We start from the raw sequence: 115,303 nt of genomic DNA, 5'->3' as shown, positions 1-115,303 counted from the left end.
TTTCACTGTCTGTTAATTATTTTTGTTCTCTTATTTTGCCTCCTTCTGATATATGTTTCCTGCTATTGTCTTTTTCTACCAGGCTGGCTGCCTCGGGACTCGAGCCAGCCGGTCCCTCCTACCTTAAAATACATACACACACACACACACACACACACACAACATAATGCACACATCCATGACCATGAAAACACACATATTCTCTTCTCTCCCTTCCTGCTCTTGGCACTTGAGAGAAAACACAAGAAGTCAGTGATACGGCAAACCAACTGTGTGTATAGGAGGGAGGAAGGGAGAGAGTCCACCAGTCAGCCCAGAGGGGTTAATCTCTCGCTCTCTCTCTCTCTCTCTCAACCTTGATCTCTTCCTCCCTCCCTCCCTCTGTTGCCTTTTGTTGCAGCCCCTCACTTTCTCAACTCTTGGACAGAGGGAACTGATATTGTGACTGTGTGTGTGTATGTGTGTGTCCTCCTCTTCGCTCTCATTCTCTCTGGACTGAGCTGTACGTGAACATGACTGAAGGGACTTTCTAACTCACTGCTCACGCTGAATGTTCACACCACAGACTGGTAAGGTAGGACCCCGGCTGGGAACGTTGTCTGATTTGATTTAAAGTGCATTGCAAAGTGTGTGCATGTGTGAAAATGCCACTTTGTGTGTATATTTGGAAAATGCCGTCTGAAGTGCGACAGGTTGTGTGTTTGTTTTTTTATTCCCTGCTTGTGGGAGCTCAGCTCAAATGTGTTTTAACGTATATGTAATGTTTTAATGTATATCTGTGTTTTCAAAATGTGGGCGTGGAATACTTAGAAAGCTGCTCTGCCGCTTGCTGCCCTTTTCCTTTCCTTCATTCCTAATTCCACTTCTTGTCCTTATCCCCCTCTCTCCTGCCTGGCCTGAGTTACTCAAGTTACCGGCTTCCTCCTGTTGTTATGAGCCCCGTGGTTTCTGTGCAGCGCTCTGAGGGCGCTCCCACGCTCTCCCAAAGAGAAAGAAAGGAAGGAAAACAGCGATAACCATTTCAGAGCGACAAAAGAGATGGGAGAAGCACGCTTGGTTTTGCCCCTATGTCTCCTCTCAGGATCTAAATGCACGCTTTTGTCCCTTTAACACTGAGCATTGTGGAAAAATGCATCTCCCCTTTGCATGTCTGTTTTTGTTTTGTTGTTTTGTTTTGTTTTGTTTTTTTGTTTTTTTGGACAAAAGTTTCATCTTTTCTTTCAAGGTGGTGGGGTGGCCGAGTTGGTGAGAAAATTGGAAACAGAGCCACCCACAGTGGAAGTGAGTCAGCCCAGCATTTAGTGGTGTGTTGACTTTGGAAATGGCAGGGACTGGCGGGGGGGTGGGGATGGGTGTTGGTGGGGACAGCTGAAATTGTCAGGAGAAAAGAGTAAAAACAGAAAGTGTCCATTTCTGCATATTTCCTGCTGAGCGCCTGCGTATCAGTGTTAAGCTGGGGCTGAGTTGTGTGCGACAAACGTAAAGTAAAGAAGAAGAGAATGACGGAGAAGAGAGGTGGAAGTCAGAGGCTGTTTATAAAGAGAGGGAGCGGCTTGTGTCCATCTGGGACAAACCCAACTGCTGAAAGCTTCTCCACCCTGCTCCCAAACATCTTTTTCCCCCCTCCTCCGTTTGTCTCGCTTGCTCTGTCACATTGAAGTGCGGTTAGGTACAATTTAAATGCAACCTGCAAAACGCGTCTAATGTGTTGCCCGTTGTTTCTTTGTCACCGCTTGTGTCTCAAATACCTAGATGCTACTTGCAGTTGCTCGTAGCAACATGGAGGTTTTCCATCCAGGTTCTGCATGGTGTGCAAAATAATGTCAATAAAAAGGGTTTTTTTTTGTGTGTGTGATTCTAACTCCATGCAGTGAAGTGCTGATGATGTCACATACGGGAAGAGTGAAGCACTGAGAGATTTGACTCATGGCTTTAATTAGTCAGGAGACAAAGAATTCTTTACTAGTATCTGTAGGCTAATCAAATTCTTCATTTTCATTGGTGTAACTATGAGTTGCTATCAGAGGATAGATGGATGCAGGTGCATGAACTAGCAGGACACAGTAAACTACATCATATGCACTAAAGCCTTCTACACATATTCTCCTTCTCATCTTCTTTCACCTTTACTGATTTCTTAGCTATTCTCTGCCAGAGATTGATAAAAAGAATTTGGTGGACACATCGCCCCTTTAGCTCTCTCCTTTTGTTTTGCCTGCTTTGCCAACATCATGCTCCTCTTCCTCTTCCCTGTCTCCTTGCCTTCCTCCATCTGTGCTGCCTGTGTGTCCAGCGATAAGGGGACAGCGACGGTAGCCCTTCCTCTTGCCACAGGAAGCAGGAACTGTTGATTTCCACTGCAGCCTATCTGGGCAAACTCTGTGCTTGGCCCGCTGGGATCCCCATCACTTTAGACACATGGACACACATTTAACAGCATGCAGTGCAGAGACCCATGCACGCACGGAACAAAGTTAGCATGGATGTGTGTGTGTGTGTGTGTGTGTGTGTGTGTGTGTGTGTGTGTCGGTCACCTGTTCGTATACAATGCCTCCACTATTTATTTGCTGCCTGATGGTTTTCATGGGAAACCACCTGGGAAAAAGCCCACCCTGTGGCTCTTTGACCTCAGGGTTAGCTTGCAGGTCAGAGGATGATTGGCTAATTATTCCCCTAATCACAGCAAATGTTTTGTTATCACCAACTTCAGCCACGCTGGCCACAGGTGGCGCTGTTGGGCTTAAAAAAAACACAAACAACCATTCAGCAGTAAATGAATTCCAGTTATACTACAGGGTGGGAGTGTGAGCGAGAGAAAGAGAGAAGCTGACATAAAGAGAAAGTGGAGGAAGATAAAAATTGTGTTTCTGAGTGCACAAAATGATACCTGAGGGATTTTTCCTATGACACAGTCTTACTTGTTTTTGTAGTGAAATAAAGATTTTTGATGAAGGTGGTTTCCTGGTGTGTGGTTTTCGTATTGGTACAGCCAAAAGAGCGACAGCGTTATAACTCTTTTTGAAAAACCTGCTGAAATGATATCTTCAGTATCCTGAAAACAAGACAGAACATAGTAAGTGTTGAAAAGCTACATAATGGACTAATTTGTTTGCACTTTTTCCAAGATTCAGTAGTACGAGGAGGATATTCTATTTCAGTGCATGATGCACATGGTCAGAAAAACTGGAAATAGTGAACAGATCATTTTTAAACAGAGATTGTGTTGAAGTGTGAAGAGTCCGAGAGCGAGAGGAAAAAACAGCACTTGTGTGTTTTTTTAATCACTCTTTTTTATCTTTGTTCCATGTGTCTGTAATACATTTCTCAGCCATCAATGAAATGTATTTGAATGATAGAAAAATCGAAAGTGACAAGAAAACAGATTAAAACCAGCTGAGCGCTCAGCCACTGAGCAACATTACACATTTAAGGCGTTTATGGCGAATACATAATACAAAGAAGAGGAATATGAGAAGAATATGAGTATGCATGAGGACAGAGGAGAATGTATGTGAACTGAAAACAGGTGACACCTGTGAGTTAGGAAGGAGAGAAAGCAAAGAGGCTGCAGCAAAGCTGGAAGAATACAAAAGGATTTGAACGATTAGGAAATGTTGGAGATGTGAGCCTAAGCTAAGATCGGGTCAGGGGTCAAGAGGGTTGAAGAGGTCAGAGTGGGCCCAGCAGCTCTACTTAGAACAGGATATCCTGCGAGGAAAACCCATCTGTCTCTCCTTCCTTTCTCTCGTTCCATCTCTTAAATTCCCACAGAGGGCATAGCGGAGAGGAGAGGTGTAACCTTTCACTGAAAACTCCAGAGAAAACACAAGTTCTCCACTGAAAAGCTTCACTTTCATCAATCATCAGTGCTCAAGACAGATAACAGATATGCACAAGTGGTATGTCTTTACCCTCGGAGCTGAGAGTATATAAAGTGATTTAAAGTGTGTGATGAGAGCCGTATAGTGTTTCTTTTTTGTCCTGTGCTGCTGTTTGTTGCTGTTTTCATTCACTCGCTGCAGAGGTTTCAACAGCCAAGATAAATTTCCCTGCGGGGACAATAGGGTTTGTCTTACTTTATCTTATCTTGGCCAGACAGACAGTGTATGAAAATTATGAAACATCCTCCTTCCATTTTAATTACTTAATAATGATATCAGCAAAAACACAGTCATTCACTTGTTGGTTCAAAGAACTCTTTAAAAAGTTATACGGTATGTGAGATATCATATTCTATAACTAGAGGTATTGATTCATGCTGTTAAGGTTTGGTTTACAAGGTTGCTGAAAGTTTTTAGAGTTCTTAATATTAGCCCATTTTCTTTGTAAAAGCCCAGATAAAGTGTATTTGAGCAAGACACCCGGTCAGCTCCAGGGTGGTCTATATGTTCTAAGCCTAGAACATCATACAGAGGATAACAGCACAGGAACAAAGTGCCACATTATGCATTTAATGTGTTCCTGGGTGGGGGAAAAGCGTGCTTTTTGGCAGGATATATAACATCTTTAAGAAGTTACTTCAGTTTTCCTTTTCATTTGGCCCCGTGAGAACAATGACATACAAACTCGAATGCCACCAAAACAAGAAAGAAAACAAAAAAAAAAAAAAAAAGGAAGAAATCACGAGACTCTTTAAAGAAAATTGGTCTGTGGTTTGTCAAGACACGGAACAAGCTAATAACAGAAAACAATTCGAAACACAAGATTTTGGTTTTGTTTCTTATATGACAGTCAGCTTTGGTATGTGAACGAGAGCCATTCAAGCCATTTTGGGCCCCAAAGCAGAAACATACTGTGTTCCAGCTCGGACACTGCTCGTTTCTCTCAGTTTGTGAGCAGTCACATGACCAGACAAGCTCTAAAATTAACGTCCAGAGCAGCCAAGTTACTACGTCAGTCACAGTTTTAGACTGATACTGTGGTTCAGATTTGACTAACCATACTTGCCGTATAGAGCAGAACCACAACCTACCTGGTCACCAACAATGTTGCTGTAACCAAAAGTTAAGATGCCCACGCTATAATAAATCAGAATTATTCTTTAAATGACCTCTCAGTTAGTTGCACACCAACATCTTTTGCTTGTTTAATGAAGACTGCAATTGCATTTGTTTTTTTTGAAAAACCAACAGGTTACCAAAGCTGCCCAGTAAACATGGTACTTGTGAGTTCATGTGAATTTTGTTTATAAGCTTTGCTTCACTTGTAATTGGGTATTGTGAAGCTAAATACAGTTTGGACCGAACCAAAAAAAAACTGTGGGTGTGACAGCATCCTAAAAAAGAAAAAAAAAAAAGAACCACGAGTGTAGAATCTGATAAAGCTCTATACGTGGCTAAAGTATGTCATTTTATTTTGCAGTTTGTTAAATAAAAAACAAGAAATCAGTCGTTATCTCATGATGTTTTAAAATGTTCTCAAAGCACATTGAGCTGATAAATTCCCACATTGACTCAATGTGTCAGACTAAATTTCAACCTACTAATATTTCCCTATTGTGAAAAGCTTAATGTTTCCCCTTGTGCAAGAGATATAGTCATTATTCTCTCCATACACTGAATCATATGTACTAAGTCTGATAGTCTCACATTCGTACGCTCTTAAGTGGGTGAGATTTTCCGTATGGGAACATTAACTTGTGTTTTTCCTACCGATGGTTTGTAGTGACACAAGCGAGAGACATAGAAAGAGAGAAAGAAAAAGAGAGAGAGAGAGAGCGCGAGCGAAGGATTGAAAGCGAGAGATGGGGAACGAGAGTGTAGAGCTATTTTTGGCCTGTCTGGGTGTTTCCTACGCACACACTCACGCTTCTCAGGCTTGTTGTTGTTCAGATTGGTGGGTGTTACAGGGATGAGTTTTGATTTGATTTGACTTTGTGCTTTGAGATATTGTGTGTGTGTGCGTGTGTGTGTGTGTGTGTGTGTGTGTGTGTGTGTGCACGTGCTGTTGACATCCCTGGGATTTTCCTGTGGTTGCTATGGTTTCTTGCTGTGTTTTGAACAACTTGCCATAACTCCAAACATCCTCGGGGTGTAAAGGCTCCTCAGCCCTCTATTAAACACGCTGCTTGTGCTGCCGCTGGGATCGACCTCAGTTCACTTTCTATTTAACCAGATCAAACATCCGACCGAGGCTGTAATTCAATCAAGTATGACCGTCTTTATGGTAAAGAATTTGTCTTTAACATCTGTGGGCTGGTGTTTCTGCACTGCATACCCCAGAGGTCTCCTGTCAGTCAAACTCTCATAGTCTATAATAAAACTGTCTCTAATATTACTGCAGATATTGAAGTGGAGAAATAGTTATTCTATGTGTCCTTAATAGATGATTATTATTATTATTTTGTTTGTCATTGGAAAAAAAGTCACACTGCTTGTCCATTTAACCTCAGCAGTGGTTAGTGATGTCTGCACGTCTTGTGTTGTGGAACGTGTCTGTCAGCGATCCATTGTGTTTCTGTGGACTCTATATGTCACTGAGGCTTTCGCTGTGGCTAGTCTTTTCACACACTCGCCGTGTCTCCCTTCTCTTCTCGCTCATACATTCACATTCATGCACACACCGTGGAAACATTTTGATCGTACTTGTGTGATCTCGGAGGAGAGCGCAGTCTGTGATGGAATGTGTGACTGTGTCTTGTTTGTGTTTCCATTTCAGTTTCAGGCTGTACAAACAGTAACAAGTCATATAGGGGATATACTGCATCTCATCCTCTGAATCTAATTAGCAGTTTTATGATAGATTTGTCACAACGGACATGTTCAAACAATTGGTACAATTTTTCAAGGTTGGCCAGCAAATTCTAAAGTGCATGTTTTTTCCTTTTTAGGCTGATTTTTTTTTTTTACCCTCACTACAGTTTGTAGCTCTTTAGTTGAAAATAACAATTAATTCTATTTAACTTCCAGTTATTAATTTAATTAAATATTTATTCAATAAAGTGGAAAAGGTAAAACATGTTAGTGACAGACAGCAGATTTGCAGAGCCCAAGGTTAAAGTCTAGAAGTTAATTTTGTCCAGCCAGCAAACTATTTAATTTACTATCACACCTGACAACAAAAAGCAGCACATTCTCACATTTATTAAGCTTTTTTGTGGATTTATCGATTATCTAAATATTGGCCCGAACTGTTTCTTTTTTAATGGATTGTCTAATTGCTTCAGTTGTAAAACTCATAATTTAAATTTGATTATGTTTCATAAAATAAATGTGTAGTTTTGCTCAAAGCGGCTGCGTTGAGCATTTTAATGTTTTATAATTTGATTCATCACTAATTCCTGAATGGCTGTGTAGAGCGAGGCAGAGCTCATCAAACGACAGAAGAGCATAGCAGAGCATAGAGCTGGAGTCGTGGGTGGAGGAGAGTGAAATGACTTTAAGTCTCATGTTACCATTATCTCTAGTTGCAGATTGTGGCTTTAACTAGATTTGCAATCGCTTTCGTCTTGCTTGAGTTTTTGTGTCCTCGCTGAATTTCTATGACAGATATTATAAACCAACGACTTCCAAGACACGGTGTAGTCACTGCAAATGCTGCTCTTTACACAGAAACTGTGATTTAGTTGATATGCAAGGTCTGTGGTCTGAATCTCCTGATCAACAACTGACCGCCATGAAACTGTTACTGAAGACATCGGCAAACACACAAGAATATTTTCTGTAGAATATTGAAGGTGTGAAATTTCCGGCACTCAGTGTCAAAAAGAAACTTTACTTAGCTGCATTAGAAAGCTCAGTACTAACCACACCCTTGTAGTCTGTGATAATCTGTACACACACACACACACACACACATACACAGTATGCACATACCCACAAACACATGGTTGCATGCATACTTGGATATTTGCATGCACAAAAACAAACGGACCTCAAGTTTTTCCTCCCAGATATTTTCCAGCTTTATTATTTTTATCCTCTTTGTTCTTGTGTTTACTCAGCTCAGTAAAGATAATAAGTCTTTTCCTCAGCGTCCACCCCTCCTCATATTACTCCCTGCCTTCATCTTCCCGTCTCCCTCTTTCTATCTCCATCTCGCTCTGGATTCTCCCCCCCTCTCCCTCTCACCGCTCCACCTCCTTCTTGGCTTTTTTTTCTTTCCAATCATCCTCCTCTGTTTCTCCCCCTCTCCTCAGCTCCTTCCTTTTTCTTCTCATGCAGCATTCCTGGCATTCCTGCCGGCTTCTTAAGGGGAAGGACCCCGCTGGCAGACCAAGGCCAAACATTATTACAGTGCTCTCAGCCTCTCTCTCTTTTTCTCCCTCCCCATATCGCTCCATTCACCTCCTCTTGTCCTCCTCAGTCACTCCGTCCTCCTAATCCCTTTCATTTTTTTCCACTCTTGCATTTCTTTTGTCCTAAATCTCCATACTAGCTAATTTAATTTCACAGAGACCGGTTGCTTGTGCTTTAACTGTGTTAAAACTACTTACTGAGACCGCTGTGTTTCATAATTAGTGGAAATAAGGGTCATACCCTGCTCTGTTACGTAAAACAGGCTTGTTCATGTTTATACAAGCGCGTGTGCTGTGTTTTTTAACAACGACACACTGTCCTCGCATGGGAGATAAAATATCAGACACACACATGCTCAGAGACGAGTCCCAGCATAAACACACACACACACACACACAGCTAAGGGTGTGATGTTTTAAATGTGCATCATAAGTGAATCTAAATGTGTAGACTTTGATTTGTTCTTCTATATTTATGACTTTATGTTACATGAACGAAGGAGTAAGCAAACAGCCACAGATTGTAAATTGAAGTCATGAGCCGTTACTTTAGTTTGGAAGGAGGAGTGAAGGTTGGAATTCTTTTCTTCTCATTCGATGATACTGAGTTGATATCAGGAGTGTGTGTGTGTGTGTGTGTGTGTGTGTGTGTGTGTGTGTGTGTGTGTGTCATTGCTATCGTTGGAAAACCTTAAGTATAAATACAGAACCTGGGTTTTTGTCGTGACATTGACACTGAATGAAACTTAAATGAAAGTCGTACTCGTATCTAAACTCATATCTAAAAAACGTATTTAGCAAATCCAACTCATTGGACACACACACTGTTGTACACAGTTTTGTGTTGTTGGGTGATTTGACTTCTGGTGTCAAACGTTGTGTTGTATCGGGAGCACGTCTCTGCAGGTGGGAGGCAGCTTTGTAGCACACAGTTGACCACATCCTGACAAAAAAAGCTACATACGTCACACTGAGTGTTTTTAACTGTGTCATTTCAGGATGATTTACATCTAAAATTTGACTGATCATGTTTCTGAAAACCTTTTTTTTTTCTGCTATGTATGCTACGGCCTCATCTGTTCAACATTGACCACGGCCTTTTTGTGACAACTAACATTTACTTTGCAGTCGAACTAGGCAGTGCGGTTGGTGAATTTGTCATGTATTGGCCAATCAACATACGTGTCGAGCCTTTCGTGACATTTTGAAGTCAGAATCTCAGCCATCAGAGGATGAAACAATCAAATTGATGCAAGTTCAATAAAAGAAAAAGTTCCTTTTAGATAAACTGAATGTTGTTTGTGGAAAATACTAAATGACCAGTGCTGGACTGAGTGTGTGTGTGTGTGTGTGTGTATATATATTCCTCTCTCCCTGTAGGCGGTTGCCTGCTGAGCTGCTTTTCTGTCACCCTGTGGTTTTGTTATTTTCAGCTCGAAACCGGATGTGATTCAGACTGCTTGGTAGATTGTGTAATTGAATGAACCAACCACACGCACACACACACACACACACATGTGTGCATGCATGACACTCTCACGCGCGCACACACACACACACACACACACAGATATGCTTGCACACACATTTTGTCAATTCACATAGACACATGCAATCGGGAACACAGAAAGCTCTCACACACAGGCTATATGGCTCTCTACGCCCACACACCGAGGGTTTCTGGGAACGGTGCTGGGTTCCCCCTGTTCAAAGAGGCACCCGAGGGTGAGTGAGCGGACGATGGAGCACCACCAGCAGTAGACAGAAGCACGCTTTTTGGTTTCAATATTGGTCTGAAACATCAGTTGTTGACCTGGCTGACGATGAGATCGGAAAAAAGGATAAAACGCACACATACGCTTGTGCTGTGTGGAAACAACAGGACGGTTGAAAGTGGGGGGAAACACTGAGAAGTGCTAGTGAAACTGGTAATAAATGTCAGTTTCTGCCCCAAAAGTGTGTCCTATGCAGATCGTTGTAGTTTTTTTTTAATCCAGGAAAAGATAGAGGTGGACTTCTGTCATAAAAGGACTTTATTATACTACAGTAATTATTGTAGCTGTTTGCTTTAAGCATTTTTGGGATAAAAGTCATTATTCATGAACGTTTCTGTAGCTGCAAAACATAGTTGACAGGGAATATGTTTCTTTGTGATGCACTGCAGAGATTATGAGTTTCCAATTAAACAGAATAAACAGAAAGAAATTCTCCAATGCTGACCACACTTGTCACAGTGTGTGTGTGACGTGACAATACTGGGACGTACATGACTCAGTGTCAGTGGCTGCCACACAGCATCTTGATTCTAGGAAGACTTTAGACGAGAAAAACTGACAAAACGATGGCCCTGCGTCACAGAGAGCTACCACAGCAACGCATGTACTGTAAGAGCGTGCATCTGTGTGCATGTGTTCTGTGTGCGCGTGCATCTGTTTGAACGCTGAGGCTTACACTGACAGGATGCTTTACTTCCTCCTACACGAGCTTGGAGTGGCCTGGGCTGGGTGGTCTAACAGCAAAAACAGATTTATACCTGCAACATCAGAAAAGATAATTAACTGCCATTAATAATAAGGCTTAAAGGCAATTTACAGACTGTCCAGTGGTTTTTAATACTAACAATAATTAGAAACCTTCAGTTGTAGTTTATGTTACTAAATAAATCAACTCACTATGTCAACAAGAAGAGGTGAAAGCTCCTCTAGCTGCCACCACATCCCTGGTTTTGTAATAACGTCTTACCTTAGATCTTCCTCCGGCAGGTGATGGATAAATTACTGTCTGTAGCAAGTGTAATCCCAGTTACACCAAACTGTATTTGAAAATACAGTAGAAGCACGTTTCCTATTTTACATTCTACACTTTGTCTATTACAGTAGACTGTTATATACGGTGAATGACTGTTTCCTCTTTAACCACTCCTCACTTGCATTATTTGCAATATTTGAAACTGATACACTGACAAAATGACACAAATTCAGTTTCTAACAATATGAATGGACTTAGCTGTGTACTGAAGTGGTTTAGTCATTTCATCTTTAGTGAATGAAATGGATCAGTAAAGCTATTTATACAGTCGGCTCCATCAGCTCATAAGACTTTGTTATCAGGGCTGCAGAAACTATTCCAAATATGTCTCCTTATGAGCGCCCTTTCAACAGGCTTTGTTCTACTGTTGTTGAGGACGTGTAAATGTTCAGGGCTCGTATCAGCATCATCTCTGAGATTACGTTTTCGGTGTCCCCTGCAGCATTAGGACTTCCAGAATAAGATTTCATCACGGGGGAATCAGATTTTTAAGCTCCGGTGAAATCACAGTTAGTGTAAAACGGATATTGCGTGTGTTGTAGCACTCATTTTTAATTTCAAAGTGTTAAAGTGGAAATGTTTTTTAGTTTTCTTTCTTGTGAGAACTTCAGTTCATGTTCACCGGCAGGAAATCAGAATTCAAAAGGAAACCAAATCACTTCTTTTGTACTTTGGTTGACTTTTATTTCCTGTGAAAATGTTTGTATGTAGAGAGAGTGGTTTTATGCAGAACTCAGTTTCTGGGTACTTTTGTTACTAGTTGCAGAGTTTGGTCCTCACTGGAAATACAAACAGACAACATATCATTTGAAGATGAATTGGGATTCTGTCGTGTTACTGAGCCGATCTAAAACATCACTCACCAATAAAAACTAATTATTAACTGGGGTGAATGAGTGATGTCTTTACTTTTAACCAGCAGACTCACAAACGCTGCTGCTGATCGACACGCTGGTTCATCCTGACTAAAAGAAACCTGACTTTATTAAAAATATTCAAATGTAAAACATCAGGACAAGAATCTGAGAAGCTGAATTTGCTCAGTTCACTTCATTTTTGTCTGGGAACTGCCAAAACACCTGGCTGCACCACTCACACAGTGTGAGCGCAGGTCCTGAGGTTTTTGACAGCAGATGGAGCCACAGCGTTGGGGCCATTGTTTCATTTGACGACACAACTGTGGAAGCAAAGTTAAGCTTGTTGTACAAGTTCTGTGGAGCCGAGCGCGGATTGGCTGCAGTGCGCACCCAATGGGAGCCAGTCAGAACAGGAAAACAATAGTCCTGAAGGTCCGTGTGAAGTCAGGACTATTTTTGGTGGGACCCGCCTTGCTTGCTATTTCTGTCAGCAGGAGAGCAGAGAGGAGGGGGCAGGACTCGAGGGGCCGGACTTTCTTTTTGTGCAACTTGCCTCCGATAAGTCTCTTTTCTTTTCCTCCTCGTCTGAAGTGACTACTGACAACAGCAGCGGATCTCAGCATCACCTCCCGTCACGTCTGCGCTTCCTCGGACGCGCACGGACTCGTTCAGCGCCCTCACACCTTCTCCACATCAGCTGGATTTATCCTCTTTGGACTCGGACTGCTTCAAGAGGCTTTTAGGTGTTCACGGGTTGTGTATCACAAGGTAGGCAGCGCTGGTGGTGACACGGTCTGATGCGCGCACAGCTGGAAGTTCGTTAAATGTCCTGTGAGCGGTGTTTGTCTTTGCGTTGCCAAAGATAATGTTGGTGAGCTACCTGCGCAGGTGCTCGCTCTGGTTTAATTGCTCAGGAGTGCACGAAAGTGCGCGTCCAGAAAATGGGAATCTCACAGTGGACGAATAGTGCATGTAAACATATGGACTAGAAGACTCTTCTAGTGATGCATTCACTTCTACTACTGCTCAGTATTAACTCTACTTTACGCAGACTTGATGTTCAAAAAGGGATTTAATAGAAATAAACACATGCAGTCAGAAAGTGGGGGTGTACTCTCTGTTCTTCAGGGGGCAGAGTGTAATTTGAGGTCTTTGAGGAACAAACCGGACTTTTCTTATCAGAGGGTTTTTATATTTTCTTCATACTTTGGCTCTTCTCTGTCACCTCAATGCGGATTTGTGCTTCTAAACAGCAACAGGTCTACCACACACACACACACACACACACACACACACACACACACACACGCACTTGTTTTTAGATTTCTTTTTATATCCACTACTTGCCTACTCGTTTTTAGTCTCTCTCTCTGTGTGTGTGTGTGTGTGTGTTTTATTTCTGCAGACCCAATCAGCATTACACATTTTGTGATTGTCATATCTGGGTCAAATATTACACCTGACATGTGCGTCTTGCGTCACAGCAGCAGCTCAGCTTCTGCCCAGCCGCACCCATCAGGAGCCCAAATCTGCTATTTTGCAAACCTTTACAAAGAGTTATGTCACTTTTTACTTTTATGTGCCTTTTTTTGGCTGCATGTGGGTATTGCAACATTTAAAACATTTTGATAATCAACACAACATTTTGACCCAGTTTGGAGCTCAGATCTGCCAAAAGCTAAAAATATTTGAATGATTCTGTTTATTATTGTTCTTCTTTTTGCATGATCTGCATATCACTGATTTATTTTTCTCTATCTCTACAGATGGAATCGACACTTCTGGGAACATTATAAAGACAGACAGACAGGACAAGATATTTCATAAAGTGGCAGGTAGGATGTCTTAAAGAAGTCACTGAACACCAACTGTAACTTAACAAATGGTTGTGTTGTGGTGTTGTTAAAGTTCGGCACACATTCATGTGGAAAAATGCTCCCCCCCCCAAAGACTGCGTCTGGTCCTCTTTACAACCTCCTTTTACAGTGTGCACTCATTACGCAGTTTGGGTGACAGGATTTTTTCCAGTGCAGTCTACAGAATGATCTAAGCTGTTTGTATCTTGGAGAACTGCAGTAAAGCACCGAACAGGTGTTGGCCTAGTTGAGGAGTCGCACTCAACCCACTGTGTTTTTGTGTTGTTTTGAAATCTGGTTTTGCTACGGGTATATTATGTGCCAAAGGGTGGGGGGAAAAGAAAAGACGATGTTTTGTGAGTTATGAAGTTATTTAATTAGTCGTGCTGGACATGTCACAATCTTCCAGTGGGGCCAATATAAAGGCTGGGGGGGGGGGTAGAGGTAGCTGTAGTGGTAGTGGAAGGGTTCACTTCACTTTTTCAATTTCACTTCCATGATTGTGTCATCAACATCTGGAATTATCCAAACGTGTCTTCTACCATTCTTGTCCAACTGCAGCTATCGTTTCTTTGTGAATGCGCTCATGGTTAGATAATGACTACTAGTGCTGGAAGTATGGCACAGGATGTGGACTAATCTCCAGCAAGTGATAATTTTACTGCAAAATAAGAGACTTGGAGGGCATCTTAAATCAGTTTTCTTCATAATAACCACCAATTTTCCATCAAGACAGTTTCGAGTATCTCTTCATCTGCAGTAAGTAGTTTTAGAAACATCACCACGACTCTGGTTGTCGCCTGGTTAATGCTGACTCACATGGGAAAAACTCAGACATTTCCTTCTTCAACCTGAGATCAAAACGAATCGGATCTACTGCTCCTTTTTGTCCTGCCTTTTACTTCAGATTAGCGTTCTCCACCATGAAGCATGCCTGTGTGATCACACTGTGTAGGATTACAATGCATGACTCTCTGAATTGGAGCCGGCTCTCACTGTGCCAGGCTCCAGTGACTGTATGCTAACCCAGGTCCCACTATGTGCCCTGTGTGTGTGTGTGTGTGTGTGTGTGTGTGTGTGTGATGGTGGAAAAACCCAGTGAGGTCATGGCCATGACTGCAGAGTCTTGTTACATGTGTGTTGTCCACACAGGGCTTTGTCTTTCTCTAATCTCTCTCTCTCTCTCCACACACACACTCACACACACACACACGTACGTTCACATTAAGGCCGTTCATTGTTGAACATAGTCCCCTGATGCCAGACATCTCTGAACACTAAGGTGGCAGCAGTGTGGGCCAGATGTGTATAACATGTGAAACCTCCATTTTAAAAGCCTCTAGAGCTAAAGCAGCTCTAATAGACCTGCAGACATCTCACTAATGTTACCGTACTGCATGTTTTCTTTGTTTTGGTTTTTTTTCTGGAATAACCCTCAAAAAATTTGCTGTCAAGTATTTAATTCTGAGATCAAATTTCTCCCAGAATTCAACTGGCTTTTTGTTTGTTACTCTACCTTTATACCAGGATTAGTAACAATAGATCCACTGACAGAGAGAGGTTAAGGTAATCAGTGAACATTTGTTTTCAGTTTTGCTTTTTTTGGATCAGCAGGAAAAAAGCGAAGCCACATCTATATGTGATATTAAAAAAGAAATAAAATTCTTAGAATAAATTGCCTAATTACAGGCAGTTTCTCTTTAAATATCTTTGACTTTCATTCCGTCTTCTGGTTTACTAAATAGAGTAGGGAAAAACCTTAACCGGTGATAACAACAGCACGACTGTGATAGGGGCAGTGGAGATCACATATCCTCTTCCTGGTCCTGGTTTCCAAGCACCTGGGTCAGTTGATCTGGGTGCTTTGCTGGTTCCCACTGAATGGGAGAGCTGATTTAGAAAGATTTAGTTACTGTAATTTTGTACACGCAGTGTTTTAGTGGTTTAGTGGAAAGTTTAAAGTTAAACCATAACTCTGACTTCAAGTTCTTTTTTTTAATTCTTCCTCATTTATTTCTACCTCTGATTAACCTGACCTTACTTTAACATTTAATCAGCAGGTTTATCCTCATGCAGTAACGAGGCAATGTATCACTGAACAACATACTGCTGCAGCTACTGAACTGTTTATTCAACACTAAATTATGCTCCACCTTGAATTTCCAGTGTGTGTAGCACTTTTGTTCCCAAAGAGAATTAAGTCATTAAATCCCAGCAGCTGCTCCCCAAAATGGATAGACTTAAGTTATTTGTACTGATCCCCACAGCCATATTAACCACTGCAGATGTATTATGGTCACTGTGACCTATTGGACCCCCTAAAGCCATAATGTGCAGATACAAGCTGCACAGTTGTGGTAATAATAGTAGACAGGGCAATGAAGAAAGCAGCTATTTTTGACCTGCTGAACAAATGGCTCAATTGTCTAGCCTCAAGGTGCGTGAAATCACTTGATATGTCAGGGGTAATGTTATATAATACGCTCCGAGAGGCCCCATAGTAGTGCGAGTTTCTTCTTTTCATGTGTGCTAAGTGTGAGAGTGTGTGTGTGTGTGTGTGTGTGTTTCTGTGGCAGAGCATCACATATTTAAAGTACTTTGACACAAATTGGACAAAGAGCCTGTATGAAAGTGCGTGTGGCGTGGCCTGAGGTAACACTGCCCTTAACATTTTATTAGTGTGTCAAATCAATTCATGTTGAATTAACCTTTGAGCTAAAGGCTCCTTGCTGTGGTCAGCTGGGGAACTGGTCTGTGATTGGCCTTCAGCCGCAGTCTGCGTGCCCCTCGGGACTTGTCTCTGACTCTCTTTCTCTCTCACACACACACAATCGCATACACGTAGACACACTTAATCCCGCTGAAATTCACTGAAGTCGATGGAATTATTTTTCTGTGGCATTTGGGAGGAAAAAAACCTTCAATTTTCACCTCAGTCCCACCCACTGCTCCAAACCAGAAGCCTTGGCTCTTAAACAGCAGCAGTTTTTTTGTCTCTGGTGATTTATGTTTTACTATTTGTTTCTATTAACTGTAGTTTAGCGTCACAGCAAAGATCGTTTTAAAGTACAGAAGCCTCAAAGGGTTAATAACCACTTGTTTAATGATGGGGTTATACATTTGTAATAAATCTATTAAATCCTAATTACTAAGTGAGACTTTGAGGTTCTGTTTTACAGATGTAGTTGTATCAGAAATACCTGTTATCTTGCACATAACATAGATGATATGTTAGTGTGACATGTGATAACCACTAAAGGCCAGTGTTCCTCGCTGTATTTTGATATTGTCTGACCCAAAGTGCAGCAGACTGTAATGGCCTACTCACATTTACTCCAGCTCACTGAGGTGGCCGACACTACCCTCAGATCAGATGGCCTGTTTCGAGCGCAGATGTAACATGATCTCCTCTCATCTGGACCGACTCCTTACTTTACATCTGATTGTGGGCGTTTAGGTGATAAACGGTATCCAGCGATGTTTACAGCTTCAGGCTAATTTCAGCAAGGGAGAAGGAGAGAGACACGAGAAGGAGAGAGATGCGATCCATGTTTATTTAATGAGCTTCAGTGTTTGTGTCTGTCTGTGGGTGTGTGCACATGTCACCATGTTTTTTTTTTGTGTGTGTGTGTGTGTGTGTGATGCATTTCTTGGAGACAACTTTTAGAGATGTGCACACAGAAAATGCAGAAAACAGACGTAGGTACTGTAGAGAGCAAAGGTGAGAAGAGTTGAGCAGTAGTTGGAGATGTTGTGCAGTATTTGTGCAAATCACAAATGTACTGGGTAGAATATGTTGAGTGTTATAAGGGGGAAGTTGATGCGTGCAGTGATTTGTAAGCATGCAGACTATCTGACTGCTGCTTCTCCTTGTCACATGTCAAGAGTTGAGTGTCTTTTCAACTTCCACTGTGACTGGTAAATAATTTAGCAAATTAAATCCTATATTACCAGTGAGTAAACAGATTCCTGGGAGTTTGTAGAAGGAATTTCAAATACCTACAGCTGTTGAATCATGGTCTTCTCTCAGCACTGGTGGTTGTGTAGCTTGGATGCCATTTGTCATATTCCTTGTGTCGTTGTTGTTGTTGTTGTTAAAGTCATGATGGTCATTATCGACTAATCTGTTATTCATTTTGCTTGGTTGTTTTTTTTAGCTCTAAATGGAAAAAGTAATGTGACATATTACTAAGGTTATTTCTGAATGTTTTCTTTTTGTGCGTGTGTGTGTTCATCCCTGACCAGAGTGCAGAGCATGTGTGTTAATGTCTTCTTTCTTTGTTGTCGGTGCAGACAGAACGAGTGTGACTGTGCATATTTATGAAGCTGCCTCCTGGAACATGTTAACTTCTACCAAGAAAGCATTGTAGATTTAAAAAAAAAGAAAAAAGCAAGGAAAGATGTGTTAAAATAAGAACAGGAAAACACAGAGGCAGATGTCAGTGTCAGTTCATTAATGTTTTGCAATTGCCACTGGAATGATGTTAGTTAGCGCTGACAGGCGGGGAGCTGAGATCACCTTCATGCTCTTGATAAAACGTGTTCATGTGAACAGCTCATGTGGTCCAGCGCAGAAAGAAAACATAGCTGCTGAACTGTCTTTTTCATTTGTTAAATTTTCCTCCTATTTTCAAAAACAAAAGATTCAAATTCATGCACTAATACTGATAAGGGAAATTAAAATGATTTTGCTTCTTGAATGCTTTGATTTTGAAATAAGTTATTGAACACAAAGTGATGCATCCTTTTAATCAGCATAAATACAGGAGAAGCAGATATGTGCATTTGTTGTTATCAGCAGAAGAACCTTAGCTGCAGCTTTTTTGTAGCTACCAATCTCCAACACTACCACAGGCTATCAGCATATCAGTCAGCCAGTCACCACTGTTTTCATGACTCACTGTTCTCACCACTGATAGCCAGTCCAATCAGAACACTGCCTGTTTTGCCAGTGTAAAGCATGTGTGAGTAGAGATCAATACAGTGGACAGTTAAGCAAAATTAGATGGATTACATACAGGATTTGTGTTTCTGATCAGCTTTGTAACAGTGAAAAAGTGTGAGTGATGTTAAAAGGTAGACGGATATCATAGTGACCGCATGTGATGTGTGTCTGTTATAGTAGATAAGGGGGAGATCCCTTTGAGTGAGCTGCTGTGTTGAGTGGCTTTATCTGTGTTGGGAAATGTGGAGAATGTGTTTGATGTTACGGAGAGTGTGTGTGACCGGGAGACAAAGTGATGATGGAAAGGAAGCTTTGATAGATGTGAAGAAGGTGTGAAGTTATTTTTTTAGATCTCTTAAGCACTCTTAACATCTGAGTATATGACTTTAAAGAAATAACCTGCATGCTGCCTTGCAGGACCGGTGCCGCTGTATTGCCCCAGCTGCAGGAAACAGTGCTTTGCTAAAAGGCATTTCCACAGTTCTTGCTCTCGTCAGTCTCCACATTCCTGAAACGTGCAGCAGTATGATTAGATACAAAAAGAAAATCATTCCTGCTGTGTTCATCATCACCTTCCATGCAATTTGAAAGTTATATTTAGAAAGGAGTAGTGTGATGTGGTGAGCAGTGAATGCCTTCTACAGTACTCTTCAAGATGTCTGGTGTTAACACATCATGACCTCTGACCTCTCTGTGGTACATGGCACCGAAAGAAAAAGACAAGAAACTGGCTACAAGGAGCAATCGGATGTTCGTATTGGAGCACATCTGCCCCCAAAAGACACAATTAGTGTAAAGTTACAGAAAGATTCAAACATGAAGCTTATACCCACCAAGACAAGGTGCCTCCTCTCATTCTGTGCCCAGTCATAGTGAGTGTCACTTCTCACGCTACCCACTTCTTCTGTTTTATTAAACAAACCAGAAACAGATCTATCTCTTATCTCCACACCAGTGGAGACCACTGTTCCCAGCACAAACTTGTTCTATGGCGTTCAGAACAGTAAAACTAACCTTGTTGAGCTGAGAACAAAAATACATGGATGTGAAATCTTTCAGTTTGATGTAACTGGCAGCAGAAAGTTTCTTTTCTGACAGGAAACAGAGATGGGAATGTCAGTAACACCTTAAGTGGAACTCTTAGTGCCTGTATTGTCTTTTCTGCAGAAAGAGGACTCACTGTCATTTGTCAAACAGCACAGCACACCTGGTTTCCTGCTTCAGGCGAATTGCAAAGTTGAGTAAAGCTGAAGATGACAGGCACACATGGAATGTTTGGGTGTGTGTGTGTGTGTGTGTGTGTGTGTATGCCTACGTGTGTGAGAGTCACCTGTGTGTGAGTTGTGTAACTAGGTGTATTATTAGCATGCAGTCCCTGTGGAAGTCTAAATTACCTGTTTAGTTGTTGCAAAGCAGAACATAATTGATTACTCGGATGGCTTTTTAACGAGGTTGCTCATGAAAAAGCAATTGAAGCAAAAGCCTTAATTGAATTTAGCTCGACTACATTCTGTATTCTTCGTTGATGTGGAGTTACTGGTCCTTTTTTAATGTGGATTTATTTGTGGATTTGTTTTATTCGCCTTATTCGTCATTTTCATGTTCAAACACGAAAAACTCAAACGAGCTGAAATGTGTTGTCTATGATGAAAATATACCAACTTCTGTAGCCACAGAGGCCTCAGTAAACCAGAATGCGTGGCAGTCAGGACATATTGTATGAATAATGAAGCTTCTTTTAGTTACATTCCTAGTCGCATCTAGGAATGTAAAAGTGGGTTGTTCAGAAATATCTCAACAACTAACAATGGACCACAAGATGAATTGTAAAAGGCTTTGGTGAGCCCTTAGCAAATTCCTGTAGTTTTTATTGAAAATCAGCAATTGAAGAATAAAGAAAACAGGGACAAGTTGTTTTTTTCTGTACACAACATAAAATCATTCTTCCATCAGAGACGGCTCACGTGAAAACCTTGGAGCCAGAAGAGACACGTAGATGATTTAGGTGCTGCTGCTGTCCCTAGTTGACCCTTGGTAGATGTGAGCACCATGTTCTCACTTAAGATCGTCTCCCTCATCTTTCTATCCTTGTAACACACACACACACACACACACACACACACACACACACACACACACACACACACACACACACACAGAGCAGAGTTTAGTTCTTAAACTTGTCAGCAGCCACACACACTACAATTTAGACTTGAACGGTCAAGTGTGCACCAACAGAGCAACAACATAAATACAGAAATAGTTTGGTGACAGTTGTAGGCTGGCAGGTCTACAAACACACACACACACACACACACACACACACACACACACACACACACACACACACACAGAGAAACCACAGTCTGGCCAGCTGCTTTGGGAAGACGAGAGGTTTTGAATGGGAGTGACAGCTGTGGATTCCTCAGGATGAAGGAGGGAAAGCAAGAGATATAATGTTGGAGATAGAAAGTGTGAGGAAGACGGGGAGATAAGTTGGAGAAGGACTAAGTGTGTGTGAGTGAGAGGAAGAGGAGCAGAGCCAGATGAAAGGAGGAGCGAAAAGAAGTGTTTTTCTTTTTATTTCAACCAGATTTAGATACTTTAAGCTTGTTTTTTTACTTCTAGTAATGAAGCTGATTGCAATAACTGAGAGCAAAGGAGTGACTAAACAATAAAAGTAAAAGTATAAAAGTAAAAGTATAAAAGTTTAAATCTAAGACCTGAGCTTAAGGAGCGAGACCACAGTGATACTAGGCATACTAAACTTAGACTGTGCATAACAATGACAAAACTATTATTTCAATCAGCATTGACTTAAGAGTCTGATCAAGCATTTCATGATGCTTAACTTTTTGGGATACACACAAGTTGGTGCTGAGGTGCAAAGAGAGAGAGAGAGAGAGAGAGAGAGAGAGAGAGAGAGAGCGACTGTAAAGAGCATGTGATCCTAACTGTCAGACTATTCATAGAAATCTTGTGTGTTGCACAAGATTGATTTTGCAACTCTGTAGATTTTATTTGTGAATACACCATGTCCTGCACCTTTTACTAAATGAGTAACGATGACCTTTTTACTGGTAAGTGTTGCCTTGTACTAAAAAGTGTGTGAATCAACATGTACTGTATGAATAATAGCGTTCAAAGTGTCTTTCCTGGGAAAGTGCTTTTGTTTACAGGAACCGGTTCATTTTATTCTATACTTCCTAACAAATAAAGGAAGAAGCAGATATTGTTATGAGCTGACACTCTCACCAGCGTTGCATGAAGAAAGCAAACAGCCATTTACAGAAAATCAAATGGCATCAAACACGAAATCCTGGGATCAGGATGTTACATTACTGTAACCAGTCAGACTGACAGTCAGTCAGTGGAGAAACACTTTCTCAAAACTAAATCCTCATTGTCATCATATTTCAAGTCTACATCTCTGGGAGAAAACTCTTCTTTTGTGTATTTGGGCCTGTAGTTCAGATGATCACTGCTTAGTTAAAGGTTTTCGGTATCTTTGCTGGTTGTCTGCCAACCTCGAGCTGACTGGACATGAGGACTTGAGGAAATCACTTTGTTCTCGATAGAAATACTCTAGTACTTGTTGTTACATTCACTTCTTTTATTCCAGGTTTAATTCAGGCTAACTGTTTCCACTTGGTTCCAGTCTTTATGCTAAGATAAGTTAGCATCATACTTTTTAATTATACTTTTACAGTTTGTTAGTTAACGCTCAGTTTTCCAAAATACTTTACATTTATTTGAAAAACATGAAACACAATTTAACTGGATTGTCAATATTTGACTCAGTTGTTTTCTATGTTCTTCTAATGTGTGTGCTTGTGAAGTGTGTATTCAATAAATTAGTGTGTTGCCTTCAGGGTCACTGTTAGTCATTAATCGGAGTTGTTAATGGATGTCAAAGCCCTCAGCTTTTCACTACAACCATACATTGAGGGGATCAGGAACAGTGATTTCAGAGTGTTTGTGTTTGTGTGTGTGTGTGTGACAAACGGTGGGTGGGTAGACTCTTACTTGTATCCAGATGGGAACCCGCCGTAGGGCTCAAGGGCACTGCGGCATCAGTGGCACAACAGCACCGAGAGGAGAAGGGAGGAAATGGGAGTCTAAACTCGGCTCTCAAACAGGAAGCCACCCTGGTTCTCTCATTGTTGTGTTTTTATAGACTCGACTTCCTGCCGGCTCGACCGCCCCTATTACCATGGTTACAATCCCCGTTGTTTATGGGATGGATTATACAGATCCAATGGTGGCAAGAAGCTGTTGATGACACTTAAAAGATTGTGCATCAGAAGCAGAAATGTTCTTGTTGAGCAACAGTTCCCTTCAAATGTGGAAAAACTAAATGCACAGCGGTGCTGCTCGAGGTTTAGTGTTTCATCACCTTATTTGTTTCAAGTGCACGTTGCCTGCACGGTTATATGTTCAGATTTTTACTGCATTGTTTCTAATTTAGTTTATCTTTCTCAAGTCAGCTGGTATCCTGCAAAATTCCCAATTTCCTCCAGACAAGGTGCTACTAGTGTGAATGAAGTAATGAAATCAACAGTTTGGTGTTGGGCTGTGTCTACACAGAGAGAGGGAAGGAGGAGAAGAAAGAGAAGGAGTTAAAGAAAAGAGGATGTGGCCAACAGTAAAAGATGACTGGAGGGGAGTGGAGCTCTCCGTCTAATTATAGATCTTGCTGTGAGCTGGTTGATGCAGAAGTGCTACTGGGGTTTTCACATTGCAGGATATTTACAAGACACTCGTGGGTATGTGCCTTTGACTCTGTTTGCTGTTGACTCCATGTGCCTGTGTGTATGTGGGCAGTTTGTTGTCTTTACAGACATTTAGATCTAACCTGTTGTATGAAACTCCACAGACCATCTTGTGCACTGCTGTGGTCTGTGTTTGTGAGCGTGATAAACTGTAATGACTGAGTCTCATCAAGCCAGTGTGGAGTTAAACAACAGAGAGAGAACAGACAAGACGGTAAGAAAGAGGGATTTTCTCACTTGTTCTCTGTTCCTTGACTCTGATATGCTACTTATAGCAACACAATGCAAGACTTGCATTCTGTGTGTGTCTGTGTGTGTCTGTGCGTGCGAGTTTGAGAGCTCGCTGACCTGACAGACAATGGTCCTGGATGTTTATGGAAACTCAGCGAGGACTTAGGAAACTGGACCCACGCTGCATTATACATCAGCCTTCCTCTGTTACTGCCATCCACACTCACGCACACAAGCGCATGCACGCACCGTCTCTCAGGCGCTTATATGCACACATAGGTACAGATGCCCAACATCTCTGCTTCTGTTATCCTTTCTTTTTTCTTTCACCACATCATTCATCGTGATTTCCATACCAACAGTCGCTGGAAATTGTTCTGCAGGAGCGGCTGCAGCTGATCTGTGCTATTGTAGTGTTTGTTTTAGGATTATTACTAGTTGTGTTTGTTTTATTATATAGGTACAGCTGTATTAACCCTGTTCCAGGTGACCTCTCTGTGAATGTGTTATTTTTGCATGTCTTCTTATTTTGGTATCTGGATATATCCTGCCACGATAAATTAGGATCAGGATATGTACAGTTTAGCCACTTACATAGAGGAGTTTTTAAAAAGCAAAATTTAGTTTATGGTTTGCTAAATAAGGAAGTGAGGAAATAGTAAGATTTCAACAGTGTCCAACTGTTTAACTTTCTAGTAGTCGCCTGTTGAATCATCTGCTCTGTCTCAAATGAAAAAAAGATAATCAACATTAATTATCATTACTTTTTTTGTCATTTATCATGCAAAATGTGAAACATTTGCTAGTTCCCACTATTCAAATGGAAACATTATCTGTTTTTCGCTTTTGTTTTGCATCATTATGACCTTAAACATTTTTTACATTTTTTGGTTGGAGACTTTTAGACTCACGAGGACATAATATTTCAGTCATGGCAAGAAGTGACCCGAGACCAGACCAATTTAAATGCAGTTTTTATTTATTTATTGGGAAAGTTGTGCAGGCAACTCCACTTGCCTACTTGCTTAAGAACAGTCAGACTTGAACCTGCAGCACTGACCCTGTGTTTGTTTGCTTTAGATGAAATAGGAACTGTTTTCTTTGGCAAAAAGCTGGGAAGACATGCTGCAAACTTGGATCAGAAAAACTTTAGGGGTAAAAAAAAACAAACGCATACACATGCAAATATCCACCCACACAGACAAATATGTTGATTTGCGGATTGTTTTAAGTAAATACTTTTTGAATTGACACACACAAACATGGAGATTATAATAGCACAGATACATTCCTCTGAAGGCCTGAGGAGAATGTGAAGGGAGTGATGGAGTCAAGAGGAGAATGCTTGACTTTTTCAACAGTGTCATGGTGTTCTGTCAGACCTTCTATTCATACTTTTTTTCATCTGCTCTTCCTCTTCCTCAAACATTTAATAACTCTGCTTATGTCTTTCCCCTCATCTGAAGGGGCTTTTATTTGCATGGAGGTTTTTTAACACTCTCACAGACACCCTGAGGTAATTATATCTTTATCTTCTGAAAGTAGCTGTTGCTAATAAAAGGTGATTTAGACACACTTATGTGCACAGTACAGTCAAAACAGAAGGCGGCGTTTCTATATTTGGATGTGTGACAAGACACAAGGTGGTGGCGTCTGCACTGAGTAGCTGGTTGTTGACTTTGCACGCCGTGTCACTAGTGGCACAGTGCTGGCTGTCAGCTCCTCTTCAGTGTGCAGTGAGTGACTTGAGTGAGACTTATCTGCATGTTGTTAAGGCTTGCTCTTCAGCTCACTTGTTTCCTTTTCGTGCTTCTCTTTATTTGTTTGTGTTGCCTCGGTTCTCTCACACTTTGTGATATGTTATATCCTAGATATTGTGAAATAGAAAGAGAGAGAGACTTGTATACGTTCTTGTCTTACCTGTAGAACCAGTCTTGATCAAGCAGAGCACATGTTCACAATGACAGAAAAGTAAAGCGATAATAATTAGGATGAAATTACCCAAATGTCAAGCTGTGGAATGAAGACATAGCCTCTGTCTTTCTCTCTCTCTCTCTCTCCCTGTCCCTTTCGAATGTTTATCTCTATGGAAAGCCTGTACCTAATCTATGTAACCTTTGAAATAAATCATCGCTCTCCTAACTGTCTCTGAAGCCAGACAGGCTGTGTCATACTTTGTCGTTGGTGATTTCCATAATGATACGCTGAGACACACACACACACACACTCACACACACACACACACACACACACACACACACACACACACACACACACACACACACACACACACAGATGTTTTCCTGTGCCTTCTTACTGGAGATAATTCACTGCACTGTGCTGCTGTTAATTACTTAGTTTTAGTAAAGATGACTATGGACGATCCCCAGTTTTGTCCAACAACTGAACATCCTATACACATATCCTGTCATTTAATTACACTGACATTTCTAATGAGGGGAGCTCAAACAAAGACTCCTTTAGGAAAAAACGAAATTTACCTTTATTAAAATTTCAGTTATTTTAGTACGTGATTCCCCGGCTCTGCTCGTGCAGGCCGAAACCAAATTATTTAAATTAAACCAATAAAGATTAAACCAAGATTTTCTCAGTGTGAAAAGTAGATGTAACGAACTTTAACGTAATATCACTAAATATCATCATCATGTTTTCATGTTGTATAACATGGTGATTAGAGGTGAGATAAACAGGAGAATGTCTCAAATAAAGTTTCTTTAATTTACATGTGTTGTTACCGTGTGTGTGTGTGTGAGTGTGTCAATAAAGAGTACATTAACATGGCCTATGCGACAGTAGGGAGCTAGGGAATGCATTATGTCAATGAGTGTCCTCACACTGACTGCCATACAGTGTGTGTGTGTGTGTGTGTGTGTTTGTGGTTTTCCCTGTAGACACAAAAGACTCTGTGTAGGTAAATGTTCAACCAGTGTGTGTTTTGCTATTTATAACCCAAGGAAGGCAGAGGGGAAAAAAGAAACTGGTGTTCCCGACTGTGTGTGTGTGTGTGTGTGTATGTGCTGTAGGAGCCTTTGTTTCCTTGTATAAGCATGTTCTGCTCTCCTTTTCCTCAGAATAATAGCCTTGTTATTCCGAGCTGTCATTACAGAGTGTGTGTGTGTGTGTGTGTGTGTGTGTGTGTGTGAGTGAGTGTGTGTTTGTGTGTTTGTGTTTGCCAAGGGATTTCTGTTATTCCAGCCATGGTCGGCATTCAGACAGTCTCTCTGCATTCATGCCTCCTAATATGGAGGAGGAGAACTCACACAAACACTCAAATGTTTGTATTTCTATAATAGTGAGGACATTTATTGGCATAATGCAGGTCCTGACCCCTTAATCCGAACCTTAACCGTCATGACTTATCCTATTCCAGTTCTAACCCCAGTGTATCCAAGTGTTGGGCTTCAAAAAACCCTTTTAAAAGAGTAAAAGTAACAACCAGTTAAAACCCATATTCTGTTCGATTCGATTCCCTTTCACCAAATTTCCAGTGCTGCCGCTGGCATCAGGCCAAATCTCTGTATGAATGACATTTACACCACACACTGCAGCCTGACATCTGAACACCAGGCTCAACAGTGCCGAGATGATGTCACAAGTCATTTCAAGGCTTGCTATGTGTGCGTATATTTGTTTTTAGGGGTTGTGTATGCGGGCTTTTCTTTGTATATTAATAAATGTGGGTCCTTATACAGTATCTGCAGGAGAATGTGTTATTTGATTGTGCTCGTGTCTATATTAGTGTGTGGTAGAACACATGAATGTCTGTATGTGTTTACAGCTGTGCTATTGTGTGAGTCAGTGTGCATATTTTTGTGAATATGCAAGTGCATCTGTGTGTGTGTGTGTGTGTGTGTGTGTGTGTGTGTGTGTATGTGTGTGCGCACAAATATGTGTGAATGTGTCTCATAGACAGAATCCACCCCCAGCCTTTTCCCAAGCTGTTCCTTTCCTGGATCCTGTTTTTAGCGCTGGATGAAGCAATCTTTCCCATTGACTCAGCCATGCAATGCAAATAGCTCCAGCAGCATGCAAAGAGCATGGAAATGCACGTGCGTGTGTGTGTGTGTGTGTGTGCACATGTACAGTAAGAGACACAGACACGCAAACAGAGTTTAGTTTAGAGTCAGAACACAAAAAGACTTGTCATTGTGTGTGTGCATAGTACAAGATTAGATGTTAGCTAAGGGAGACCCACATACAGCTGATATGAGCTGTATGATATCCACCCACTCTGCGTACATAAAGCTTCCCATTTATATAGTTTGATCTCTCGTTCTAAAAAAATAATTGTGGTTGGGTAAAAACTAAACTTCGTGTTTTCACCTGCACACTAGACCACTTAATAAACTTGAATAAGCAGCTGTAAGTTTGTGGTGCAGTACTTTAAGGTGTGGTGTAGTGTGGGCTTGGCACTGACATGCACTGTAATGCACATAACCTTTATTCATGTTCTATTATACAGTACAAAAACTAAAAAATAACAAAATATTGCGGGTGGGCCGCCACATTGTACATGTTGTAATAACGATATTTGGTTTTCTGTTCATATTAGTGTCTGACTTCTGCACTGGCTAGTCAGCTCTCATTTAATTTTACATACTGAATAGCCTTTTCCACCTACCACTGGTCTCTGCTCTATAAAACCACAATAGTTCTCAAAACACTGATTAATTCTGCCACTGTTTGCACATGATGAGTGTTTTTCAGGTACAGTTTCCCACGGGGTATTCTGTAAATCAGCTGTTCTTAGCGGGGATTAAGCAAATTGACGCTTCTGTCCTCTCCCTCCCCCCCTCCCCTCACCCCTGTCTTTTTCCCAGATTCCTCAGTGGCGGTGCCGGTGTCGTGTGCAGCCTTGTTTCCCATGGACCTCAGGGTGGGAGAGCGGGGCATGCGCCCTGGTTCGGACACGGCGCTCCTCACCCCGCTGCACCCGCCTTTACTCCTGTCCCCATTCTCCTCTCAGCCCTGCACCTCCTTCTCCCAGCAGCAACTGCACCAACAAATCAGGGTAAAGGACTAAAAACACAGACGGTCTTGTGCAAGATTAATGCAATATTAACAGTTTAAATGAAGACCTGTACATTGTCTAGTGTGTTTTCTTATATATTGATCTTACATAAGAATTAGTTTTATATGTTGTGAAATAAATGGATGTGTGTATGTGGGGTGGGTAGTTTAATATGGAGCAGAGGAGAAGAGAGCAGGAGCATCACGAGAAACAGCAGGAGCTGCAGCAGCTGAAACACAAGGACAAGAGTCAACAGAGTGAGTTCATTCACACGCACACATTAAAAGTCAACTTCACCAACATGTTACTACAAGTTTCACTTCAGACTTTTTTTCACTGAACTCTATATAAAGTTATTTCAGTGTCTTAAAATAATTAGAGTGCTGATCCTGGCCAGAGAGAAAAGTTGCGGTGCAGGACGAACAACGTTACAGCACAAAGCAAACTGCAACGTGTTTACTTTGAAAAGAGAGCTAAATATAGCCCAACAAGTGGAGCTACAAAAGTGTTAAGTATAGCTTTAGGCCGGGCAGATAAAGTCATTAGATCAATATTGACTTGATCCTTCTGTCATCTCTGTGTGCACACATTTGCACACACACGAGCACACAGATAGCAGCGGATATATGCATGCATGACATATTTGCAGGCTGGGCCTTTCCCTGCTCCTCCTTTTTTATGAAGAAGCAGTTGGTGAGTGCTTGTGCGTTTTTTTAATTGGTTGCTTGGGCGTTCATTTGCAGGTGCTGTGGCAAGTTCCCTGGTGAAACAGAAACTGCAGGAGGTGATTCTTAAGAAGCGTAAACACTTGGCTCTTGAAAGAACCAATTCCAACAGTCTGAGTGCGGCTCCTGTAGCATACAGGTGACATAAACTAACACACACACACACACTCATGCACAGAAGAAGTGGGAAATTATAAAACTGTAATTATGCCTCAAGAACAAGTTAATTATACTGCATCTCAAAATATGCTACACATGAATAATTCAAACAATAAACAACCCTTTGAGTCCTTGTCAAATCTGTGAAATGCACTTCTATCACATGTGGTATACCTATTTGGTTAAATTGTTGTATTTCTATTGTGTTTGTGTGCATGTTTTCCCAGAAATCTGGGCCCAGACCCAAGTGTATCCACCCAGCCTCTGGTCTCATCTCCGTCACAGCCTTCCTCTGAGGGTTCAGAAGGGACACCATTACGCAGAGCAGGTAAAACATCTGACATTCACCATCACCCTTTGTCCAGAGGCACAGACTGAAGTAGCACAATGTAAAAGTCCAAAGAAAATATGACAGCACCAGCACAATGAAGCCAGAGCGAATGTTTATGGATTTAGCTGTAAAAAATGGATCACACAGAAAGAAACTGACACATTTTTATGTTCTTACTTGAATCCAGTCACTGATTTTTGTTGTAATCTAAGTTTAATGTCACTAATAAAACACACGCTTTCTCCTTCCTACTGTGTTGCTTTAATTCGTTAGCATCGGAACCCAATCTGAAAGTGAAACACAAGCTGAAGAAACACCTGAACACCCGCAAGAGCCCACTCACTCGCAAAGAGAGTGCTCCTCCCACTGTCAAGCACAGAGTACCTGACACACTGGGTAACTAGACACACACAGAAAGATTTCCAAGTCTGTTATTATAATATAAATTGAACTATGACTAAGAAGCAGAATACTGCTCCAAACTCATCCGCTGCCCATTTTTTTTCCAGACTCATCCCCCAGCAGCAGTAGCACTCCAGTCTCTGGCTGTAGTTCTCCTAATGACAGTCTGCCCAATGAGAACGGACTACTGCCATCTGCAGGCGGTCTCTCACACGAGGTTAGCAAAGAGATGCATACACTGTGCTGTGCTTTCCTAATATTAATACAGTAAAACCAAATATCTGTTTTATACCACCACCTTTATGGTTAAAGGTTTTACACACACAGAATAGATAAAAGATAGAAATGCTGCCTGCTCGTTCTTACTGTTTAGAGATCATCTTCAGTCTTAGAGATGGAGGCATGAGAATTTCCAACAAGTAGGAACATGGTCTGCTGGAAAACAAATAAGACACTTGTTGTTTCATGTGCATGAGCTGTGCTGAGACACCCAATAATGACATGTTTAAAGCAATGACACCAGCCTGTCAGCTGTTAATGGATAATTAATTTAATCACGGGAAGCTTGAACCGAGCAGCCTCTCTCACACCTGTTGTAGATGTTTGACTCATGATTCCCTGTGTGTCGGGACAGCTCAGGACAAAACACTGGTTTAATTAGAGTACACTGGTTTAGATTACTGTAGATTTACATTTTGTAATCACTGACATTTGGTCACTGCAGTAGAAAGTATTAAGAGCTTTTAGCAAATGCAAACTGTGCATATATAGCAGGGGGGATCATGGAGGGTCGTGCAATTAATTCATTTGATTGTTTTCAGGCCCAGAAGCTGCTGCTCAGAGATGGCACTCTGTCTAACTTCACCATTCAGAGTCCCTCCACTCTGCCCACCATTACGCTGGGACTTCCAGCCAACGCCAGGGTAAAAACCAAACGGCTGCATTTTCTTTTTTTTTTTTATTTATGTGTTTTATTTGTATTATATGTAAAATTTGCAGTGGCTGTTTTTTCTCTAACACAACTTGCAAAGGTTGCACATTTAAAGCGGTCGTCTTTGTATTATAAGGGAAGTAAATGCTATTAACCGATTCCTATGTAAAATAGTAATAAACAGGTTTTCAAGGCTCAGTGGTAGACAAAATAACTTTTAATATACAGTACGGAACAGTTATAAATCTCAACTCAATGAGATAAATGAATAAACATCTACCCCCCTAATATCCTGTATTAAACAAGAAGTACATTATATCAAATAAAGGAAGTATGATGTTCTTAAAATGCTGTTTCATTGACATAGAATTTTTAATTTAAGAAGTTGGAGTTTTTTTCTTGTCATAACTGCTACATGAAAGATTTGTGTCCTCAATATCAAAAATAAAACTGATGTTTTATTTTACGTCAGCCTTCTGTGAGGGAACTTAACGCGTTGCTGTTTGACTGTGTGTGCAGGCTGAAGGAGAGCTGTCCTCTCTGAAGGTTGGTCGGGTGCCTGTAGTTACAGCCGGCGGCTCACCAGTCTTCCTCCCCTTGAGCAGAGAGGACCAGACTGGGCAGCTGAACCCTCACCTGCCTGTTATCATCTTAGAGCCGACCAGACTGGTTCAAGCCCCGCTTCTCACTGGTGAGACATCAACACACAATTCTATAGACAACTACATACATACAAACGTTGCATATGTGCATGCATGTGTGGTTGTGAAAACCTCCACACCAAAGGATGTTGAAACACTGATAAGCTAATTTTAGTTTTACACGCTGTAACTGATTCATATCTCAGACCAGGACTGCATCACACACAAAATCCTGCAAAGACTGCAAAATGCATATATTCAAGATATAGAAGAGCATTAAATTAACACATTTATATATATATATATATGAAGCAACATAGAGAGTTTAAGGAAGCAGGGCTTTTTTATTCTGTCTACAGTGTTAGAGCACCATCCGGTGGTGACTTTACTAATAGTAACTTCAGCTTTGTAACACAGTGACTTCAGAAAATCTATTTATATGCTATAAAATTGGAGCCAAACAACATCCTGAATTTGACACTGAAGTCGCAGTTTTTATGTCTTTATTTGTTTTTGCTCACATAAACTAATTACTCACCTGCTCCTCTTTCTTCCTATCACTCTGCAGTTCCAAGCCTAGACTCTGTCTCGCTACAATTTGCATCCCAGTTAGACCACCTATCTCCTGGAGGCGCTCAGCCCCACAAGCCTCTGAGCAGAACACGCTCTGAACCGCTTCCCCAGAGCCCCAGGACCCTTCACACACATTTCCTTCAACAACAGCACAACACACAATTACTGGAGAGGCTTAAACAGCAGACTCACCTGGGCAAGGTATGAATACACTCGTGTCTCGTACATTAATTTACATTAACACTGCCTCATTCCTCGAAATCTCTTCCCTAACTATTAACACTATATTTCCTGTATATCAATAGATGCATAAACCGGAATTATAAACATGTATTTCTGCTAACGTAAATGTGTTTTTATGTGCATATGCAGCTAATGTCTAAGTCCAGTGAGAAGCCCAGACTGCATCAGATCCCCTCTGAGGATATGGACTCAGAAGATGGTGGCGGGACATCGCCCACAGAGCCGACCTATCAGAGCAGAGCGAGGGCAGATTCACTGAGGGAAGCAGAGCCCACGGCATCTAAGAACCACGAAGAGCAAATAAACCTGCAGCACGCACTCATACTCAACCAGGTTAATATACTGTAACACAAGTTGCACTGACCCATGTCTGCCCACATAAGTAAAACTGCAAAAGTCCTGTAGATGGCAGCCTAACACTTCTAAACACAATTCAAGTAGCAGTCGCAACAACTACTCAGCCTATTTCAGCATGATGTGATGACAGGGCGCGTGCACTTTATGTCCAGTGGTTACTATTTTAAGATTTAGTCAGTTATTGATATACGAAATGACCTGGTCAGTTGTCAGACTTTGGTATCAGAAGGAAAAAGAGAGTTTTATATTGAAGGAAGATGCTCAGGTGCAGAAAATAAGACTGAAACATTACTGTAAGGAAGAAGTCAGAGTTAAACATGACTTCCAGACTCAGCTGTATAGTTAGTTAGACAGACCCAGATTCCCCTTGTTAGTATGCGCCAGATTGGAGGAAATAAAAAATAAATAAAGCAGAATTATTTTACATTAAGCGGAAGGAAGAATCAACCAAGAATACAAATCATTCAGTGAGTTTTGAAGGGATGTACAGCTGTGTGCCACGTGCGTAGAAATGGAAATGAATCATATGAGGACGGATATTAGCTTAAATTCTCCAGTTCAGAGAAAGATCTCCTGCTTTCCCTAGTTCCTATTTTACACTTTCCTCAGCAACACTTTTTCTTTTCTTTTTTAAGGTTTATGATATTTATATTGAAATATCTGTGACTTCATCACCCCTTCCCTTCCTCCTTTTTTTTAGTCATTGCTATGGGAACAGCAGAAGCAGCTGCAGCAGCTGCATCGACAGATGGAGACCCTGGCAGTACCCATGTTACGCAGCAGTGGTGGAGTTAGTAGCGTGTTGGGTGTCCATCGACCACTGTCGCGTACTCAGTCATCCCCAGCATCTACTTCGCTGACGCTGCCAGAGAAACCTCTGAGCTTGGCTGCACAGGATACAAGCAGCAAACCACGCTTCACCACTGGTGAGTTAGAAATGTATGCAGTGTTGTAGCGAGGTATTTATTTGGTTTATGCAGTAAATGTTTCAGGTGGCCTAATGGTCACAGTCGTGTTTGTGTTTATATGCAGGTCTGGTGTATGACTCTCAAATGCTGAAGCATCAATGTACATGTGGAGACAACAGCAGTCACCCAGAGCATGCTGGGAGAATACAGAGCATCTGGTCCCGACTGCAGGAGAGAGGCCTTAGGGGGCAGTGTGAGGTACATCATGACACACATTCATGCTAATTTGCTTAGATACTGATGTTGTCTCTGAATTAGCACTCTAAGTCGAATTGTAATAGACGCTATTTAAGTAAGGATTTAATTTTTTATGTTTGTAGAGTGCTCGACTTTTAATATACACAAGATCCTGTTTTCAAAAACAGGATCCAGCTTTTTGTCAAACACTTTTGTTTCTTATGTTATATTTTATCCTAATGCATGGGAATGGGAAGTAAAATAAAAATGTTGCCTATACAGAGTATTCGGGGTCGTAAAGCCACTCTAGAGGAGCTGCAGTCAGTCCACACTGAGCGTCATGTGTTGCTGTATGGCACCAACCCGCTCAACAGACTCAAACTGGACAACCGCAAACTGGCCGGTATGCTACACATCAGACTGATATTTGTCCTTTAACTATGTTAATTATGTTGAAACTGATGTGAAGATATGTTTTTATGCTATGAATAATCTAACAGTTACACCGGAGGAAAACTTTTTTATTTTTCTGTGTTTCTGTTTTCTCAGGAATCCTCTCTCAAAGAATGTTTGTGATGTTGGCATGCGGGGGAGTCGGGGTAAGAGAAAAGATCCGCACACTCGCACACATATTTTGATCATAATTCTCCACAGCTCTTAATGGAAGCTACACAATACACCACGCTCACTGCATTGATGAAAGATGATATTGTTTCAAAGGAGAGCATCAAAGACAAGTGACAGAAAATTACAAGACACCGAGAAAGAAAGACAGGATATTAAAGAGTAAGAGAGAGTTGGCCTGGTCCTATGGTAACGTTTGCCTGACAGTCTGTGTCGGACCATGACATGTCAGAGTAATGAGAACAACATGTCCATGACCGTGGATAAAAGAAATGCCTCAGATTTCATTGTCCGAGCCAGATGGACACTAATGGAAGTTTGCGAACAAACAGAAGAGAGAAAGAACAGAATGGAAACGAAAGCGATCAGCAAATATGGATGTGGACTTGAAAGGGGAGAGTGGAACCGACATTTTTACTCTTGAGTGGCAGCTGTGCATTCATCTCCAGATCAAGTCATCACTTTAGTTTTTGTCCCAGTGTTTCCATTTTAGAGCAGATTAACAAAGCAGTGAATGAGTCTTCAGTCTTTTACTCTGTTTTTACATCTTTTGTCTGTTGATTGTAGGTTGATAATGACACCATCTGGAACGAGTCACACACCTCCACGGCGTCACGCATGGCTGCAGGCAGCGTTGTCGAGCTGGCCTTCAGAGTGGCCAAGAGAGAACTAAAGGTGAGAAGCTAAACCCTGCAGCTGTTCTACAGCAGGGATGGGAGAGTGTCAGCGAGACAAGGAGCCAGCTGCGGCCATAAGAGACCACTAAATGGAATTATAGTTGTGGATGCGTTGTGTTGCTTTAACCCAGGTTTTCATCCCATTTCAGTAGCAATTTATTGTTTGAGTTATTCCCCTTACTTAATATCACCACTATCATCATGAGGCACTGAGTAATGTACAAAAAGTCTTATTCCAAAAACATGGAAGTCAAGACTCACCGCAGACTTGTACATGATTGTATCAACAGTTTACGCCACAGGAGAATATGAAACCAATCGTTTGCCAAGAAGTGTTAAAGTGCAGACAATGAATGGAAAGAAACATTTAAATTATAATAATATAAAGTATTACTGTCATGATGTCTCCAAACAAACACGTATAGACTTAATAGATTCTGACATAATTTATTGCAAAGTGGATGCTGGAGTACAGCTTTTCAGTCACTGTGTCATGGATCAAAAACAACTTTGGGAACGTTGAGTTACTGTGAAGTAGTTCTGGAGTTTGTATCCGCAGCTACCAGCGCTTTGTGTCTGTATGACAACCACGAAGACTTCAAAGATGAATGGCTTTTAACTTTTCTTCTTACAATGATTCAAAGTCTGGGACAAACATGAAGTTGTTCTTTTTTTATTCAAATTGGTCAAATGTAAATATACCTCTGGAAAAACATTTTACCCTAAAAAACAATACAAAACAAAAGGGGAAAAAAAGCAGACAGGCGGAGAATGAAAAACAGTTCGCACCACCCTAAGGCTCAGTGTGTACTAAGTAGTGCTGGTACACAACCAAAACGACAAGACAGCTTGAGAATATCTCCAATGTTCCTGAATATTACTTTAAAAGACTATTTTATAGCCATTTTTTAAATTATAAGGATTATATGTAAAAAAAAAAACAAACTGTGAAAACACAAGTTACTACCTAGTGTTTCTTTTTGCTAAGCAATTTCGGAATTGTCTGTTTTCTTCATTGATTTGAGACTAACAGCTGTGTATTTTTCTATATACATCGTAAATGCTTATACAATTGAAAGTAAATGTTATTTATGTCCGCTGACATAGCGATTAATAGAGTTTTCTTCTCCTGCACAGAACGGCTTTGCTGTTGTCAGACCTCCAGGCCATCATGCAGACCCCTCCAATCCAATGTAAGTGTGTGTGTGTGTGTGTGTGTGTGTGTGTGTGTGTGTGTGTGAGTCACAACAGCCTTACCACAGTAGGTTTTCCTTTTCTTGCTGCGCTGTCAGCAGCTTCTCTGTGGAGATTATTTATGAAGTGGTAAGGAGAATACAACATAAGGAAGAAGGAAGATGAATACTTTTAGTCTGTTTTTCTGTTTTACTTTTTTATGGCGTGGCGTACTTATCGTCTTGTCATTTATCTTGAGCACAATCCTAAGCAGCTACTATGCATTTTACACTTTCGACACGTAGCTGCGGCAGCTCATCAACAATGAGTGCAACATGAAAATGAGCTCAAGTTTCAAGACTCTGATTTACAATAAAGACAACTACAGAGCCAGAGAGCCTTTCCAAACATCTCGTGACTAATACATCACTCATGAATACGTGAAGGGGACTAACAAGCTGTAGTGCTTAAGTTTATTTCTTCCTCTCAAATTAAATGATTTTTCTCTGTCTCTTTTTTTTTTACGTCCACCATGTCTGTCTTTACAGGGGTTTTTGTTACTTCAATTCAGTGGCTATAGCCGCTAAGCAGCTCCAACACAAGCTCAGTGTCAGCAAGATCCTCATTGTTGACTGGGTAAGAATGCCTGTTCACTCTGGCCTCATACTCATATTTTTTATTTTGATAGAAACCCACTGTATTCCTGTAATTCTCTTGCACAACCCAGAGCATGCCTCTAATACTCAATGGTTAGTTTGCATCCTGTGGTAGTGCTGTGCATTAATATGTCCTCCCTCATCCTCATCCTGTTGCTAGGATGTTCACCATGGTAACGGCACCCAGGAAGTGTTCTACAATGACCCCAGTGTTCTTTATATCTCGCTCCATCGCTATGACAATGGGAACTTCTTCCCTGGCAGCGGGTCGCCAACTGAGGTGGGTCATCTGCAGGACACCCAGCAGACATGTTCTGTGTAATAGTAGCACAAAAATGAAGTCAGTTGTAAATCTAATGCTATTTTTTGCTTTTAGGTTGGATCGGGAGCAGGTGAGGGCTTCAACGTGAATGTAGCGTGGACGGGAGGACTGGACCCACCCATGGGGGATGCTGAATACCTCGCTGCATTCAGGTAGAACTACTTGTCCATTTGTAAACAGAAAAACACAAGCATATGATAATTAGAAATGTTGAGACGGTGCGTTAAAACCGACGTTTGTCTGTTGTCACTCACAAAGTGAGGCCAAAACATAAGGAAAGCAGACGGTTCAGCTTTCAAACAAAAGTAGCCTACACTCGGTTCGCTCGACAGTACAAATTGTTTTGTCATGTCCTGTGTTTCGCTTTGTTATTGATCAGGATGAGGATATTCAGTGGAGCTGTAATCAGACAGTTTCTCTCATTTCTTTTGAACTTAGCCACAACAAACATTTAAGCTGTTGAGAGGCTCTGCTTCACATCGCCTCTGACGTACTTCTTGCGTAATTAATAATCCTTGTCATTTGGAGAGCATGTGTCTGGCGCTCCCGATTTCCAATAACATCAGATGTTTTACAGTAAATGGTCTCCAGGTCTTGTGTTTGACAGGGTGCAGACTGTTACTTCCTGCTGGTGGGTTGGATAATTGTTGTTGGTGGGTGTTTTGTACTAATAAAGTTTCAGTTGTGTGGGATTTTTGGTTGTCTGGTGCAGCCAACCCCAAGGAAACTGTGGCAACAGTATGGTTACTGGAACAGGGACACCGTGTCAAGTGGGGGAGGGGATCCACACATCAGCACACATGTTTATATACAGCACGCAAGCGCAAATACGTGAACTCGCTCACTTACACATCAGGTGGGTGGACCGTGATCGGAAGACAGAATCGTCAAAATGGAAAAATGGGCAGATACAGCCTCAGTGCGTTTAGTTCCTGTTGTTAGTGTGCACGTTGGGGTTATTCAAATGTATTACTGCTCATATAAAGATTTTTAGAGCTCAAAAGGCTGAGACCCTAAGGGAGGTTCCCTTCTGAAGTGTTCTTGAGTAGATCACTGACTCCCTGTCATCTCCAGGTCTGCCTCCTCGTAGAGAGACCCCGACCTTTGACTTTTCTGAGCAGACCTACACTATACAGATTTTTCTCTGAGAATAATTCAAAGCAGAGGGGGGTTATGGACACAGTAACAGTGACATGACAGTGATTGTGCCAACAGGATGATGAGTTTTACAGTGAGGCTGCGCTCTCCAGAGTATGAAAAACATTTGATGTGTACGGATCCATCTGCTCATAATTTTGATTCAGATCTGCCCCCTCTCAGTTTTGGTTGTTATAGAGTGTCGATGTTCTCCAAGTTCAGTACCCAGACAGGGAGGTTTGTTCACTTCAGATATTGATATTATGATAATATATAGAAAAGAGATTTATTTTCACATTCAAAGCAAAACCTGCTTTCAGAAGTATTTAATGACAAAATGGAGTAGAGCTACTTCCCAAAGTCATCAGCTCTAAAAGAATACTGGTGTGGAAGCTGGGATAGGTTACTTATGGCCTTTATGAACTTGAACACCAAACAATTTGTAAAATTAGTAAATGAAAAAAATCCCTTTTTAATGCAGAACAGTTGATGAATTATCATGTTAAGAGCAAAGGTGCAGAGTGAGTCAATAACAACTGCATTTACTGAGGAGGAATAGCAGGTGTTGAGCTGGTTGCAAAGCAAGTTTCTTTAGGGAATGACTTATAATTATTATGATTATCCTGTCGGGGCACATCATCTCTTTTAGACCCCCGCGTCCTGCATCTCTCTGTAGTTAATAGAGTTTTAAATGTTGAAGTGTCTGAGGAAAAACAGAGTATAGGCCATTTAATGCAATATATTTTATGGGTTAAAGTTTGAGTGCTCTGACTTCAGAAGGAGAGCTTTTGATAGATTTTCACCTTACCCCCCCCTCCCTGCTTCCTCTCCTTCCTTGATTGATCTTTAATAAGCTTCCCCTCCTCTCCTCCGCAGTCCCTCCATCCCTCCATCTTTCCATTAGTTTGTCTGTAGTTACTCTCTCGGGGGGAACCATAGCAGCTTTAATGGGTCTACAGGGGTGGTGGAGTTGGGTTTTGCGGTTAGGTGTGCATGTGAGTGAGGGGTGTGTGCATGCGCTGCTTCATATCCAAGTGACTATGATAAAGCTTATGTCTGTGTTGTGAATTGGAATCTGTTATATGTAGTATACAAGCCCAACATCCAACACTCAGCGGTGCAAAAACATAACGCAGTACTTTTCTTTTTGTGTGTTTGCGTCTGTATATGCATGAAAAATGTGTTTCCATGTGTTTTGTGTACATCTTTGTGCTGCCTGTTTTGTGTACCGAACGCTCATGCTGGAATGTGTTTGTGTATTTTTTCCCCTGTGTGTCCTCATTTTTGTCAATGAGCTCATGTCCATCTGCATGCAGTCATGACAGTAGTATGTGTTTGGATATGTGCGTGTGTATATGAAGGGGAGGGAGGAAGGTCTCCAAAGTCCCCAGGCGGAATAATGAAGGTAAATGGATCCCAGATGGACTGTTTTTCCTCTTTTCTCTCTGTTGTCAATGACGTGAGGGGAGTGACAAGCCTCTAATGGGAAACAGACTCGCACACTCCGGCTTTAAACTCTGCCGACAGCATCGAGCCACAGAGTCGAGTCTTTCTGCCCCTCAGGACAGCATCACTCTCTTGCAAACAACAATAGCGTTAAATTAAATCTTCATCTGTTTGAAGTCCCCGAAAAACACTGAGCGACTGTAATAGCTGACAAAACAATATGACTTTGTCAAGCGGTCTGGTCTAACTGCAGTTTCTGCAACTTCACCACAGAAACAATGGTCCTTTGTCAGCCCTGTTTGAGCTGCCGACTTTGGTATCAGCCAAACCTTGGTTTCACTTGTCATGTCAATTACGATTGTAGATTTGTTCGTAAATATTTGTCGTCACTGGGAGACTGCCCAGTTTGGAAAAGCTCAGTTAAATTTGAAAATAACTCAGTTTCGAGAGTTTTCATAAGCATACTGGTGAAAAGAATCCAGTGTCAGTGATGTTTCAGTGGTAATAGATGGTTTTCAATGTGGCAGCTTTTGATAGTTGCTCCGAGGGTTTGACGGCAGAGTTTGGGAACTTTTATAACTTTTCAGCTATTGACCAAAACTACAGATAGGTCTTAAGATAATTGTTGATTTTTAAAATATCCTGAGATTCTGAATTTCATGCTGTCATTGAGACTTGAGTAGGAACTGTTCTGTGACCGCTGTTATTCAACTATTGCTTTTTATGTGACTCTAAAGCCCAGTTTCCTCTCCTTCTATTCTTTGAGTTGTACTATATAATTAAGGCTCAAAGTGCACATTAGGAAAGGAAAACTACAATACACATATAATTTAAGTTGTTGGATTTAGTTTGTCTAAGCAACAGTGCATTACTGACCTCTCTAATGAGTCATTATAAAACAATGGGTGCATGTTACAAGAAGGAGCTCTCATAAACCTGTTGTATGACTGAAAATCAAAATGCTGCAGATGTTTCATTGGCATTAACGTAAAGAAGGAAAATAAATTACACACTGGCATTGTTGCTGGTATTGCTTAGGACAGAACTTGTATCAACCTACTGTGTGGGCAACGAGTTGGACATGCAACTACAAACCTCTTCTCGCTACAGATCCGTAGTGATGCCCATCGCCCAGGAGTTCTCCCCGGATGTCGTTCTGGTGTCGGCTGGGTTTGATGCAGCTGAGGGCAACCCTGCTCCTCTGGGAGGCTACAAGGTCTCAGCCAAATGTAAGCATAGTTCTCTACCACAGACTGCACAGCCTGTCATCCAGCCTTCACCTCAAGGTCTTGTTTTTAGTAAGGGGATGCCCGTAAGAACTTTATATTATGGTATTATGGATATTCAGAGTTATTAATAGATTATTACAGCTCATGTCAAACTCGGATCATAGAGCAGGAGTTGTGCTTTTTAACATACCTCGCTTCATCACTGATGTAACCATAATTATAGTAATTAGTAGTTGGTATGTTCCTGTGGGTAGGATCCACAAGGTAAAAATATACATTTGTTTTTATAGAATATTGGAAATTTTAGCAAACCCCTTTTTTCTTTTTTTTAATCTTGCAGTGAGTGAACTCATGATTGCAGCATACCTGACAAGCTTTATTCTGATTGTTCGCACTTCATCTTAACATCTCTGTTTGTTTTGTTTGTCTGTCCGCCGCAGGTTTCGGCTTCCTGACCCGCCAGCTGATGTCTCTAGCAGGGGGTCGTCTGGTTTTGGCCCTTGAGGGAGGTCACGACCTCACCGCTATCTGTGATGCATCTGAAGCTTGTGTCAGCGCGCTCCTGGGAATCCAGGTAAAGCATGTGGAATAATGCCTGTTGTGTTTATGTTTTATGTTCAGTACTGAAATACTTTTCACGGTTTGTGGAAAGATATGACAGAATTAAGGTGTCTTCATGGCTGCTTCTCTCTGCTATAGGAGGCACTGCCAGAAGAAGTCCTACTTCAGAAGCCAAATGCTAATGCAGTCCACTCCCTGCAGACTGTCATCCAGATACAAAGTGAGCACCACAAAGTCTTTACTGAACTACTCATTTTTTGATGGTTATCTTAATATTTTATTTAATCCTATGGAAGTTGACTGAGTTTCATCTCCATTCTCTTCCTTCCTCGCCTTCTCCTTGCTCTTTCACCTTGCAGGCCAGTACTGGCAAAGTATGAAGTCTCACAGTGGGTCAGTGGGACTGTCTTACCTGGCTGCTCAGAGAAGAGACTGTGAGGAAACTGATGCCGTTAATGCTTTGGCGTCGCTCTCTGTGGGAGTCCTTTCTAACAAGAGGTACTGCACACACATTCTCAACTATCACACTTACCAAACTTCCACAGTTCTCCACTCACACACCTTTTATTTTTTACCTTGCTCTTTAGTCTCTCTGACGAGCCAATGGAGCATGACACTGACTCCATGTAGAAGAATCTGACCCGTCACCTCGCAGGGCTCACTGCCCTTGGATTTCATGTGCAGTTGCATGACCATGAAGGGGAGACATTTGAAATGGGACTCAACCCCATCCATCTGCCTTATTCACACACATGCACATCACATCCCAATGCTGAACCTCTACGGATCTGTCTAAGAGCACCTCAATGCTGACAACCACTCAGCTGAAGCAAACTGCACTACCTGCAGCTGGGAACCTTCTGAATCACCACCAAAGAGCAATACAAGAGGACTTTTTATGTCACCTGACTGACATTGGATTGTGTGTAGATCTACACCTCTGTGATGACCTGTTTAAGAAAAGACAGAATTCAGAGGCAGCTCTGATTCTTCTTGAAGCACTATCTACCAGCAGCTGTTTGTTGCCTTAACTTTGCCTTAATCTAAGGACCAACATCTGGTTTCAGAAGGAAGCTTTGGATTATCAATTCTCTTGTGCAACTTTGCTTCCCGTATCAGGCCTCAAACAACATCCACATGGGACCAAACGGGATGCAGAATGCTGCAGAATGAACGTACTGTATGACATCAGGTTACGCACACATCAGGTGGATAATATGCAGCAATGTTAAAGGATAAATGGCCACATCAAAAAGAGCAAATCTGGAAAAGAGGACACAGAAAAATCTGTTTTAATGATGTCACCATATGCAGTTTAACCACTAAGAGAAGACAACAAGGAACTTGATGGAAACAGACAAAATGAAGACACAAAATGGACATCTGTGGTTTTGTAGAAAACAAAGAAAGGGCAAATGTCCTTGTTGTTTTATTGCACTGTTCATTCCATAATGTGAACCATAAGAAATTCCAAAGCTCTGGGAAAAAAACAACTCTCTCTAGGTTATTTAATAGTTTTTCTTTTTCTTTTGACGATTTGGATGACATGGTGTTGCTATATTTGTTTTTCCCACTTTTGATCTGAGATGTCTTATGAAGTCTCTGACTCACTTTAAGCACACAAATTGGCCGAAATACTGTACCGTTGTATTTCCTTGAAGTCAATCTGGGAAGTCGGACAGATTTTAAGAGCAAGATTATTTGTCACTGCTGTTCAGTGTCTTAGATGTCGCACATACACATACCGACACACGTACAAAGCAACGATGCAAACTATTGATGTACCACTAGTATTGAATACTGTATATTGTTTCAAAGGAGCATTCATTCCACTGTGGCACCACTAAGGACCATCATATTGTTCTATATTAGCAATAATGATAATGCACTTATGGACATCACCCAAAGAAAACTGCCTTAAAACAGCCTGCACTTGGCAATGGGACTGTATGGATCCCACTCAGTGACTCTATGTTTAAAATAAGACAGTTGAACCTGTGGCTTTTGGTGAATATCACATATGCAGACTTTTGTATTCAATTCATTTTAATTATTAGTCCAGTGACCTGGCCTGGTTTGAATGTTATGTTCATTGTCTAAAATATTAGTTTTAGAGTTCCAGGCTTTATCAGACGCTTTGTGTGTTGGGAACTTGAGTGTTTTTCAATATTAGACTCTCTAATGTGCTTAGTAGCAGCACTTCTTGTTATGTTACAGTCAACCAATGTCACAAACACATCAGCCGACCATCTGAGCTGATTTTGTAGTAGAGGTCATTTTAATTATGGAGTTGTAGGATTTTCTGACTGCCGTGCTCTAGGCGCAAGTAAGGGCTCTGCATTACAAATGTAAAAATAACAAGATACTGTTTCCAATTCTTATGTTGTAGATTACAGCTAAATAAATTAATTTGACATAGTGACCTTAACCATAGTGACACTGAAACTCTCTAATGAAACTGAGATAAACGTTAATTCATATTGGACTAATTTGCCAATATTTACATGTCTTTGATTAAAAAATGGCTGTAGAAATTATTGTTTCAGTAGGATCCAGATAAGAAACTTCAGGAGCGGTTTGCTTTAGGACCCTGGGCATAGTCTGCCCAACAGAAGACCTCAGAGCTTTTATATTTTGACAGTTTTATACAAAGACGGTAGAAACCAAAAGAAAAGACCATTTCAGACGTCCCACTGTGGCTCTGCTATTGCTACCAGTAGGAATCATTAAGAAGACGTTGATTGCTATAGGCATCAAGCCACAGAGCTTGTTAAAGGATTGTTATTCCATAACGAGTGCGGCTGAGAAGTGTTTCATTCTTTTACTGTTGTTTTAAGTATTGTTCATAGAAAGTGACAGCATTCAAACAACATGCTGTGGATTTCTTCTACATGTGGTGTCTATGAAGTAAATGTCAGTGTCTGATTGTCAGTGAGTGGGAGTTTGTGTGTGTGAGAGAGAGAGAGAGCATGTGTGCATGCATTTGCAAATAGTGTGTGTGTGTGTGTGTGTGTGTGTGTGTGTGTGTGTGTGTGTGTGTGTGTGTGTGTGTGTGTGTGTGTGTGTGCGCGTGTGTGTGTGTGTGTGTTTGTTTGCGCCTGTTGAAAACTGTAAATGACCTCACCTGTATTATATTCCCGGTGGCTGTTTTTTGTCTTATGTAGAGGCCAGTTTTGCCTTAACTCCTACAGTAATTCCCTTTATTACTGATGTCATTTGTACTTTTTTCTTAAAGAAAGACTCTGTAAATAGAAACTCCAAGACCAAAATACACGTCACACATGTGCCTTCATGCATTCAGTAGTATGTGTATTGGGAACTCTTAAGTAACTGGACTTACAGTAACCCTGTCTCTATAAAGATAAACCTTGAAATCTTTGTTTCATGCTGTTCTTTATTATTTTACCTGTGTGTGTGTGTGTGTGTGTGTGTGTGTGTGTGTTTTCCTCACATTTCCTACTATGTGTATGTATAGAAAGATTGTCTATTTTGTACTGTTATTTTGGTCTTTTCCTCTTGATTAAAAAGTCATTTCCAGTTTTTTCCAGTTTGTTTCTTGTCCCTGTATTAGCAAACTATTTTGCTATATTAACTTCAGCTTTTTAGACACAATGCCTTTAGAAGGAATTGTGTCTTGAGGCTAAATATTGAGGCTAAATTTTAATGCTCCGTATGAAAGGCTCATTGTTGGTCAAAAACATCACCCACATTGAATCTGAACTGCCTGAAAAGTAAACAAAGATGGATGCCGTATGTCAGCCAAAGCTCATCATTTAGGGCAATTAAGCCCAAATGTTTGGTCAGTGCAGTGTTTTTGCCCTTCATATGAGTAATGTTCTAATCATACAGTCTTCTAGTTGTTAGATGTTTCCCTCGTTTTTCATTGTAGCAACAGTAGGCATCATAATATATGTTCTCAAGTAACACATTTGCAGTCCTTAATATAACCTTTTTTATGGTTGTTTTATTTGTCGATTTACATGCACCTGATTAAATGTACAACTATTGATTTCACATGAAGATTAATGTTGCACTGATCCCAGTTGTGAAGTCTCCAATGATCCAGATTCATTCATTCACTAGGCCTCCTGGCATGCAGGTGTTTCACTTGTGCTTGATTAAGGCATGTGGGTGTGAACAGACCGTTTGATTAACATGCCTTTGTTTCCTGTTATTTTAGTTTCTCAGGCAGCAGAATTACTTCTACCTCCAGTCTTTGCACATGGAGTTGAGTGACATCCACCCAGCTGAGGTGAAATCAGTATACAATAACTGGAAATACCTGTGTGTATGAGCAGAACCTTTAAAACCTTCAAATACTTGAATATGGGTTTTTTATTTCTGCCTAATGAAAACTCACTTCACATTGCAAGTTACAAATCTGTAATATTTGAGATGAGAAGACGATCGGAGCGCCACTTAAACTTAAGAATAGTGAAACACAGCTAATAGTTTAGAGCACTGACTCGTTTAGTCAATTTTTTACTCCATATAGTGTGAAAGTTTACAACAATAAAACCTAAAAAAGCTCAAGCTACAACTTGGAATTTAGGTCCAAACAGACTATAAATATTCCCACAGCCCTTAATTATGCATTAACATGCTCTTTTTGGAGGAATTAAGTGTTCCTGGCTGAACTGGCGTGGGCACAAAGACCTCATTAAAAAACACAAGGGAAGAAGGAAGTAAGGAAAAAACAAGTGAGACAGTTTAAAGACAGGAGACTAGGAGGGTGTGGTGCCAGTACAACTCTTTCACTGTTGTTCATCCTGTTTTAGCAAAACAACACGACCGTCAAGAATAGTTTGAAGACAGTTTTATTTTTCAGATGAATGATAATATATGTGCTGGACTTATCATTATATCTAGTTCTTCAGGGAGTTTTCTCCTTGTGATATGTGTAATCAGTCATACTGGATCAGTGTCATTTTTAATGAAGCACCACACAGTAAATATTTCAAGTAAGTGGAACAAAAAAATGAAATAAAATAAAATAAAAAAATAAAAAACAAGGTCTCACAGTAACTGGGTGTACGCTAGATGAATACACCTATCACTGTCCAAGACAGAATTCTTACATGAACTGCAGCTTTTCCAGTGATAGCTAATATAATGTACACGTTTCCTTAGAATAATGTCTATTTGAAAATAACTTGACACAACAAACTGGATACAAATACTGCTCCAACGTGACCTATAATTTATTCTTATTGAATTTTGCTTTGTCCAGAAAAATGTTTACTTTCCTCACGTCAGTCTGCAGCCTGATCAAGATTCCTTAAATAGCCACTGAGGTACCTAAAGGATCCCATATGCATCAAAGTCCATATGTTTAGAGAGGCCAAAATGGTAGCAAGGAGCAGAGATATGGAGGACGACAGTCACTTTATTCAGCAGCTGGAAAGACAAAAAGGTAGAAACATCACTGCAGTGACCAGTTGTATTCATTTGAGAGTTTGTTGTGGTCACATTGGAAACATTTCTACACATTGATTAGATTAATGGGGCTCGTGGGGTCAGTGTGACATAGCGTATGCACTTTGGTTTATTGTTGTTGCCAGTTTTAAAACAACTGCTGAGAGAAATGAATGTATGCACCCTATGCAATCCTGACTCATCAGACCAGCCACTCTCATTGTAAACAACATACAGAATGCACAGAGGCAGCTTCTACTTTTCCTTGTGGGTCCAAACTGAATTCTTTTTAAATGTCAAGTGCCTTCTAACATCAGCTCTGTTCAGTGACCACACTGTGCTGACTGTGGGGCTTAGTAAAAGACTTCATGAGCCTTCATAGGAGCTGGAAACTTTAGCTACCTCCCCGGGACAGTCTAATCATAGCTTGCTGGGCTTCATGCATATTGGCAATGAAGGAAGAAGTGGTTTGCCATGGATATGTGTTTAGAACTGTTTTTTAAGTTGTTTCTATTAAATTAGCAAACTAAGCAATACAGGAATTAGTTCGAGCTCATGTAAGCCAAAAATCACTGGTACATTAATACAACGACTGACTTTTGTTGCTTGTAACTATGGATGTCTGTTTTTAAAAAAAACAGCACTAATAACGGAGGAGGTGTGTATTTTTGAATATGGCTGCGTGCACATAGCTGCACCTATGCATGCATGCACAGTATAAATCAGCTCTCACCTCTTCCATCACTCCCAGTGGTTTATGGGAGCCCAGCAGGATGCCACATCAGCCTCCCCTTTGATGGTGACACACATGATTCATGGTTTTTAGAGGCCGTTTGTTTTCATTACGCCTCCTCGTCAGCTTGCTGTAGCAGTATCACGGTTTCGTGCAATGCAAGCAAATTTGGCCAAGAATGAGAGGAAAGAATTTCAGGGGAGAGTTTGTTGGCTCTGGAAGAAACAAAGGAGCTTGGTTTGGACTTAAGTCAGGATGTCAGCTGCCCACGGCTCCTTTTTCCACTGTTTAGTTCAGAGTGGTTAGGGACTCATAATATGTCAAATTGTGGAAAAGTAGGGGTTGAAAGGGTATAGAAGAGTCAAAAGTCTAATCTTTGTTGAAGCATCCAATCAATTTTGTACTTCTCTGAATCCCTTTGCAAATTTTCTAGTTGTTTCTCTTTATATTTAGAAATATAGTTAACTAAAATATGGAATGAAGGTCAAATATGGCGTCCTGTGCATACCTATGATGGCGATGATGACGGCAGTTATGGCAATTAAATCAAGGGCGATGATGAAGATGAAACCAGAGGTCAAGCTGTGGAATCCGAGAAAGCCAAGAGGTCACAGGGCTCAAGCTGTGCTGACATGTGGAGGTAACATTTAGGACACAGCATCCTTAACCATCAGGTGGTTCATCCAATGAATTCCTAAGGAAGTCCAGCGCTTTGTTTTTTTCGCTCACCTGTCCTGACCTCCATTGTAAACTATGCAAACAGAGTACAAATGTCTTAACAGTACTTCGAAAACAGAGACACAACGGCTCTCTTATACAGACTTTCTCCAAAGTTATTATTGGCACACGAGAGCAGTAAATACCTGCTTGATGCCGGTGATACAATAGCATCACAAGAATCCATAGTTACAGGTGACACGTACTGTAGTTTGACAATAACAGCTACAATATTAATGAAGGGGTAGTAGCTTTAAACTATCAACATCTCTTCTCATCAAGTGTCAGTCTCCATTGAAGCAAATGAATGATCTACGCTGTGGTTTTTAGATTTCTAGTGTGAATCCACTGGTGAGCAGACACAGTTCCAACATCTCCCCCACTCCTTTCTCCTAATCATCATATGTTTTAGGGCAGCAGTTGAGAAACAAATCTTTCTTTCAGGCAGGATTAGTGACCTGCAGACATGGTCGACCAGGCTCCCTCCATCCTCCACACAGAGAAGGCGTAGCTCAGTCTCTCGTGGGCCAAGTAGTTACATCCAGCCAGTTTAGAGTCCATCTCATCATTCTGCAGAACCTGGTACAAAAAGTCAATGTAGCGTGATGCCAACTTAAGAGTCTGGATCTTGCTCAGTTTGTCAGACGGCAGTGTGGGGATAATCTTACGCAATGAGGCAAAGGCTTCATTCAGAGATTGTGTCCTCTGGCGTTCCCGGATGTTTGCAATCACCCGTTGGGCATGTGGGTCCTCAAGAGCTGAAAACCCTCCAGGACTAGGACCAGGGACAGGAGAAAGGGATGAGTCTGAAGAAGGCGGCCTATGCTGAGGACTCTTCTTGAGTCTTTTGGGTCCAGCTGGTTTGTAGATGTGGATGTCATCCCCTGGATTGACTTTGTCGTCGTCTGCTGACGCGCAGGGAGCAACTGTGGTCATTTGGTCCTCTGTATGTAAGCCCGTCTGCCGTTTACGTCCGGTGACCCCTGGCGTTGCTACAACCACAGGACAGGCATGAGAACGTGGTTTGACCATGCTCTCCTTGCTGGAAACCACCCCTCCCTCAGGGTGGTCATCGTTACACTGCTCCTCCTCTCTCATGCTTGGCCACGTTTTTCGTCTGTCTTCTCTCTTTATGTGACTCACTGTCGCTCACTCCTTCTCTGAAAAGTGTTTTTCTCGTTACTTTAGAGCTTCTCCATTTCCCCTCTGCTTCTTTCACACAGTTTTTCTCTGACCTGTTTGCCTTTAAGACCTCCCTCTGTTCTGTTGCGTTTTCCCAACCTTCTCCAGTGTTGTTCTTCTTCTCCAACTTCTCCTCTTTCACGTTTACACTTCTTCATATACAAGCCAAAATGGGAGAGGAATCAGTACTCAGTTTTGGATTGCCACAGTGCTTCTTCGTCCACACATTTGCTTATAATGTCCTCCCAGTCTCTGTGAGTGTACACTCTATCAGCAAACCGAAGTGTCGTCATGTCTTGCTCCTGTAGCCGCATGTGATACAACAGCAATCTCAATCGGACTTTTTAAAGGAAAAGGGCTGTGAAACTTTCAACTGCCCACCCATCTGACTCACTGATTGGTTCGGTGGACTTTTTATGGACAGCTGAGCTTAAGACAACAGGAAGAATGAATTTTAAGCAATTGGTCCGATCAAAGGGATGGGCGGAGACAAAGGTTTGTCATACAGCCAACCAAATGAAACCGTTCTGACGTTTGCTTCTTGTCAAAGAAGTTGCCCAAGTTTATAGGTTCCAGATTTCCTTCAAAGAAAGTCCCTACCATCCCCCTCTCACTGCTTGGTTCTCTGTCCTCCTCCATCTCCCCTCTCCACAAATCAGCACCATCACTGCCGTGTTCGGTGGAGTTCAGAGAAAGAAAAAAAGGTATATGAACAGTTGAAAGTAAAGATTGCCTACACTTTTCTTCTACATGATACTTCTGTCTACTCTAGATATAGAAAATGTAATGATTTTTAATACATTCAGACACATAACATCCCAGAAAAATGAAGTAATGGTTAAATGCTTAGGTAATTGTTTGTTTGGTACATGACATGATACTGAGCAACACAATGGAATATTATTGTATTATTTTAAGGCACCTAATCAGACATCATCATCAAGCAAAAACATAAATACTAATTATTAGGTGGGCAATGAATGTGCAAAATAAATAACATCACATTAGTTATAACTGTAAAAATGTTCTTGAAACAACAAAGACAGTGTGTTTTATTTCACTGGCAGAGACTTGGTTGTAGTTTCTAAGCACAGACCTGGAGGGAGGAAAGAGCTGGCATTCAGACAGCACTCCAGCACTGAGGTCTAATCACAGTATTAAGGAAAGAATGAGTTCTGTGACTCAGAGGGAGGCCTGTGGGACATTTCACTGCTTTCATCCACAGAGCAACATCTTGAACAAACCTCGGTTCAGGTCCAATGCGAACTTCGCTGTCCAAACTTCTGGGTGAGCCTCCAGCATGGCCCACAGCCACACCCCCACATAAGAAGAGTCTATTGTTAGTGTTTTGTTTTTCAGAGACAAGAAGCTTCCATTTGATGAAGACACTAATTTTCATTCAGGCACTGTTAGAACACGGAGCTGGAAAATCTCAAGGTCTCTCCTCTGAGTCAACTCAGCGATGACTTGAGTCCAGAACAAGAAGAGAAACCTCTATTGTCTGACCACATGTGATGGCAATCCTCTTGTGTACACACACCACTGGTCATCGTGACAGTGTATGTTTTCCTTTTTGGCCACATCATTTGCACAATGATGCATGCAGTAACATGCAGCCTAATACACATGTATCTCACAAGTTTCAACCCAGCTTCCTATGTAGTGTAATTCTGTTATCATCTCCTACAAATCCAATGGGATACACAGTGCCCAGTTGTTCACTATGAACATGTGAGGAACAGCATAAACTTAGATAATGCATGTGTCAATATATTCAAAGAGAGGAGAGGAGAAGAGAGAAAAAACACAATGCTCCAGTGCTAAACATGAACTCACATACACACTTGTCATTGAAATGTACACTTCTACAGCTGATCCGTTGCTGACACTTGTGTCAAGAAATATAAAAAGACATCAGAAATGAGGTAAAGCACTAGTCAACATTAATATGCACTAAAAATATTCATAGTAAAATTGGTTTAGCAGATTTTATTTTGTTTTGTTGACAACTTTGTCAGCTGGTTAGTGCTACTCTGGTAGTTGTATGATTCCACTTGGTTTGATTTAGTACAGCTTAAGTGAATTTGAAAACACTGATATCACAGGATTGAAATTTTTAAATGAATGGTAACACAACCAGAAACAATATTGCTCTTCAACAATACTAAACTTTGCTGTGGATACTCCGGTGCACAGACTACTACTAAAATGTCGGACTCCTTTCAGCTCCTACCCTTTAAACTTCATCAGGCCATACATCCTCTGTCGGTGCTATGGGGGCACCTGTGATGGATCACAGTTATTTGCATATTTCAGCTCCCTTGAAACAGTTCCTTTACTGTTAAAAATAAATACCTCCAAGCTGGAGAATGATTAAAAGTGGATATCAAGTCTTGATATAAACACACATATATTGGAGCAGGGTGAGAGGGGAGGGGCGGGCCACAATCACAATGCTTTGTCTTGTACAGGAAGGTCCCCCGGAGGCTAAAAACGTCTGGAAAAAAGGGGAAAGAAAACCGGACCCTGTCTGTTTTAACTGCATGCTGAAATGACGATTTGGCATAAATATTTCCACCAGGAGAAATGGGAGAATGTTATCACATGTGGCGCCAATATATACACACACTGACACACACATTCTTGAAAATTCATGGCTGTGCAATGTGGCGTGCATTTACACAGACACAAATAAAAACAATACACTACATAAGCAAGTTGTTAAAGGATGTTAAGCACCTGGTAAATTGTTGTCATGTGAAACTGAGCCTCTGTATCAGACATCTACAGCTATATACAGCAAAGTCCTAACCTCGCTTTTACTCACAGTGTGTCACAGATTCGTTTACATAATTTAGAGAAAGAAAAGGATAATTTGTATGCACATTTCCTGCCGTACTATAGTCACTCCATGACTCTTGACATCCATCATCAGATCGTCCCAGTGTTATATTGTACTAACGATGTAGCTACTTCTGGATTGTAGTGCCAGGATAAGATGAAAGGCAACTGTACATGTGTCAAATAAAGCTCCAGCATGTCAGAGACAACTGCCATGAAAGAGGAAGTTTAATGCATCTTTGTGTGTTGATTGCCACATTTAGATACTGAGCATGCTGACATGTTCAAATACAATTTGAGTGTCCCTCGTCCCTATGAGCAGATGCAGTGCTGAGACTCGACCTGTGGATTTTCACTCTCCCGTGTTGTAAAGAACTTTAAATGTATTCAAAGAGAAAGGAGGTTGAGAGTTGGTAGAGAGTGGCCATAAAGATATCCATATCTAAGACACAGTGCCATGACATTAAAGCAACGCAGGACACAGAAATATTAAATATAAATTCTTTATTATATTGTGTTCAATTGAAATAAAAACTAACTAGAATGAAATCAAAAAGTGCAAGAAGTTGTTTGCTGTAATGCCCAACTGAGCTTTTACAAATAAAACAAAAACCCTGTATGCAAACAGATTTCTTACATTTAGATCTTTTTAAATTTAAATTTAAATACAATTAATGTGTAAAATGTAACTACAACATGTCTCCGTTTTTTGTTTTTACTTGCACCTAATTTGTTCCACAGATTTTCACATTTCAGAAAATAGCACAAAAAAAATGGGAAAAATAATGTGTGTTAACTTTAAAATTGTTGCTTGACATTTCTATCAAAACAATTCATCTGCAGGCCTGCTGGTTGTTTGGTTCCAGCTCTGCGTAGCTGTGCTGCACTTTAGTACTTTAGTACTGTACAGAATATGTCACTTATCACTCACTAGAGGTCATTGTACCTGAGTGTTTACTTAATCTGCTGCAGGTGTGGATTAAAATGTTTTATTGAATACAAATTATAGTTATTAGTCAGAAGTGATTAAAACATATGTGGCAATCTGTTTTTACAGCTTTACTACTGAGTGTGCTGTATGTGAACTGAGGATTGATGAGCAGATTGTTTTTTACAAAGATGGCTTTTACCTTCTTCTTTAGATGTTCAGAAATGAAGCAGGAACAAGAGGAGGAGACAGGACAAAGACAGAGAAAGCCCTCTTATTCAGGGCATGCTTTTTCCTTTTACTGAAATATTTTATTGAGGTTTGTCAACATCAACACACCTAAAATGTTCTCATAAATCTCTGAAATAAATCCAGTATAATGTGATGAACACAGTCACTGATATTTATACAAAATATGGTCACAAAAATTAAAGTTCCTGCATTCACCAGTTTAGACATATTTCAAACCAAGTCTCCTCCAGTGCCTGAAAAAAAAAGGTGAATAAATATTTAAATAACTAATACAAGTCAAACTTAAGTAACTCCTAATAAAATTTGTTACAAAAAAGTTTGACACTTTAGGACCTTCAGGTTAAAATCTCAATCATCAATCAGAACCTGCCTTCAGGTGCTTACTTGAACGTGAGACGGTATCTTATAAATGATGTACATCATCATCAACGATGCACAGCACAGCTTTTGAGCTTGTGACTCCTCCTTGAGGCCAAATGTCTGTATTGCAGAAAACCACAGAATCTGGTGATGACAGCAGATTAACTTGATTTGAAAAATAATTTTTGTGTGCGATTCAGAAAGACTGATCTCCTAGTAGAGTATGCTGTGTATCAGATGTGTTCAATTTCATCCTGTTAGGGATCCAGTGCAGTTATTTAGGAGGAGTATAGCTGGCATAGTCCAACAGATATCTTGACATTAACAGTAAATCAACACAAGGACACGTAACATACACAACATGTTGCAAAGGCAATTTTCTGTCTATAGTAGCAGGAGCTCTATTCTGTAGTACTCTCATTGTAGAGAGATCAGAACACACGTCAGGGATGGTAAGGAAGGTGGACAGGCCACTTACGTATTCAGACTACACCTAGACAATCTGGTACCAAGAGAAATAAAAACAAAGGCGAGATCAGCACCCTCGGTAATCCCTTCGTTTTACAGGTTGGAAACAGTACACTCCTTCTACCTCACACTCAAGCCAGCTCCATTATCTATAGCCATTCATTGCCCTTCATGAAGATGTCCCTGAACAATGTACTGGAGACACATGAAACCCACATTGTCAGTGACACTGATTTATCAAACTTTTACTGCCACCTAGTGGAACTGGACTCGCTTCACCTACAAGTCTCTGATTCCCTTGGCACAGAATTTCAATAACATCACATTAGAAGATGCTGTAATAGTCTGTCTTTTGTTTTGTCCTTTTATGTCATTGAATAGAACCTAGTAATTATACTCGTGCATCTAGGAGTGTGTAATTATATTTTCACTTTGCCTACTGGCTCATTTTGATTATGTCCTGTACATGGCCGCTGGTGGTCTAATTTGGACCTAGTTTGATGCTTTTTCTTTTAAAAGTGTTTCCTCAGTGGCACGTGGTTAATGTAAATGTAAAATATGTAAAACATATGTAAAATAGCCTCATTATATTAATAGGACACAAAATCTAAACTTCTGTTCAGAAAAGGTTCAAGACGTCAGGACAAAGTAATGACATGTAGTTCTGCCCAAACAGTGTCTTATCGGACTAGAGATTGTTTTCCTCATGCTCTGAATCTTTTGGATTCTACTGAGCTGGCTAAGTTTTATTCAAAGTGGCTTTTTTCTAGCTACTGTTGCTTGACAACCTGATGGATCAAGTGCTGGTGGTTGGTTTTCTTGTCAGGAGGTTCTCAGGAGTGTTATGTAAAAATATTTAGGATTAGGAATATTTTTTTCTGCTTGACTTTTTAATGATTATGACCTTAATGCCTCAAGTGCACCGCTGTAGATTCAGTAGAACACTAACATAACAACACTGAAGCAGGTGGAAGTATTTACAGTCAACAAGAGACATCAGTGGGTACAATACCAGGATCCCTCATTCACAAAATATATACTACATATTCTTTATCTGCACAGACTGACCATCACCATTTATTAGGTGGTAAATGAAGGCTTCTAAAAACATCATGAGTTGTATGTCAGTGAAGATTCTTGATACACAATTCCTAAGGGTGTACCCACCCCAATCCATATTTGTTTGTAGAACTGAAGCTGAACCTAAACCAACTAATAATGTAAACTGGAAGAACTGGAACTTTATGCTCCGTGGTTTCCAGTAAAGTAAGTGCTGAATGCAATCTGAAGACGTGCATATAGTTTCATAGTATATATTTAGCACCAAACCAATCCCTGATGTAACTTTCTGGTTACACAAGTTCCTGGAAAGGAATGTTGTCCTGCAAACATTTGCGATTACACCTCCTGCCTTGCGATTTTCTTTTTCTTGATGCTTTCATTTTGGACTCACCCACAGCCTTGCTGGGTGTGGAGCAGAGAGAAGAAAAGGGAGTTCGTTTTAGGACAAGAAGTGGAGATGAAGTAAAAAAGGGAAGCAACTTTTGACAAGACAAGTGACGAGAGAAGAGAAACAACTTTATCACCTCCCATGATGTCTTTGTCCAAGCCAGAGGATCAGCTAGCCTTGGAACTGAGCTGCCCAATCTGTCTTCAATTCTACTCTGACCCAGTTACTCTCCCCTGTGGACACAACTACTGTCAAGCCTGTATCTGCAAGACTGTCTTCACCATCGAATGTAGTGGTAAAACAGCTCCACAATGCCCAGAGTGCCGTGAGGAGTTCCAGGGTGTGGAGTCTCTGCAGAAGAACTTCAAACTCTGCAGCATTGTTGAAGGCTACCGAGCCACTGCAAATATGCTGAACTGGTCTGAAACTGAGCCTGAGAAGACTTTCTGTGACCACTGTATAGATGAACAGACACTGGCTGTGAAGATCTGCCTGAAGTGTGAGGTCTCACTGTGCTCCCGACATCTCCAGAAACACCACGAGAAGGACTCATTCAAGGGACACTCCATGGTGGAACCCCTGAATGAAGTGGGGACGAAGGGCTGCATTATCCACCGGCGTCCCCTTGAGTACTTTTGTTCCAACGACATGGCCACACTGTGCTCCACATGCATTGTAGAAGGCCAGCACCAGAACCATGATATCCTCACCTTCAGTGTAGCTGAAGAGGAGATGAGGCGAGCGCTGGAGAACCAAAGCAAGGTAGTTTTGTTGGTTTCATTAACATTAATCTAAGATTTACACTGACAGATGTTTCTAAATATATAAAACTAGTGAAAACTAATTTCTGAATAACTTGAAATAGTCAAACAGGTCTGTTGAAAATGCAAAATTGAGAAATTTGTATAAATACAAACCTGTGTGAAGAATAAATAAATAAGAAACAAAGGTTTACTTATGTTTAAATCAAAATGTTATTTTAAGAAAAAATACATTTCATATTTTGTGAAAGATCAACTTTTGAGTTTATCCTTTATTAGTATTACATGAATTAATTAGTTACATTAATTATTAGTAATACGTATATTGTTAATTAATTACATTGTAAATTATATTGTTGACCTATTATTAGGTTATTTCAGAACTGTAAAGTAAATCATTACCAGAGCACTCTGGGGAGTGTTACCTAATGAAAATGGATGACACTGCTATATTTTATACCCATGAGAAACAACAGCAGGTTCGTGACACACAGGAGGCTTGAATAAAATGACTGTTGGCATCTGACTCATTTCCATTGTTCTTTAGAACGGGTGAATGACACGAATGCAAAAGAATTCTGACTGACAAGAACCCAGATAATGACCTCTGACAGGGTCAATGGGAGTTCTCCACTTTAGACGACTAATCAAATACTTAAATGACATCTGTGTTGATCTGTGCCAAGTCACTGCACAAGAAAATCACATTCAATTTCTTTATCAACACAGAATATTTTTTGTTTTCACAGGAATTGTGCATCCAGGCATTCAAAATCTTCTTCTCTTTGTGCTAAACACAAAATCTAAAATCATGTTTGCAGGTGATTTCCTGCAGGCTGCAGATGACAAAGACTCTCCTGCAGAAAACAGCAGAGGAGCAGGCAGCCAGCAAAGTTATGAGAGAGAAACTAGTCAACAAGGTTGTAACACTGGTGGACAGCATTGCTGAGCTAATGAACAGGTAACGTAATGCATGTATGCTAGTAATGATGCTTCTTTGAAAAGTCTATTTGCAAATGATGATAGATTCAAAGATGCATTTTAAATGTTACAGTCCTCTGAGCAGTGTCCTGCATACTTGTCTGTGTCAAATCTGCTCAAAGAAAAGCCACTTACGATATACACCGTAACTTTTATATACAGTATGTTATTTTTATAGCTCAATACTATGACATGAAATTTAAATAATAAATGTGAGCTTGTTTAAATTACCAAATTCTGATGCAAACTATGTATTTAAAAATGTAAGACTGTGTGTTTTAAAGATAGATACAGTGAGTGAGTCCAATTAGAAGTACAACTGCTTCAGATTACCATCAGCAGTTTGTCCTTAGCGCTTGAAGAACAGGATCAGGCAGTGACGGTTGCAGATTAAAAATGCAGGCAAGAACAGATGAATGATTTTATGTAATGAACAAGTTCATCTGCATTTTTTGTACATATTTATATTAGTGTCCAAATGTCATGGATTGTTCAAGCTCAGCTCTAAAACTTTTAAATGGTTGAGTTATAAATTACTGACAGCAGAATGTGTATCTCATTATTTAATACTTTAAAGTTTAGTTAATTACAGTACATGTAAAAATAAATGGACTTGACATGAATTAAATTTTATTGTGGATTTACAGATCAAGATTTCCATCCACATAAGAAATGACAGAGAATGAACTCATAAAGGACAGTGCATCCAGAAAATATTTAAACACTAAACTCTTTCCACATTTTGTAATGTTCCTAAATTGATTAAATTAATCATTTTCCTTACGAATGCTACAAACAATATCGCCTAATGTCATAGAGAGAGAAAGTTGTTCGAAATCTTTGTAAATTTATTAAAAATTTGAAACAAACAAACAAAAACACATTTACAGACGTATTCACAGCCTTTTTCCATGACACTTAAACTTGAGCTCTGGTGCATCCTATTTCCACTGATCATATTTGAGATGTTTCTACAATTCATTTGGAGTCCACCTGTGATAAATGTGGTTCATTGGACCTCACTACAGAAAGTCCTACAGTCAACAGTAGACGTCAGAGCCCAAACTAAGCCAAGAAGTCCAATGAGTTGTCTGTAGATCTCTGAGATGGATTGGATTGAGGCACATAGCAAAGCCTGTTAATGCTTATGTACATTTTTACAATAACTAAATAAATTCAACTCAATATGAAATAATGTTGTAACAATACAAAATGTGGAAAAGGTTAAGTATGTCTAAAAGCATATTGAGAGAAAATAACTCTAACAAAGTTGGACCTGGACGTGTTGGTCCATATGACACTATCTCTCTGTTCACTAACTGCAGCGTCTGGTTATGGTGTTGTGTCTAGGTACAGGGAGCGCCTGCATGTGCTCTTAGAGGAGGATAGAAGCCAACAAGGAAAGACCTCGAAGCTGGAACTGAGTGAGCTGGAAGAGCAACAGCAGCAGTTATCAGAGGCACAGCAGGGTGCTACAGAGGCTCTCGGCGAGACGGAGACATCCCTCTTCATACACAGGTACAAGAGAAATCGATCCTGCTTTTACAACTGTGCTTTTACTGTACATAAATATTTAAAAGACTCTTTTTAACAGTAGAAGAAAAATATATTAATACCTGAACTCATTGAAAATAATCTAAATAAACTAACTGTACATACACTAAAGAGCTAAATACAAATTATGCAAGGCATAATGCACATATATACATATATATATATATATATATATATATACATATATTTATTTATATATATATATATATATATATATATATATATATATATATATTTATTTATATACATATATATATATATGTACAGCAGAGCAATGGAAATCAACTGAGAAAGTACTTCTGTTCTCCAGGTTCATACAGATTGAACATAAGGTGAGAAAAGCTGCCACAGGCAACATTAGTGCCAAAATCCCCTCAAAGTCTCCCATCGACATCAAGAATCTCCAGGCAGGACTCAAAACCCAAGATTTCCACTCAGAAATGACTCGCCTCCTACATTCCCTTCATATCCTCCTCAACCCCCTGGACCTCTCCTTCAATCTCTGCAGTGCCCATCCCAGCCTGATATTGTCCAATGATCTGCGCACAGTCAAGTACAGCTTTACCAAGCAGCCATACCCAGAGCACCCAGAGCGTTTTACAACGGCACCCCAGGTTATGTGCAGCCAGGGGTTCTCACGTGGGGAACACATATGGGTGGTAGAAGTGGGGCCCAACAGCATGTGGTCACTGGGGGTGTGTTATAAAAGCATCCCTCGCCGTGGTGACAACAGTCGTTTAGGACATAACTCGATGTCCTGGCGGCTGCAGTGGAAGAATGGCAAGCTGACAGCATGTCATTCCTCTAGTAATAGGACTCTAGAGGAACTTCCCACATGTCTGTTTAGAATTGAGATAGAACTGAACTATGAGGCCGGGACATTATCGTTCCACAGCATCAAAGGGCGGAAGGAGCATATCCACACCTTCAGGACCGTGTTTACGGAGGCAGTTCACCCAGCGTTCAGTATTCATTCAAACACACCAGATTCCTGGATTACTCTGCACACTGGGATGTGAGCACAACAGCTGTTTAGTGGTTCCTGCGCATATCATTTATTTGGGTGTTGAACAAAATACATTACTGTTTAACTAGCATTTTTGTTTTTTCTTTCAAAAAATACTTTTGTAAATAAATAAAATGAATAGATTGACTCAACATATTATACCAAAATTGAGCATTTGTGTGTAACTGCAGTGGAAAATTGACTTGCATATTCAGAAACTACTTTGGAAATTCAATGTTTTGGTAGTTTGTGTCAGGGTCCTATGTACCTGTTTTAATTGACAAGAACAACAAACACAATCCCAACGTCCACACCTGTGTGTTCAGTTGTTGGGTTGTTATGAAGGCGGATCCGTTGAAACTGAAACTCAGTTGCTGTTATGATTTTTCTATAATGCAATTCACTGGTCAAGATCATCCAATACCAGTAAATTTGCCGGGATTGTTTTGCCAAACTATATTTTCTGACAGTTTTTGCTCCTGAATCTCCTATTGGATTTGTCTGAGCGTACTGTTTAGACTACAATAAACTGGTGCATTGTAATTATGAGATAATTTATTTACAAATATGAAATTTCGAATTCACAATTAGAGTTATTTAGAGAGATTTATCTATAGGGGTTATATAAATGTATCTGCTTTGTGATTTGTTCTATTTATCTGTTGTTTATCCGCTGTCTCTCTCTAAGATGCTAACAGTTAGCATATTTTAATTTGCATGATTTCTTTCCTTGAATTTTCTGTATCACTGATGTGTGTGAATACATATTACATGTGTTTATACTACAAATAAACAATGATAATAATGTTTGTATTTATGTATGTTGATCAGATAATGCACTCCAGCTTGACTCCACCACCCACCAGACTGCAAAAATCAACTTATACTTGAATCATCACTTTTTTAGCAGTTTCTACATAAATAAACAAATAAATGATATTGGATTACAAAAACTAATAAAGTGTCCACTGAGTGTTCATTTAATGGAGTCTCTTGATATCGGGGTTGCCAAGTTGTGCGGTAAATGGTAACTAACAGGGATTCGTCACTTAAGAACAATTTAAATAAATTGGAAAATATAGGAATTCGACATTTGGTAAATGGATAATTTCTGTGGCTTTGCCCAAATTATTAATACAATAATTTAGCTGCATGATACGGGAAGCATATATCTGTAAGAGAGGGATGGTTTAAGACGAACCTGGCAACCCATATCTGTCACACATTCTGTCATTGGGCAGGACGCTAATACTATTCCATGATAGTAGCATTAATTCACGCTAGAGCGTTACCAAAGCTGTTTCTGTACGCAAGAAGGCATGGGCTCAGGAGAGAGTACGACCAGAAAAGTGTCTTTCGGTGTGGACGATGAGGACAGAGTCAGGATCCTTCGTGGAGTCAAGGTGATGCTAGCTTAGCTAGCTAGGTTAGCGTTTGATAAGCCATGCTAACATTAACGTTACTTCAATGTTAGCCGTTAGCTTGTTGTTGTATAGTTGTTCAAGTCAACACTTTAGTCTCGGCTGAACCAAGACCCCAATCTGTAAATCGACTGCTTACGTGAGGAGGATGTAAAGGGATGGAGAAGCTGGGGCAGGTTGATATATGATGTGAAACATGTCTTTATTATTCGTTACGCCAATCTTCAGTAGGTAATTAGCTTCAGATGGAAGTGTCTCCTGCTTTCGGTAAAAGATTAAATCTGACAGATGACTGACGTCTTTTAAAAACCTTCGGTGTGTTTTTGTAAATTCGGCCTGTATATTATTGACTTACCGGTTCTACATTTGTTAGAAAACCCAGCGTTTACTATTCACTAGCTGCTATCTAGTGTTGACTAGCAGCATTAAAGATAACTTAGCAGTCTGGGGGTGAATTAGACGTTATGCTTGGCCAGTAGTTAACTACTTAGTTAGTTAGTTAGTTAGTTAGTTAGTTAACTAGCTGCTTTGAACATGCCATCTGCACAGCAGATGTATGTAAACCAAGAATAGATTCCTACTCATGTCTTTAGCTGCCTAACACCACACTGTAGTTAGAAGAGCATTAGTCTATTACAGAGGTGGAGTCAGAGAGAGTCAGAGGTTTGTGTGTTAGGGCTGCAAGACCTGGGGGTATGAATATCTTTTTGCACTGGCATAGATATGTTTCTCATAAATGCATGTGCCCCCGAGCTTGAACTGTATAAACAAACAACACTTAATGTCTTCTCATAAAGACACTACATTAATTAGATAATATAATATAATTTCAGTAGTTTTTCAGACAGCCTCACAGCTTTAGTGTTTGTGCTGACCTCAAGTAGTTATGGTTTTTTTACTTGCTGTACTGTAGATGCATGCTCACCTGCACCCAGCTTTAATGCTGTTGCTCCACTAGAAGAGGTCAGTGAGCTAGTGAGTTTTGGCCTGGCATTATCTTTAAATCTAATGCACATACATGCATATGCAATTCTGTGAATGTCTGTAGTGTGACTGCAGCCATACCAATGTGCTATCTTGTGATATGTATAAGAATTTGCTCATTGCCGTTTCCAAATTTCCTGTAGGATTGGAAGGCACCTTCAGATGCAGCTGTTCTCATTAGAGTGCAAACTAATATAACAGCCACATGAACATAAAAGATAATTGAATGCAAAAAAATTTAATTTTAAAAGTTACTAGTACTCCTATGGTTTATAATAATTGTGAAAATATTTGTAAAAATATCCGTGAGAACTGAAAACAGGCCTTACAGATAAATGTATTTACCAGCTCTGTCTCCACATTCAAATTTTGTGAGTCATAGAAACAGTGAGTCACTGGTAGGCGTTGCTTACTATGGTTTTTGGAGTAGCTATGTTTAACTACTGTGTGTGTTCACACAGTACAACACACACATGATGAAGTGTTTACTGGCAAATGTGTTTGGACCAAAGTAACTTTGTCCATGCTTAAGCATTAGAAGATAAAAGAATGATTTTTATTTCAATAAAGACGACACTGCATGATTTGTATGATATGCTTTCCGCTCCATTAAAGTGTTACTAGCCTAGGTTTGTAGAAACCTGCAGAAAGGTTTCTCCATGTATCTGTTGATTCTGTGTCTTTAGTCATGGCCATGTTTGACTTTAACTTGCACTTCTTCCCTCCCTCTAGCTGTCGGACGATGTCCTTCAGAGGATGAGAGGAGTAGCCAACATTGCTCCAGAACGGACATCTTCATCAACCTCAAGCATGCAGAAAGACACAGGTAACATGGCCTTACAGAACCAAGTGCTTGAAGCATTAGTTACAGTATATCTATGTTAGGCCTTATTATTGCTTATTACATTAGTAACTGAAAGTCACCAATCTGGACCATATAATAGCACAATAATGGATTGTCTCCAGCTAGAGTTTTTCTTTTGTTAATGTCCACTCTTGTCTTTGCTTCAGGTGCCTCTCACAGTGCCAGTCCAAGCTCTCGAACCCACCGGGACCAACAGAGTACCCAGGGCAACACTAGCAAACCAACCTCATATGCTACAGAAGAACAGAGGAGGTGGGTTAACAATATGGATTTGCCTCAGACTGATAAAAGTATCTTTATACATTAACATCATCATTACTGTTTCATATCAAAAATATATGTTGCCTAGCATTTACATTGCTTACCTGCTAGTAAATGCAGCTATTGAGCAAAGCAAACAAACTATTTTAGCTCTTTTCTGTTTTACAAATGTAGTTACTCTGCCTAAATAAAGATTTGGATGAATCACTTTTTGTTACAGGTATTTGTGTTGCTCGGTCGAGAAAACTAGAAATGCTCTCTGAGGGATAAGATGCTTAAGGGCAACATTGTGATTATTTCAGAAACATGAAATTGCTTGTGTTTTTTTCTAGCAACCTCTTTATCCAGGCACAAAAGAACCTCTTCTAAAATTCACTGGCCAGCAAGTGAGGTGGAGCATTTTGAACAGAGGCATGAATGCATCACCTGTTAAACTAAGAGGACTGGAAACAAAATATTAAATGTGTACCTTGTGCAGCACAGTCAAAATATCATCATCATCATGTTTTATATATATATATATATATATATATATCCTTTGAGATAAAATCCTTTTTTTAATTTCAAATATGTACATTTCCAATATGTAAAGCAACAAATACAAAAATAAATAAGTAAATGTTAATACATGCTGTAAGAAAATCACCTTAAAGCTAAAGGCAGTTAGGATAATGGATGAATGAAGTGAGTCATCTGAAAATTGGTATATGCTTCCCCCTTGTGGACTTTGATGGTTAAAGTATGTTTTTACACAATTTAAAACACAATTTACTTGAATTCTAATCACATGTATGGAAAGCAGAAAGTGACTAATTTGTTATAATTATATAACAATAATAATAATAATTTGTTTGCATAATTGTGGTATTATGGATACTTTGTAGTCTGTTTATATTGTGAATGTGTGTGGAAAAACGCTAAATTGTACATATAAATGTGTGTGTTTTAGGTATGAGTGGCAGCAAGCAGTACTAAAGGAGGAGTTGGCCAAAGTAGCACAAAGAGAGAGGGAGGAGATGACTAAAGCCATGACCCGGGAAAAACAACACACACGCGAGGAAGCTGAGAAGACCAAACAACTGGTACACATAACCACACTCATAAAGAGGCTCATGTATACATATTTGCCTTTCTTAAGCTGAATGCTTCATATCTGTATCTGTTTTCTTTCCTCTTGCCTCTTTATTGAATTGAGGAATATATGAGGCATTTACAGTAAACAAAAACTAAAGCTTTTGCCCCACCAACTACATTAGCAGATGGCTGGCAGTTTGCTTGTATGTTAATGTAAAGCAATGAAAATCATTACATAAAAAGTAATACTGCATAACAGTGTTTGTGGATTACAGCTAATATGCTTAAATTAGCTTTGCTCTTAACTGGCACTTACAGTTAATAGTGTGTTTGGTCCATTTTTGTTGAATATGATCAATCTTTAAAGTTTCTCTTCTCTCTGCACTATGCACTAGTGCCCTGATGGTGGAGGTGTTGTAGTCTCTGTGTAATGATACAGAGCCCTGTGAGTTTTGGTCAGCAATCATTCCACAACTTTTGACTTTAGGTTTGACATAGAGTTTGACATTCAGTGATAATGACAAAATGTGAAAGCTGATTAATTTGACTGTCTCTTAGTCAGAGGAGATATTTATTTAGGGTCAAGTCATGATTTAGTCCATTGAGGTTTCTTTGCTTCACTCACATGTTGAAAAAGTTCGAATAGACATTTGGTATTGCACTTGTATTTTCCATGGTGATACTTCCTGTGCTGCCTCCTCCTCTTTGTACCTATTACATGCTTGTCTTTTTTTCTGTCTCCCCCTCTCTCCCTCTTTTCTTTGCTCTTCTTTCCATCTTCTCTCCCACACCCACCCCTATCTTTGTCTGCATTTTTCTCTTTTCTATCCAAGCCTATCATTCTCTTTTTCCTGCCCTGGAGACAGTATTATCAGTGCAGTGCATGCACCAAATTGTACCCTGAGAGTTTCCTGGAGCTTGAGATAGGAGTGTTGCGGGGTTGGAGGTATAGTTTTGGGAAGGGGAGAGCTTGTTTTACACACCAGGCAGGGCTTGTTTCACGTGAATCATCCTCCCCTTACCCTTCTATTCCACCTGCTTCCCCCCATGTGAGACATGCTGTAGCACCTGTCTTATCTTCACTCCAACACACTTCCGTTGCTAATAGAAAGCTTTTGGAGGGACGTCGAAAATCACTAGTTGAGCATGACTGCACCTTCTATGAATACGTAAATGCTGTACACGTGAAGTGTGGACAGATTTCTCAGAGTCTTAACTCAAATAAGAATTTTTTGCTGTTGTGGAATCATTCAACAAGATCACCCATCATCAACTGTTCATCCATCCCTTGGAACCTCCACAAAACCGCTCAGTAGTGAAGCAAGATAAAGGGCTGATCTCTTGTAATTGTTGATCATGTAATGCTTCATAGTTGAACACAGTCAGCACAACAAAACCCTTCTACCACTTATCTCCACTAGCCTAAAGCAAAGAAGTTTTAGAAATAAAATAAGTCCAAGCCAGCAAACCTCTGGATTGTGTCTCACACATACAGAAAACTTTTACAGACTAACAACTTCTGTAGTCAGGACAACTAGCTGACATAATCTGAACTGAAAAGTCCTCTAGAATTATTATTATATATATATATATATATATATATATATATATATATATATATATATATATATATATATATGTATATATATATATATATATATATGTATGCATACTGGATACAAGTTGCGAACTGGTGTTGTCCTGTACTTGTACACCTACTTTGAGTATGTTATACTAATAATTCAAATGGATTTGTATAGTAGAGGCCCCAAATTAGAGCACTTGCCAGTATGACTGGTGGTGCACTATCCTGACAAAGTTAGTGGGCTCACATGGTCAGAACCAGCCTGCATTTGCCAGGTGGCCCATCTTAATTTCACACCCTGTATGAATTTCACACACTGAAAGGTTTAAAGAGATGACAGTGTTGCAATACTGCCTGGAGAAAAAAAGGTTGAGGAAGAGTGAACATACAGTATGAGAAGATGAAATATAAGAGATGACAGCTGATTGAGCATTTACTAAGTAATTGGGAGCGAGAGGGATGTGAGAAAGAAAAAGAAGTGACTGAATATTTTGTGAGGGTTTAGCATAAAGAGGAGCTGAGATCCAATGGAAGTGAAAGAGAAGATGGCATGCATTTCCTGTAGAATTGAGCTGAAGAGGGTGTGAACAAAAGGGTGAAAAAGAAGGTTTCACAAGTGATTCAAGGTTTCCTGGAGGATCATGATGAGGTGGATTAGAAGGAAGGAGTCACTGTTACTAATGTCACTTTGATGCTTTTTAAAAGATGAATAGGGAAAGATGGGGGAAAGGATGATTAAAAACCTACAATTAGGAAGATAAGAAGGATGTAGGGATGAAAATACAGATTCTAGAGCACAAGGAGAATAACAAGGAGGAAAGGAAAGAAAGAAAGGACAGGAGGAAGAATCAAAATGATGAATCTCTCAGTATTACCTATGACACATGTCTGACATTACCTTGAAAACGAGGACGAAAGCAGGGGAGTGAGGAACAGATGATGTCTGACTACATGAGTAAACACCTCCTGTAGAACCAGCAATTAGGAAAGAGGGGGGAAAAGAGGAAAGATACATATGATATTAGCTTGTACAAGATCACTGCAAGTCTAACAGACTTTAAAGAAGGTACAACGATGACTAGTATTCTTCAAAAATCACAACTGTTCCATTGATAAAAACTGTAGAAAAAGTGGTGATGATGAGACGGAAAAGAGGTGCAATCTGTAACAATCTGAGGTTGGCCTGCAGATGTGTGGCCATTAACTTTGTAAAGAATCACTGTAGAGCGAGGAGCGGACAGAAACAAGGTGCAGAGATTAGCCTTGAGGGTGGAACAAAGGTGTGAAAAGAGGGAAGAGAGTGTCCTACAGGTGACTAAGTGCTTCCTGTCCTGTGTGCGTGGGCATAGCACTGAGTCAAGTGAGAGAGAGCCAGACAATGATGCGTGGCATTTGCTATTTAGTTGCCTCTTCCTTTTCCTCGCCTTTCACTCACTCACTCATTTCCTTCTATCTATTGTCCCCTTTCCAGTGAACTGCCTGATCCTGCAATTTTTCTGGCCTTTTCTTCATCTTTCAGCTAAGGCCTTCACCCACTGGGCTGCGCTCTCTGAATAGTCTTTGTTAATGGCAAATCTTCTGCAGATTAATTTCAGAATAAGAGAGGCGAACGGGCGAATGGAAAGAAAGGAAGCAAGTCCGACTAAATGGCTAAAAAGGATTCTTTTTTTTGTAATGTATTAATGGCCTTTTGGCGCCTTTTGAAAGCAAAAAAAAAAAGGTTATAAGTCACATTAGCATATGGAAAATTTCTTTCTCGCTAACTCTGTTCTCATAGAAGAATTAAGGAGCCTATTTTATTAGCTGTCCTTTTACAAAATGCCATCCATACCTCCTCATAGTTTGAACACAAGTATTATCACAGGTGAATCTGTTTTTAAAAATTACAAAATTGTACTCAGAATTACTGTATGATATACATTTTATGTAGTTATAGTAATTTTGGAATATATTTCTATATCTCACATTTTGAGAATACCTGTTGCAGTTAGGTACAATTATCTTAGTTGTCAGCTGCATTTAATTACCTTGATACTTTCCAGCAAAAATTTTTAGCACCTCACAGCCAGGAATTGAAAGTCAGTGTGTGGTTGCAGTCTATCACTGGAATTCCACTTCAGTGAAATACAAAACACATGCCCCTAGTAATAAGCATGATTTGAGATGCAGTGGTGCAGTAGACTTGTAGTGATTAAAATACAGATGTATGTACTCCTTCACTTCCTTCAAGTGGCACTAGATGGCAACAACATCATATTCTATGTTTCAGAGATTTAGCATAAAGATAGAAGCAGCTTCCTCTATTTTTCTTTGTCTCTTTATCTGTGTGCCACTTATCTCTGTGTCCATCATGGATAATATTAAGTTACATTTTATTAGTGTGAAATTCACCAAAACACCAATAACATATATTATTTCACATGATCCCAGTGTTAATCCTGTCTACTTAATCTCCTCCTGACCTTTCATTTCTGCTAATGACGGAACATTTTATTGTAATATTGAAATTATGCTAGTCTTTAATTAAATTCAGTTTTGTTTGTATAGCGCCAATTCACAACAGAAGTCATCTCAAGGCACTTTACAGTGTTTAAGTTGTAAGACCCTACAAATATAACTTTATACAGAATTATATAGAAAACCCATCAACACCACTTGAGCAGCACTAGGTGACGGTGGAGAGGAAAAACTCCAGCTCAGGTTGGGTGGCCATCTGCCTTGGCCGTTTGGGGTGAGTGGAAAGAGGAGAGAGAAAAGAACAGCAGGCAACATAAAACAATGACACAAGCAGCAAAATACTGGGCAGGTTGGTAGGACCAGTAACTGCACTCTTGAGATATACAGCTCTAAAGGCCAGGATACCAGTAGAGGAGAACAGAGAGAGGGAGACAGAGAGGAGGAAACACAACTACAGGAGAAAGGAAATGACAAAGAGACATTAGGGACATAACGCACACCAAGAGCTGCTAAAATTCTTAATCTAATTTTTTTATAAAATAATTGCAAGAACATAACTGCATTGTTCCAAATTATTTGAAAATTGTAAGAATTGACCGAGCAAGATTTTTCCATTTGTGGTCCATGACAGTAATAAATGGTGACTGTCAAAAAACCCTAAGTAGGCTTGGAGTTTTTTGCTGGCCTAATAATAATCCTTATGTGGGCCATTAAAAGTAAAATGTGCTATGTAGCAGGGAATATACAATTTTAGCCTAGTTTTCTCATTTTTTTATAATTTAGACAGCAGTGCTCCATTTGCATGCATCAGGCTATAGAAGTTAATACCAAAAGAAAGTTGTCTCTAAAAGACAACAAATAATAAATAAATTAAACTTTGTCTTCTGTATTACTCAGCTTACATCAGAAGTTATTAGTAAAATCTAACCACTCCTGCAGTGTGTCTACCATTGAAACATAGTTTAAGAACCACAGTTATCTCTACACTTGCAAACAAACTTTATACTGTGTGTGCAGGAAAAACTGTAGGTTAGTTTTTCAGGTTAGTAGTGTGATAAATCCCACAAAGCCATTGCTTTTGGAGGAGGTGTCATATACAGCACATGGAATTGCTGTGTTTCTATAGACAGAGTTTACTTTTGGATATTGGTTTGTAGAGGTGGTAAAGGTCCTCTCAATGAGTGGAGGTGCTATTGCTCCATGCTGAAATGTTCACACCAGATTTCCTATTTCCCTAAGGATGAAACGGTGTTTTATATTTATATAATACAGTATGTACAATATAGTCCAGTGTTTTTAACATAACTTATTGATAGTACATCCACCTGTAGGTGCCCATGAAGAGGCTACAGTTAGTAGTGTGTATAGGTTCAATAATGGTTTAATAATGCGTTGGAGTAACTTCGGCTATAGAGATAGTGCTTTTGTTTCATGAAAGTTTACAGAGTACAGTATATCTAATTCCTGAAAATTTATAGTAAACCTCAATGGTTTTCAACCTTATTAAAACCACAAAACTGATTCATACTGATTTGTCATTCTATCATCTTATAATGTTAATAGTTTATTCTGTGATTTTAATATCACAAATTTTAGCTGTGTATACAATTCAGTGTTTATTGCACATTTCAATGTCTAACTATAAGAGACTATATGTGCCAATGCAAATGCTTCCTCATTTTTTTTATGTAACAAAATGTACATGCAGCATCTTTTACTCAACCTTAAGGAAGCACTGAAATAAACATGTTTTTTCAGCGGCTGATGCCCATTCCAATTATTTGAGAGCAAGGAGGCTGATGGTAAAAATTTTATGCTGCAATGTTTTTGCTATTTTTCTCTTTTTGATAAAACTAAAGTGCAATAATGTATAATTACTAATGAGACACAAATATGCTGAACTCAAGTGACCATTTAATTAATTATGAAAACAGCTTAAAATAAAGAGTTTGATGACTTACACTCCACAGTGTCCCTGAACATCTCACAAGCACTGCTGCTGTGAGGAATGCTAGATACTTTATTCCTATGGTAGACCCACTTAAGCCAAGAAGGGAGGAAATATCTGATCAGCCGATGACTAATACCCATTACAAGTATACCCTAATAACAGTTACACCACTGCTTTACAAAAGAGACCATAGGGCCAAACATTATTTTAAATTCCTAATGTTCCCAATGCTCCAGCAGTACTACTCCAGACCAAGATAGCATAGGATCTCTCTTGTAACTGTTTGTCAAGTGGCCCTGCTGGAATGAGCCAGATGTTGGCTCTTATTGGACAAACATGCCTCTCTTGTTTATACCTAAATCCATGTAATCAGCTGGAGATTTGCTGCTGATGGCGCGACAGTGTTGTCTCTGTCTTACACAGGAAACTCATTCCGATTTTTTGCTAAGGGTGTGAGAGAAACAGCTGTGTTCATGTTCGCGCGCACTCGCACACACACGCTTGAAAATGAGGCAGATGGGGACATGCCTCATTATAGCAGTACATATGAGCTGAATTGCTTGATGTTTTATCATGTACTCCTCTGACTGCTTATTTAGTCAGACATATGGTAACACACTGCTATTATGCCATTTAGATGAGTGAAAAACAGGTTAAATGAGCTGATTTACTTAGTAGGTTTTGTCTTGACTTTCAGTTGATTTGCATCATTCATGCACATCACTGTCTGAATACAAAAGAGACAGTATATGCTTTGATTTTGTATTAATGCATTTACTAAATAAATTCTTTTTATACTCACAGACATTCAGTGAGACGTGTACTCAGTAATCACACTGCTTTTCCTAGTATTTGGGGAAAAATAAGGATACAGGAACAAGGAATTAAGAAGTAAAAAGAGAAATGTTAAAGAAAATAGGGGTGAACAAGAGTGACCAAAAAAATTGAGGAGAACTACGGTGCTGAAGAGATGGGGAGATGGCAGGAGTGGCATTGAAGGAAATGAAGGGAAAGAGGTGAGTGAAGGAATGGGTAGATGAGGAGGAGGAGGAGGCTGAGGTACAGATAAGCCTGCAGTTGTATCAGTAATTGTAATCTGCAGGAACTGACATGGCTCTGCATGTAAAGCTATTAGGCTGCCTGTGTGCTCAAAAGCCACCTTCCTCCAACTGCACTGTCAGATAGTACGGAAAGACGAGCCAAGAAGCAGGGAGACGGACAGGAAGTCCAGCAAATCTTGCTACATGGCAGACTGAGGAAAAACAGAACAGACTGAGAAAAGAACATACATCAGAGCAGATAACCTCAGTCTAAATTTATTAACAACTCTGTTGATGCAAAAAAAAAAACTGTTCTCTGGCACAGTTACTTTGGTCTGTAATTGACAAAAGTAATATTTTCACATTAGATGAGGTACTGTTCATGTTAAAGGATGTAACAGTGTTATCATGCTATATACTGTAATAGATCTCGGAAAGTTGAAAAGTGTCACAGTGTTCTCCAATGCTGGGATATTTTATTATTGCATGATATACTATTATTAAATCATGAACAAGTAAAAATATAAAATCCTTTCAAAATTGGGCTTAGACAAAATTTAAATTACAGCTGAACAGGCCTTTTTATGAAAAGACATTTTGACATGTCACAGTAGGAAAAGCACAGGTGTAAAGGAAATGAATGATAGCAGAATCCCTTTTAGCTGCTTCATTTTCAGGATCCTGGTATTGTGCACACTGGCTCACTGTCATGATTTACTGGGACACTTGAATGGATGGATTTTTACATAGTCATCAAAACTGAAATGGTTGTGTAATCAAGTCTTACAGCAATAATTAAAACTAATAAATATTCTAAGTATGGATGGTCATCAAATTTTGTACATTGAACAATAGGTTTTTTGATGCACTTTAGGGGCATTGTTATTTGCAATGCTAAATGTACAAAAACTACAACAAAACATATCCCAATCACATATTCGGTTTTAAGCATCCTTGTATCCTTTTGGTAGTGCATCTGCCTGTTCACGAATATCCCCGGGGGAGTACTAAGTATTAATATTTGGATAACGGAATTACTTATTACTATTTATCTGCACAACTCTAATACTGCTGTTACATAAAAGTCTATTTATTTTAACTGAAAACACATCCATATTTATAGACTACATTCTGCAACCTGTTTACATTGCAAGGGGGGGTTGACACATAGAAGAGGAAGCGATGAGAATAAAACCACAGTATAGGTGGGAGGAGAGGAGGGATGGCAGATGGAGACGAGTTGGACAAGTAACCCATATTGTCCAACTCATTCCACTGTGTAGCTGCTTTGCTGTAATTATCAGTAAGATTATTATTGAGTGCTAATTTATTGCCTCGCTGCGAGCTATGTGTTAAATAAATGTGGCAGAGTAAATAAAGAGAGGGGGGGAAAAAGAGGGATTGGATGAACAGACTGCTGCTGCTATCAGATGGCAACACAGCACACACACTACCCAGAGGGGAAACCTGAAATGTGTGAGTTTATATCTATACATGTCTGTCCCAGGCATGCTCGCAAGCCCAAACACTAGTATTCGATGCCCATGTTGTGTTGATGATCCAATGAACTGTTAACGTTGGTTTGCTTGCCTCGGATGTGCTCCTCATGTGTTCCTCTGCGCTGGATCAGGAAGTTGGCCCTTCTTAGATATCGGTGTGGCATCTACTCGACAGACGCACTGACTAACAGCTCAGCCAGTTGCCATCTGTTGTCTCTACAGTGTGGACTCAAAATCTACCCTATGATGTTGCTGCTGTAGACCAGAGCTGTAGCACTGTAAAAAACAGTTTTCCGATCACTGGTCACTTGCCTTGGTCTAGACCAAAGCACAAACTAAAAGACCGGTTAGACAAGTGAGCTGGATGAACTCCCATGCTGTCAATTAATCTCAGTGGTCGTTTGCATTATTGCAATACAAAAATGCCATGTGGTCCTAAAAAGCATTTTCTGCAGAGGCCTATGATAATGTGCCACATATTGGATATAAACATGTTTTGAGACTCCCAGTGGGCTCAGTATACAGACAAAGCAGGTGACATGTCCTACAATAATGTGACTCAGGATATAGGCAACTCAATTGTGTAGCTTTTAAAATCCTAGAGTTTATGATATCTTTTCAACATAGTCCTGTGGCACTGTTGTCTCCTCACTACTAGTAAATCGCACCAGAGTTGTTCTGGAATGGACCAACACCAACATCTCAGTGTGATTGCTTGGTCCATGCCAAGGTATAACTGGCAGCGTAAAGTTGACCGCTGCAGCCAACTGGCAAAGATGAAACAAAGAATGGCCAAACAGACTTCTTTCACATAATTTTGATAACATGTCTTAGTAAAGAGTAAGTCGACAGTGTGTTTAAAAAAACAGATTTTAAGAAAGTCGAAATTGGAAAGTAGAATTTACTAATTGTAAGTTTTTATTCACACAAGGTCAGAAAATAACAGCAGAACTTTCATGGTGAGTTTGTAATATTAGATTATATTACTACATTTATAACGCCAAACTTAACAAAAGGTCTTAATTTGGGACCATGGTCATTAGGTCTGGGACAGGTGAAGTTAGAGTTTGGAGCAGCTGGGGGGACACTGACAGAAAAAGTTGACTTTGATCACTGTGGTGTCAACAGGAAAAGCAGTTTAGATATCAAATTGCAAAGGAAGAAATGCCATTATGTTTACATTTATGAATGTGTTATTTGGTATGTAATGCTTTGACATTTCCTAGCTCTACGACAACAGAGGCCCAGAGTCAAAACAGAGTGTTTAGTATCTAAAAAAGGGAGCTATTTAAATAGTGAGGAAGTTTTCCCAAGGTAGATTTCACCCAGAGAGTTCATGTGCATAACAAATGCCTGCAGACCGTTGACTGAGGGAGAGATCACACTGAACTGAAAATGAAACTAACACAAAAGTGTCATAAAAATCTAAATAAGTCACTTTCCACTGCAAATTTCTTTTATTCACACAATTTGCGTATATCAGGCTCTTGTGATAAAGCTTTGGTGTTAAGTCGCTCATCCTTGGTGCCTAGGTTTGGTCTGTGTGGTGTACATGTTAAACTTTAGCCTTGTGGAACTGACTGTCGTGACTTATTTCTACAATTTTAGCCCCAATTAGCTAGTACAACTGCATTTCAATAATTAGAACTTAAACTTAACTTAAACTTACCTAAACTTTAAAATTGCTGGTTCCTTGTTCCTGCTTAGTTCACCGACTCCTAATAAGTTTTTGTATCGTCTGACTTAGTCATTTTTTTATTGTCTGTTTGTTAACTTTTTTTTTTTCGTCATTTTTAGTAAATTTCTCATATTTGCTGGCTTTACTCTTTTGCAAGTTTTTTCTCTGTCTGTAGCATCTGAATGGATCCTTCACACTGTACTGTACCACTAGCTATAGAATTGAGTAATATGAAGAATGTGACTGGAGCAGGAAGAATATGTGATTAAGTTTGTAAGTTGTTTAGCTCATAGGTAGCAGCTACGAAATTTGGTTATATAACTTCATAAGAACTGAAGTTATTTTCTGCAGGTGTTTACATTTGTAATGCATTTGGTCTTCCTCTTGATTCTTCAATTTCCTGTTTTAATTTTTTCTCAACCATATACTGTAAGATCTTGTCATTTTTTTAATTTGAATTTTTTAGGATATTTAAAGTATTTTTAAAGTGTGAGAGGAGAATGGGTTGTATATCTAATAAAGTATTAGAACGCAATGATAAACCAGATCATAGATCTCTACTTAAAGATAACCTACAGATAGTATTCTTACTACTATTCCTACTCTATTGTTGTTTAATAGTGCTTTTAAAGTTACATTTCACTCAATTTATTTTCCTTTACACAATATCTATCTTAACTTAAATACCTCCTCTGCTGACAACAGTGTAATTTTGATGCACATCCAAGAGCACACTGCTAAGTATTGTATTTCTAAAAGAAAAATTTAACGTGTTCCTTTTGGCTGACAAAAAATTAGATGTGCTGCTGCATTTTGGATCATCTGGAGAGGTTTGATGGTGCATGCTGGTAACCCCATTAGTAAGACATGACAGTAGTCTAGATGAGATATGACCAAAGCCTGCACAATGAGTTGTGTTGTATAGTCTGAAAGTAAGGGTCTGATACAGTATGCAAACAGTAGATGAGTAATCTGATTTCTCTGCTATCTTGGGTTTATTTTGGAAGCATTGTTTACATTTTCTTTTTTTTATGAGTGGGGAAAGCTGACTGACAGCTCTGTGAGGGAGACGGGCAGACAGCCATAACAGCCATTTTCATAGTGTGAAATGTCCAAATTAAAGAAAAACAATGTCAAGAGTGACCTTTTGAAACATTAATAAAAACCCATCTTTCATTTAGCTGCTCCTCTCTGAAGTAGTAGAATTAGTAGATTTATTTATTTATCTAGTAGTGTCTCTAATCCTGTACCCTGATTATGGAAACCAGGTTTACACTTTACATGAAAGTTAAGAAATAAGCTTACTTGAGAAAGCTGACTGTAACCTGATTACCTAGGTAAAAACAGGGCTACCCCATAACAAAGCTATGTCTATGACAAAGAATACATATTGTACACAGGGTCAAGGCAATCCATCTGGTAATTGTTGAGATATTTCAGTCTGACTAACACACTAACATGAATTGACTGATCAATATCTCTGGAATCACATGTCGAGCAAGGCTAGGGCTAAGTGAATTCATATTTAAGTAATAGACTGACCAAAATGATTCAGATAAACACTTGAGGTTGGGAATGTTAGGCAAGGTTAAAAGAAAGTAGGAATAAAAAAAACAAAAACACAATTGCAGGGTGCTTGTATAGTAAAAGATTACCTTTTGGAATGTTACCTGTTTAACAGAAGGCATTTATTTCTTTTTTTTTTTTTTTTACAATTTTGTAATTGAAACCATCACACAACCAATAAGAACTGGAATGTATAAGCAGAATCAGAATTTGAATGAGTGAATTTTTTAAATGAAATATTTTAACCAACCCTATAAATGTTAGCAGAAAGAAAGAAAGAAAGAAATGCATACATTTGAGTCGGTATCCAGATAATATGTTGTGTCAATATGATGTGTCAAACCATCAATCAGTCACTATCAATATGGCCAACAGTCAGTGCTGCATTGATTTTGCAAGGAGAGGTTTACATGTAAATGCTGCTTGTATTTCACAATCATAAACTTATCTACCACAGTAACATATTCTGATGTAAAGGCTTATCCAATGAATATCGTGTGGAAGTATTCAAAAAAAAAAAAAAAAAGGGGATGTTTGTCAGTTCTGTTTATCTTAGCATGCAGGATGATGGTAAATTACACTGACACAAACTAAGCCAAACTAAAGTGATCCTGCAATTATTTTGCTACATCCTTCTGCTTTGGCACCCTCACTCTGACAGTGGACTGGTAGACTCAAATAAATGAGGTGACTGCATTACATTTGTGCAGTGCTAATGTGAGTTTAAACACAGTCTAAGGCAAAAGGACAGTATTACAGATGGACCCGTTGACACACATTAGTACAAACAATAAAGATTGATGACATGAAAGATAGATACAAACAGACAATTCCAGGTATCCCAAAGAGAGACAGACTAATGAAACATCACCATGTAAGCCTCAGCCATCTTCTGTGTATTTGTGTCCTGGTGTGTGTGTTGTGCATGTAAAGTCATGCCTGGCTGGCTGTTATCTACCGTAGACTCGCAGGTCCCTGGAGGGACACCAGAGGAGTCATCTGATTCACTTGCAGTTTTTTCTCAGACTACAAATTAAAACAGCACCAACAGAGAGAGAGAGACAGAGAGTCAGATAGGAAGGAGAGCTCTGTTTCTCTAATTAAATCCATTCTGATTCTTCTTAATCCCCGCCAAACGGATACTTGTCTAACATATAAAATTACCACATGAACAATTTCAGTAGCTTTTTCCACCTGTATTAACATGCACCAGCTGCAGCTTTTCAACTGACAGTCAGTCTCTCTGACATCAGAAGCACTTTCGCTCTTTGTCTCTCCTCAGTTAAGGTCTGTTTATGAAACACAGACGATCGGCTCTGATTTGATTTGGCGTTCAGCAGCCCTGATAATTATGATGAATCTTCCTCCCTCTTTGTGTGTGTATTTGTGTGTGTAGACTCTCTTCACCTCTGTTTTTCTCGACGACGCTACTTTGCAGTGCGAGTGCAGACCTGTGACAATAATGCTTTAAAAATATTGATTGGCATTAATTTGCTTGGTTTACCAGATGTGTAAGATATAGCACATTAGCATAGTTCAAATTGCGTCTGACAGCCAGTCAATCTCAGAGATAGTTTGTAGTTATTATTTAAAATTTCTACGTATTGAATTTTCCAATGTGACATTCCCATCTGGTCTGAAAATGGTTGATGAACTACATGTGCTCAACTTATTTAAACTTTAGTATTTTAACTTTAGGAACAGTACCTTGCATGAGGTTTGGCAAAGAGTAACACATTAATTGTCTGAGGAAACAGCTCCATTAAAATTTATTTATTTATTATTTAGTTATTAGTCTTTTATTGCCTTAAAATATGTCTGGACATGTTATTTAACATTTTATGCAATTCTGTATAATGACATATACTAACTAAAACCATGATACTTGACCAATGTAATGCTGGAGTGGAAATTATTTTAAGAAATGTATCTATTTAAAATAGTAAATGTAGTTTCACTTTACCTTTTTAACCAATATGTAATTGCGTGTAGTGGCAATTTAGAGGTGCAGGTTGCTAGGATGAAATACATTGGGTATGAAACTCTCTATAGGTCTTAAACTAGAATAGATGTGAGTGCCTTTGGACAGTCTCTGCATCGATGTGAGTGGGGTTAGACCATCCAACTCCACCTCCCTGTGACCCGCAGCCAGTACTACTATGAAACCCGGTGCATAAGTCAAATGTTTTCTGGCTTAATCACCACATACATTCCAATTTAATACAGCCAATTGTCACATTGGCTATTAGGAGACAGTCTTCTGTCTTACATTAATATATTATTGTTTATTATCAATCTTTTTTGTAAATATGGGGTTTAGTGTGAAGTTTTTTCTAGAGATGAATCCTGTAGAAATACATGTTTCTCAAAAAGCATTAGTGATTAACTGCAGCAAGTATATGTTTACCTGCAATGAAATTCATAATTGACATATCTAACCTTACTAACTGTCCATTGATTGAGCTCTATCTACTTACTGTCTTCCTCCATCTTAGTCCTATTTTCTTAATCCTGTCTTGTTTCTCTGCCTTCTGTGTTCTTTCTTTGTATTTCCCCAACCTCTCTAGTCTGCAGATGAGATAGAAGTGATGGTAATCTTTATCACTATCTTTAAATCCCTGCTCTTCTGTTTATTTAATCTATTCCGATGATTTCAAACTCAGTGTTTTATTGCCCTCTTGTCCCCTTGAACAGATTGAGCCCACTTTAAAAAGTTCAGGCTATGTTTAATGTGCTGATTAGAGTTACTGCTAATAATTCCTATTAAAGCAACATCCTTGACTGTTGAAATGGTAAAATACTTCTAAATTGCAGTTTCTGGGAAAAAACACCTCTTTGATTTGATTGAATAGAAGGCAAATTGAACTCCTCCCAGCTCACACCATATTATCTTATTATCTCTCTTTTCAGCATTGCATCTCTCCTTGTTCCAAGCTCCTTTCATTCCCTCATCAATATATTGCCATACCTTGTTCTTACTTGTTTATCTAAGTCCAAACTTTCTATGCTTCTTAATTTCCCTATCCCTTTCATACATGTTACCTTTGCTCAATTTATTTTTCTATTGTAAATATTATATATGAATTTCTATAATCTTTTAACGTTGGAAATGCTCATGTTTTGAAAAGACAAACTTTAGATACAGCAGCATTTGTACTGTAAATTAAACTGTGCCCCAAGGACATTATTTTAATCACCACATACATTCCAAAAGCAAAAAAATAAAATAAAAACATAAAAAGATGTATTTTAATGTAATTAATGTCAGTTGTGGGGTTTGGTGCAGTGACACAGTTTTGTTTTATTCTGTGCTGTCTCATTTCCTTTTCTTTATGTAGGGCATTTTGCACTTTTGCATATGCTATAATTTCATTAAATAAAGTGTATGCAGTGGGATAAAAAGCTCTTTAAGCTAGCAAGATTACTAGCTGTCTATTTAAAAACTTTATGAACAGGATTATAATTTCACATAGTTTATTATAAAATAATACATTTAGCATTCATTTATCACACATATTCTATGTTTCTCTTTTGTAGAGCAGTTTGTAGTTGAGAAATGCTGCCTTGTAATGAATAATCACCTTCTTCTCACATAATGTACATATATTTTTTTACTTCTCGGTCTTCTTTTTCTCCTGTCACTCTGCTTGCGTGTGTATGTTTAAGCCTGTCTGGCTGTATGCTGTCACGCATGCGGATGCATGTTTTTGTGAACATTTGCATATGTCTGTCATCTCCAGCGCTTTATAACTACTTAATTAATTGTTGTAATTTTTAAATGACAAACCAACAAACAAAAAACTGAGTTGCTAGTGAAGACCAAATTTTTACCCTGCAGCGAAAAAAAACACCATTACACAGTGTATAACCTTCTCTGTGTGTCCATTTGCAGGCTCAGCAGCTAGAGAAGAAAGATTCACAGCTGAAAGCGCTGGATGCCTTCTACAAGGAGCAGCTGGCACAACTGGAGAAGAGGGTACAACATAAACACACACACACACATACACACACACACACACACACACACACACACACACACACACACACACACACACACATACACACACACAGCAACACATAGTTGGAAAGACTTCATTAGAGGCTTTCACTGACTCCCACTATAACTACAGATACATACACAGAACCGCAATTTCTTCAGACTTGGACAGACTGAACTTTGCAACACGCATACTGTGTACCTAAAAACACTCCTAAACACTCACATACTAATGTACAATCACAGAAATGCAGGCATAAAGACACTTCCAATTTCCCATGCAAACACCCACACACATGGACTAATTCTCATTTAGCTAAGGAAAGTGGCAGAAAGTACATAGCTTTCTGTTGTTACTTGTATTATTTGCAGTCTGAATCTGGCCCACACAGTTCTGACAACTGAGAGTACTACTGTGAGATAGTGACAGTCAAATTAAAAAGGTGTGTTTCCACAGTACCTTTTCCAACAGTGTAGTGTTCTGGTCTGATTGCTCAAACACACTGCCCAAAAGAATTATTAACATGTTCCACAATGTGTTCCATGTGCATAATGTTGTAAATGCAATTCCTAATTTTAAGTGAAAGACCCTCACCAGTCACCCGGTCTCTTAATAAAACTCAACTCAGAACCTCCCACCCCAAAGCCCCATTACCCAAAATGACCCTCTCCTGGTATTATGCTGCTCATACAGGTCCGTGTGTGGAAAATTGTTGGTGCAATAGTCTGCATTAGAATGAGCAGTGTAAAAGAGGCTTTGTGTACAATGCTACAGTGGATACCATTATGCCAAATACATAAATTGCATATATTATTTTAAGTAAACAGTTACTGTCTAAAGTGAATGTAAACTAGCTCAGGCAGAATGATATAGTACTACCAGTACAGGAGAATCTGTACAAAGAACTGCCCAAGGTGTGTCTGTAAATGTGATTCAAAAGGCAACACAGATTTTAGCCAACCCAGGCATCTCTAGAGAGCCCTTACAAGCCATGTGATTCCCTTTTATCTATCTGTCTGACATTTACCAGGCAGAAAAGGTGGAAGCTGTTGGTCTCAAGTTAAGTCTCAGGCACCACACAAGGAGGACCTTTACATGGGCTCTCTAGGGGAAGCACTCCTTCAGTTCTCAGACGGAGAAGACCTTTACAGGACATAATGTGTAAAAGTATTATGTTCTGTTTACTGTGCCTAATTCAAGCCTGTCCTGCAAAGGGAGTGTTGGGATTAGATGGAGTCACACGGGGCAACCATGACATCAGCGTGCAGTCACTACAGAGTTGTGTTGCTTCCTGTGGTCCATCTGCTTGTTGCAGAGGGTACATTATACTGTACTGAGTCATTCATTGAGGCTTATGATTCCTCACATTGCTGTTACGGTTTAGTCATTTTCTTATTTCTGACTGGCATTATAAAATTAAAAGAAATCCAAGTTTAGAGTCTTTGATGGTTACTACACTATTTAAAAAAAATAAACAACTTGAATGCCTTTGTGGCACATGTACTTTAGTGCATCTGAGTGAGGTTGTGTTTAGTGTCTGCCATAAGCTACAGTAAGCGGATAGAGTCACCGACTCGAGCAATAGGCTTTTTTGTGTGGTTAGGTCTTTTTGAAACTAGGCATGTCCAATCCTGTTCTGTTAGACTCTGGTGATTTCTTTGTTTCTTTTCTTTGTTTCTTTTTTACTTCCTTCCTTCCTTCCTTTTGTCTTTCCTTCCTTCCTTTCTTCTGCCCTTCCTTCTCCTTTTTTTTAAAATTTCTAATCATTTCTAATTACCACACAGTCAGCCTAAACAAACATTAATTATCTTGATGAATAGTCTCTATACATATTTGGATCACACACGCATGCACACTTGTCTTGGTGTCAGATGACTAGCTATTTGAGTTAGTCTCATTAGTAACAGGTTGGGTTTGCAGAGGGAGCAGAGGACTGTCAGGCTGGCATAGGGGTAGCACAAGCTGTGTTTGCTGTTGGGCTTAAGATGTTTGTAGGCAGTCCTCTCTGTGGGTGTGGGTGTGTGTGTATGTGTGCATGACAGTGGGACAGACAGAGATGTGTTTTGCATGCATACTGTATATTGAGATGTAAATGTATTGTGTATTTAAACATATGAATTTATGTATCTATCTGCGTGGCTCAGTGTGTTTGCAGACTGCATCAGAAGCTACATAACACTGTTTTTAGTCTGTTTAACTGCTCAAACATCGCCAATGATTGAGGTTTAATGATTTGAAACAGCTGGCATGGTTGTCAGCGTGATTCAGCGTGATCATAGGTCAGTATCTGCCACCTGGAGACAGGAGTCAAGGAGACAGATTCACGGTTTTGTATTAGGCTTGTATACACAGTCTTCTACTACAGAGAATTGACAGACACAGGCAGGATAGAAGTGAATTTTAACCAGACATCTGGTTAAGTAAGTGAATCAGTTATTTCTTTTTTATTTCATTTTTTTTTTCTCATCTAAACCCTAAAACACAATGTGTGATGTTCAGACTGTATCCTTTTCTACTACTGAGGTCACTTGTTGTATAATCCAGTTGATACAAGTACACTTGTCCTAACATTTTCTAGATTATGCATTCACAAAACTCAGCAGAAACACTTACATGTGTATACATAAATGATTTGGAATATATATCTATTATTACTTGCATGAGCACCTTTTTTAATGTCTGTCTGAATTCTCCTTTGTCTTTTTCTCCTTTCTCGCAGGAGTGTGTTGCTCTCACTCTTTCTTACACACTCCTGTCATAGTATAGTTTGAAGCTGGTGGAAATAGAGCGTACAGAAAGAGATAATAATCCTCCTCCAAGTTTGACAGGTTGCTTGACACGCTGTCGGCAGGGGCCTCCACATAGTGCAACAGAAATATCTGCACACACATACACGTGCAGACACACTGATTTACTCCAAATACTGTTCAGTGGCATTGCCTTTAATCCTAGCCAAACAGAGATGCAGAAGACTTATTTAGAATTGCATATACACACTTACTGTGTACGCAAACACACATACACACACATGCAGTGTACTGTCTATTAACATACATATGGTTTTACAATCACACACTCCAACAGCATAGTGTATGTGTAGGTGTTCCAAACATGACAGAACTAGTTTGACCTTATAATCAGAACTTGAGTTTTTTTAATACTGTAGAAAAAACTTCACTTTTCTGCTGTGTTGCACTTTCTTATGGAAATGCATACACTCTGGGCCCTGTGTAGACTGAGTCAAAGTTTAACGCTTTCATCCTGTGAAAAGCTATCTGCTCAATATGCTGCACCGAGGGCTTCGAATCTGCTTATTAGTTTAGCTTGTTAGCAATATTTCCACTGAGGCTGAACCCATCTGGAGATGAAGATATGAGTTTTATAATAAGTTATCTTTACTAAACATTGCAGAGTTGTGGCTAACATTCCAGTTGCCTCATTATTTTTGCCTGAGCAAAAAAAGCTCTTGTGCACATTTCTCAACAGTGGTAAACACTCTGTGAGATCCAACCTACTAACAAGCAATTAAATACATTTAATTTATATGTGCAGTGTGTAAGATTTAGAGGGATCTATTAGAAGAAATGGTACAGTGTTTCTCTAGAAGCCCAGAATGGACCAACCAAACACTGACTTTAGAAAGGGAAGTCATGTTTTGCTTGACCTCTACATACAGTATTTCCCTACAGAGGTCAAACTCACTATATACCGTACATACTGGTCGAGGCAGATGACCGCCCACCCTGAGTCTGGTTCTGCTGGGGGTTTCTTCTGTTAAAAGGAGTTTTTCCTCTCCACTGTCGCCTAGTTCGTGCTCAAGTGGTGTTGTTGGGGTTTCTATATAAATCTGTATACAGTAAGGTCTTAATTCCTAAACACTTTAAAGTGCCTTGAGATGACATTGTGACATGTTGACATGTTGCGATTTGATGCTACACAAATAAAGGTGAATTGAATTGAATATGTGGTTGTTATACCATTATTAAAACAACAAAATAGTGGCCTAAGACATTTGCACAGTACTGTAGCTCACTGTAGAGCTGCAGTACAGTGCACATTTTACATATCGTTTCTTTAATTGCACCATGTTTAGAACAGCCACAGTCCCAAAGTGTCTCCATTTGTAGATTGCCTAACTGTAGACTAGTGAGTCTTTGACATCACTTTGTAACCCTTTCCAGCTTTATGTAAATCAACAATTCTTGAGTGTAGATACTCGGAAAGCTCCTTTTGGTGATGGCATGGCTCGCGTATCCTTCTTGTGCTTAAAAAACTCAAAATGTTAGTGGTTTTTGTCAGTCGAAGTGGCTCTAGCCCACACCTCCAAACTAATTTTCTTAACTTATGCTAATTCTGAAAGATCAAGATTTTTTGTGTTATTACTTCAGTCACATTGGATTTGTTAATACTCTTGACTTAGATGAAGATCAGATCACATTTTAAGACGAATTAATGCAGAAATACCAGGTTCACATACCTTTTCTTGCCACTGTATGAAAAGGGCTAGAAAAATTAAACTGTACTTAACTTAAATCTACATCTCAAACATTTAAATGAGTTAAACCTTGCTAGAATTGAATGCACTGGAGTCAGAGTTCTCACCTGCATGTAGATAGCTATTGTCTGCTTTTGATATGGTCCCAGCTAATGTTACAAGTATTGTGAGTGAGACCATGAAGGTGACTAGGTCTTCCATTAGTGACTTTTGTAACCCTTCCAGAGTAACGCTATAGGAAAAGAATATAACACATACAAACAAAAGCAGCTTAACTGGATGGAAATATGTACAGAACATTTCAGCATATAGGACATAGAATATGACAGAGTGACTTATCTCTTAAAGCTCCCACACACAACGTACATACAAGCCCACACAGAGCCCATCCAGGGTCAACAGTGTGAAACCATAAAAAAATCTTTTTAGTTGTTCAGCGAATGCTGTTGCCACTGACAGCTCAGACCAAAAGGTTAGCTGAAGTAGGAGTGTATGGGGGTTAAAAGACTGCTCCTTTTACAGTGGGATCAAAGAGCTGTGATGTGTGCGTTTATGTTTATGTGAACAGAAATTAAGCTTTTACTTACTTTAGCAAGTGTCTGTATAATTTATTACCATCCAAGTTATACATGTTGTAAGTGTGGTTTTACTATGTCTTTCCACAAACAGGTTAGAGCAACCTCATCAGTGCTTACTCTGACCAACATGTGTGCAAGGTTCTACATCCAGTGAACAGTAAAAATAAATGTGCCTAATTACTTTAAAGCTTGCCATCGACTCCAGCAAATTACAAGCACTAAATTTAAGGAATTTCTCCCCACAGTTGTAGGGTTGTTGGAAACATGTTTAGACAGCCTGGGAGAATGGCTGCAATCATAATCAGCAGGGAAGCAGAAACCTGTTTGGCTATTGATGGCTGAGGACCTTAAAGTACAGCCTTTACCACCTTTTCACAGCTAACAAGCTGTTGACACCACACACTGGCTGAGTTTCTTGGTTCTATGCTTTTTTATGTTTTGCAAGTTTCAATGGCCATTTTTCTGTGCCATGTACACATTTCTCCACTCCTTGATCACTAACCTTGGTCCAGCAGTTATACATTTTCTCAAAAGATTGAACATACTGTACATCACCACTGTCATTACTTGAGTATTCAAACGGAAAGCACGAGAAAATACAAAAACAAGTATGAGTGCTGCCATGATGTTGAGAGCATCTATTCTGACTGAAGTAGAGATTGATATGGCCAAGCAACATTGACAGAGATGAGAAAAAGAGAAGGGTCTGTATTGTGGAGAGTGAGTGAACATAATCAGCAGGTAGGACAAGATGGAAGGAGCATTTAAGAGGCTGCAGGTGGCCTAAACTCAAAGTCCTGACAGCTGAATAATTCAAAATTAGCTGGACTAAATACTGTTAAGACCCAAATGGTGTCAATGTAGGGTTCAGCTATTACAGATTTAAATGAATATAACCAATATGTATGTAACTATAATTGTCATAGAATTTTGGTCAGACATTCACATTCCCCAGATGATGTCTCTTTGACTTTAGTGATTGTTTTTTTCTCTTGTTCCAGCATTAGGTGGTTTAGAGTGCAGTTTGATGCCATATATATCAAAATGCCATATATCTAGTGAATAACTTGCCTTTTCTATTTAATCTGTATCCAAAGATGAGGTTAGAACAAAAGTGTCACCAAGGACTCAAGATTAAATCCTTAAAAAAAAAATGTTTTTTTTGGGGGGGAAACCTTTATTATATATAAAGTATATGCCAGTTATTTCTTGATTTACAAACAAGATATAACTGTTAATGAAGAGGAGGCAAATTTCCTATGTGTGTTGCTATACTAGATAATATAATCTACAAGTCAGTCATTTCTTTAAAAATGTCTTTTTGCAGTTGATGTCATGTGCGTATGGAATTGAAAGAGCTTTTTGAAAAATGGAAGAAAAGCAGGGGATAAAATATGTTCAGCAGGAAGAGGAAGATGGTGATGGCTCAGTGCCAGTCTAAAAAGTAAGATGCATAGCAGATGACAGCTGCTTGATCAGAAATCCTGCAAACATCCCTTAATTCACTTGTGTGACCATGGCAACCGCTGATGCCACACTTATTCTTTTATTCTATTGAGTAAAGTAAAAAAAAAAATCATCCTAAGGCAATCATGGGCTAAGAAGTCAGTATAATACACTGCCTGTCAATAAAAAAAGGGATTTAACTAAGCAAATAGGTAAGAGCTTCCCTATTGGATAATTACTGCGTGGATGATTTTTTTTTTTCAGTTGGCAAAAAGTAATTAACTCTAACTGATGAATTGAGTAGTATCTAATTTCTTAAACAACCATGTTGGAAGACGGATTCTGGGGTTGTGGAAAAGATAGGAATCTGTTTCAGAAGGGTCAAATTATGGGCATGAGTTAAGCAAAGAAAACATCTAATTACTGTCCAATGGAAGAAGGTCATGTGGTCTGATGAGTCCAGATTTACCCTTTTCCAGAGTGATGGGTGCATCAGGGTAAGAATAGAGGCGGGTGACACGGGCATATTCCAAGATCACAATTCCAGGATTCTTTGGGCTCAAATTGTAAGTGGTTCAGGGAGCATGACACATCATTTTCACACATGGATTGGCCACCACAGAGTCTAGACCATAGCACTATTAAGAATCTTTGGGTTGTGCTGGAGAAGACTTTGTGCAGCGGTCCGACTCTCCCTTCACAAATACTAGATTTCGCCAAAAACTTTTTGCAACTCTGGACGGGAATAAATGTTCGCCAGTTCGCCATTGCGGATGTGTGCCTTAATCAAAGCTAAAGCCACTCCATTGAGCATCAATGATGCTCTTAATGTACAACTATCATAGAAAAATAAAATATGCTCTTGCATCTAAAAAATCACAGGGTCAACAATATGTTCTCATTAAGTGAGACTAAGTTAAACTCAGATTTTTCTGACTTGTTATTATGGCCTTTTTGGCAAGGTGTCCAAATACATCTGAAGTGATCTTTAATATCCCTTCCTTCTTCTTCATTCTTGCTATCATCTCTTCCATTATTTTTATCTTTTTTGCTATAGCACTGTGAACCAAATTCTTGATTACTCTTATTTAATGATAGTGATTAAGATATCTCTGGAACAGGGGTTTGATAAGTGATAAGTTCATAATACAGATATTATAAAAAGCTACAGACGTGTGGCTACTTGTAATGTCTGTTGTTCTTGTATAATTGTAGAACCTTGTTGATCTGGCACAAAGTGATCTCTTTCCTTCTACCTTTTCTCTCCCCACTGTCATTCTCCTGCCTCTTTACCTTCTTGTCTCTTGCTGTTTCTTCGTTATTCCTCTCTTACTTGCCTTTTAATATCTTTTCGTCCTCAGTTATCCTTCACTCCCCAGCTGGTACAGTTTGTTGCTTAAATATTTGGGGTGGGGATACTGGGTGCTAGAGGGCCTAAGCTAAGGGGATCAGTAGAGGAGAGGCTGCAGTTGTTGTGGATTAGCTGCTTGTTTAATCATAATACCACTGTCTGCTAGCTCTGGGTTTGGGGCTCACTGAGCAAGCTGCAAAGTCAGAATTTACGACTTTAAAAAAAAAATGTATGCGTAATGCAACTCATTACTGATGAGCTTGTTTTGCCAGAAGAATCTGAATCACAGACGCTTCCTTGGGATGAAAATTACTCCACAACCTTTCCCTAATACTATAAGTTTCATGTTTAGACAATGTTATTGAAATGGGGTTTGGAGTCTTCAGTTCATTCTTGTAACGGTGTTGTATCGATGTACAGACAGAAAAGTCTGGAAGGTAAAACATGAAAAAGAGAATGAAATTATAGCAGCAAATTGATACAGGACATAAATGTTTTGGCTACATACTGTATAAGGACATTTTTATTATGTGGAATGCTCTGATCTTGTTTTTAAGATACTTTTAATAATGTTGAAGACCTGATATTGATCACATAATATTGAGTCACCATTAACGGCTTCTGTACCTCCATAAATTGATGTAAGATGACATTGGATTGGTCATAATGCAGTGACAATTACTCAAGTGTAAGTGTAAGAGCTCACCAGTAACTCCAAAACTAGATAATTAGACAGATGATGTGTTGTTGTTGTTTTTTTTATATGGTATATTAATATACCACCACAAACTGCTTTCAAGCTTCTTAAATCACATTGCATGTGTATTTGCATTTTATCCTTCCTGTATGGGCACTCAAAAATGACCCACTCTGCACATTTGTGAAAGCAAAAAAGAGGACATATGTAACTCTGAATAAATGTTATATTAAATGCTTTTGTCCATTGAAAAACAGGCTTGTGTATTATACAAATAGAAAAAAAATATTGATGCAAAAAGGGAAATGTTGTCTAATGTGATTTGTTGATCTCCTGTATGTCTTTAGAATCTGGAAAGATACGAACAGAGCAAGGAGCAATTTCACCAAGCTGCCTCCAACATGGAAGTAAACATAAGGTGAGATGCACATGCACACTCACATTTACACACATACACATTCAGAAACTAATTTGCAGTTCCAAAAGTAAGGAGATATTATTCCCTGGAGCCTGACACACATTTACCAACTCACACATGTACATGACCATGCACACAGTAGTCTAATAAGCAGCAATAGATAGTGATCTGCTCTTTTCAACATTTTTAACTAGTTAAATACATACATTCTCTGGAGCAAACCTGACTAATGTGATAAGTATTTTAATTGGCTGCTTTAATTAAACAGAATTTAACAATACCCTATTTCCCCATCCTTGCTTCACTCTGTGGACTTGTAATGAGCCACAGTCAGGGAAAAGGTAGCTAATTATTGCCACTGCACTCTGCAGAATGCCCAGCTGTACTTCCTATTAGACACCAGGCCTTGACTTGCTGTTAAATTTTGTATCGCACCAGTAGCAGGTCTTTTCTAATGACAAGTCTCAGTAACAAACTAAAATTATGTTCAAGTATTTGTACCTCCTGTATTTAAGGACAAAACGTACACTTTGTGCATGTGATCACCTTTGTTTATGAGATGTTCATGCATCAATTTCAACACATTTCAATTTTTATTATTCACTTAGATTATAGTACTGGCACCACTGTACAAAACTGTGTTATCGGCATAACAATGGGTATGGATTGCTTCGGGGTGCTGACACCTGAGTTGTTTATATACTTTACGTTTTAAGTATTGTAAAATGTGTAAGTCATAGAAATGAACTCCCATGCAAATGATTATCTGGCACAGCAGCCCCTCAGCTCTGCAGGACAGTTTAAGAACTATTCAATATACAGAGATATATTGAAGGTTATGACATTCAACTGGTGTGGACTGTGGACAGTGTAGTTGTACAGTAGTATGCATATCACTGTCGCTATCACTTTAATGGTACCTTAGACCTTAACCAATGTACAGTGAAAACTAGTTTTGGTCCATTTGTTTCTGTAATCTTATTCTTTACCCAAAGATGAAGCTTAAAATTCAGTGTTACTGCTTATAGTGTGTTGTGCCTGTACCTCAATAATAACTTTTTTTAAAACAGTAGTAGTTTTTTAAAAGGTGCAAAAATAAACCCATAATATATCTTATTTAAGTTCATTTTAAAAATAAACACTTAAGAAACTCAAAAAAAAAAAAAGTAGGGAATTGGGATTGTACAGTAGTTAAGATTGACAGTTGGAAGCACATAGTTAATTCTACCTGAATTATTAAGTTATAATAAAACCAATATCAACTTTTCTGACGTGTGCTAATGGTGAAAACAAGTGAATCTTTCTCCATCTGTGGAAAAAAAATGTTATTCTAAATCCATGTTTTAACAAATAAGCAAGTCATAACACTCAACAAGCTTGCAGTGGTTTATTCATCTATTATTGTTCTCAAACTTTCTTATGATATAAGATAGTCCTGACATTAGCTATGCAGGAAAATAAACAGAACTGAATTCATTATCAATTGCATAATGAGCAGCATCCAAAAAACATGCCATTTGCTGTTCGTATTAGAACTGCTGTCCATGCAAACTCTGTAAACTAGCTTTATCTATTGCAGGTTTGATTAACAGTTTTTTTTTGTTTTGTAATAGACAATCTTTAGGAAACTACTGACAAACTTTGAGCTCATTGAAGTTTTAATCAATGCACACCTATAGAAGACAAAATTCCCTTGGCTCCACAGTATGTGTCAATCTGTATTTTGTAAAAGTGTGTGTGTGTGTGTGTGTGTGTGTGTGTGTGTGTGTGTGTGTGTGTGTGTGTGTGTGTGTGTGTGTGTGTGTGTGTGTGTGTGTGTGTGTGTGTGTGTGTGCGCGTGTGTACTTTACACACCTATGTGAGCATGCTTGTGCATTTTTGGTTTGAGCAACCAAGAGAACATAGAGCCTATGTGTTGTCCTCTGTGTGTTTGTGTGAGAAAGTGGCCTGTACTGTAGCACTCTGGAAGGGTCAAACTCAATAAACCTTAATAGAATAAAGAATAGTATCAATTATATCCCATATTTCCTTTGTTCTCTCTTTTTGTTAAATAAGTAAGTTTCTGATAACTACAACCACATCACAGCCGTGCAGATATACAGTACAACAGCACTCCTTTTCATGTAATATTGTTTAACTAAAATCTGACACAGCTGCTATATTTGAGCAGGAACATAAATAAAAACATTCAGACATAGAGGAAAGAAGAGAAAAAACTGAAATAAATATTGACTCACAATAAAAATACAAAGAACATTAGGATTTTTATTGTCATTTAGTCATGATTAAGGATGGTAATAGAGTAACGTTGGTTTAGTGTCTGGGCTGCCTGAATAGATATTTGTATTCATACAGTTCTTCCACGTGATGTCTGGAGAAGTTCAGGGTTCCAGTGCATGTCTGAAAACACTTTTAGAATAATCTTGTAATGCAGGTCAGCCAATAGTTCTGACACAAACTAAAACCAGATTTCTGCACTCCCCAGATTATGACTGGATGGGCCATCACATGCACATGCTCTGTTGTTTGTTGCCATGGAGAAGAATGGGCTTTTTTGGTCTTTAGTTGCTAACCTTTATGAAGTGGCAATCACTGAAGCAGAGATTGCTATACATAACTGATGACCAACTGATGGCATTTTGCATTTTCCAGCTTGACAGGCTTTACCTAGCTGTGTAATTACAGATAGGGTGAAAGAGACAGGAAGATGGAAACAGTTGTCCTTTTATTCTAGATACATTTTGTGTGTGAGAGAATGAGGGAGACAACCTCCTCTTCAGAACTGATAGTTATAGAATGAGAGCAAGAAGGAGACAGACAAAGCATATATCCACGTCAAACCTCTCAGGTCAGCATCCAAGGCATTTTAACAAGACCAGCTGTCAGTTACAGTAGTAGTCGAACTAGCTTTAATAGCCAGCCTTTGTCAGATCCTCCCAGCTTGTGTCAGTGTATACAAGCCTACGGAGATCACTCAGCAATAAGACTGAAAGTATTGAGAAGACAGGTCTAGATTTAAAAAGTTGACTATTTGGCAATTATTACTGTTGTGTAAGAGAAGAACCAACCGAAAACAGTGTTGCTGTTTCATATACTGAATTTAAACTTAGTTAAGATGTGTACGAATGTGTACATAAATACACCGAACTTATAACTGACTGTCTAAGGAGAACAGTTCTACAGCAACATGTTTTGGATGGAGAGAGTAAGTGCTAAATGGTTGTGTAATGAAATTAATAAAATCAAGTCAAAATGTTAGTCTAACAGCACCAACAGGGATCCATAACCTGTTTTAATTTACACCTGACAGGAATATGAACTTAGTGTGCCCTTGATTTTTGATTGTTATAGCACAGCTTTTGTTTGTCCACTTCCTGGAACTTTGCAGAATGAGGAAAGATTTCAATATACAATGTTTAATCCATAATTGTGTGCAAAGGGCTCAAATTGGCTTGGCTGATGCTTTTGAAGGTCACTACTTCATCCAAGGGGCACAGAAACAATACTGAGCTGAACAATGGACACCCCAACCAAAATGATCCAAAGTGATATTGATTATATTAGACACATTACTAGTTTTGTTTTACTTTTAACTCTGCCTCTTCCCCTAAATATTTTAACATTTTTTAAAAGATTACTGAATCTATGCATGTTCATTGGAAACATGTAAAAGTATATTCACTAACATAGCACTGACAAATGACTTGCAAAAAAGAGAGGCATTGAGGGAATGAAGTACTCTACCTCCACTTCAATGTTTATGAGAGATAAAGTGAAGTCTGAGTACTACTATATAGAGCACCCTCTCTCTCGCTGTGGTTGTGATAGGAATGGAAAGATGGAGAGGACGAGTGAAGAAGTGTGGAGATACAAGATAGAGGGGAAGAGGATGTGTGCCCTCAGTCAATTGAAAAGCTGTCAGGGTCCAGGTACATACAAGCTACAAGCCACAGATAAGAGGCAAATCTGTCTGTCTAGCTGTTTTCCTCTTCACCTCTCTGGGCTCCTTTTTCTCCTGTTATCATTTCTCTTTTTCTGTTTACCTCACCACCGCACCAGTATTAATGAAGGTAATTGTAAAGTAGTCTGTTCAGGAATTCTGACCCTATAACATGTCAAATATAATATCCTACCCCGATAGATAAGGATGGACCTTAGCCCACAGTCATTCTTACTTAACGTTGGCATACTTTGTAGAGAATAAGAACCTGTTATTGGAACATTTCAAAACGACGCAAAAACCTTTATTTGGTTTGGTTAAAGCTAATGGAATGGCTTCCCATTAGAGCTTCACTACTGATTATTCTTTATTTAGCTCTGCTTAGCATCTTCTTATGTTACTGTCTATAAGAATGCAAAAAAAGTGCATTTCAATAATGTTGTAAATGTGACTTGTACGATTTGTTTTTTAATTATATCCTGTCAGCAGGTCGGGTATTTGCCTCTGGAGATTTTTACCTAGATATTTTAATATTAACCATTCATTCTTACATTAATTCACTTAAACCTAGCTAACCAACTAATCAATACCACTAAAGCTACTTATGAACTGATAGATGTCCATTATATTATGAGTTTGCACTATAAAAGCTATGGACAGCAATGATCAGCCATGCACAGCAATAATTTCAGAGAGAACTGCAGTTACAACAACAGCAGCAACCACCCTGACAAGAGACTTAGATGCAGAATTGACAAGAGTTGTAGGCGAGAGATAGAGGAACGTCAAACAGAATATCATACATGATTTTAATCTTAGTAGCGTAAACTCAGTTGTTGCAAAGAAACTCCCAGACTCGAGGAAAAAAGGATAGATAAAGAAAGAGATAAAGAAAGACTCAAGGAACAAAGTTGAAATTTTGTGAAATAAGCACGATACAAAAGCTGTTGTTGCAATATCTGGATATTAAGATGATTTTACATACAGTACATAAAAAAACACCAAATAATAATAATAACTTAATAACATTGTTACCTTGTTTGGATGATGTGATTTATTCATTTTAATGTAAAAACTAGCTGACAGAATGAAATAGGTAGCCATCAATTGTTTTACACCCCAGTATTACACAGTCTTGAAGATTTTTCTCCACTTAACATTGAAATGTGCAGCTACCCTTTACCAAAAAAGAAAAAAAGAAGTAGGGGACAGAGTTTTGTCATAACAAACCAAAAAACTAGTATGAAAAACTAGAGTGTTGCACACTAGCAAGATGTTTCAGAATTCACTGAACTTGAATTATAGCCCTCAGGTCAGTCACAATATTGGATTCTCTTCATTTTTTCTCTTTAGATGAGATGTTAATAAGATTTTCTAATTACTTGCCTGAAACCCAGTGGAGATACCAATACTTTGTAGTTTGACAGGATAGAAATAAAATTGTGCATAAGACAAACAATGTTTCATGTGTATAGCCAAAGCTATTAAGGAAAACACAAAAAAAAACGTCACTGTAAGTCAATGAAAAGCATGGTTTAAGCATGATAAAAGCATCTTTCTTATCTAGCTTTGCTAGAGGCTTTTGTAGTTGGTGGTGTGTTTTGTGTCTTTTTTTTTTTTTTAATTTCTGCCCTTTCATTTTTTTTTTTTCCTGTCTTTGTCTTGGTAAACTGGCCTGTGTGTTCCACCCGCCTTCGCCTTCACTGCCGGAGATTAAAAATAATAGGCACCACCATTAATTAAGCAACTAATCTTACTGTTTTTGTTTTGTCATATTTACCATTCACAGATGCATAGAAAAGTCCAATAAAATGTCTGCTTCCACACACACAACACACACACATCAACAACAAACCAATACATGGCTCGATGGGCTGTCAGGGATTCTGCTATATCCCATTGCAGCCAAAAAATCAAGGCTTCTCCCACTCCTCCCTCACTCTATTTTTATTTATTTATTTTCGTAAGCGGTTCAGTTAATATTGTTGATTTAAAAACTCACCTTCAATTTGGCATAGCATGTGGACGGAGCTTTAGCTTTTGGTGCAACTGAACCAATTTTCTGCTTCAAGCACCTTTAATAAACCACGCAGCACTATCAGGAGACTTTGACTTCCTTGATGAAGTCCATTTATTTCAAATTAAAGGAGAGTTCCTTATCTTCTGCGGCCTAAAACGGAGACAGCGATAAAGATGGTGCGCTTTAGTGTCATTCTTACTATGTTGTTAATGTGCTGCGAGAAAAGGAGGGAGTGAGCAGGGGAAAAGTAAGAAAGGAGGCTGAGTTGGAGAGAAGACAAAAACAAAAAGTAGAAGATAAGCACGATAAACCATTTTGGGTGTTGTGGGGGAGAACAGAGTAATCTCAAAGACTGTCATCTTTTTAAAATGGTCTTGTGGGAGAACTCCAGTGGATAGTAGCTTCACTTTCATCTTTTCATCTCACTTCCTTTCTTTGTATGTTTTTCTCACCGTCTTTGTTCATTTTCCTCTTAAACGTCTATCACCCATGCTCAGATAAACTCAGGCTTTTCCTCCATGATATGCATTGTTGCTGATGATAAAGTGTGTGTGTGTGTGTGGCTGTGTAGATATGCTGTAATTGAAACACTGGGGTCAACTCTCCTCTGTGAATCAAAGCCAAAAAGAGCCTTTAATTTAGCTTTCAATTAAATCTGGTGTTAAATACTCCCTGCAGAGAAAGTGTGTATGCTGGGGCACCGTGTAGAGGCGATTGACGTGTCAGCATGTAGGGAGTGGTGCGTGTGAGTGGATGTGTACATTTGTGCATGTGCCATTATTTCCTTATGTGGGCGTACATAACTGGCTTGTCTCTGCTTCAGTCAGTCAGAATCCATTACAGCGTCGCACCCAGGAAGCAAATCTGTCATAGTTAAAATTCACACAGAAAGGCAAAGACCAATTATAAAACAGCCCACATATCAAATTAAGCATGGCTAATTCAATCTCTCAAAGCACACTTTTCTGCTGCATTTGATCAGAATGATCGTACCCACTCAATTAAATGTGATTTTGCACTAATTGCATGATTTGCAATGAAGCACGTACTATGCCCACCATAGGTTGTTAAAACAGGTTGCAGTGGGTGTCTATGTTAATTGTTTTTCATCTGTCTCGTTTCATTAAAGCAGACTGATTTTTCTTGTGAACGATTTTTTTTCTCTTCCACTCCTTTTTAGTTTAGTTGCTTATACTGTTTACTTGTAGCTTGTACACCCATAAAGTTGGAAATTGCCATGTACAGTACCAGCTAAACAATATATTTTGAAGTTATTGATTATTTTACATAGTTGTTGTTATTATAGTTCCTGATAGGCGTTTCTCATATAGGAAAGAGAAAAACACATCACTATCTCAGATTTGTTTTAATGGTCCATAACAAGACTTGTCTCATTACTGTCAAGCATTTCAATGCTGTTGCCATCTGCATTGTATACAGTTACCATGGTTATGGGTGCTGTGACACAGTGTCCATGTCACTTAGTTCTGCACTAATATAACAGTCCGACTCTCCTCAGTAAATTCAGTTACCGATTTTCAAACTCTCTCAGTTTAAATAGAAATATCACACTCCAGATTGTCACAGCTACTGTATGTGTTCTCCACTGCAGAGCAGAGGAGAAACCACTAAAGGGATCTGCAGAGATGGGTAGTAGTGATCGACTAATGGCTAAAGTGAAGTGCTTTAAATAGACTTATGGTTCTGTCCCTTATTTGTGGAATCCACTGCTAGTAGACTACGTTTTCATTAGCCGATCGACTGAAATCCATTTGCATTTGCACTGGAAATTAATGTTACTGTTTTCTTTCACTATGTTCTGATTCGCCTTTTTCATATCTTTGTGCGACTGTCTTTTGTAGGTCTCGCAATACAGACCCAGTGTGTTCTGGCCTGCAGGCTCAGATTTTGTCCTGCTATAGGGATAGCAGAGACCAGACTCTGAAGTGTTCAGACCTTGCCAAAGAATACATGCAGTGTATCAATGCTGCAAAGAAGGTAAGACCTCTAGATTGATTTTTTATTTTATTTTATTGTATTTCATTTTATATGTGCTAAAAATAAAAATATGAATAATGATTGTAAAAATTATTTGCACATTCACTCAAAGAAATAGAGTAAGTTTGGGGCCTAACAATCCAGTCTTCATGGTGGCTTTATGAGTTCTCCATGGAGACATATGTTGTTATTTTCAGAGCAGCACTGTCTGATGTAAAAGAAAGAAATTCTTTTTTTTTTTTTTCCCCTCCACGTGTTCTCAAGATTATACCGAGGGAGTTACGGAAAAAACAAATCTGATTGATATGATTTTTGGTTTTGAGTGCTGTCACTTTAGGTTTTAACACAGAGAAAAATCTTGTTATTAAAATAGTGAATGTCTGATGTAAAAGTACGTAATCCAAGTTCTCCAGCACTACCAAACTTGTTTTCCCACAATACTAAAAATGAAACGTTTTCAAAGGCAAGCACAGTTTGGGTTGTTATAAAATAAGTCTTCTTTCACTGTTCATCTTGTCACCAAAGCCCTTTTGATTCTAATTTTAGGTAGTTAATAGGTACAAAATAGTCTGAAGTGCCAAAAAGCAGGTCGTTGTTTGAAAACGGGTAATAAAAGTAAAACCATTTTCCAAGACATTCATATGTTTTTGATATTTTTGTGAAATACCTGAGATTTAACCTTCAGTTAACAGAGAGTGTACTCCAAAACCCAGCAGGCACAATGCCAGTGTGTGTTCATTGGCCATGTTTTAGAAGCTGCTTTCAATTCCTACAGTTGCCCAAGCAAATACTGCCTTGGACTAATGTGTTATCTACATTGTATCTACTAAGCCACTCTGGTTGGCCCCACTGGCCTGGTTTCATTTGAATGCCAAAGCCATTGGCGAATTGACTTAACCTTACATTTGCTCTGTATTTGTATTAAGTTAAGCTTGAACGAGTGGCTTAACTGGCTTGTTAACCAAGAGATCCAGGCCCGCTCAGTTGTCCAATTCCTCTAATCTCTCCAATGGCACACTACTTAGCAATGCCCCTGAAAGAATACATCAAGTAAGTTTGCATCATAATAGATGTTGCGAGTATGAGAGTTGACACTATTCTACAGGATGCTTGTGGTATACCATGTTAGACAGCATACTGCCTAAACCACCATATAAATCAAGAATTTGGCAATCCAAGTTTGTTTTGGTAATCCACCAAACAAATGAGCCAAACCTCATCTGCTGTCTCGTCTTAGAAAGCACTTCACCATGCCCCTCTGTTTAAAGCATCATGAGTCAACACTGTAAGTTCCTGTCTTTGCCATGGTCACTCACATTTTCTGTATCCCACAGCCAGTCTCTGGGGCCACCTGCAGTGTCTGCCATGTTTTTCACAGCCTGCTTTAAGCTGTACCATTTTATAGCAAACTCAGTTAATAGAGTATACACTAAAAAACCCGACTGGCACAGTACTGCTTTGTGCCTGGCGTTGGTTTCTGCTCCACTTGAATTTGGCAAGCCCTCTCACAAAGGTGGGCCAAGATGTACAGCCCTCTTTCCATGCAAAATTACATTCCAGGGTTTAGCTGAGGGCCATATAAAACTTTAATATTGCTACTAAGCTAAATTGAGTTTAAGACAACCTATACTTAATCTATACCTTTTGCTCACCTGAGCTGCATTTGAGGGATATTGTTTGTCTGCTTTTTACTCATGTAAAAACATATAGTTTTAACTAATAGTTTTGTTTGACTTGACATGGATTTCATATGTTGAAACATACATGTACAGTATAGATCAGAAGATATAAATGAAGTAAAATAAGGGAATAGAATAAGGGTCCTCTCAGGCTTTTTCAAAGGGGACTGTGTGCATCCATTGATTGTTGAAAACAACCTGGATAGATATAAAGATGAACCATTTCCAAGAAAAAATTTAATTTATTGAATTAAATAACAAAAATCATCACAGTACTTAAAAATTCAGACACTAAACTATGTAATGCATTCCTTTTGTGTATCTCAAAAGAAGCATGATTGTGTTGCTTAATAAATGTGTGGCCAGCCTACAGAGTCGCTGTGGCATGGTTTAGATTGATATCGGGTCGGCGTGGTTCAGTTAGTAGGGCAGTCATCCATCAATCCTAGTATTGGTGGTTCGACTCCTGGTTCTTCCTAGATACATGTCAAGGTGTCCTTGGACAAGGCAGTGCACTCTAGGTGCTGATGGTGTTCCCATCTAGAATGAATGCATTCTCACACCACACTGCATAAATGAAATGGAATATTTTCTTTATTGTCAATACAGTGTACAGTGCACAGACAAGGACATTCACACATCAATCAATTCTCACTTCTTGCTCTCTACTTCTGGGACATGCAGCATGAAAGGGCACCCATGACTAATGACTCAAATACAGAACCTGTTTTAACCTATTTTCACATTATGTTGGAATTAATCTATTATATGATCTCATATGATTTTTAATCAATGTTTGTATAGGATGTAATCATATTAACCTTTATAGTTGCTTGATTTTAATGTTTTGACAAAAGTAACCCTCAAATGTTTGGTGTCATTGCAACCAGCAAGATTTCAGCAATTTATATCTGAAACATGCACTGTAAAATAACATACAGTTTTGAGTTCCACAAAGTGACTTTACAACATGACTAAATCTCGTAAAACATCTGACTTGGGGAGTGACCATCATCACTTCATTTTCCATATTTTTCCTTTCAAATATTCCTCTCAATATGTACTTGGTTTCATTTAGCATACACCATTACTTGGTTTTGTTTATTTACTGATATATGTTACATTAGTGATAGGGTACACGCAGGAGGAGCTGGGGTTCAAACCACCAACCATGTGACAAGTGCATGACCCACTCTATCTTCTGGAAGACAGTCACCCTTGTGAACTGAACCCCAGAAGGCCACTGCCTCACATGGCAGCTCTGCTGGTATGAGTGTTTATGTGTGGCCTAAAACATCTACAGAATGAAAGTGTTATATGTAACTGTTGCATTGAAAGATTTTTTTTTTTTAATTACTCTTTCTTTAGCTAAATTGTAGTTACTATTAAACTATTAAAAGAGGTATAAAACCAAAGTTTATTGTAGCAACTTAGTTGAACTATTATTTAAATTATTTAACATTATTATTTGTAAATGTATTTATTTCACATTTTATTATTTTAAACATGTCATTAGTGGGGCTCTATAGCCAAATCAGCATACTGCATTAAATTTTCTTACAGTGACTGTGGTTTCTCGCAGCTTCCTGATGAGACATATATTTAGCAGATGTAGTTTTGTCTTCATTTTACTAACAGAGCTGCCTTTAGCTTCACACTCAAGGCAGGTTATCAACTATGCAGTAGAGATCTTGCCTTGACTTTCTTGTACTTTATCTGCAATGAAGACCAGACAAGCCTAGCCTTTGTACCGTACTTTTTAGCATTCTACATTCCTCTGTTGAACTTCGTGCTGTATAATTCAAAAGCAAAGACAAGTTCCTCAAGTATGCAGCAGTTTTAAGTTACAAATTCACAGAAAGTAGGAGAAAGGAAGAGGGGAAGTTGGAGGACAGAATACTAGAAGCGTGCACTTCCAAAGTTTGTACAGTAGAGGGATTTGAAGGCATAGCAGCTCATCATGCACCCAACCAACGTATTGCTCTACTCTCCTCATGCTGCTCTCTGCTCACATCTCCTCTGCATTGCTCAGGGGCACTGAGGCTTCCCCTGACATACAGTAATACAGCATGTGATAATCAGCTTGCTGCAACTTGATTCCTCTGCTCGTGTACTAATGTAATGTGGGCATGGCTGCTTGTACGTGTGCGCACTCTCAATGGCATCTGATCCTTTGTATCTGCCTTGTATTACACTATGTAGACTCAAACATGCATTTATATATACGCAGTTTGGTTTGCTCTTGTTTTTCTACAAGTAAAAGAACCAGATGTCCTTAAAATGGTTGGTGTAATGTGTGTGTGTGTTTGAAACTTTCTTCTTCATATTAGCTAGTTAGTATGAGATAACAAGGAGTGAAGTGAAGACTCTTTGAAGACTGTCTTTAAAAGAGCACGGCTCATCATACACAATATGTGCATGTGCGTGAGGGGGGAGGGGTGCATGAATAACTTGCTACGTTGCAGTCTGCTTTAACCTACACATCAAGGTCTTTCCTCTTGATTGGCCCTCAAGGCATCTCCGTGACTTTCACCCTGTCAATTTGAAAGTTTACAAAGTTCTTCCTCCATTTTCTGTCTTTAAAAGCTGTCACTGTCAGTTTGGTTATTGCTGATAACTTTTTTTTTCCTGTGGTGTAGAAGCGTAGGCTGTGAAGTTACTAGATTGCATGAAATTCTGTTTTAAAAAGGTATTGCTTACCATCTTGTTAAACTTACCATGATAAGATATAATGACTCTGATGAATCTTTTTTAGCCTTGTCTAGTATTAGTGGATGCATAGTATGTGGTATAGTAATAGTATAAAAGCACGTCTACTGTATGTTTACTGAGCCTGGGCTGCAGAATTTTTCTCATATGACTGAAACTGCCACAATCTAAGGGTTTTTGGACTATGGTTACCTGCAATTCAGCTTAGTTAACTTTAACATGATCATTCATTGGGGTATGATAATATCTAAATTTGAAATAATTATACTCAGGATATAATTCTGATCATTAAAGTTGTTTTTTTTTTACATATGGTAGCTGTGATAAATTGTAACAGGTATTATAGGTATTATATTAAACATGACAAAAACAAGGCCTGTAAGAGGAGAAAGCAAACAAAGGGGTTGCTTTTTTGTTGTTGAGCTTTTTTACTGAGCGAAAGAGGTCTTAATTGGGGCTCAATTTGGTTCTGTTCTTGTTTTGTTTTTCTATTCTCACAGAAGTGACTGTGATGTGTTTTGATCAGTGTCCCAGCAGGTTGGTAGACAGGCCTGCATGTCACAGACCTGTTCCAGCTGGGTTACACTACCATCTTTATGTGTCTATGTGTATATGCATGTGTGTTTGATGGCCAATGAGGGGAGGACCTCAAAGAGCCTGCAGAGACAGAGCAGACAACCTCTCGTCATTATTCTCTGGGAGGCTGAGCCTGACATGGGCACTGTTAGATGGAACACATACACACTGTCCAGACACTCAGTGGGATTCCCTAGTCATTTGTCTGTGACATAAACCACACACACACACACACACAGTCTGTACCGCTGGTGGCAATCTCGAGTCATTTAGCGCCAGTCTCAGAGTGAGCCTGGCTCAGATGCTGATCAAAGTCGCAGTCTCGCCTCACAACGGAGAGAGGAGAGAAAGAGAAGCATGAAGACAGACTGAAAAATAAGAGACTGTAGAAGAGGTACAAAAGAGATTTGGCAAGGTGGGGATTCATAAAATCTGAGCAGAGAAGTGCATAAAAGATGCTGTATAAGGAGGAAAATATTTGTAATTTAAAAGGAAAAAACAAAACAGGAGTGAAAATAGAAAAAGACATTTTAGAAAAACTGAGAGATGAGTGGTACTGCACTGTGTTCAAACACCAACGTATGTGGAGCTACAGCAAGGTTGGGATCCAGCCAACTTCAAGTTGAGACCTCGGAAACTTTAAATGCCGTTATTTTCCCCTTTAGCAAGGCCAACTACTGAGGCACACACACTCACACGTACCTGTGTATCCAGAGCCCTGCTGAGGAGTACAGACATAGCAAGCTTTGGGTCTAATACCCAGGGAGTTGCTCCTGAAGTTAAAGCAGCCTGTCTGGCTGAAGAGGGAGGGAAACAGAAAACGGAGAGGAAGAGCTAGAATCAGAGAGTGGAGCAAAACCTATAGTGAAGTTTAGAGTGGTAAGGTGCAACAGCATGATTGAGAAAGAGATTTGGAAACACTTCTGTTTCTATGATATGTCTAGGCAATCTCTCCATTTTCTTTTTTTATTGTCAAAATATCATTGTTTTCAAATCTATCTAAAAACAAAAATCAATATGCTGAACATGAATTAACTTCAATCAATTACATACATCTGCAGCACTGGTTTTGTTCAGAAATAAAATATGAGGTGCAGATATTCAAAGGATTGTCATTATTTAAACTAAAGTCCTTTGTAAAACAATTAGTTTTTATGATTCTTCATAATATTAACTTTTTGCTGTTACGTGTAGATAGATAGATTTTATTTATTATCATCTCTTAGTCTACTGTAGACCACTGTTACAGACCTGGAAGTCTGAATCTATCATTGATTGTATATTTGTCTTCCAGCATGGCACAAAAAATGTACTGCACAATAGGAGACCTACTTTAAACAGAGAAAGCCAACCACCACCCTAGACCAATAGCAACATACTATCTCACCTTTCGTTATTGATGACATCGGAGATAAAGAAGAAAATAACATGTCTAGATAACAATAAATGTTAAGATACCGCAACAGACAGAAATGCATCTTTACACATAGCTGCGCACAGCTCCTCTGTGTGTAAAGCTCATGTGTGTTAGTCGTCATCTGGATTATTACTAAATTAGATTTTTATTTTATGATCTCACCTTGCCAGTGTGTTCTCCTAGCTGTCCAGGCTTTTGAACTGCAGCAGTACCTGACAGCCTTGGCGAGTTACAGTAAGGAGTAGGAGGACTTGCTGATGAGATGTCAGACCTGTCAGTTATCATACTGCAAGACACGCTCCCAAATTACCCAGTGCATAAAGATTGACTGTCCTTCTCCGGCGGGAGGGGTATTAATTTACTCCTTAAATTAAAATTCCTCTTTCTTGTGTGTTGCTAATAATTTAGGTTGTTGGACTGTTCAGTGATTGACGGTCCTTCCATCCAGAACCACAGGTAGGTGAAATAGTGGGTAGTAGGTTTGACTGATGACAATCAATGCAGAGCTATTAAGTGCTGTATTAGCATGAAGCCTTTCTCAGTGCAACAGAATTTACAGATGAAATCCCCCACATTTAAAATCTAATTTTATTTTTTACAGTTTTTTTTAAACATCCTGTTTTAAAATCAATTATGTTTTACTGAGTAATTAAGTAATTACCACCTGTACAATGCTACAAAATCAGCCACAACGTCCCTGTAATGAATCCCTTTGTGAATCTTGAAATATTCAGTTTTTGTTGACGTGTCAGAGAGGAATTGATTCAACTCAGATTTGTTTTTATTTTTATTTTTTATTTTTTTGACCAGAGCTGGTCTTGTTGATGTACTGCATTGCATTATATTGAGAGGTATTGAACACTGTTGTGATTCAAAATGGCCCAGCTTCATCGTGTAGGAGCCTGTGTTGTTTCAGAGGCGTGCTTGGTATACAAGTACGATTCCCTGTGGATAGCCCACCAGAAGATAAGGGGACAGAGAAAATAGTTTCATCAACTTTTGATAAGTCCATTCTCAAAGAAAACCCTATTGACAATACTGATATACTGATAATAAATCTGTATCAGTTGCTGTATCTGAACATAGACTTTCACAAAGCCAGTGAATCACAGTGGTATAAAACCTAATATTGATTTCTTTTTTCTTTTACCTTCAGTTTTATTCTTGATTGAACAGAAGTCATGCTGGCACAAAGATCACAGCAGCTCAGCTTCTCTGCCGGCAGATAACAATATAGAAAACAAACTCAAGAAAAATACAAAGAGAAGGCTGAGGACAAAGCATTTTATTGAAGATCAAAAAATATGTCGTCGATGTACATGGATGTAGAGACAGAAGTGAAAGACCAACAAGAAATAAATGTGATGGTCTTGAAAAATGACAAACACAAAATGAAAAAGTAAAAGAAAGAATAGAGAAGAGATCACTAAAGCATAGCAAGAGAGTTCAGTGAAAGAAGAGACAATTAGATCTAAATAAAGCAGATATTAGATGTTTAGAGGCAGAAGCTGGTATAACTGAAACAAATACTGGAACAGGCATTCTCTATAGGCTGTGGGAAAGAGGAAGAAATGAGTAAGTCTGAATAAGTAGAGATTAACCTTGTGATAAGCACTGATGTAAAGCGGGAGAGACATTACAATAAAATAAACCAGAGAAAGAGAAATATACAGAAAATATGATTAGTAAACATAATGGCAGAAGCGAGGAGAGAAAATGATGAAGTGGAGGCAGATGAAGGATTAGGGGAGATGGGGAAGTGAGCCCTTGTGAGAGAGAAAGATGGAGAAGAAAGTTGAGGGCACCTGAGGGCGGGGAGAGAAACGAAGAGGGGTGGAGGAGGCAACAGGCAAGATAGGAGAAAGATGGTGTGAGAAAAAGGCGAGTACTGGAGGACGAAATTCAAGAATGGAAAAATGAGTGGAATTGGTTGTAGAGGAAGGATTAGAGATGGACAGAGGACGAAGTTAGGTGGAGAAGGTAAGAGATAGCAGCCCCCTGAGCAGTCAGCCCTAATGAAGAAGAACGAGGGGCCTCAGCTGCTTGCCGGACCAGCTACTGACCGCACACACAGAAAGTTTGACACACTCTTATTTAAGTATGTACTCCTATGACAGAAAATTTATGAAGCGAACAACTAGTCGAACTTCACATTCACCTCATTGCTATGCATGGCTAAATATTACAAAGTGTCTGTAGCTTTCTTTAAACTAGCTCTAATTAAGAACCAGAGTTTATCTCAGTTTTTATATTTATTCTGACAGAAACTGTCTCAGATTAAAAACTCAGTTTCACTGCAAGCTTCTGCATTAGTGTAGGTTGCTCTAATTGGGACTAAAGTCTTGCTGTGTTTTTATATTCTGCTATAAAATGTTGAACTTTCTTACAAAACTGATGTACCATGGCACTTTTTATCCTTTGACACTGTATTTATGACTGTGTGCTTTAAGCACTGTGACTTCTGCCTGGATAAAATCAGAATAAAATTAATAAGTAAAAGAAGAAAAATCTTAAACTGTAACAAATTCTTCTGTACTAGTTGGCCATGTTTTTTTGCAGGGTATCTAAATTGATTTTAAAAAGGTGACATTCATTTGGAGCTTCGTTTTTTTTACAATTCTTGTTTTTCTTCAGCTTTCAGTTAGATGTCTGCGTGTGTCTCATTAGCTGGGACTGCCTACAGACAAAGAAAAAAATCCTTTAGGGATTCTTGAACTATTTTTTTCCATTCTAGCTCACAGTTTGGAATAAAAGTTGATAAAGACTCACCAGAACACAGTTGTGTACTGAGCAGTGCTGTGATGAAGGTCAGTCGACCGAAAGTTGTTGTTTTTTTTCTTTCTAACTGTAATAATTAATTCCAAAATGTGGACATTAGTATTTTTAACTGCCACCAACCATGTTGCATCACATGGGCTCACACAAAAAACAAATACTCCAAATAAACAAATAATACAAACAAAATCATAAATATGTTAGGCTGTTAATTTTACAAACAATAACATTAATGACTGGACCGTATCTGCAGCTGGTATCTGCAGCTCGTGTTTATTTTCCCCTTTGTAGCTGTAGGTTTCATTTATGACTTTAGCTGCCACAAATTTGTCCAAACATACTAAAGCGTAGTCATTAACAGCACTGACCTGGGTGTGTTTTCTGAGCTCTACATTTTGAGAGTATGTTTGCCCCTCATTCAATTTTGTCTGTATGACCCTTGAGTGTGTTTTTGTGTATCAGTGTGAAGAGTTTGCCGCTGGAGTCATAGGTTTTTGACTCATTGAAAAACAGCCAAATTTGTTACCAGGAATAGAGGGATGGAGTCAAGGGTGGTCATTAATGTTAGTGTAAACACACACATGCCTGTTTTTACAGCTGTCTTTGTGAGGACATTCACTGACATCATTCCTGCCATATCCCCTTACCCTAACATTAACACCACAACAGCAACAACACCTTTTAATATTGTGGTGGTGGATATCGGGTCGGCATAGAAAACCTTCAGCAGTCAACCCCATACCAGCAAACAGAGACGCACTGTGTGTTCTGACGCTTGTGGCCAGCATTAAATTTTCCCCATGCTGACCGCTTTACTTTAAAAATCACTAGGTAGTGTTAATGTTGCCGCTGATTGGAGTCAGTATGTGGAGCACCTCACTGTTCCTGTGTATAATTACTTGAATTCAAACATTCACACACACAAACTGTGGGTTTGAGTAGAGTTTTTTGTCAGTTGGTTTAACTGAATGTTCATCGGTTTGTTTTTGCTCAAGTCTCTTTTTATCCATCTTTAATGAATCTTACTTCATCTGTCAATTTTGTTTTTCTGCCTCTGTCTCCTTTAAACCAACACCTTTCATCTAGCGTCTATGTCTGTCTTTAACTCTTTTTTTTTTCTTTCTGTCTGCTCCACTCTCTTTGTCTCTCTTGTTTTATTCCATATTGCCTCTTATCTGTTTCTCTTTTTCTAAAGTCTCTTTATTTTTCTTGATCGCTCACTTCATTTCTCTCTCCCTGCTATGCAGTTGACTTATTGTTTTCATTTTCATGTTGGCAGTTGTTCCCTCCGTCATAAACCAGCAGCGTTGCCTCCTTTCAAGCTGGCATCGATCATTGTACAGCCGATCACAACCAATCACCACTGAGCGTCATTATCTTCTGTTGCTCTTTCTCTTTTGTTGTTCGTCTGTCTTGTATTGTGTGCCCTGTGAGTTGTATATTTTCATCTAGCCATTCAGTATTCCAGTGAAATAACAGCCCTGTACATTTAGGTATTTAGGTAGTGAATTAAGTTTTTCTTTTCTTGTTCCTTGGAATATAAACTGTTCCGAAAAATTGCTCATTCAAACATAAAGCTCAGGGTTTTCTAAGAAAACCACATCACAAAACTTTCTTAAGAAACCAGAGCCTCACTCTTGTTGTAGCAAAAAAAAATTAAAATTTTACCATTAGAGTATGTGGCCGCGTGCATGAGCTGACTTTACAATGTTCCCAGCCAGTTTTGTGTAAAATAGTTCAAGCAGGAATGTGTTATTGAACTTGCCATTAGTTGAAGTTTAATCCTTTCAGCATCAAGGTTAGGATAAGTCGTACAATAAGATGTGATGGCATAGTATTTTCTCATACTATTATTGTCAAGATTTAGTACTGACATCAATTTAAGGTTGATTTTTGCTTTACTTTACCCACCACTGTGCATGGTTTGCTTGGTGTCCAAGTCTTTTGTGGCTTTGGAGGGAGCGGGAAAAAAATAACCCATAGCTGATGAAGTTGAGTAAAGCACTATTCGAGTGTAAACAGCAATGCTTGTCCACTTACATACGATTGCTGTTAGTGGCCCCATTGTGTGCATACTATTAATATTGTTTTTTTAAATGTAGCTGTTCTGCCTTACATCTTCCCGTTTTCTTACACATGGAACTTTGTCAAACCAACTTTGAAGTTTGTCTTCTTCTTTGAGAGATGTAACACTTGCTCAGTCACTATTTGCCACCTGTCTTTCTGTTCCTACTGTATATTGCACTTTCCCCCTCTCCCTCCCCTGTATTCACAGCTCTCTCTCTTTTGTTGTGCTGTAGTGTCCAATCGAACAGAAATCTAGAGCCTTTGCTTCCCCTTTCATCTGCCTCATGGCCCCCGGTGACCCTCAAACTCCCTTAAAGCTTTCAAATGAGGGAAGAGTTGGGGGTGTGGAGAAATAAAGAGAGGGAGAGAGCCAAGGGTACTCATAACGGCCTTCTGAGGGAGGCACTTTGACCAGTTTTTTACCCCTCGCTTGCTATATTCTGACCTTTCTGAACACCACCATGACTGTCGGCTCGTGCAATCAGACCCCCTACTCTCCCTGTCTTTCTGCATTCACTGATGGGGGTCCCGATAATAATTCAACACAGCCCTGTATTGTGTTCCATTGAAAGCCACCTTGGCTACATAAGCAATTGACACACCTCGTTGATTTTTTTTTTTTTCTGTGCACATTTCACACCAATATTCTGGTCAGCATTTTATCGCCCCTTTTCTCCCGCGCTTAGGAATAGGTTTTGTGGAACAAAGACCACCGGCTGGGATAAGAGAGCACAACAGCAGGGCTTTTAGGTGGGTTTTTCAGCGGCTTTTGTTGCCTCAAAGCAGCCGCAACATTATCGGAACAGTCTACTTTGTACCAGCCTCAATTTTGTATCCCATTGTCCTTCAATCCATCTGTCTTTCCACCTCCTCTTTCTCTTTATGAGTTGAAGCCTGCCTCTCCTTTGTGATTGCTCTCCAATTCAGACCCAAATTCATCCAAAGAGATCGATTCTTTTTCTTCTCTGGCATTTTTGTAAATAAATAAATACTGTTGTGTTATTGTTTGCTCCCAGAGCTGTGTTGACAAGTTCACTTTAACGTGAAACTTGTGCGGTTTTGTTTATTTATTTTTATTTATTTTATAGTTGTACGGCAGTTATTTACAGTTCTTAAACTAGCAGTTCTATCAAAGGCAACTGGCTGCTGTTTGCATTATGCTTAAAATATGTAAGATTTTTTTGGATCAGATTGTTTTTTGGTCTGATTATTTGAAAATATAATTAACAATTTAATTGATATTAGAAATATTGACTTGTTGCCTTTGGAGTTCGCGTTTTTGCTACAAGTGGAGAACATTTGATTATCTAGCTAACCTGACATGGACTTTGTTAGTGGAGACAATTTTTGCAGTACGTGTTCTCCTCCACATCCCTATCCATCTCCATCCTTCCAACCTTCAACAGTGGAGTGGTCAGGCCTATCAACCACTGAGCCTCAGCCTATCACCTGGGAGCCCCAATTGCCTGCCAGTCATCAGATAAAATGGATTTCCAATTGAGTCAAGGCTCCAAGGCTGGGTCAGGCAGAATGGAGAACAGGCAAACTTCTGCTGCTTCTGTGTCTCTTCTATTGGTTATTTGTTTTTTGTTTTTTTCTTTTTTCTTACATCTCCTACTGTGTTTGGCCTTCTTCACTATCCACTACCCTCACTCTGTCTCACTGGTGTACAGTGAAATGAAAAAAGGCTTGTTGTAAAAGACCAAATAGCAGCGAACTGCCATTGTTCTTGCTTTGAGTTATATAGTTTGAGTTATATATATTTACTTCTAAAGTTAGCAGTTCTAAACATTATACTTAAACAAATGATGTAGCTTATGATACACAGACATCAAGTATGCTTCAATACAGTGACAAAGACATCCAAAGTGAAACCTGTGCCAAATGAATGTGCAGAACAAATTCCGCTGTCTTTACAGAATCTATGTATATTGTCTGATAAGTATATTATATTGAGTCAGTCCCATTTATAACGCCCTACTGCTGTAAATACTAATAAAAGGATCCCTTACACCCCTCTTCAGTTAAAAAATGTAAACAGTTAATAGAGCAGTAATGAACACAATTACAGTTACTGTATGCCATGCCATCAAGACAATTCTGTGGGTTCTGAATTAATTTGCTAGTAAATGTCCAGTGTTACATTAAATTTCACTGTTCAGTTAAGGGAATGTACAGTTTTCAGTGTGTGAAAAAGGCATATAATTTCTTGAATGGTAATTATAACAGTCTCAGGGGAACAGTTAGTTAGTAAGTTACACCATACTACTCACGGATTCAGGTCTACAATCATTTGACAGGTATTTTCTCATGTTTCCTTTTGTTGTTATATTATGTTTTGCCTCCTCATTTGCGTCCATGAGAAGCTGCTTAAATTGGGAGAAGGGGCACAGCTCTTCTACATCTCTTTATCAGTGAATCTTTGGTTGGCAATAGGTTCTTGTATATAATTAGTTACACCTCACTTGACATGCTTGACATACTTTTCATCCTGCTTTAGCCACAGTGAAGTTAGGTCAAGTCTGACTTTATTTAGTTATCCTGAATATCTTTATTCTGCTTTTGTAAAATACCTCAGGAGTGGGCAAACCTGGTCCTCAAGGACAACTTCCCTGCTTGTTTTCCCTTTTTTTTCTGCTGATTGTTCCTCATTCAGTTCAGTTCAGTCAATCAGAAGCCAGAAGATACCATTTCGGATGAGGGTGAAGTGGGGGAAAACAAAGTTAATTGGTATCTTCCAGCTTCTGATTGACTGAACACTCCTGATCAAGGTAATCAGAAACAAGTGGTTGCCCACGCTGACCTAGACTAAAAATGTGCCAGTGTAAACATAGTTGGACCAATGCAACATGTAACTTTAGTAGCTAGATTTCTGAGGTTCTCCTTTCTTCTCCTTTCTTTTCTTTGAAATAACACATTATTACCTTACACTGCAAGGTCATTTGCCATAAGACTTACAGAGGAGGTTGAGGAGGTTTATTTTCTGTATAATTAAAGAGTGTCAATGAGAAAACCAAGAATAAAAGGTTTACAGAGGTATATAGTAAAATCTCTTCTTTAAATTATGATTTCAAAGATCTTTAAAGTTTCTTATTGCATGAACTTCCTTCAATTTGAAGGCACTGCACAAACAACGCTGACACAAGAACTATACATCAGAAAGACTATATTTAACCTTACAAATTGTGATACTTCAGGTTAAAGGTCACCACCTCACGTCATTTGGTTTGTCTTTCTCTATGCTTGCAAGCGCCAAATTATTCTTTCCCTCTTCCTTTGAACATGCATTAGCCGTCTCAGGCACAAATGTACTCTACACACACACATTTATGAGAGCATCTGCTGCTTTGTTTTTCAAGTGGGTACTTGGTGTTTATAACCTGTACTGAGCATTCAGTGAAGGTAAATTAAACAGTTTAACAATGGTAATGAAAAATAATAAGCCTTCTCAAGTTGGAATTTACGTCATTGTACTATATACTCTACATACAGTGGACGTTTCTGTACTACGTGTACAGCAGGTATAAATGAAAATGAAATTAATAAGTGGGGATGGGAGAGAATAGGATAGTAAAGAGAGAGCAGTATTTGAGAGGAGAAGAGAAGATATGGAAAACAGAGTGAGATAAGATGCGAGGACAGAAGAGTAAAGCCATATTGATCACCCTGTGAGACCGTGTGTGGTTTAATGGTTTTACTTTGACAGCTGGAGGGAAATCTGCAATGCTTAGAAGATGTTCTCGCTCTACCTACTCACACACATACAGTATGCAGTCCATACTGTAAAAATACACTCTATCTGTCTCTCTACGAGCTGACTTCAGATCAGTAAACTCCCGTTCTGTGTTTAGTTTAGTGGATTGCATTGTTCCGCATCGCCTACTGGAGCTATATGACTGCAGTCTAGTGGTCATTCTAAAATCACCCTAAGCCCTACTGCTGTGCAGTGAACGTGCTTGATTTCTGACTTGGAAACCAAAGCTAATTTACAGATTTACAGGGATTTTTTTGTGTTAATTTAATGATTTAAAGACCTTGGATAAATAGTAGATGCAACCCCTTTTACTGGGAAAGCTCATAGTTACAAGCATGTGATATGTTTTCATTGTATAAATCATAATTAATGGAAAATTTACTTCTTTTTTTTGTATGGGTCTACTATCAGGGAATATAAAAGGGAAAGGATTCAAAGAGATATTTCTCAAATATTGCTCAATAAAACAAACCTAATATTAATGCACAATACTGTATATGTATGTTATCCTTCAAGCCAGGCCAAGTATTAAAATAGCTGCTATTATGGCTGATACACTGTTACCCAGATGTTTTTATCAACACACATCTCTTTTTTTCAATAATCCAGTGTTGGTCAGGCTCTACTACAAATGCATGTTCAAAGAATAACTTGCAATCCTTATGCTTCTTGAAAGTGAGATGGCACATGAAAGGACATGTCAAAGGCCATATGATTGGTGCCAGCCAATAACACACAATATGTTAATGCACTTAATTTCCTATTCCCAACTTTGCTTCTATTAAAAATGCAAAACATGTTGTGTAGACTAACTAATTGACCGGCTAATGGAAGGAGATGGTACTGGTCTGATGCCATTAACAGAGTTTACCAACTGTAGAAGAGGTCTTGTAATTAGAGCTTCATTGCATCAGAGTTTTCATTTTTCCTCATGTTCTGTTTGTAATAACATTTGAACTGAAAAATGATTTACTCACACAAATCCCAAATGCAGACAGCACAAACAAAGAGAATCACCAGACAAGGTGAGGTTAGCCGACTTCCTCATCTTGTGGTCCACCTTCTGTAGTTGAAAAAGCCTTTTGAGTAGTGATGTGGAGCTGAGTGACATCGATCAACAGGTTCACTTCTCTCCATTAGGGAGATAATCCCTACTATTACCAGGGTTGACCTTTCAGTTGCGGTCATTTAAAGCTGCAAGAGTATGCACAAAACATGGACACTTCTTGCACCTAAGAGCATCTCAAAGGTCAGAGGGTGTCACAGGAGCACAAATCATTCATGTTTTTTCTCTCTTTTTCTCTTAGAACCTGCTGGTAAACCATGGATGAAGAGTGAGAGGAAAAGGGTAAAACAGTTACTTGACAAAGACTTTTACTTTGGCACTAAGAGCAGCGCTTGTCAAATTCCTGCTTTGAATTACAAGAAAGTTGATTTGCTGTTAGCATGCCTTGTTTTTATAGCATTCTTATTATTCTATTTATCTGCAAAATCATCTGGTAAATCTACTCTCTTATTCTGCACTAGTAAATTCTACAGGGCAGCTTTTGGAAAGAAAAAAAGTGTTTTTGTGTGTTAGGTGCATGGTCTGAGTCAGCGCACTTTTCATTTTAATCATTCAAATGGTCGGCAGAAAGTATTTCTAAGATTGACTTGTAAAGATGCATTCAGGGTCACTCCACCATCAGCTGAATGTGTAATTCAGTTTACGTCCAAGCCTCTGCTACTTTTATACAGATCTAAAGGAAGAAAAGCATTTCAAGTTTGAGCTGAATCACTTGCATAGGTACCGTCCTTGTTTTGCTGTTTAGCTAAAAGAAAGAACTGATTGAGATATATTGCTTGAGTTTAATGGTTTTATATATTTTCTAACAGTGCAGGAATAAGCTCAGGTAATCCTGGCCATAACTTTAATTCATCATACCTGTGATGTATTATATGATTTTATTAAACTATTCTGATCTTGATCATGTCTTTAGTTTTTTTTTCCTTTATCCCCCTTGAATTAGAATATATGCTATTAAATTATTTGTTGTGTTTCTTATAGTTGTAATGCCCAGAAAGTTTTATTTTTACTGAGTAATTAATCACCTCCTCAGAATAAATCAAACCACTATCCTTTCAGAGCAACTTTCCCACTGAAATAATAATGCTTCACAAAACAAAAATGTAATGAGTCATATGTACTTCTCTTATTATATCCATGGTAGCAGCTTTAACTACAGTATAAGATTTTTAGAAGCATGAGGAATCCAATTCTTGAGATTTGACACCATCTGAAACTGTC

The 115,303-nt window shown here is 39.2% G+C and overlaps 4 protein-coding genes across 12 annotated transcripts; 3 read left to right on the top strand and 1 right to left on the bottom strand.

Moving 5' to 3' along the window:
• The first annotated feature begins 407 nt into the window (after window positions 1-407).
• Window positions 408-44,584, top strand: hdac7a (histone deacetylase 7a). 6 transcript variants are annotated; one of them, XM_026367731.1, is made up of 26 exons: window positions 408-569; window positions 13,668-13,736; window positions 28,547-28,737; window positions 28,904-28,994; window positions 29,481-29,601; window positions 29,849-29,949; window positions 30,226-30,348; window positions 30,462-30,571; window positions 31,176-31,277; window positions 31,805-31,976; window positions 32,495-32,700; window positions 32,872-33,075; window positions 33,800-34,025; window positions 34,132-34,265; window positions 34,527-34,647; window positions 34,794-34,843; window positions 35,436-35,543; window positions 36,683-36,738; window positions 37,267-37,354; window positions 37,535-37,654; window positions 37,751-37,848; window positions 41,390-41,508; window positions 41,949-42,082; window positions 42,208-42,289; window positions 42,429-42,567; window positions 42,657-44,584. In XM_026367731.1, exons 1-26 carry the CDS (start codon window positions 551-553, stop codon window positions 42,697-42,699), a joined length of 3,027 nt encoding a protein of 1,008 aa, XP_026223516.1. In that variant the 5' UTR covers window positions 408-550; the 3' UTR covers window positions 42,700-44,584. The 6 variants fall into 6 exon arrangements, with proteins under 6 accessions (XP_026223516.1, XP_026223518.1, XP_026223517.1 ...); XM_026367733.1 differs by having other exon boundaries at window positions 408-574; XM_026367732.1 differs by lacking the exon at window positions 408-569 and adding an exon at window positions 12,339-12,669.
• A 2,286-nt stretch (window positions 44,585-46,870) lies between these two features.
• On the bottom strand, window positions 46,871-50,415 carry LOC113166737 (twist-related protein 2-like). Of its 4 annotated transcripts, none has more exons than XM_026366872.2 (3): window positions 48,726-50,415; window positions 48,218-48,432; window positions 46,871-47,466 (listed from the first exon to the last, which is right to left on the bottom strand). In XM_026366872.2, the coding sequence occupies exon 1, from the start codon at window positions 50,030-50,032 to the stop codon at window positions 49,385-49,387; it is 648 nt and encodes a 215-aa protein (XP_026222657.1). In that variant the 5' UTR covers window positions 50,033-50,415; the 3' UTR covers window positions 46,871-47,466; window positions 48,218-48,432; window positions 48,726-49,384. The 4 variants fall into 4 exon arrangements, with proteins under 4 accessions (XP_026222657.1, XP_026222656.1, XP_026222655.1 ...); XM_026366871.2 differs by having other exon boundaries at window positions 48,218-48,968; window positions 49,081-50,415; XM_026366870.2 differs by having other exon boundaries at window positions 48,218-50,415.
• Window positions 50,416-56,400: 5,985 nt separating this feature from the next.
• On the top strand, window positions 56,401-61,655 carry LOC113168033 (E3 ubiquitin/ISG15 ligase TRIM25-like). The gene is made up of 4 exons (XM_026369075.1): window positions 56,401-57,177; window positions 57,998-58,137; window positions 59,508-59,675; window positions 60,022-61,655. The coding sequence occupies exons 1-4, from the start codon at window positions 56,557-56,559 to the stop codon at window positions 60,728-60,730; spliced, it is 1,638 nt and encodes a 545-aa protein (XP_026224860.1). The 5' UTR covers window positions 56,401-56,556; the 3' UTR covers window positions 60,731-61,655.
• Window positions 61,656-61,925: 270 nt separating this feature from the next.
• chchd6a (coiled-coil-helix-coiled-coil-helix domain containing 6a) lies at window positions 61,926-114,983 on the top strand. Its single transcript, XM_026368420.1, has 8 exons — window positions 61,926-62,120; window positions 63,855-63,948; window positions 64,134-64,239; window positions 65,198-65,330; window positions 80,991-81,074; window positions 90,011-90,081; window positions 97,904-98,039; window positions 114,324-114,983. Exons 1-8 carry the CDS (start codon window positions 62,037-62,039, stop codon window positions 114,345-114,347), a joined length of 732 nt encoding a protein of 243 aa, XP_026224205.1. The 5' UTR covers window positions 61,926-62,036; the 3' UTR covers window positions 114,348-114,983.
• Window positions 114,984-115,303: the final 320 nt, after the last annotated feature.

The sequence above is a fragment of the Anabas testudineus genome, chromosome 7, assembly GCF_900324465.2.
Source record: "Anabas testudineus chromosome 7, fAnaTes1.2, whole genome shotgun sequence".
Taxonomy (NCBI): domain Eukaryota; kingdom Metazoa; phylum Chordata; class Actinopteri; order Anabantiformes; family Anabantidae; genus Anabas; species Anabas testudineus.
This window is presented reverse-complemented; position numbering and strand designations above follow the sequence as displayed.

Excerpts from the sequence above, each read along its gene's own strand:
- hdac7a (XM_026367731.1), top strand. Across the intron at positions 34,844-35,435 it reads TGGCATGCGGGGGAGTCGGG|GTTGATAATGACACCATCTG; the intron begins GTAAGAGAAAAG and ends TGTTGATTGTAG. Across the intron at positions 37,355-37,534 it reads AGATCCTCATTGTTGACTGG|GATGTTCACCATGGTAACGG; the intron begins GTAAGAATGCCT and ends TCCTGTTGCTAG.
- LOC113166737 (XM_026366870.2), bottom strand. The coding sequence starts at position 50,032 with ATGAGAGAGGAGGAGCAGTGTAACGATGACCACCCTGAGGGAGGGGTG.
- LOC113168033 (XM_026369075.1), top strand. The coding sequence starts at position 56,557 with ATGATGTCTTTGTCCAAGCCAGAGGATCAGCTAGCCTTGGAACTGAGC. Across the intron at positions 57,178-57,997 it reads CGCTGGAGAACCAAAGCAAG|GTGATTTCCTGCAGGCTGCA; the intron begins GTAGTTTTGTTG and ends TCATGTTTGCAG. Across the intron at positions 58,138-59,507 it reads ATTGCTGAGCTAATGAACAG|GTACAGGGAGCGCCTGCATG; the intron begins GTAACGTAATGC and ends TGTTGTGTCTAG.
- chchd6a (XM_026368420.1), top strand. The coding sequence starts at position 62,037 with ATGGGCTCAGGAGAGAGTACGACCAGAAAAGTGTCTTTCGGTGTGGAC. Across the intron at positions 63,949-64,133 it reads AAGCATGCAGAAAGACACAG|GTGCCTCTCACAGTGCCAGT; the intron begins GTAACATGGCCT and ends TCTTTGCTTCAG. Across the intron at positions 65,331-80,990 it reads CTGAGAAGACCAAACAACTG|GCTCAGCAGCTAGAGAAGAA; the intron begins GTACACATAACC and ends GTCCATTTGCAG.